A 144179-nucleotide genomic window follows, 5' to 3' on the forward strand; every position below is an offset into this window, starting at 1 on the left:
GTAAAGGCAACAAGCGCCCTCTATTCTCCAGGCACCACTCGGCTGTTTAGCTTAGGTTGCTATGCTAGCGTTTTTTATGTGATACATAGCAGCTAAATCTGGATGAAAATAAACATGTTTATGGATCGAATATGGTTCTTAACATGAGACTGATCTAACACAAGTGTTGTTTCCCTATTTGTTTTTTGCAAAAAGAATGACGTGACTTTGTAAACACACTGGCTTCCGTAAGTCCCGTTCCTGCTGGTAAACGCAAGGATATGTCTCTTCCTGGTGGCGGAGAAGTGTACTTTTTTTCTTTAAATAATGCAATGCTATGATATTCATGTTGCAATATTGTGACCGTTTTAGAAAAGCAATAAGCCACGCGAGGCTTGTGGTTACCGGGGGAGAATACACCGGCTGAGAGGGTCGGAAACACTCAGCTGCGCCTCGTGTTTCCCAACGCCTCTCAGCCGGTGTATACTGCCCCGGTAACCACTCGCCTCTTGTGGCTTATTGCTTTACTACACCACTAAGATACCCATGTACTTGACAAAATACCTCCAAAACGTCAAGGATGTCCACAATTACAACACCAGAGGCATCTCCAGATTCTCCACAGAAGATCATGTTCAACCCAGATTCGTCTCGAAACTGGTAACATTAAACTTGGCCTAACCTTACCTCCCCCTGACTCTTCTATTGTAAATACTAAATACCATTTATTTTTGCATTTTACATTGGCTAGCAAAACCACACTGAAGAGCTAATGGATGTTTACATTTTTTATTTATAAATCAATTTCTTGTCAATCAAGTATTTTCAGCTAGAATTTTCAAATGAATCCTCAAAACCAAGCTTTGGAAAATAGTGCGTAATTCATTGAGTTCAATGGAGAAGTGGCGCCCTGTTCTATTCGGTTCCATAAGCTCTATATACTCTGAGTGATAGTCAATGAGCTAAATAGACCCTTATGGTCCTTGTGCGTTTCTTTCCCGTGTCATTATTAGATCAACATCAATGTGGATGTGCGTCTGATACAAGTCAACGAGAGCCTGAGTAAACACAAACTGTTAGTGGGCGTGGCCGACTGGGTCCAGAACTGCACTGGAACACTACAGGTACAGCACACTGTTCATTTAAAGGCAGGGGCGTCAATTGGGTATGGCAGGGGTATGCAGTTGCCATACCCTGGGTCCAGGGGGGAAATAAAAGTTATAAATAAATATAAATCCATGAATGTCTCTTTGTCGATCTGTGCTGGTTATTATGTTGTTAAATAGTAAAAATAACTACAAATGCAAAATGTAACAAAATGCCACTTTAACAAGGTATTATAATTATATTCTCCACACTTGTATTCTCCCCATTTTGACAAAATGGTATATTCCCAGGTTCCGCAGGTCAGCTGCACAGGTGCAATGCATTATTGTTAATTGTGGCACATTTACTAACATGCCAAGTTTAGCTGCACTTGAACAACCGTTCCAGGCTGCCACATCCAGCCCAAGAAACTGTAGAAACCTGTAAAATGCTGACAAAACTTGTTTTTTTCAGACATTGTGAAATCTGCTATTTTCACAATGGAACCGTGTTATACAAAATGTAATGCCTCTTTTCCATGAGGACTCCCATCTTTGCCATACCCTAGCTTTGGTACTCATTGGTATAAGTACCTCTAGGTATGCGACTATGCGCATGCATAAAGTCAATTGCAAATCGAGTGGCAAAGTGAGTTTAACGTCGTCTAACGTTGTTTAATGCAATCAGACAGGACTTTTCTGTTTGGATGTATGGGATGTCAAGGCCAAAAAGTAGTTTGTTGCCACTCAGTTGCCACTAGCATATCCTCTATTCCAGGGGTTTTCAAAGTGGGTGACGGGGCACCCTGGGGTGCCGCGACGGCAGTCCAGAGGTGCCGCGAGATAATTTGATAATATTTGGAATTTATTTGGACACCTGAAAAAATATTTAGTATCATGTTAAACTTGAAGTACAAAGTTATTTTCAGTCAGTTCTAACCAAAATGGCTATTATCTCAACGTTTTCCTCGCAACATAATCACTAAAATATCGTCACTGTAGGGCACAAACCTTGTATCTCCAAGTTTCAAATGTGTGCATCTTTTGGTAAAGCAAAGCCTTGCTTCATCATACAAGACTGTCGTTGTGTGCTTGTAGATCTGCTGTTTTCACTAGTTTAGTAAATTTTATAGATGATAAATACAAAACGAACGGTTTTGGACATACAAGGTTTCCACCCGACAACGACGATATGCTATAAGGTGCTGGGAGTGAAAATTATAATGTAGGGGTGCCTCAGATTAAAAATATATTTATGGGGTGCCCTGAGACAAAAAAGTTTGGGAACCCCTGCTCTATTCAAACATTATTGTTATTGTGATAACGTGCAACACATTCAGTGGCAGGCTACCGACGACTTCAGCAGCCACACGAACTCAGTCTCCTCTTGTCACTCTCCTCATCTTTCACTTTCTTTTCAACATCCTCTTCTCCATCCCTCTGCATCTCCGTCCCTCTATGCCTCCCTCCTCTCCTCTCCTCTCCTCTCGTCCCCCGTCTCAGCTGATGTGTGTGTACTGGGACATGTCCCGCTGTTTGAGGACACTGACAGAAGCTCTGGAGGAGAGCGGCGGCGACGTGGCAAACGACACCCAGGTGAGTAGAGCATACAGCTGTCACTGCCTCAGTTCTACTGCGGTTCTATTGATTTATCACGGCGAGGCTCCATAGGGCAGTGTTTCTCAACCTTTTTCCTGCATGGGCACACTTTTCATGTCCAACATAATACGGGGGTGTAAATATCGTCACTGTTGGGAAGAAACCTTGTATCTCTAAGTTTCAAATTTGTACGTTTCTTCGCAAAGTAAAGCCCTGCTTCATCATACAAGGCTGTCGCACAACAGTAGTGAAAACAGCAGATCTACAAGCACACAATGCCTCGCACCGCGAGGCGTTGTGTGCTTGTAGATCGGCTGTTTTCTATCCATCCATCCATCCATCCATCTTCAACCGCTTATCCAGAATCGGGTAGCGGGGGTAACAGTTTCAACTGAGACTTCCAGATTCCCTTATCCTGAGCAACTTCCTCCACTCCCTCTGGGAGTATACCGAGGCGTTCCCAGGCCAGTTTGGAGATATAATCCTTAGATCGGCTGTGAAAACAGATCGGCTGTTTTCACTAGTTTAAATCATTTTTAAAATGATAAATACAATACTGGCTTTCAAGCAGTTTCAAGGAGCTCACTTGACCCTTCTCAGGGGCACACCAAAGGTCACCAGGCACAGTGGTTGAGAAACACTGCCATAGGGGAGAGCCACCTCGAACAGCGGTTCTCAATGTGGGCTTCGGACTCGTAGACCCTCAGGGGTCCTCGAGAGGATTCTAGGGGGTCCCCAGCTAAATGTGGACCAGTTTTATTCTAAGATGATTATACATCATTTTAAGAACATTATACTGTATATACAGTACATTTCTGTTATCTCATCCTGTGATTCATCCTTGACTTGGGTAAGATATGTAAATGTTTATGTATGTTTGTAACTGACTCAAGATGTCACAATTATAAAAAAACGTAACTCTGTGGCATTCATCTGAGGATCGTTTTTATATTAACCACTTGAACCCTAGTGTCCATATTCTGAGAACTTGAGCCAAAAATTTGCAGATCTACAAGCTCACAATGCCTCGCAGCGCGAGGAGTTGTGAGCTTTTAGATTGGCTATTTTCAGCAAAGGGGTTTGTTGTAGAGGGGGAAAAGAGCAGACTAAGTACGGAGTGAAAGGTCATGTTTATTAAGTATCGACGGTTCAAGTGGTTAAATATCTCAAAACGCAAATCGACATGAATCCAAAATACATCGATGATTGTGCTGTCAAACTGTGAAACTATATGGAATCTATGAGAAGGCCTGAAAACGTTGAAGATTTTATAGTGTAAATAAACGTATTGTTATTATTGTATTGTGTCCAGAGAAGCTATTTGGGCATACATTATATAGCATATAAATCGCCAATAATGGTTAAACGGACAGTTTTAAAAGCTAAAAATAAGTTAGGCTGTTGTGGATTTAACTGCTGCATGGAACATTGATAACAACGGATCCTAACTGATCATAAGCTATAATAAACAATGTTAAAATGATCATATAGTATAATAACTGATAAGAAAATAAACCCAGGTTGAGAGAAAAGCATCCTTGTCCTTCAAACAAAGCATTGAAATGACCCTTTCTTACCGTTTCTTTACCAGAAGAAACTGAAGGAGAGGATGTCCCATCTCGTCCTGGTGACAGAGGTCAAGCCTGTTGACCCTGTGGTCAGGTGGTCGGGGGCGGAGGGGGCTTCAGAGGAAGAGAGGCCTCTGCTGACGGACAGGGAGGAGACGGGGAACTCTTCCAGCCAACGGGAGGACACCAAGATCACCACAAACTACAGCCTCGTTCCTGAAAGCACGTCGCCTGCCCAGGTACTGGAGAAACCCTGGCCTGTACGCCAGGGGTTTTCAAAGTGGGTGACGGGGCACCCTGGGGCGAGATAATTTGATAATATTTAGTATCATTTTAAACTTGAATTACAAAGTTATTTTCAGTCAGTTCTAACCAAAATGGCTATTATCTCAACGTTTTCATTGCAACATAATCACTAAAATATTGTCACTGTCGGGCAGAAACCTCGTATCTCCAAGTTTCAAAAATTGTCCGTCTTTTGGTAAAGCAAAGCCCTGCTTCATCATACAAGACTGTCGCACAAAACTAGTGAAAACAGCCGATCTACAAGCACACAACGCCCGTTGCGTGCTTGTAGATCTGCTGTTTTCACTAGTTTAGTACATTTTATAGATGATAAATACAAAACGAACGGTTTTGGACATACAAGGTTTCCACCCGACAACGACGACATGCTATAAATATAAGGTGCTGGGAGTGAAAATTATAATGTAGGGGTGCCTCGGATAAAAAAAATATTTATGGGGTGCCCTGAGAGAAAAACGTTTGATGAAGATTTACATTTTTAATTTACAGTTTAGACGTTGTCAAAAGGATTCTTTGCACTCGCAGAAAAACACCACGATTCACCCCACATAACATAGTGACAGAGTTTATCTGAAATATTTTACAGTTTAGATGTAGACATGTTTTGCTATTTTATTGCTTAATCTGTGGTCAAAAGGATTATTTACGCTTGCAGAAAGGCGGATACTTTCATTGCTTTAAACCAGGGGTTTTCAACAGGGGGCTAGGGACCCCTAGGGGGTCCTCAGAGTTACTACAGGGGTGCCACCAAATCATTGTATGATAGGAACTTTCTTACCCCCCCCCCCCCCCTTTTTTTAAAACCAATTGAATCCCTATTCTGCGCTGCAAGACGTTGACAGCTTGTAGATCAGTTATTTTCGAGAGCAGACCAAGTATAGAGTGAAAGTTCAAGTTTTGACGATTTAAGTGGTTAAACATGAATCCAATATTCGCTGATGATGCTGTCAAACAAGCCTATGAAGCTATCTATGAAATCTATGAAAAAGTCTGCAACACAATTGTATACCATATGTAGTGGGGGTCCCTGCTTCATCTCTGTCTCAGCTAAGGGATCCTCGGCCTGAAAAATGTTGAAACCCCCTTGCTTTAAACAATACAGATGATGCCATTCCTTACATGCCCTACAGCAGGGGTTCCCAAACCTTTTTCTCTCAGGGCACCCCATAAATATCTTTTTAATCCGAGGCACCCCTACATAATTTTCACTCCCAGCACCTTATATTTATAGCATATCGTCGTTGTCGGGTGGAAACCTTGTTTGTCTAAAAACCGTTCGTTTTGTATCATCTATAAAATGTACTAAACTAGTGAAAACAGCCGATCTACAAGCACACAACGCCTCGCGATGCATGCTTGTAGATCGGCTGTTTTCACTAGTTTTGTGCGACAGTCTTGTATGATGAAGCAGGGCTTTGCTTTACCAAAAGACGTACACATTTGAAACTTGGAGATACAAGGTTTCTGCCCGACAGTGACGATATTTTAGTGATTATGTTGCGAGGAAAACGTTGAGATAATAGCCATTTTGGTTAGAATTGACTGAAAATAACTTTGTACTTCAAGTTTAAAATGATACTAAATATTTTTGTGTCCAAGTGGCCAAATAAATTCCAAATATTATCAAATTATCTCGCGGCACCCCTGGACTGCCGTCGCGGCACCCCAGGGTGCCCCGTCATCAACTTTGAAAACCCCTGCCCTACACACAGCTCCCTACTGTCTGTGAGGATGCTTTACTAAAAAAAAGTGTGTACATTCTCATCATATTTATGTGTCTCCTGCAGGTCAAAGCCCACCAGCTCCTGATGACGTACAGCTCGACCTACGTGAGGCTGTTGATGTCCGAGAGGTTGTCGGGTCCGTGCCCTCAGCGTCTTCGACCTCGAATGAATCACTGCAGTGTGGCGTCTCTCTGCCTCTGCCAGTACATCAACACCAAGGTCCTCCAATAGACGCCGTCTCTGGTGCTGGGAACACTGGACTGACCACACAGAAACAACCGGCTTCCACCGAGGCCACACAGAAACATACAAAACGGGGGCTGACTTTGTACCACTTGAACCCTCATGTCCGTATTCCGGGGAAGGACATACGGTGAAAATAGCTACTACAGTGTTTCTCACCCACTGTGCCTGGGGACCTTTGGTGTGCACCTGAGAAGGGTCAAGTGTGCCCTTTGAAACTGCTTGAACGCCAGTATTGTATTTAAAAATGATTTAAACTAGTGAAAACAGACGATCTACAAGCACACAACGCCTTGCGGTGCGTGCTTGTAGATCTGCTGTTTTCACTACCGCTGTGCGACGGCCTTGTATGATGAAGCAGGGCTTTACTTTGCGAAGAAACGTACACATTTGAAACTTGGAGATACGAGGTTTCTTCCCGACAGTGACGATATTTACACCCCCGTATTATGTTGGTGTGCCCATGGATTCTTGGGACCTGAAAAGTGTGCCCATGCAGAAAAAAAAGGTTGAGAAACACTGAGCTACTACACTAAACCGATATTTATTGTAGAGAGACAACAGGGGGGGGGCCGTAAATATACAGTGGAGTCCTGGGGGACTGCGGACTTTAGGGTTCCATTGCCTGGATATCCAGGTTTGGTTCGAACCATGTCGTCCTTGTTGGTTTCCAGTTTTGATTTGGACTGCGTCCATTTCGCTCCGCTCATCCCCGAAACAAACAACTTTAACCTATTCAGAACGGGTACACATTATTGTGTATCATTATTTTATGCTTTAACTATTGAAAAATAGCAGATGTAGATCTGCTATTTTTGAAAAATCGTGAAAATTGGAATTTTGACCCGATTCTATAAGTGTCTTTTGAACCCTTCTAAGGTTTTTTGAAAAACCCTATGTTTCTATGTCAGCAATCTGGCTAGCCATCGTTAAAGAAAAGGTCCTTTTCACTTAACTGGAGCTCAGTTAGTCTGTTCTTGAGAGACTACGGTGTCAGTGGTTCTCAAACCTTTTCATGTGAAGGACCCCCACACTGATATTTATTTGGCCACGGACCCGCATCTCAAAATATCTAGTTCCAGGGACCACCCAGAAGCAAAATTTGAGTTACAAATGTTCGCTTTAAAAATACATATATTCAAAGATTTGCACACATTTTCACGACTTTAAAAAAAATAGCAGATCTACAAGCTGTGAGCTTGTATATCTGCTATTTTTCAATAGCCAAAGCATTCAATAATTCTATGCCTAAGTGGGTTAAAGCAAATTCAGCTACAGGCTTTGCAAATGTTACTTAGTTGTTAGAACAATACATTCTATGCATCTTCATGCATTTGACAATCATCATTATAGTCGTGCTTTTTAAATGACTTGTACAAACAGGAAACAGAGTATAGATTATTGCTTTGTCTGTGTCCTTCCTCCGTCTCTTCGTGTCCAATTCTGCCATATTGTGGTTTTGTTGTTGCTGAGTCAGTTTAGTTTTAGTTTAGAGCCTCTGTTTCGATAGAGAGAGAAAGAGAGAGAGAGAGAGAAACATGTTTACTGTAGCTGAAAGCGGGTAAATAGATAGTTCCGTGTTTTATCTTTGGTATTTCATATCTTTGGGTTGAACCAGTTGAGTTACTGAGAAACGACTACAAGAGAAATTGCTACAAAATGCAAGTAGTTGCCATGGACATTTCACAGTAAAATCTGAATCCAAAACTAGCCCTTTAACTTGAATCACAGATGCATTTGTGTGTGTGTGTGTGTGTGTGTGTGTGTGTGTGTGTGTGTGTGTGTGTGCGTGCGTGCGTGCGTGCGTGCGTGCGTGCGTGCGTGCGTGCTTGTGTGTGTGTGTGACATGTGCGGGTCTTCGTGTGTGCGCGTGTGCTGACGTGTTTGGCCAGTGACCAAGCTCATCTTCCAGCATTCTCTGCATTGACAAAATGACAACGGATGATTATTAATCAGATCAGATGTAACTGCAGCTGAGCAGATGACGGCTCAGTGAGAAATCAAACACTGCAGCAGGACTCGGTGAGACAGTGTGGGCAGCGTGATGGCTGCACAGGGATTTGAGCAGCGCCTGTCCAAGTTAAACGATGTTTTAGACACAAGACTCTCCTTGGGAGGCTAAATGACCATCTGTGAGCCACACACGCACGCACGCACGCACGCACGCACGTACACGCACGCACGCACGCACACACACACACACACACACACACACACACACACACACACACACACACACACACACACACACATACAAGCTGGCTTGGCTGTCACCTTTCCTTAACCCCCCCCCCCCACTGCTCTCTGTGTGTTCATCAGCCGGTCTTGCAGTGAAAATCATGTGAACAAACACCTGTGACAGTAGTAGAGAAATGAATGACAGAGGAGATACGCATGTATGCAGACATACTGTGTAGGTTCCAATTTAGAGAATGATATCACAAATAGCATTATAGTGAGTATAGGTTTACTGTGTTTAAAGGGATATTCCACTTTCAAAAAAAACCTTTGGTCATTTTATCATCTAATCAGGCTTTTATGAACACCCTGAACAGTTTTTAATTTACTTCATTCAATAGGCCCCAGGGCCCAGGGCCTCTCCCCACACACACCCATTGTAACTTCAAACTCCTAATACGTGAGCAGGCTGTGTTTTCTCAATAACCCTTTTCATTCAATTTTTAATAATAAAAACTTTGAGAAAATGAGAAAAATTAAATACAAAACAAAATTATTAAAAAATAAAAGAAAAATATTATCGAAAAAAGATGGCCTGCTCACGTATTAGTATGGTATTATGAGTCATCAGAAAAATAATGGGTGTTTTCAATGAATCTATCATGGTTGAAATGGAGTTTGAAGTTACAATGGATGTGTATGTGGAGATACCGGTAGGCCCTGAGCCTGTTTTTTTCTTTTTTTTAAGTGGAATATCCCTTTAACCACTCGTCCTATTTTGTATTTTACTGTACAACAGTGTCGCACGGAAATAGCTGCAATTGTGTGACACTTAAGAAGAAACGAAATGCTGGCTACAAGTACAGACACCAAGCAGAAAGTGGTTAAACTACCGTAATAGGCAAATGCCTATTAACTGTATACTTCTATTAGAACTGTTCTGCATGTCAACCGTATTCTGTGATAAATGTGCAGTCGGCTGCAAGAGCCCTTGAAACGCACGACAACTACAGTTCATACATGGTTCTGAAGGGAAGCGTGTCCGAGGAGAGCATTCCGCACAGAGCTCTGCTGGTTGAACAATTAAAGAGCAGAGATGATGTAGTTCATGTACCGACAGAGAGAGAGAGAGAGAGAGGAAACCAGGGCAACTAAAAATAGCACCTTAGAGAGGAGGAGAGAGGAAAGGCCTGAGAGAGAGGGAGAGAGAGAGAGATGGAGCACCCACCAGCAGTGCTGTTTTTGACAGCCAAATTTTGATTTAGTTTTAGTCATAGTCTTTTGAATAAAATATGTATTTTTAGTCATAATTTAGTCACCTGAAAAGTTTTAGTTTTAGTCAAGTTTTTGTTGACTAAATATCATAAGATTTTAGGCGACTAAATCTACAGTTGATTATTCAACTAAAATGTATTTTTGCAGGCCTTGATGGCATCGTAATGACTGATTTTACACTTGGTTGCGTGCTGAAAATAGCAGATCTACAAGCTCACAACGCGTCGCAGCGCCTGAGAGCAACCAAACATAAAATTACTCTCTTCTCCACTAGTCCCTCCCCAACATTTTAGTCTAGTTTTTATTTCGTTGACGAAATTGTCAACATATTTAGTCTTAGTTTCAGTCATCATAGTTTTTATTTTGTTTTTTATTTAGTTTTTGTCAGTGAAAAAAACGCAGTCGACAAACATTTTTCGTCATAGTTTTAGTCGACAAAATCAACACTGCCCACCAGCAAGTCCGTCACAAACAAATGTAGTTTATTTCATTTATTAATTAAACGACTGATTCAGAAACAACCAAACGATGTGTAAAACATCCATGAATGTATTCATAATAATAATTATAATAAAAACCCCAAGAAGAGCACGTGTAGACAAGTTACTTTTGGCAGCAGCTTCTTTGAACAAGCGATCCATTGCATTTACAAGCTCAGATAAAGTACCTCCTGTTTGTTTGTAGCCCAGAACAGAACAGAACCCAAAGGGATAGCACGCCTACGTCTCATTAGAAAAACCACGTCAGGAGCTTGCAGCCTATTAGAGCTGCCTAAACTAGATAAGCCAGGATTGATTCTATCACGTTTACGCACGCACACGCACGCACACGCACACACACACACACGCACGCACACACACACACACACACACACACTCTTCCAGAATAATTCCCATTCTGTACAAACGTGAGAAACACTGCAGGTTTAACAGCACTGTGCTTACTTGACTTTTTTTTCCCCCCACATTGAAAATAATAAGTAATACTGTCACTAAAATCAGGACAATATTACATATACTGTAGATCATCCGTTAGTGACAATCAAAATTAATTCCATTACTATAGTATTGTTAATCATAATCACCTTGAAAATACAATAATCTCATCTCTAAAATTGGTCTCAACATAGTGTTTGTTTTATCTCTGTATAGTTCTTTTAAAAAATATCAATATGGGATTCAAAAGAGGACAGAGTAAATATGTTACTGATTGGATGCAGTGGATGGAAAAGAGAAAAACAGTAATTGACAAGGGCTTCAACAAAGAACTCAAAACTGTGGAAAGTGCTATAATATAGTAAGTATATGCATTGAACTCTCTGTGGCTCTCTTTCTCTCTCCCTTTCTCTCTGTCTTTCTTTGACATTCATTTTCTGTTCCACCATTTGTCCTGGTTTGAATCTCTTGTGTGATTCATGCTGCTCTGTTGCAGCCATTTTGTTGATTATGAAACAGAAGCACAAGCGCGCCTGCTGCTCGAGAAAGAACACACATGTCAACCCCTGTTGGTTTGAGACAAACAATTAGTAGAACAAAAACGGAGTACACAGACTCACAAACTGATACATGAAAATAAAGAATGTGTCATGCAGTGCTCTGTTGGCCTCACGCATCTCATACTAAAATAATTCAAATACTTTTGTGTGAGAAGAGACGAGAGATGTGCAATGGAAAATACACCCATAGATTTCTACAATACTAGCAAAAATATAATTTGCATAAGCAGCAACAATATAAATCTTGAAATAAAATACATGTCATCTCTCATCACGACAGCAGCTTCTTCTATCCAAACCTCTGAACAGCAGGAAAAATGTCCTTAAAAAAACATGAAACTATAGGAAGGCCAGCAGATACCGAACATGCACTAAAAGACTCTACCTTTTAACATCTTTACCTTTGTAAAAAATAAAATAAAAGTGCAAGACTACCTTTTAACATCTTTACGTTTGTAAAAAATAAAATAAAAGTGCAAACTCATTCCATGAGATATTAAGTGTTGTAAGCCAGTTCCAGAGTGTCACATAAGCTGCTGATAAAAAACAGTGGCACGTAACGAATAAATAAATAAATACAAGTTTGAATAAATAAACCAACCAACGTATTACATGAGTTATGACGGCCAGTAGTAATCCTTCCAACTAAAAATGTCCACGGAACACTGAAGCAGCAGGTCAGCTTATGTTTGGTTGAGTTTAGAGTCTTGTGTGAGTGTACTCTGTTTGGTTGGTTTGGTGTATTGATCATCCATTCTACCCCTGCAGCTGTTCCTCTGTCTGTTATATAAGTGGATCAGTAATAATACTATAGGCCTGCTGTAAATCCATACAATAACACTGTTCAACATGGCACGTTGCTTTGGAATGGAAAAACCCACTTGAATACTTGTACTTGAATCTTATATAAACTTGTGCATGACTTAACAAAGGTTCCAAAAGAAAAGAACGCAAAAAAAAAAAGAAAAAAACACTCTTTGCACCTCCATTTGGGAGGTTTAAAACTCTTGAAAAATACTCGGCGACCTCGCCTCTCCTCTCCTGTGAATGTGTTCGTGAAAGCGCTCATGAATTATTCGGTGGCAAAACGAATGAATAGTTAATGTTGTGAGATTTGTTCGTCTTATTTAAGTTCATATCTGAAGGCAAATCATTAAGTGTTGCTGTGTTAATAGTAAGATAGGTTTGCATGTTCTCCCCGTGTCTCCTAGGGTTGATACCCTCACAAAAACATGCACGTAATCCTGGTCTCAATAATGCCTCCCCCTGGCCAGCCGGGGCGCCTGATGGAGGGGAATGGAACTGGTTGGAATAACGTGTTCCTTCCACGCGCTACGTCCAAACCAGGGAAATCTCCACTGTCAGGTGAAAAGAAGCAACTTGGACTCCTCATGCATAGAAGGATGCATGAGGTCAGTCCGTTGTCTCCCCAGGCGCAGCAGAGGGAGAGCAGAGCCCAGGATTACATAGGCAATTAGCACTGGGTGAAAAAATGGGTTACAAAAATTGTGGGATAAAAATTATAAAAAAAAAAAAGATAGGTCAGAACTCTCTGTGTGTGTGTGTGTGTGTGTGTGTGTGTGTGTGTGTGTGTGTGTGTGTGTGTGTGTGTGTGTGTGTGTGTGTGTGTGTGTGTGTGTGTGTGTGTGTGTGTGTGTGTCTGGCATTCTGACTTGGTGTCGCATTAAGCAAAAGCGATGAATGCTTTTCTGTCACTCCATCCATTCCTCCAGTTGGTTGGAAAAAGTGAGCCCAGTGCAGTGGTTCTCAAAGTGGATTCCAGGGACTCTGTGGGTTCCTTTAGGGGGGGTCTTTAACTCTGACAGCGTACAAACGGAACCAAACGGACCCGCCAGGGTTCGTTTGGTTCCATTTGTACACTGTCTGAGTTAAAATGGGAGACCTTGAAATGTGAACGTTTGAGAAACACTGCTCCAGGTTCGTTGGGAGGTCGTGAGTGCGCGTATCCGACGCGCTGCGTGTGTTGGCGGCGCGGGGGCGCGGCGAGACTAGGGTTCCCAGTCGTCGTCGTGGTGCTGCGAGGCGATGATGATGACCACGGTGAGGATGGTGCACAGCACGATGGAGGCGATGCCCACCGCCAGGCTGATGAAGGAGAAGTTGCGGGCCTCGCGTGAGGCGATCTCCGCCGTCACCATGTCCCCCCTGGCTATGGCCGTGCGCACCTGGAGCCAGGGGAAGAGGCGTTAGACCAGGGACCAGCAGAGAGTGTTAGAGAGGCAGGGGGTGACATTTCTAAAAGGGCCTTTTGGTGGAAATATCGAAAATAGCCGACCTCCAAGCTCACAACGCGTCGCGCTGCGACGCGTTGTGAGCTTGGAGGTCGGCTATTTTGGTGCTTGATACCACACTGAACTAATCAAGTGAATACTGGAGATGTGGCGTACAGCATAAATGTCTATACAGAGAGGGCAATTATTTCAACATAAGATGCTGCATTCAAGTTCAGGAGAGTTTGGACAAGGCAATTCTCTTGAATGCTGCCTTCAAGTACGGCACAGAAAGAGGGTCATTTGCATTTCTTTCACCATAGTAAAAACTGCATTCATGGTCTGCAAAGGGCACTTTTTACAGACAGATAAAAAGGCAAGGGCTCAAGCTCCCTTTGATGTCTATGTGTGCACGTGCCTGTGTTAGACAGAGGTTATATAATATATGAGAGAGAGAGATGTCAGTCATCTCCAAATTTGGACACTGTTTCAGCATGCAGCTGTTACCATGGCGCCGACGCAAGCGCAGTACAGGCGGCGGCAGTTATCTCCAAATTTGGGCACCGTTTAGCTTCAGTGATGTCAGCATGCAGATATAACAGACAGACAGACAGACAGACAGACAGACAGACAGACAGACAGACATTCGGTTGTTTATTATCACAGAATGTTCGCCTATTTTCGTCAAATGTCCGCCATTATCACTGATTGTTCACCTGTTTTTGCTGAATGTGTGCCTATTTTTGCTGAATAATTGTGCACCTATTTTGGTCAAATGTTCACCTATTTATTATGCAATGCCCAGAATAGGGACGGTTTTTAGGTTAACAGGCTGGAACAATACAGATCAAAGCAGCGCCGCCATGTCAACTCAACTAAACTCAAACAAGACCAAATGGGGACATCCATTCTATCCCAGTGTAGTTTACATTAATGCAGCGAGTTTCATGTTGGTCAGCAGAGCACAAACCACCGTTTCACTGTGAACAGACAATCAGAGGTAGAAATCAAGGCGCAACCAGCAGAATCAACGCTTGGATCTCCCATGTCAGGCTCCACTTACTGTAGGTAACTCGTGTGGTCTGATGTCACATGGTTGACACAGAATCAGTTTGTCATAGAATGACTTTGCAATGATTGCTATAACCATGTATATTCCCAGGGGCAGTGTTGGGGAAGTTACTTTGAAAGCGTAACTTGTACAGTTACAAGTAACTCACCATGTCAGTAACTTGATCAAGTTAAAGTTATACCCCTCTGGAGAAATGTAACTTTTTTCAGCGTTAAATTGAGAATGTACATTTGGTTTACATGAAACAAAATATAATATCCTACAAAAAAAGTCACATGCCAGCAGAAATATGCCTCTCAACTGAGTTTTATGTTTTATTTCAAAATGCTTGACATTTTCTGTGTTCCTAATATAAAGTTAAAAAAGAAGAAAATTATGATCTGTTGAGGACATTTGATTGTCAATCTTAACAAAACTTAAATGTAAAATTATAACTTAGCGTGTAACTTCTTGTAACTTGTAACTTGAGCCAAAAATTACCCAAAAGGTATCTCTGTTACTTGACGAGTTACAGAAATATGAATGTAACTCAGTTACCAGCAAGTACAGCAAAATGTAACTTAGTTACGTAACTCAGTTACATGCAACTTTAACTTCCCCAACACTGCCCAGGGGTTGACACTAAGGTCTCAGAGCACACTTGCCCATCGGGTAAGTACAGGTCATGTTCTACTTGCCCAAAGGTCATGCCCACTTGCCTGTAAGGTAAATCATCCATTATAAAAAGATAGGTAAAATTTGAATTACCGTTCAATTTAACACTTATTGTTTTACTTTCTGGGGCTGTGTGATAAATTAAAATGTTACGCTAAATACCTACATAGCTATAAATATGACTATGGGTTATTTATATGTTGTAGTGTAACAACAGTGAAAACAGCACATTATAGGTCAACAGTGCTCTTATTTTACATTCCACAGACCAGAAGACAGTGCTCTGGACACGTTCAGGTGTTTCAACAGATATCTTGTGTTGTGTTTACTAGCCCTTACCCGTTCAAAGATATGAGCTCCAAAATGATGTGCAGTGTGTGGGTTATGGGATACTGTGCACACAGTATATGAGGGATGGAAAGTAACGTTAACTGGTGCTTGCATGATGTAGGAGCATCAATGTAAGAAACCCGTTTCGTTTAATGGCTACAGACCTGCCTGCACCCCCCCCCCCCCCCCCCCCCCCCCCGTGTGTGTGTGTGTGTGTGTGTGTGTGTGTGTGTGGGTTTGTGTGTGATTGTGCATGGCCTGAACAACAGCGCCCCTCCCTTAACATGTGTGGTCACAAAAGGTACTGTAGGCTAAATAGATATAGATACGCCATAAAAATGCTATTATACAGCATACGATTTGTGAAAGTGACAAACGGGCTTTACAGTTATGTCAGGTGTGTTCATATGCTGATGGTGATGCGATTTCAGATCAATTGCTCCAGCCACCGAGGAGAAACGCTGAGACAGACAGACAGACAGACAGACAGACAGACAGACACTCACTCACTCAGACATTCGCAAAATTATAGTATAGATAGATAGATGGTTGCATCCCCTCTCAAACGAGCACTTGAACTCCACCTTCCCGAAAGTGTAATTTACCTGCCAGGGGCAGGTGGGCAACCCTGAGTGTCAAGGCCTGATTGATTCCTATTGTGTGTGTCATGAAAAGGGAGATTCTTTTATGGTCAAATTAGATTTTTACAGTCAGGGTTACCATTATGGAAAGATTCAGGTTGGGATTAGGATTGATTAGGGTGAGATGTTCAGGTTAGGCTTAGTTTTATGAGGGATAGTTATTTTAAGGTTACAGTTAGATTTGTGTTAAATTGTGGCTGTGGTTAGCTTAAGTGAAAATGAAGTTTTCACTGACGAAAACGAAATAAAAACGTAATAAAAACTAAGCTGTGATGACTAAAACTAAGACTAAATATATTTACAATTTCGTCAACAAAATAAAAACTAGACTAAACTGTTGGGAAGGGACTAGTGGAGAAAAGACTAATTTTATGTTTGGTTGCTCTCCTATGTTGCGTGCTGAAAATAGCAGATCTACAAGCTATTTTCTACGAGCTTGTAGATCGGCTATTTTCAGCATGCAAACAAGTGTAAAATCAGTCATTACGATGCCATCAAGGCCCGCCAAAATACATTTTGGTTGACTAAATCAAGTGTAGATTTAGTCGCCTAAAATGACATTCCGTCAACTAAAATTAGACTAAAACTAATACTTTTCAGGTGACTAAATCATGACTAAAACTAAATTACATTTCATTGAAAAGACTATGACTAAAAACTAAATAAAAAATCTCTGTCAAAAACAACAATGTTCCGAAACAGGGAACTTGGCCGACCTGCACTGCTTTGAGGATGGCGATGATGCCCGTGGGCCAGAAGCAGCAGACGGTGGTGAGCACGGCGATGGGCAGGTAGTCGTGGGGCGGGCGGCGCTCCATCAGGGTGATGCTGGGGGGCATCTGCATGGGGGGCATCCCAGGGTGACCCCCTGCTCCGTTGGACATGTAGGGCTGACCCTGAGAGGAGGACACAGTTAGAAAACTGTCGAATAAACTCCCTGTTGCACTTAGAACAACGGACTCACTTGCTAGCTTTCTCCGTGGACTGAAGACTCACCTTTTCAGACTCCACCTAAACCCATAGCACTACTGAAACACTCAATGACCATACAGGAAGCTAGTAAGCATTTGTTTTTAGGTTTTTTAGAATCATTTTCTTTGAAGTGAATAGCTCTTCACCCTGGACTCTGATAGAGGCTTAATTCGCTTTGGATTAAAAGCGTCTGCTAAATGCCTAAACTGTAAACTGTAATGTAAAACTCACACACACACAGCCAATCACAAGCTTCCACTGCTGGAAGCGGGATGTTGTTTTGATACACGTGAATCAGATACATATGGTATGCTCTCAGATTCATTACTTTGTTTACAGATCACAATGGAGCTGCTAAAGAGAAGCACTTACTCCCAGTTCCAGTTTGAAGCAGACAATAGTCCAGACGACCACGAGTCAGGGAGAAACTAGGCACACAGTAACCTACATACCCAGAAGCTGTCACAAGGACACACATTTTCATCGGAAAACCACTGGAAAAAGCATCATGGTGCAAAACCTCAGACTGGCCTATAGCCTACAGTAGGTATAGGGATGGAGCTCGAAACTAGGGCCCGATACGCTTATAGGTTTATCGAGATTGTTATCGAGCATAGCGGTCCATGACGTCATGTTTAAAGGACAACTTTGTTTTTTTACAACAAGAGTTCATATTTTAGATTGTAATAAGAGAAAAGAAAAAGTGAGTGTTAAAATGTTTTCATTTGCTTCGTTCTATTGTTTTATCGCGTTTACCATGCTAAAATGTGGGGCATACGTACGGACGACCATGGTAATCAAATGGCTATTTGCAAAACAGGTTTACCAGGCAGGCAGTGAGTGGTGGGCTTGCGCATCCCCCCTAGATTCAAGTCCAAACGCTACCCTATTCATATGGATAGGCTACTTTAAAACCTACTGTAGGTTTCCAGCGGTGACTATGTGCATTGTGCGTGCGTCAGGCTACATGGCTCCATTACTGTGATAGATGAGATTCGTTCAAAGCAAACTTTTGGTTTCTCTACTGCAGCGCAGTATTTTCTATTTGTTCCATGCGCACATATAGGTGTGCGCACACATCTAAAGGTGTGCGACCGACCACACGTGCACATGACGTCAATAAATGACCATCCGCCCTGAAAAGAAAACCCCAAAGCTCCACTGCATTTAACACCTATTGCACACTAATGAATGATTGTAGATGGTGGTCAACAAATTCACAGTCACAACAACTGGACACCAGTTCTGTTCAGAATTTATCGCCTCATGTCTTTCCACAATATATTAGAAGACGCTCAAGCAGGATCGATAAGATGCTCATTATCAATAAAAATTAAAGAGCTCCATTCCTACCTATAGGTCTGTGCACGGGTTCCCTCGTTAACCCAACGGGTACACATTATTGTGTATCATTATTTTATGCTTTAACTATTGAAAAACACAGATATACAAGCTTGCAGCGCGGCACCGAGTGCCGCGCTGCAAGCTTGTAGATCTGCTATTTTTGAAAAATTGTGAACACACGATTCTATAAATGTCTTTTGAATCCTTCTAAGGTTTTTTGAAAAATCTATGTTTCTATGTCAGCAATCTGGCCAGCCATCGTCAACGAAAAGGTCCTTTTCAGTTAACTGGAGCTCAGTTAGTCTGTTCTTGAGAGACAGCTATGTCAGTGGTTCTCAAACGTTTTCATGTGAAGGACCCCCAAAATGATATGTATTTGGCCACGGACCCCCATCTCAAAATATCTAGCTCCAGGGACCACCCCAGATCAAAATTTTAGTTACAAACGTTCGCTTTAAAAATACATATATTCAAAGATTTGCACACATTTTCACAACTTTTTCAAAAATAGCAGATGGCACTCGGTGCCGCGCTGTGAGCTTGTATATCTGCTATTTTTCAATAGTTAAAGCATTCAATAATTCTAGGCCTAAAATATTTCAAGAGATGCTCCTTCAGGCTCTGACTCACCGAAGCCATGGGGTAGATGGGCACGTAGGCCGTGCAGGGCTGCAGCTGCAGGGGGTAGCCCGAGTAGGGGTAACCTACAGGTGGGTGAGGCAGGGTGCCCGCCGTGGGTCCATGGGTCTGGACAGTGTAGCCCTGAGGGGCCCCCGAGGGCCCCAGAGGGCCACAGTGGAACTGTGTCTCCTGGAGGTATCCCTCTGAGCCCTGGGGTGCAGTGGGAGGGGGGTAGTTGGGCTGAGGGCCCACGTGGGGGTGCTGGAGGAAGCTGGATTCCGGGGGTCCCTGGAGGTAAGGCGGGGGCTGCATGGGCTGACGTCCAGGGTCACCCAGACCTGGATGGCACCAGGAGTTTAAGAGAGAATGAGAAGATGAACAGAGTAGGGCATTCACGAATAGTGATTTTTAGTATTCGAGTTATTCAACCTCAAAGTATTAGAATAGTCGAATATTCAACAGGACTGGCCAAACTGTCAAATATTAAGTAAGCAAGAGGTGAACATTGTGAAAATGGCTGATCTACATGCTCACATGCGAGGCGTTGTGAGCATGTAGATCTGCTATTTTCACAATATTTATCTGTGGAACCGAGTTAAATGTAATACCTACAATTCCAAGTGCTTGTCAGGGTGGGGGTCCCCAGTTCAAATATGTTTATTTTGGGGGTCACGGCCTAATTTCTTTTTTTTTTTTTTTTAAGAAAACAATAAAAAATGTAAATAAGCGAATATTCGACTTCGGTGAACAACATCGAAAAGTGACTTTGATATTTGAATATTCGAATATTTGGTGAATGCCCTTGAACAGAGATAGCAGAGAGAGAGAGATGTGTGTGAAATTGTCTTCTGCCTGACATTTCAGTCCTAATCATCAACATCTGTGTCTCTCTCTCACACACACACACACACACACACACACACACACACACACACACACACACACACACACACACACACACACACACACACACACACACACACACACACACACACACACACACACACACACACACACACACACACACACACACACAACATTATCATCACAGCACAGGAAAATAGCATGAATGGGGAATACAAAAGTTTTCATCTAGACCGAGGGTACAAATGAATCCTGTCAAATGGAAGCCTCAGAGATAAAAGCTGATGGCATCAGAGCTGGTGCACCGAGGACAATATCCTGCAGGAGGTTACACGTCATGTTAGCTGACAAGGGGAACAGAACCGCACGCTCATGGAAAAGAACAAGATCATGGGAAGACAGAAAGAGAGGTTGGCTGGCGGGACAGAAAATACAGATTTGGAGGGACAGAATGGCAGAGTAAGCATAAATATAGGAGTGAGGGCAGGGGCGTCAGTTGGGTATGGCAGGGGTATGCAGCTGCCATACCCTGGGTCCAGGGGGGTCCAGGGGGGTCCAGGGGTATGCAGCTGCCATACCCTGGGTCCAGGGGGGTCCAGGGGGGTCCAGGGGTATGCAGCTGCCATACCCTGGGTCCAGGGGGGTCCAGGGGGGTCCAGGGGTAGAACAAGGACGCCAGCACTCACTTTAGAATGAATTCTTCTTGTTTATTAAAGGGTATCACCCCCAGCAGCCGTCAGAACATACGGACGTTTCGGCCAGCAGGCCTTCCTCAGCGTGTAAACTGAAGACATATACACATTGTGTCACTTATAAAGGGGACCTTGGTGTCACACACAGAACGGTCCGAGTGAAACAAATTTCATTTTCTTCAATGTACAAGTAGTTCCCAACATTTTCTTTCTTTATACATGTTTTTAAATATACCACGGGGTCATATTAAACAAGAGAAAAAAAGAGAAAAAAATATACAAGAAATAAGAAAAACATTAATTCCATTTTTAAAAAACAAGTTTTCAACCCAATACCATTGTCTGTGCAGGTCAGGGACCCCAATATAACGACAGACTCATACTGACTCAAAAACCTATACAGGTCGAAAAATAGAAAAATAGAAAACTTTAAAGACACACTTAAGTGTTACTCACACTTCCTTCAGAGAGAGGAACTACGTAAACTAGAAAGTCCACAAAATTCAGTATTTTTTAGAAATTAAGAATTTCAAGCATCAAGTCTTGTAAATTTCACAAAAAACATCCCAACAGTAGCTCTTCATTGAGCCCCTTCGGATGCTCAGTTTGGAGGGTGTGGATCCACCATGCCTCTCTCTGAAGGAGTAATTTATCACGATCCAGGGATTTATCACGGTCCAGGGGTATGCAGCTGCCATACCCTGGGTCCAGGGGGGTCCAGGGGTATGCAGCTGCCATACCCTGGGTCCAGGGGGGTCCAGGGGTATGCAGCTGCCATACCCTGGGTCCAGGAGGGGAAATGAAAGTTAATTTTAAACATAAATCCATGAATGTCTCTTTGTCTATCTGCGCTGGTTATTATTTTGTTAAATTACAGTAAAATAACTACAAATGCAACATCTTACAAAATGGTCACTTTAATTTAATGTTCTCATCATCTTGACAGAATGGTATATATATTCCCAGGTTCTGCAGGTCAGCTGCACAGGTGCAATGCATTATTGTTAATTGTGGCACGTTTACTAACATGCTAAGTTTAGCTGCACTTGAACGACCATTCCATGCAGGCTGCCATATCCAGCCCAAGAAACCGTAGAAACCTGTGTAAAAAACTGACAAGTCTTTTTTTTATTTATTTTTTTAGACATTGTGAAAATAGCCGATCTACATGCTCACAACACCTCGCAGCGTGAGGCGTTGTGAGCATGTAGATCTGCTATTTTCACAATAGAACCGTGTTATCCAAAATGTAATGCCTATTTTCCATCTTTGCCATACCCTAGCTTTTGCTGAACTGACGCCACTGAGTGAGGGCGAGGGAGATGGAGAGAGAGCGAGAGAGAGAGAGAGAGAGAGAGAGAGAGAGAGAGAGAGAGAGAGAGAGAGAACAAGTGCGAGGATGCAGTAGGTGGAGGACAGGGATGGAGGGATGTGGTTGAGTGATGAGAGATGACTTGTGCTTGAGGACACGTCGTTACATAAGTTACTAGCAGTGATGAGCACACACACACACACACACACACACACACACACACACACACACACACACACACACACACACACAACACAAACACAAACACACACACACACACACACACACACACACACACACACACACACACACACACACACACACACACACACACACACACACAGTCATTCGGCTGAGCGACCTTTGTTGAAGCTTTTCCATGATGTTATTGTGACATCCGCTGTTAGCAGGGATGGGACGACACGTGATATTATCGTTTATCGCGATAAAGAACACTCACGATAATCGTATCGTGGAGATTTCAATTATCGTGATGTCGTCCTCCGTCATGCACTGTCTGGGATCAATTCTCCTTTTATTTGCCAAGCCGTACATATCCGGTACCACTTCTTAAACCCTCTAGAATTGGTAAAAGGGACTTAAAATATACGTACTTGATACAGTCTTTTTTTCACTCTATCAAATGTCTTTGCCAAAAAATAACCGATCTACAAGTTTACTTACAACGCGTTGTGAGCTTGTAGATCGGCTATTTTTTGGAAACGTTCTGCCCCAGGATGATGGATTATCGCGATAATATCGTAAATCGCGATTTCTTTGGTCACAATAATGGTGATATGACATGTTCATATCGTCCCACCCCTAGCTGATAGGCAATAACAGCAGCAGCTAATCCAGACTGAGAATAAGGAAGCTGTCTTTGATTAAAATCCCATTGGAAATAATCAAACTTGAAAATATTAGATTTCCTGTGTCAGATCTCAATGAGTGATAAAAACTAAGATGAGCAGAGAAAAGCCTTTAGTCTTTAAATACACTCAAGGCAGGTACTGTAAGTGCAGCACAGGAAGTACTTTCAAACAATCAGACAGACAGACAGACACTCTGTGTGTGTGTGTGTGTGTGTGTGTGTGTGTGTGTGTGTGTGTGTGTGTGTGTGTGTGTGTGTGTGTGTGTGTGTGTGTGTGTGTGTGTGTGCGCGCGCGTGCGTGCGTGTGTGTGTGTGTGTAGTTAAAGTGCACTAAAAGTATATTACTGTAACTGTAACAGTGTTAACAGTGGCATTAGAAGGTATGATGAATCTAAATATAGTCACATACTTTGACAACAACAATCTATGGGTAAATATGAAAAGTTAAGGAGCTTCTTCCATCTTGGAAAAAGAGTGAGCCTGTCTTGTGTTATATAAGACAACAAAAAGGGCAGCCTGGAGCTCTCTATAACATCAATGGTGTGGGAAACAATTCAACGCTTCTATTCTAAGTATTCTTCCTAATCCAAGTAACAGTTGTATGTAAAACAGGTACAAGAATATGTATACTTTCAAACAGGCCTATATGTCTATATATCTATGTTTCTATAACATAAATCGTCCCTAAGTGTTTTTTTGTTTTGCTTTTTAAAGATTATCCAAAGAGTACACGTTCAAGTTACTAAAATAGAACAACTCTTTGTTTTTATATTTTCTCCCATTCCTCTCCTCCCACCCACCATCCTTCCCCACAATGCCGGAAATACGCACAAACGAGAAACTATACATACACACCCAATCAAATGATTTGGGTAAGGACACAAAGAGAACAAATTCTCTTCAGCCAAAGTGATTTTAAAAGATAGGCCTACATGACCTAAGGACATCTTTTTTAATTAGTGGGTGTGGAAGTTCCTCAATCATCAGGTGATAGAGTGGGAAAGGGTTCCCAGTTCGATCCCTGCCTCATGGCTTTTGTATCCTGACTCCTTGAGCAACTTAAGGCACTGAATTGAACCCACAACTTGAGTACTGTAGGTTGGTGTCCTGAATAGTTGCATCCACTGTCAGTGTATGCATGTAATTGCACATTGTAAAAATGCTTTGCACTAAAGGTGCAATAAAGAAATGTGTGCACCATAACACTTATCATTTAGTGCCCTTTGTTCCAGTGAATGGAAATCTTAATGCTATACAGCTTATTTGACATTCTAGAGTAGGCTAGTGCTTTATTGGCAACATTTTATGGAAGGCTGTGTCCTGTTTCAGAATGTCAAATCCCCCATACATAAATGGTTTGTTGATATCAGTGAGGAAAGAACCTGACAGGCCTGCTCTAACCCTATCAAACACATTTAGAATGAAGTGGAACAGGAACACATATGAGCGAGGCCCAGTCGCCCTATGTAGCCTATATGATAGCAACCAGCAACCCAACTAATAAAAAGCCAAAGATTAATTATAGTGGATACATGTTAGGCTACCGCTACAGTATAAGTAAGGGACCATTTAACCTCGAGAGCATTGATGAAGTCAGACAGACACACTGTTTGGCAAGAATCCGGGAAAACGACAGAAATTAAGCACTAGACTAGGCACTTTACGCACGCACGCACACACACACGCACGCGCACGCGCACACACACACACACACACACACACACACACACACACACACACACACACAGTCTCTCTCTCATCATAACGAAATGTAGGCCCGAAGATGGAAGAGAGAAGCGCGATGCGCTGCTGTGCAGATGAAAAGCAGATGTGGGGATGTTGAAAAACAGAGAGGCTGAATATGCAGATGTTCTTCTCGCATCAGTACCAGTCTCCCCAGAACAGGCTATGATTGATGCCTTCAAGCCGAAAACAAAAAACAAAAAAAAACGTGTAGCCCACAATTCGCAGTGGGATAAACAGTGGGGGATGGGAAGGAAAGTGGCTCAATTAGGCGATCAATTACAGCGGTGACAGAAAATCCGCAACATGGCACGATCATGTGTAAAAATAAAACCTACCGTGTTTCTCCGAAGCCATGCTCTTCTACGGTCTGATAGGATCTCCTCCTGATCGGATGAAAGATGAATTTCCCTCAGTTGCGTCAAAGATCCGGTGGAAGCCAAAACGGACGGGAGTTTTAGTCCAAATAATTAGAACCCATCTTCGGCTCTCTTCATCTCAGCATCTGGGATAATATTACATTAACTTTTATTTTTTTTAAACGGATGATCCGTCCAAATCTGACTGCGAGGTGCAGCTGGATGTGCTCGCTGTTCTCCCCGCTGCCTTTGTGTAGCTGTGCTAGATCCACCACCACAACAGTGGGAGACACGGCTCTCCCCAAACGCATCGCGTTACATTGAATTAATCAGTCACAGAGATATCGGTCTTAAAGTGACAGCTTCAGACTCACTGGGTTGGAACATCCTGCTTGAGAGAATCAGCTTAACTGGATTTTTATTATGAAATCACACCATATTTCACTAAAGACCCAATGTCGTTTTTATATAATTGCCATACTGTATTTGAATACAACTAAACTAATACAAACAATATTAGAAGAATTATATTTCTACCAATATATGGCCTGAAGACTCCTCTTCAGACTCCACCTAAACCCATAGCACTACTGTAACTGTTCCCTCAATGACCATACAAGAAGCTAGATAGCATTTTTAGGTTTTAGAAACGTTTTATTTTTTTACTGATTAGGTGCAGTCTAACTATGTTATTGACATTCCTATGCATTGTTATATTGTTGATGTACTGACATATTATCTCGCTTATTATATTGATGTATTACCTGCTTATTGTAAGTCGCTTTGGACTAAAAGCGTCTCCTAAATGCCTAAATTGTAAATTGATGTAGAATTCATATACCAACCAATATATTTCAATAGAAATATAGATGATTTAATCCTTTCGTTGTTTCCTTTGCATTTAACACAAAACAAAGGAGAAGGCATGTGTTTTCTGACAGCAAGTTTTATTACTCTACAATAAATTACACCCAAAATGTATTTTTCATTCAAATAGCATCACTTTGGTCTGTACTTTAAGAGCATTCCCTTTCCATGTGGAGGGATTCTGTGGGACCCAGTATGGAATCCCAACAGAATTATCTGTATTTCCCAGATCATGTAAACATTAAAATGTTTATTAGGCACATATTCATCCATGCACACACACACACACACACACACACACACACACACACACACACACACGCACGCACGCACACACACACACACACGCACGCACGCACACACACAACCTGTGCAGTCTCTTTCTCTCCCCCCACTTTCACACCCTCTCTACATCTGTTGAGACTTTGGAATGGCTCGCCTCAGGACAGAGTTTGCATATTAAAACATGAATGAATTCGCTGAAGTCTGAGAACTAACAGTAGACGTGTGTTGTGCAGCATGGTCCAAGACTCACTAGCTTTGTCTGATGGCAGGGTAACGAACAACATGCTAATTATCCCATTTAGGCCTAGAATTATTGAATGCTTTAACCCAGGGGTGGGCAACTTTAATGATGGAGAGGGCCACTACATTTTCACACTCACGCCAGAGGGCCACAATGCATTATAGCAAAAATAGCCGATCTACACGCTCAAAACGTGTTGCAGTGCGACGCGTTTTGAGCTTGTAGATTGGCTATTTTTGCTGTTTTTGAATTGGAATCCTGAAAAGTAACTTCTTTTTGTTTTAATTTCAAATGCATTTATATGTTCTTATGTTAATTTATGAACTTAAATACAAATACATTGGACATAACAAATACAATAACATTTTAATACTAGTCATTTAGCTACAGCGGTTAATTTTTCCATGTTTTGAATTGGAACAGCTGAAATCAATAATATATCAGTACTCCAATATAAACCTGCGGGCCGCATTAAGTGAAGGTGGGGGCCGCATGTGGCCCCCGGGCCGCCAGTTGCCCATGTATGCTTTAACCGGTGAAAAATAGCAGATATACAAGCTCACAGCGCGACACCGAGTTTGTAACTCAAATTTTGCTTCTGGGTGGTCCCTGGAACTAAATATTTTGAGATGGGGGTCCGTGGCCAAATACATATCATTTTGGGGGTCCTTCACATGAAAAGGTTTGAGAACCATTGACATACAGTAGTAGTCTCTCAAGAACAGACTAACTGAGCTCCAGTTAAGTGAAAATGACCTTTTCTTTGACGATGGCTGGCCAGATTGCTGACATAGAAACATAGGTTTTTCAAAAAGTCTTAGAAGGATTCAAAAGACACTTATAGAATCGGGTCAAAATTCAAATTTTCAAGATTTTTCAAAAATAGCAGATCTACAAGCTCGCAGCGCGGCACTCGGTGCCGCGCTGTGAGCTTGTATATCTGCTATTTTTCAATAGTTAAAGCATCAAATAATGATACACAATAATGTGTACCCGTTCTAAATGGGTTTTTAATATCCACTTAAACCCTAATAATTTGTTGTCCAGGGTCATGCAGGGGTCTGTACATAGTCCCCTTGTTTTTGCCTTTCTGCAAAGCCATAGTTCCCAGCCCATGAACGATGGTAAAATGAATGGGAAGTCATTTCTGTGTTTGGGAGGGGTGGGGCTTCTACAGTATGAAGCATATGATGGCTTGGTGTCACTTGATGCATTTGTTCATTGAAATGTCTCGACGTTGTTCTTTAACTGAGAAGGTTGTGCCAATTCATGGGTTTCATTGGTAGTCCTAAACGGCCATGTTGAGGAGGACCAACACAGGTATTTCAATTTGTCTGACTGGCATAGAACTAATCGCCGTTGTCGGGTGGAAACCTCGTATCTCCAAGTTTCAAATTTGTATGTTTTTTTTTCGTAAAGTAAAGCCTCAGCATCATTATACAAGACTGTTGCACAAAAATAGTGAAAATAGCCGATCTACAAGCACACCCGCGAGGCGTTGTGTGCTTGTGGATCGGCTATTTTCACCAGTTTAAATCATTTCTAAAATGATAAATACAAAACGAACGGTTCTGGACATACAAGGTTTCCACCTGACTACGCCAGGGGTAGGCATTAGGCAACCATTGGCACGGGTGCCAACACTGGCACAGGGGTGGGTGTTCACTGGCACAAGCGTGAGAGTGCACTCATATCTATATGCAATTTACATCCCTGCATATAATTCAACATTCATTCAAACTGATAACTTTGACTAGGGAGAAAGCCTGGGAGATAAGTGGGTTATTGCTTGAGTCTAATGATTATTAGGCCTACATTCTAATGTAAAAGAATATATTTCTAGAGAAGAACAAAAATAAAGGTTGTTATTTATAGCCTGTCAAAATCAATTGGAAATAAAACATTTTGATGTGGTGTCACAGAGTCATTGAGTGTGTGAGATTGTAGTAGGCACAAAGAGGAGTGAAACAATCTTCCTAACAAGAATACCTCACTATGACAGAGGTGAGCTTCCCTTCACCTTCATTAGACGACAGTTCCCTATCCGTTTAGCTTTCTCTGTTACCATCAATAAGGGTCAGGGCCAAGAGAATGAACGAGTTGGCATCTACTTGCCTCAACCTGTGTTCGCTCATGGCCAACTCTACACAGCCTTCTCCAAAGGTTGAAAAAGTTCTAGTTAACTCATTCACTGCCTGGCCCGATAGTCCAGAGAATATGCTAATGTCCCTCCCTGCCAAGCCCGATAATCCCGAGAATTTCCCGTTAAAAAAAAAGAAAAAAAAAGAAAATGACCCCAAAAAATTTAGTAGGCAATGTAGTAGGCATGATAGCAATCGCGAAATTGCATGTTTATCCCCCATAGCAACCCCATCTTTCAAACATGGCAGCCATGTTTATTTACATTTTAAGAAAACATAATGGCTGAACGGATTTCCATTCAGATTTTTTTTGTTTGAAAGCTGTGAGCAATGTGCACACACGTGGTGCATGATCTAGGCATGGACATGACATTATCAGTGCACTATGAATTACATGGAAGTCTATGGAGAGGGAGGCGTCTGGGACTTCGAAGGGATTTTCAAAAGACGGTGTATGAGTTTTAAACTAAGTGCTGACATGGCACACTGACTATCAAGAAAATGAAAACACGGCACTTCAGTCAAAAAGGTTGCAGACCCCTGTTCTACGCCAATCAGAACACCCGAGTTGGTCCTCAACATGGCCCGGTGTAGGACTACAAACTCGACCCATGAATAAAGGACTTGCACACACACGCCACACCGACACCGTGGCACGACGCCACGTCGTCACACACTCCTCCGTGTCCGTGGGGTCAGTGCGTGTACAGGGAGGTCAGTGCGTGTACAGGGAGGCGGTGAACACGATGTCCCTCCGGATGGTCAGGGAGGCTTTCTCCATCTTGCTGCCCAGGACCGAGTCGCCCACGATGCGCGCCGCCTGCCTCACCTCCTTCAGCACCTCGTCCAGACGCTGGATGCAGCGCACCACCGTGCCCTCCTGCACGTCCGTCAGCTGCGCGATCTCCGCAAACGGCTGACGAGAGACAGACGGACGGACAGACAGACAGACAGACAAGTGGTGGGAAAAGTACTCAAATGTTTTACTAATAAGAGGGGGAGTTCACCCCCAAAATGTCTCTTTTTCTATTGATTACTCACGCCATGGAGACTTGAGTTCAATAACATGTTTTTGTGTTTGTTGCATTCCTAAGACAATCATTTGATTACAATAAATTTACCCCCATTGATTCCAGATCCATCCGGAATCAATGGGGGTAAATTTACTATGAATAGATTTTTTGTCTTAGGAATGCGACAAATACAAAAACATATTATTGAAGTCGGGTTTGGGGTGAACTACTCCTTTAAGTAAAAGTATCAATGCTGCAATGTAGAAATACCCTGTTACAAGTAAAAATCCTGGAATTCAAAATGTACTTGAGTAGAAGTACAAAAGTATTGGAATCAAAATATTTACTTAAAAGTACCAAAAGTAAAAGAACTCATCATTGTGCAGAATGTCCCATTTCAAGTTTTCAAATGTATAAAAACCTTTTGAAAATAGCTGATCTACAAGCTCTATCAGATCTATGAGGTTGTAGATCATCTATTTTCAAATGGCCGAAATGTATACAGAGCTGGAGTGGTTAATGTGTGTTTTGTAAATTAACCACTAACTAATGTTTTCAAATAAAAGTAGTAGTCGGAATGGTAATTTCGCGCGAATCAGTCTAAAAGCGCCAAATTTTGCACAGATGTAGCCCAGGGCATGCTCTAATGATTTAGCTAGGGCGCCCGAGTTTGCGACCTTCGGGGTCGCCACAGCGGCCAAATGAAGTTGGGCTCCCAATCCCATCGACTTTCTATACAGGAGGAAAATATCCAGAAAAACATTTTTTTTTCTGGGAATTTAAGTAGGATGTGAGGGGTCTAGGGGTTTGTCATTATGCTGAATCCATTGCAAGCATTTGTTTTGCACAAAACACATTCCTTGAAAAAACCCTAAGGCCTCTGACTATAGTGGAATAAAAGTACAATATTTGAGTTGTAGTGTCTTGTGCGTCTCTCTCTACTATATCCTGTCTTTCCTCCCCTCCATTGACCATGTCACTCTCTCCACTGTCAACATACCAGTCGACATACCCAACCCAGTACACAATGTCGCCTGTCTGTTCTATTCCCATCCGGGGACCTGTGATACAAGTCAACACCCTTATGTTTATCACTGCACTCCTGTCTCTCTCTCTCTCTACACTGTCCCTCCAATTACCTGTCAGGCCGTCACTTTCTACTGTTCTGTCACTCTTCCTTTCCAAAGACCTGTCTCAGTAACTTGAGACCTGACGGTCTCAAGTTACTAAGAATAGCTCCTCCGTCTGACAGTCAGTCGCGTCACATCACACTTTTGCTCTACTCATATCTCCGCCACCGTTGGCCCTATCAATGCCAAACTTTGCATACACTCCTTGGATGGCACATCACAACCCCCGTCCCTCATTTCTCACATGGCCCTCTTCTAGCGCCACCACCAGGCCGATTCTTGCAAAACACATTTTTGGACACTGCTCCTACAGATCACGCAAAGCGGTACACAGTATCTCTAAAGTCATGTCATCAACATGGATCTGTGCCATTTCCCATATGATGATTGGCTACCATTGCCTTCTAAAGTTTGTGTATGCAAATTGACAGTTGCTTATCTCCCGATTAGGGAGTCTTACTGGTGTTATTTGTCTCTTTCAACGCTGTCCTTTTTCTCTTTACTGTTCTCTCCCTCCTAAGGCCTGTCTCTCTCTCTCTCTCTCTCTCTCTCTCTCTCTCAGCACCAACCTGTTTCTCTCTCCTCCTACAAGGTAATTTCTGTCATCAGTTGCTATGACAACCCAACAAAATATAAGTCGTGCAGTGCTGGTATCGTGTTCTATCTTCCCCTCTCTCTTCTCCTCTCTCTCACATATTCTCTCATCCCTCTTCTTCTCTCTCACATATGAAACTGTTTTCTCACATTTATCATCTGCTCTTCCTCTCACTATACTTTCAAACATCCTTTGTTTTCCGTCTCTGGTTCAGATGGTTTAGAGGAAAACGTTTAACGCTCATCTCTCAGTAAAGATTATATACAGTAGGCCTAGAAATGAGCGGTGCAACAGTTAATCGAACTAATCAATTTAACAGATTATGAAATATACAACCGATAATTTAATGTAGATCTTACATTTTCAATTATTTAATTATCTGATGAATCAAAAGCCATCAATAGAATAATACAATAATCGATAGTTGCAGCCCTTCAATATACAAATCAAACATTCTTAGGGTTATTACCATGCCTCTGGCCCAACAGTACACCACCTCCTTACCATGCCTCTGGCCCAACAGTACACCACCTCCTTACCATGCCTCTGGCCCAACAGTACACCACCTCCTTACCATGCCTCTGGCCCAACAGTACACCACCTCCTTACCATGCCTCTGGCCCAACAGTACACCACCTCCTTACCATGCCTCTGGCCCAACAGTACACCACCTCCTTACCATGCCTCTGGCCCAACAGTACACCACCTCCGTCAGACCAAATTTGAACTGCCCCACAAAGTCTTCTACTGTCTGTCCGATCCCATAATCCCTCTGGAGCTCGCCGATACGCTTGGCGACCGCCAGCACACGATCAATGCCCTGTAGGAGGAAGATTTTAATGATCAATTACCATTACACACACACACAACATGAATCCCATATTAGTATGAGATCTAAAAGCTCATAGCGTGGCACCGAGTGCCGCGCTATGAGCTTGTAGATCTGCTGTTTTTGAAAAGTCGTAAAAAAATGTGTGCAAATCTTTGAACAGGGTTCCCACACATTTTTACCAATTAATTTCCAAAACCTTTCCAGAATATCTAACCCAATTTCCAGGACTATATAACAATAATTCAGCTCAATAACAGGTCGCTTACTCCTATGCGCATTGCGCAATGCCCAAAGACAGGTAGTGTATGCCAGTGGTTCTCAACCTTTTCAGGCCGTGACCCCCGAAATAATCATGTTTTAACTGGGGACCCGGCACCCTGGGGAGCACTAAGAGTTGAGGAATTTTGTATAACACGGTTCTATTGTGAAAATAGCAGATCTACAATACATGCTCACAACACCTCGCAAGGCGAGGTGTTGTGAGCATATGCTATTTGTGAGCATCTGCTATTTTCGGCCCATGTTTAATTTGTCATTTCAGAGGTATTAACTAAATCAGTAACCAAAGACAATGCATAGATATTTTTTTCCAGGACCTTCCAGGACCCTTGATAAATTCCCAAACTTTTCCAGTACTGGAAAAATATTTTTCGAATATCAAAATATTTCCAGGAATTTCATGACCGTGGGAACCCTGTTTGAATATATTTATTTTTAAAGCGAACGTTTGTCACTCAAATCTTTCTTTCTTGGCGTCTCCCAATATGACTGATTGATTTTGTAAATGTTTTGGGGGACACATATCACATCCCACTCAGCTTCACCCACAGAGGGAGTGCGGAGGGGGTAGCAGTTAGGGGTTAAGTAAGTGTCTCTAGCTCAGGGACACTTCCACACATTGCTGAGACTCTGGAAGCGTACCTGGGACGTCCTGAGTCCAAGGCGGGTTCACTAGCCATTCAGCCATGTTCCCTCTCTCCCTGTATGACTGAACATCCTCTCATCATTTATTCAGGTCCTTATGAAGCACTTCCATGTCTCAGCGATGCTTGACAACACATGCAAACATGGTGTGTGTGTGTGTGTGTGTGTGTGTGTGTGTGTGTGTGTGTGTGAGAGAGAGAGAGAGTGCATGTGCTTGTTTTTGTGAGATATAGTAGTCAGGTTAAGTGCCTTAACAGCAGGGCAACCCTGTGAAGTCTGCCCTGGCATAAGACATGGTGAGTGCTTCCTTGAGTGCAGGGACGTGCTGGCCCCCTGATTCAGCCCGGGAAAAAAGAGTTGCAGATGCCCTCATTGCGCGCTATAGAGAGAGATCTCTCTCTATAGCGCTGCTGCTGCTACTCAAAGATTTGCCATTTCAGATCATGACAAGTGACAAGCCAGTGGGCCAATTACATGAGTTATATTTCGTCGTTGTCGGGTGGAAACCTTGTACGTCCAAAACCAGTTGTTTTGTATTTATCATTTTAAAAATGATTTAAACTAGTGAAAACGGCCAATCTACAAGCACACAACGCCGAGGCGTTGTGTAGATCTGCTGTTTTCACTACTTTTGTGCGACGGCCTTGTATGATGAAGCAGGGCTTTGCTTTGCGAAAAAATGTACAAATTTGAAACTTGGGAGATACAAGGTTTCTGCCTGACAGTGACGATTTACTTTGTTGGCCGCCCAGCCCCCAAAATGGAACGAAGGCCGACATTTTAATTTTTTTCCTAATGGCCGGCCTGGACCGGCCAGGAATGAACCGGCCGTTCGGGCGCTTTTCCCAATGGCCAGCACGTCCCTGTGTGTGTGTGTGTGTGTGTGTGTGTGTGTGTGTGTGTGTGTGTGTGAGAGGGAGACAGCGTAGGTATGAGATAAAGTAGCCTTACCTCCTGCAGTGTCTTGGGGATTTGCGGTTCCACCTGTGATTTCTGGGTGAACACCAGACAGGCCAGCAGGGCGGCGCTCTCCTCGGGGGCCATGGGACTCAGGGCGTTCTCAAACAGCAGCTCGGTGAGCAGCAGCTCGTGGCTGCTGATCTGACAGGCCACCCGTCCCTTCAGCTGCACCGCCCCACTGCTGTCTATGTAGTTCAGGGCCTTCAGGACCTGGGGAGGGGGTTGGTACAGCACCAGAGAATAGTAAGCAACATTTCCATGGTAATTAATAATGATATACAGTATATAGATCAGTAGTACTCAAAGTGGGGCGCAGGGACCCTCAGGCCAAGGACCCCTTAGTTTTTTTTTTGTTTTTTGAAGAATATGTTTATTAAATTTTTAAGCATACATTATATAAACCACAACAATACTGTACAAGAAAAAGAAAAGTGACAATCTGGAACAACAACAATAACGGCAAATAAAAGACATGACAAGCTCAGACAACACCATGTAGAATGGAAAAGTTAATATATGATGAGCGAAGCAATCAGTCCCCAGCCCCCCCAGGGCCCACTCAGAATGGAGAGGGCAGGTATCTGACCCAGATCGGGACTAAATTCCCTGAGCACAGTTCAGCATCAGTCGAAGGACTTCAAAACAAGAAGGGCAGTGACCAATAGAAGGTCGACAGGGGAACCCTTTAAGCACAGCGGCAGACAACGTGGACCCAATGAACCTTAACTCATTCCCTGCCAGGCCCGATAGTCCCGAGATTATTCCAATGTCTTTCCCCGCCAGGCCTGATAGTCCCGAGAATTAAAAAAAAAAAAAAAAAAATTCAAAAAGAATTTTTTTTCAAAAAGATTTTTTGACCCCAAAAAATGGAGTAGGCATGATAGCAATCGCGAAATTGCATGTTTAACCCCCATAGCAACCCCATCTTTCAAGCATGGCAGCCATTTTGGCAGCCATCTTTGTTAAACATAGTGGCTGTTATCTCATGAATGCCTGAACGGATTTCCATTCGGATTTTTTTGTTTGAAAGCTGTGAGCAATGTGGACACACGTGGTGCATTATCTAGGCATGGGTGTGCATGATCCGTGCACACCCAATTACATGGAAGTCTATGGAGACGAATGGCAGGTGGGAGTACGGAGGTATGTTAAAATGGCGGTCAATGTGTTAAGTAAGGGTCCCAGATTTTATAAAAGGTGTCTATCTTGGAGTGTAACATACATGTGATGTATTCACAAGGAATACAATCCATTATAATATTGTGCCAAGATTTTTTGGAAGGAGCAACATCCTTGATCCAAAACAGGAGAATGTTCTTCCTGGCAGCAAACCTGGCAGCCTAACCCGACAATATGACCATCTGGGAGACCAAGTATAAGACACAAGGGGTTTGAATCTATGGGGATACCGAAAATGGTTGACAGTTCTGTTACGACATCAGACCAATAGTTCTGAAGCTTCACACATAAGGACCCCTTAGTTGAGAGAGAGATGAAGCAGAGACCCCCAGATTCCATACAGTTTCATCGTTTGACAGCACAATCATCAGTGTATTTTGGATTCATGTCAATTTGTGTTTTCAGTATTATGTAACCACTTGAACCGTCAATAAAAGTTTGAGAACCACTAATATAATGCAGATGGTTTCAATGACAGCAGTACCAGTAGTTATTGGTGAGGAGAAAAAAAAAACTATATTATCTTGTGGACTTCTCTCTCCTAAGCTTACTGTATATCATTCTACACTGACTGATGATAGGGGGTTTGATAAACTCGTACAGTAGCCTATCTCATATCGGAAACAGGTTTAAATTAAATTAAAAACTCATGAACGGCTCATGCAAAGCCATAGCCTAAACCATTATGTATACTTCCTGATCTTTAATTACCAGCATTAACTGTGAAAGTAAAACGATTCTCCTACATCTACTCCAAAAAAGTTGACAAACTACAGCTCCATTGTGGAACACAATCCAGTATTCCTTGTTCATGGTGTTGAAGTACGTTGCTGAGCACAATTCAAAACATATCTTTCAAAACAGATTCTTACCACAACACAGTCATCAGAGCTTCCCAAACCCCAACACCCAGCTGGATTAGATCGGTTTTAATTTCATTTGTTACTAACATAATTCATTCCCTTATAGCTTGGCTCTGCTAGACATGCAGTGATTAGTGCCACCTCCTGGTATGGACAGATATTTTGTTTCCTGCAAGCAAAGAGGTAAGACACTAACCAACCATTATCTGTAGTCTTTGCAGTGTGTAGTTTCTATATTCAAGGTGGTGATGTCAGGAAAGGAAGTAGTATTGATATTCTTGCTTTACAGTTTTTTAGTTTTCATTGTTATATTCAAATGTCATTCTATTATGTTTCTTTTGCATGCTCTTAACGCTTTCAATGCCACCTTTTCACCAGTAGAGGGCGCCCAGTGGCCATATAAAACCCCATAGAGATACGCTGGTATATGCACAAGCCCTGCGCAGCCATGACTCGCCTGAACACTTTCCTTTGTCCATGTACAGGAAGAGGATGAAGTTAGCTTGAAGTTAGCTATTGGCTACCAAGCATTTTAGAAGCCCTATTTTCGTCGATTTAGCCATGATTAAACCTTGCACACCTCATGGATATGCATGGAACAGAGAAAATGAGCTCTAAAGATCCTGGATTGCATTGGAGTGGATGGTAAATATCGGCGGCACGACGCTCTCGCGGGCCGTGTAAACAGATGACGGCCGGCGGCCCGGCTCGAAAAAATAAAAAAATATATTTCTTTTACAATTTTTATTTTTATTTTTTTATAGCCGAACTAGTTCGGGATAGGCACCCAGGACGGTGCCTATCCCGAACTAGTTCGGGATAGGCACTAAATCAGTTAATACTCTAATTAAGGTTTTACTTAAAGCATAAAAAAGCATGTCTAAATAAACAATAAGGGGGTCGTACGTACCTCGATCCTCTGATGGTATTCAGGGAGCAGAGCCAGAGATTTATCAGACACCAGGTACTCCAGTTTCTCCAACTCCTCCTTTACCCTCATCCTCTCCTGAATACGCACAAACTACACATACAATCCACACACGTACACATACACATACACGTACACGTACACATACACATACACGTACACGTACACATACACATACACATACACATACACATACGTAGGGTTACATAACGCAACAGCAGTAGGACAGGAAGATGTCATAAATGAGATACAGTACAGTTGAGATAACAGCTGAATACAGGAAGTCGATGGAGATACAGTAGATTAATTCAGTGTTTCTCAACCTTTTTTCTGCATGGGCGCACTTTTCATGTCCCAAGAATCCATGGGCACACCAACATAATACGGGGGTGTAAATATCGTCACTGTCGGGAAGAAACCTTGTATCTCCAAGTTTCAAATTTGTACGTTTCTTCGCAAAGTAAAGCCCTGCTTCATCATACAAGGCTGTCGCACAACAGTAGTGAAAACAGTAGATCTACGAGCACACAAGGCGTAGTGTGCTTGTAGATCGGCTGTTTTCACTAGTTTAAATAATTTTTAAAATGATAAATACAATACTGGCTTTCAAGCAGTTTCAAGGGGCACACTTGGCCCTTCTCAAGGGTACACCAAAGGTCCCCAGGCACAGTGGTTGAGAAACACAGGATTAATTAGTCTGTTTCCAACAAAATAGGCAGATACAGTCAAGTAGTAAAGATAAGAGGGAGAAGCTGTATCACGAGAGAGGGATTGATCAAAGAGGGAGCCTGCAGTGCACCTGTGTGTGAGGAGAGACAGGGAGAGAGCTGGAGACAGAGAGAGTGAGATGGCTCTAATGACTTCTTAATGCATCCTCTGTGTTGGACAGCTCACTGGTAATTACAGATCAAGCAGCTCTACGGCTCGCATTCCATCTGCAGTCTGCCTACCACCTATACCAGTGGTTCCCAAACTTATTACAGTGTAGGTCAAGACCCAAAAGAGACATTAGACGCGTTGTGAGCTTATAGATCGTCTCTTTTTTTATGTGTTTGTTTGTTTGTATAAAAGAAAACTGAATTTTTACTCCAGTCGTGACCCATAGAAATCGGTCCGTGACCCGCAAATGGAGACAACAAAAGTGACGGTGGAGGAACAAACATAGACATTAGAGGAGAGCAGGAAGTAATGAAGAGATGAAGGGGCGGTGGAAGAAAAGTACGAGGAGGAGAGGAGATTTATTATGTTTTTGACAGAGCAGCTCATTAGAAGACACTTTGTTCATTTCATAGACCAACACGAGACACATCTCTCTCACACACACACACACACACACACACACACACACACACACACACACACGCACGCGTGTGTATGGTACTACTGTGTGTTATGTGAACTGAAATTAACCGAACCGAACACTTTCAATACAAACTTTGAACTGAATCATTGTGTGTGTATTGAATTTATGACTTATGACTTGGATTTATGAATTTATGATTTATGACTGCCATGTCATATCTGCCATGTGCAACTTCAAAACCTATAAACCAAACAGAAGTCAATGTCAATGACAAAAAACACAATTAAATCGTTAATGGCAATTATGTGAGTGACAATTAATCGTCATAACATAGTTATTCGTGACACTACTGCACACATAGTCTGGAAGGCTGGAATCAGACCAAAACAATAAAATAAAAATACCCAAGGCGGATTTAGGACAGTCTGGCTCCGCTCAATTGTGAATTCATTTCCTCACCCCAAAGAGTTGGGTGACCAATCAGGGCCTAGCATTGGTCTGGTCTAACCAGATGGGTCCTGAGAGAGTTTTTTAACCCACGCCTCGAAAAAAAAAACCTTATGGAAGTACCAGACTCATATCCACCACTGTTGTTTTTGACAGCACATTTTGATTTAGTTTTAGTCATAGTCTTTTGAATAAAATGTCATTTAGTTTTAGTCATAATTTAGTCACCTGAAAAGGTTTTTGTTTTAGTCTAATTTTATTTGACTAAATATCATACGATTTTAGGCAACTAAATATACAGTTGATTTAGTCAACTAAAATGCATTTTGGCAGGCCTTGATGGCATCGTAATGAATGAATTCACCCTTGGTTGCATGCTGAAAATAGCCGATCTACAAGCTCACAACGCGTCGCGCTGCGTCGTGTTGTGAGCTTGTATATCTGCTATTTTCAGCATGCAACACCTGAGAGCAATAACCAAACATAAAATGACTCTCTCTAACGTTTTAGTCTAGTTTTTATTTTTTTGACGAAATTGTCAATATATTTAGTCTTAGTTTTAGTCATCACAGCTGACTTTTATTTAGTTTTCGCCAGAGAAAAAAAACACAGTCGACAAATATTTTTCGTCATAGTTTTAGTCGACGAAATCAACACTGATATCCACACAGTGATATAGTCTGGCTACACAAGGCCACTGCACACACCTGTTCTGAGAAGGTGGGGGAGTGGATGCAGGTGAAGTCTTTGAGGCTGTCCTGAAGCACCCGCAGCCTCATGGACGCCTCCACCACGTCCACGCTCTTCAGCTGCAGGTCGTTGACCGGGTCCAGGGTGGCCATGCCACCCGGGCTGGCCTCTGCCAGCCGCAGCAGCTCCTGGGTCGCTGTGGAGATGGCCTGGCCAGGGGGGTCGTGCCTACCACCAGAATAATGATATTGTCAAACATTTTGTACTTTTAATTTTGCTTTAAGTACATTTAGGCATAGGATTATTGAATGCTTTAACTATTGAAAAAAATAGCAGATATACAAGCTCACAGCGCGACAGGGAGTGCCGCCCTGCGAGCTTGTAGATCTTCTATTTTTGAAAAAGTCATGAAAATGTGTGCAAATCCTTCAATATATGTATTTTTAAAGCGAACGTTTGTAACTCAAATTTTGCTTCTGGGTGGTCCCTGGAGCTAAATATTTTGAGATGCGGGTCCGTGGCCAAATAAATATCATTTTGGGGGTCCTTGACATTAAGAAGTTTGAGAACCACTGACATAGTAGTCTCTCAAGAACAGACTAACTGAGCTCCAGTTAAGTGAAAAGGACCTTTTCTTTGACGATGGCTGGCCAAATTGCTGACATAGAAACATAGGTTTTTCAAAAAACCTTAGAAGGATTCAAAAGACACTTATATAATCGGGTAAAAATTCAAATTTTCACGATTTTCAAAAATAGCAGATCTACAAGCTTGCATATCTTGTAAATCTGCTATTTTTCAATAGTTAAAGCATAAAATAATGATACACAATACTGTGTACCCGTTCTGAATGTGTTAAGTACATTTTGATGCCAATACTTTTGTACTTTTACTCAAGTACATTTTGAATTCCTGACTTTTACTTTTTTTGTGCATTACATTCACCCATTCACACAAACATTCATCCTTGAGCAAGACTGTGAACCCCTCTAGTTGCTCCCGGTGAGCAGGTTGGTTCCTTGAATGGTTTCCTCCGCCAGCTTAGTTTTTATTTAGTTTTCGTCAGTGAAAAAAACCCTGGATACTAATCTTCGACGCCTTGTTTGTTGAAAACAGCGATAAATATGTCATGAAGTTGCAGAATCTCTTTTACACCTGCAACTGCAAAGTCTTGTTATAACAATTCGCATTCTCACTGCAGTCAGTTCTCCCTCCGGGCGACAGACAGTACAGTAGAGGTACAGTAGAGGTACAGTAGAGGTACAGTAGAGGTCACGGTGTGACGTCATCAACAATATCAGCCAAACAACTAGCCTTATTTACCTTGTTTTTGTGTGACATTCCAACTTTAAGTGAAACATTTGAGTACTTTTTCCAACACTGATTATATGGTTATTGTTATACCAACAGACGGTAGGTAAAGCTTGCTTCCTTATTGCTGGATACCATAAAGAGACTGTACTGAAACGTCTGGATCAGAGATTCACAAACTTATTTCATGTCAAGGAACCCCAGTTTGATACGCATTAGACTACAGACCCCCTTTCATATGATTTTCTTTTTAAATCTCTGGGACCCTAAGTGTAAAATGTGTTAATTTAACTCGGACATAAGGATCCATTTGGATCTTAAACTATCAATCATTTAGCTGGGGACCCACTGGAACCTCCTCAAGGGGGAGAACTGATCTAGATCACATGCGCGCGCACACACACACACACACACACACACACACACACACACACACACACACACACACACACACACACACACACACACACACACACACACACACACACACACACACACACACACACACACACACACACACACACCTGAAGCGAGGCTGTTGTCTCTTGTTGTAGTTGTCAATGATTCTGTCAGGGATCACCTTCAGAGTTTTCACCGTGATGGCAGAGATATCCAGCAGCTTCAACTTCTGTACCGTGTGACTGCATGGACCTGATGCTCGCACGCACGCACACACAAACACACACACACAGCGATATGACTTCAAATCGATATTGTAACGTTTATGATCTGACAGTATTCCACTTGATCCAAAAGGGGGCGCTTTGTATTTCACAATGCTTGATGTTGGTTTGTCAGTGAAATACTGTATCTACATGCATTTACTTTGATGTTACCAAGCGAAGAAGTTATAATTCTCTGTAAGTATCTGGAGTTAAAACAAAGCGTTGTAGATGGACGATTTTCACTATTTTTGTAGACCACCATTCTATAACAAAATATAACACAGGGTTAAGTGGTTAATAGGACTAATTGATTTTGTCGATTCGTTCATTGGTGTATAAAGAAATATGACAATATATATTTTAGTTCAATATCTCTGCACCAAAACACAGTGCTGGCCTCCGGGCCTGCAGCGAGTGGAACCAACCTTCGGGTACGAACAGTGCTGTGTTGTACAGGTGAGGTAAACCAACCTTCAGGTACGAACAGTGCTGTGTTGTACAGGTGAGGTAAACCAACTTCAGGTACGAACAGTGCTGTGTTGTACAGGTGAGGTAAACCAACCTTCAGGTACGAACAGTGCTGTGTTGTACAGGTGAGGTAAACCAACCTTCAGGTACGAACAGTGCTGTGTTGTACAGGTGAGGTAAACCAACCTTCAGGTACGAACAGTGCTGTGTTGTACAGGTGAGGTAAACCAACCTTCAGGTACGAACAGTGCTGTGTTGTACAGGTGAGGTAAACCAACCTTCGGGTACGAACAGTGCTGTGTTGTACAGGTGAGGTAAACCAACCTTCAGGTACGAACAGTGCTGTGTTGTACAGGTGAGGTAAACCAACCTTCAGGTACGAACAGTGCTGTGTTGTACAGGTGAGGTAAACCAACCTTCAGGTACGAACAGTGCTGTGTTGTACAGGTGAGGTAAACCAACCTTCAGGTACGAACAGTGCTGTGTTGTACAGGTGAGGTAAACCAACCTTCAGGTACGAACAGTGCTGTGTTGTACAGGTGAGGTAAACCAACCTTCAGGTACGAACAGTGCTGTGTTGTACAGGTGAGGTAAACCAACCTTCAGGTACGAACAGTGCTGTGTTGTACAGGTGAGGTAAACCAACCTTCAGGTACGAACAGTGCTGTGTTGTACAGGTGAGGTAAACCAACCTTCGGGTACGAACAGTGCTGTGTTGTACAGGTGAGGTAAACCGGCTCCTGCGTTGGGGCTGTTCTCCACCAGGTCCTCGTTCCCCTTCTCACACATGATCAGACTGGTGAACGTACGATTCACAGAGTCACTGGACACCTGGGCACAGAGACGGGACAGATCAGAATCAGAATCAAACTTTATTGTCACATCAATTTACAAGAACATGGGTGAAACTCTTAATTGTGCAGGCCTATCAATGCAGTTTCAAGCTCGATCGAGGATAGACCATCCTGTCAGCTTACCGTTGCTACTATTGTTTATTGTTTACTAGGATCCCCATTAGCTTTTGCCATGACAAAAGCTAGTCTTCCTGGGATCCGTTACATGTAATCAACTTTACAATCACTATAATCTAAAAATAAAAAATAAAATAGAAATTCATACAATTTGAAAAACAAAAGTGAAATAGCAGTAGCACAATTAAGCCAAAATCATTTACAATATATTAAACATTGTGCTTGAGGAGGATTAGTACAGGCTTCTTTGAATTAGATGTTCTTTTAACATTCGCTTAAAGGTGAATTTCGTGTCTGTATTAGTTATGCAATTAGGCAATTACAGTAGTGTTCCATCCTATTACAGCTCTATAGAAAAAGTAGATTTGAGCAGATTTGTTTTTGGTTTAAGTGTTACCAGATCACCTGAACTGGCTTGTCTAGTCATATGGTCATGTTAATCTCTTACGTATCCTACCTGGTCAAAGAAATACTGTTTTTTTTTTGTTAACTAAAACATTTCTGAAGAAGGTGAGAATACGTGAATGTAATCTATACTCAACAGTAAGCCGTGACAGATTTCTGTGCATTTCTACAACATGTGTCCGCCTGGAGCACTGGACTGGAGAGCTAATCTGGCAGCTTTGTTTTGAGCTATTTGCAACTTTCTGTGTAGCAGATGACCAAATGACTGGGCAGTACTCAAGGTGTGACAAGACTAATGTCATACTTGGAATATCTCCGGGTTATAGCAATGCTCCTTCCCATTCCAGTAACTATATTATCAATTTGCTTTAAACCAACCAATCAATTTGGGGGTCCTTGGCACGAAAAAGTTTGAGAAATACTGGTTTAGAAGGCATTTGTAGAATTAGCCCCAGGTTTAATTGGTTCATAAGAAGGAACCCATATGTAAATAGACTTAATTTATATAGCGCTTTTCTCCAAACCATTCAGAATCCAAGACGGCTGCCCAAGCTCCTGAGCCCATATGTACCTGTAAGATGACTCCCAGAGTGTTGAAGTGCTGTTTGTTGTTGACGATGATGACTCGTCCCACAGACAGAGCTTTCAAACCGTTGACCGACTCCACAGTCGCTTGCTGAAAAGCAAAAAAAAAAAAAACATCAATGTGGTTGATACTCGGGCATAAAAACTCTAATTAATTCAAAATTTGGTAGTGAAGGCAGACTGTTTACGACACTCGATCACCGAAAATACGATGTAAAAAATATGCATGGATTCTTGCAGTATCAATGCATAGCAACGTTAAAACTTCCTCCATTACGCATTTCACCCCCGGCCGGCGTATATGTAGGCTATAGAGAAAGAAATATAATTCTGCTGTGTTTGACTTAGGTTTTACTACATACAATATTTGATATTATAAATGTATATAGATTCTAAATTCAAATATACAAAAGGGTGCAACGGTTTACACATTTTACGGTTCGGCTCATTTCGATATTTTGGTGTCACGGTTCGATACTTTTTCGATTCCAAAAATAAACAGAAATGTCTTTGATTTATGTTATAACTATGTATTTTTTTGTTTTAACTTTGAACATGAATACGGTACCCAACCTCTAGGGTAGTGGTTCTCTTGGGCTCTGCGGACCCCTAGGGGTATGTGGATGTGGAGTGGTATTGTATTGTATTGTTGGGTACAGGGTCATTCGGTTCGGTACACCCTCGTATTGAACGGTTCAATACCAATACATGTATTGTTGCACTCTTAATTCGAATGCATCGAATCCATGTGGTGTTTTAAAAGGAATAGTCAAACGTCATTTTTGGCCAATTCTGGCAGCAACAGTGAGTGTGGGAGTGGTGCACCTGAAGGGCCTCTGCAGTGATGCGTAGCTAGTGAGTGTGGGAGAGGTGCACCTGAAGGGCCTCTGCAGTGATGCGTAGCTAGTGAGTGTGGGAGAGGTGCACCTGAAGGGCCTCTGCAGTGATGCGTAGCTAGTGAGTGTGGGAGAGGTGCACCTGAAGGGCCTCTGCAGTGATGCGTAGCTAGTGAGTGTGGGAGAGGTGCACCTGAAGGGCCTCTGCAGTGATGCGTAGCTAGTGAGTGTGGGAGTGGTGCACCTGAAGGGCCTCTGCAGTGATGCGTAGCTCGGTCACAGTTCTGTAGTAAGGCAGCAGGTCAGAGAGCTGGCCCTCCGTCTCCAGGGGAGGCAGAGACATCAGAGTCTCCTTCAGCTGCTTGATCTGTTTCTCCTGGGCCTGAGAGAGAGAGAGAGAGAGAGAGAGAGAGAGAGAGAGAGAGAGAGAGAGAGAGAGAGAGAGAGAGAGAGAGAGAGAGAGAGAAACCTTGCATCACCTGACTTTACACCTCGGAGGAAAGCAAGCCTGGTATTCCTCTTAAACGGGCTGTGATTGATTGACTGAAGACTTTATTGGAAGTTTGCGTAGGGAAAGGTACAGTTTCATGGTACAAGGTCAACTAAAAGGAAATTGAGGTAAGCCAAAGCTTATTTACATTGAGATCCTTTCTTAAACTCATAACATTGAATGACAGACATATAACACAGTAGAGTAGATATCATCAGAACGAAAGAAAAACTCAGAAAAGCGCTATAAGTTTGCCTGGTTCCAGAGTCCAGACCATAGACCCCGCCCACTCTCAGAGTGGACTGTTTCTCTGGTCTGGAGCTGAGTACATGAATCGACAGTTTAGCATCCAAAAACTGCGGCTGTCCAATGAGCACGGGGGGTGGGGGTGGGTTTAAAGAATATCCAATCCGCGCAGCAGTTGACACGATTCAAACAAAGTTCACACACACAGGCAGGCTGAGGAAGGCACACACGCGCGCGCTGATTTCACCAAGCTGTTAATGTTGATTACATGTTTCTGGTCGCAGTTCTGTGTGGAAGCAGTCACTGGCACAGCCAGAGACACACACACAATCACACACACACACGCTGCGACCGTGCGTCGCGATCACCGTGCGTCACGCAGTCGCACGCGAGCAAAAAAGTCCCTCCCCCGTAAATCACTCAGAATAGGGCACAGTTTCAGACTAAAGCGTGAGCTGAGTCTGAAATCAGGCTACTATATACAGTAAGTCCCAGATAGTCACAGAAAAAAGGCTGGGTTTTGAAGTTTAAAGTTGCCAGTTTCGAGTGGCAGCCGCCTGTAAATGGTTTTTCAGAGCGATTTTAAAATAAGTTATGGATTTACCAGCTCAGTGGCCTAGTGGTTTGAGTGTCCGCCCTGAGACTGGGAGATCGGGGTTCAAACCCCGGTCGGGTCATACCAAAGACTCTAAAAAATGGGACCCAGTGCCTCCCTGCTTGGCACTCAGCATAAGGGTTGGATTGGGGGTAAGTCCCTGCGACATACTAGTGTCATGTCCAGGGGGTGTACTTGTACATCAAAGCAGCCTCACGCTACAGAAACAGGAGATAGGCTCCTGCCCTATGAGCCTCATGGCTCGGCCGAGTCATATGGGACTCATGGCTCGGCAAGGCTTACTTACTTACTTACTTATGGATTTACACTCCTTAAGGTCTTCGGTAGGGCGTCCCATATTGTAGTGGTATAGCAGAAAAACTAATTTGAGTCAACTCTGGGTTGAACATGGGTGATGATGGGTCTGTGGCAGACCAGCCGCCTGATGACTACAACAAACTACAACATGACGTTATTTTCATAATAATGCCAATCAATTAGTTTATTCTCACTAGTCAAGGTACTAGTTAGAGTAAAAGATCAACATACCAAACATTTATTATACCAAAGAAACAAAACGATTATACCAATTTAAAGACCCAATGAAACCAAGTTTTCCCACTCACTCCACTTCCTTAAAGAGACACAGTTCCTCCTGAAACGCTCCAGAAAGGAGTTACAAAGCTTTGGTTGGGTGAATGTGATTTGACGGTCAAAAAGTAGGCAGGCCAATAACTCATTGAAGACAATAATATGTAAAGACGGCTGGGCTCACGATCGGTGCTCAGTATCACAGACTGACAAGGCAGCGGCTATGGAAACAAATTTGTGTTCATAGGACATCAGATGTAGGCCCGCTAGGCCGCTGCTTGTGATTGGCTGGACCAGAGGCAAGCCAGTGCAACAGACTGGCTCTTCTGTGCGGAGAGGACGAGCGGGGAGACGGGGGAAGGGGGGAGACACGCGAACCAGCGGCTCGCGAGGAGTCGCTGAAGTTGAAGTAGATGACGTTTATTGACACAGACACCTGTCAGTCATTCTGATCTTGTGAATTATACATTTTCTTGATGTTCGTCATCACGCAAGACGTTTCTGTTTAGGGGCTGGGCTTAGAGCTCTAAATGTTTCACTATAATAACCAAATACTCAAATTTTTCACTTTTTTTGGCACCAGTGGTATGGCCATATTATCACTACAGATATGCTCTAAAAGTGTGAAAAACGTATTTTTGATTGCATTTCAACTTTAAATGTGTTAGTAGACCTGTAGTCCGCCTGATGACTACAACATGACGTGGGTCATTTCCGCTCCCGACCGGATCAGAAACTGATCCCAGACTAGAGAGAGAGAGGATCCGGTGCCCATCTAGATCAATCTCTGTGTGCTCTATTTAATTTCAGCAAAACAGTCACTTCACTGGATCAATAACGTAGAACTATTCACTGTAGTGAATATCTTTTGCTTGTACCTGTGTGTCTCTGTGACTCTCAGAGAAGCTGCGTCTCATCATGTCAGTGACGTGGAGCGCTTCCACGCGCAGCAGGTTGAGGATCATGGTGTAGGTCAGTCTGAACTGGGAATGGAGCACTGTAGGCTTACCCTGATGGACAGACAGACAGACAGACAGACACACAGACAGACACACAAACACAAAATAGTTCTTATTAGCTCTGCAAGGCCGAAGGAAAAGGGGGTGGGATTATGTTTTCGCTAGGGCTGGGTGCAATAACCGCAGTTGTGTAACGCATACCACGGTGTTGAGTTCATAACCGCAATATTTTTTTAATTTACTGTAAATCTGATATGATCTGTCTACAAGCTCAAAACCTTTCAGGATTCAAATTCAAATCCTGAACAGTTTCCACCCGACAGCAAGAATATTACCGTATTATTCCAAATATAGTACGACTCTGATTATAAGACCACCCTATATTATCATGTTTGGAAGAAAATATGTAGAAGACAAAATATTATATGTTATATTATAAGTTATTTATAAAGAAAAACGTTTTATTGTACAATTATTATAGAAAAGCTCATACAGAGATAACATTCTGCTGTGTTGTATTGCATTAACCAATTCTTACTGAAAATCAGCTCCTCATAATGTGTATCAGAATAGAATACAGTCCATACTGCATACTGCTGGGGAATAAAAAACACTACATTTCCCATCAAGCTTAGCAGCCCGTTTCGTCATTCAGATGCGACTCTCCATTGTAAACAGGAACCATAGGCTACTGGGCAGCCAGCATTAGCTTCATTTGCTGTTTGGATTAAACTTCCACGCTAAAGATCTCATGTGCGCCCGTCACCCACGCCGATGTTCACGAGAACAGCGCACGCGCCCCGGTGAGTTCAATGCCAAAGCCATCAGACTTTGCCAAACGGGAGGTGAAATGACCGAGGTCCAAATTTCGCTTTGCAATATGTCGTGTACGGTAATTACCGTAGGAGCTCGCGGGGGCTGTGACGAGAGCAGGGAAAGGTCCTGAAAGATACATAACGTATCTCTCCGGTGAAAAAGACTAATCCCCAATTCTAATACGACCCCCTATTTTGAGGATATGTTTATTAGAATATAATATTGTCTTATATTCGGTATTATACGGTATACCTACAATAATGACTGTATGTCATAACTAATAGGTCTAATAAGTGATATGGAATCTATGTCATATCTAAAAGGAGTGTATATATGATATGTAATAGCAGTATTCCAGTCTCACCAGCATCATCACATGGAGATCTCCCATTTCGTGGACGCCCGCCTTACACAGGATGATCACTGTTCCTGTTGCATCCAAACCTCTCCTACCAGCTCTACCGGCCATCTGGATATATTCACCTAAGAGAGAGCAGACAGAGATAGAGATAGGTAGGGAGAGAGACACAGAGAAAGAGAGACAAAGACAGCAACAGACAGACAGACAGAGCACATAAGACTTCCAAGCTCTCATCTTGCATGATTTTCTGACAGACAGACAGACAGACAGACAGACAGACAGACAGACAGACAGACAGACAGACAGACAGACACACAGACATACAAGATACAGAAAGAGATGGATATAGAGCAGTGGTTCTCAACCTTTTCAGGCCGCGACCCCCAAAATAATCATATTTTAACTGGGGACCCTGAAGAGCACTAAGAGTTGAGGCATTACATTTTGTATAACACGGTTCTATTCTGAAAATAGCCGATCTACATGCTCACAACGTCTCGCAACGTGGCGTTGTTTGATTGATTGATTGAAGACTTTATTAGAAGTTTGCATAGGAAAAGGTACAGTTTCATGACGGTACAGTTCACTGGTACAAGGTCTACTAAAAGGAGATCCTAAAAAAGACTACGCTTATTTACACAGGAAACCATTTAAGTATCTCATATAACATTGAATGACAGACAAATAGAACACAGTACTATGCAGTAGATATGTAAAGAAAAAGAAAATGAAAGAACAAAAAAAAAAGAAAACAGTAAGTCTAAACAAACAGTGAGTATATACAAAGAAGGGGCAGGGGAGGGTAGGGCTGGGCTATAGGTTTGTTTTTTTACCAGTTGCGAACGGCTGCTGCCTGTAAGTGGTTTTTCAGGGCAATTTTAAAGGATGCTAGGGATCCACACTCCTTTATGGCCTTCGGTAAGGCTTTCCACATTTTGGTGGTATATCAGAAGAACAAATATGACCCTTTGTTGGTTTTGACTCCGAGTTGAAAGTGATCTGTGGCGCTGCCTCTGGTGTTGTAATTATGGACATCCTTTACGTTTATAAAGTATTTTGACAGGTACTTGGGTATCATAGTGGTGTAGTGTATCTTGTACACCAGGCCCATGTAGATCGGCTATTTTCACAATTTCTGCTTCTAATATTTGACAATTAGGCCAATGTTTAATTTGTCATTTTAGAGCTATCGAAAAGTCTTTAAATTGTCACTTAAGAAGTGTGCAGAGACGCTCTATACACTTATACAATAAGTGTTACACATGTTGTGTATACAATGTTGCAAATTCAGTTAATCATCTGGGGACCCCCCTGGGGGTCCCGACCCACAGGTTGAGAACCACTGCTGTAGAGGACAGCCAGCTTACCTGGCAGCAGGTTTCTGAATCCCGTGCCATCGTGTTTCCGGATGCTGTCAAACACCACCGTCCTGGCAGGCATGTTAACTCCCATTGCAAATGTCTCAGTGGCGAACAGGACCTAATGTTCACAAACACAGAACCCCAAAACTATTTCACACTGTTTTCACAACAAAGTATGTAGGAGGAGTCATGAAAAAATGAAATCAATAGACTGACTAAAATGGCAAAGATTCTGTATACAGAAAAACAGGGACAGAAAGGTTCAAGTGGAAGGAACCTTACGTTTGACGCAGAGTTGCAGACACAGTTCTTTTCCCCCCGTTCCCAAGTCAATGAATGACCAGCCGTGTACAGATGCAAGTTTGTGTTGCCGAAAAAAATCATGGCACCACATCTTTAAGAAAAACGGAAAGGGGTGGCTTCATGCCCCTCTAAAAGTCAGTGGATTTCTACCCTTTTCATATCGAGGTCCATTATTTATTTGGCATTTCAGTCACGGACCACAATTTGATCGCCCCTTGGAAACATTTTGTCATCCATGCTGTATTAATGTTGGTGGTACCATCTAACTATTAATTTAGCGAATGTCTGTCCTTCTGTCTGACCATCTGCATCCTGACATCACTGATACTACTGTTGTGCGACAGCCTTGTATGATGAAGCAGGGCTTTACTTTGCAAAGAAACGTACAAAATGTTAAACTTGGAGATACAAGGTTTCTTCCCGACATTGATGATATTTACACCCCCGTATTATGTTGGTGTGCCCATGGATTCTTGGGACATGAAAAGTGTGCCCATGCAGAAAAAAGGTTGAGAAACACCTTTTTTCACCTTTTTTTTAGCTTAGAGTCTAAGCCAGGGTTCCCCAATAGGCGGCCTGCGGGCCATTTGCGGCCCCATTTGCGGCCCCATTTGCTAACCCCAGTAATAATGGTGGTATAAGAGCAGCAACAACACTAGTATATCGTCATTGTTGGGTGGAAACCTTGTATCTCAAAATTTGTATGTTCTTTCACAAAGTAAAGCCCTGCTTCATCATAGAATGCCGTAGCATAAAACTAGTGAAAACAGCAGATCTACAAGCACACAACGCCTCACACCGCGAGGCGTTGTGTGCTTGTTGTGTGCTTGTTGTGTGCTTGTAGATCGGCTGACATACAAGATTTCCACCCGACAACGACGATATCTGAACTGTCACTGGAGTAGCGGGAACACCACCGTCGCCTCCTGCAATGTTGTGGCCCTCGGCTTGGTACCCTAGACGTAATTCGGCCCTTGGGGAAAACTAATCGGGGAACCCTGGTCTAAGCTGTTAGTTAACACTGTGTAATTTTGGTGTACAGGTCCTGCAAACTCTCGGGGCTTGCTTCAGGCCCGTCTTCCGAGGTCACATACCCGGGATAGGTGGGACGGAACTGTGCAGGGGGAGGAGGTGTGCCAGGAGGGACGGGGACCCCCTCCCCGGACGACGACGGCGGAAGAAGCAGTGGTATCAGCTTGGCATGGGCATAGTCAACCTCAAACCCCTCGAATATCAGAGCGACACCCCAAGCGCCCAGCGCCTCTTCCAGGAGCGTCGCGACCTTCTGGGCCGCCAGGGCGAGAGCGTCATAATCCCCCTCGTCCAGCCTGAATATGTCGGAGGTTAGAGGCCGGCGTGGCACCAGCACCGTGAAGCCCGGGGAGCTGGGGAACGGGGTGAGGAAGGCCACGTGATCTTCACCGTCCCACACTCGCCACTGCTGCGGCTCCTCGCCGCGGACGATGCGTGAGAACAGGCCAGGGTGCTCGGGATCGTCCCCCAGGAAGGTGAGGTTGGGCGGGGCGTGGGGGGACGGGAGCTTGGCCCGTATCCGGGCTCGGAGCTCCGTGAGATGGGCGTCGGCCCAGCGAGGGCCACCCTTGGAGGTGCAGTAGCCCCGGTCGTGAGGGATGTACTCCTCCTCTCCTGCCAGGTGGGGGCGCCACTCGGCGCCGAGGCCGTGCAGGGGGAGAACGAGGATGCGAGGTGGTTTGTCTCGGTTAGGCCTGGCGACGAGCGCACAGCGGTGTACACGTAGCCTGTCACACAGCAGCTCCGCCACAGCCCTGGCCCCTCGCAGCAAGGCCAAATACTCCCTCTGTTCCAAGTTAAAGATGCTCACTCCTGTCCCTCCAGGGGTCCTGTGCTCCAGTACAGCCAGACCTTCAGTCCACGGATAGGGGTGAAGGTAGGCCACCAGCTCCTCTGACTGCCAGATAACATGGCGAGGTCCACTTGAACACATTCTGTTAACTATTTGTGTTCACCTGACAATGGACCTAAAGATAATGCAGCAATCCAAATATAATCTTTGTATCATGCTATGCTTTGACAAAGACACATATGACTTTTGAAGAAGTGGCCTTGTACATACATACATTCAAATCCAAATGGTCAAATATGGAAATCCCTGACATCATAGATTAATGACATCATAGACTGTCCTGACACATATATCAAGACCTTTGATCTCCACAATTTTTTTTCTTTTCTTTTTTTTTCTTCTTTTTTTCCAATTAAGACTATGAACCTACTAACTGATATGGTTAGTGATGGAGTATGGATAAATCCAGTCTTTGCCTGCAATTGGTTTGCTATTATCTGCATATAGTCACTACCTGTAGTTTCGTTGTTTGCTTGTTTGTTGCCATATTATAATATTTCATTGTATTAGTGTGGTTGCCAGTAGGGAAACCAGACTATTGTTCTAGTCCTGCCAAAAATGATTACGGTCAACTAAGCCAATCAGGAAGCAGCATTCTCGGTGACTTCACCATTATAGAGTAAGTCCATTGAGTTCAATGGGGGAGTGGTGCTAGTCAGGCAGGGACGTGCTGGCCATTGGGAGAAGCGGAACAACTCCCGAACGGCCGGTTCATTCCTGGCCGGTCCAGGCCGGCCATTAGGAAAATAATTAAAATTAAATGTCGGCCTTCGTTCCATTTTGGGGGCTGGGTGGCCAACAAAGTAAATCGTCACTGTCGGGCAGAAACCTCGCATCTCCAAGTTTCAAATTTGTAAATTATTTCGCAAAGCAAAGCCCTGCTTCATCATACAAGGCCGTGGCACAAAAGTAGTGAAAACAGCAGATCTACAAGCACACAACGCCTCGCACCTTAAATCCTTTTTAAAATGATAAATACAAAACAAATGGTTTTGGACAAGGTTTCCACCTGACAACAACGAAATATAATAACTCATGTAATTGGCCCACTGGCTTGTCACTTGTCATGATCTGAAATGGCAAATCTTTGAGTAGCAGCAGCGCTATAGAGAGATCTCTCTCTATAGCACGCAATGAGGGCCTCTACAACTCTTTTTCCCGGGCTGAATCAAGGCCCAGCATGTCCCTGTGTGAGGATTGGTCAAGTTTCACATGACAATTTGGCTACCCGGACAATAATTAGGCAACCACAAGTATTATTTATTTGTTTGACAGTGTATAAGGGGTTATGGGAGGGAAGAAGGAATGTGTACTGGGGAGTGTATCTTTATGTACACTGGTTTTCTCAAATACAAATATGCTGGGGGAAAAAAAGACTGGCCTCCAAATACTCTGATAATGCTCCATGATTTATTTCCCAAATATGGAGATGACCGACATCATAATACTGATGTCAGATATGACTGATGTCATAGACTGGCCTTCAAGTACTCTGATACAAGTACTGCACTAATACACAAGAAGATGGCAACGATGAATGGCGCCTCTGATTCTTGCACTGACGACTTTCTGTTCACCTCGGAATCGGTCGGAGAGGGACATCCTGACAAGGTTTGTGACCAGATCAGCGACGCAGTACTTGATGCCCACCTCAAGCAGGATCCCGAAGCCAAAGTTGCGTGTGAGGCTCTCGTCAAGACTGGGATGGTCCTCCTGGCAGGTGAGGTGACGTCACATGCCACAGTGGACTATCAGAAGGTTGTGCGTGACACTCTCCGCCACATAGGATACGACGACTCTTCCAAAGGCTTCGATTATAAGACCTGCAATGTTCTTCTGGCTTTGGACCAGCAGTCGCCCGACATCGCCCAGGGTGTTCACGTTGACCGCAACGAGGAGGACATCGGGGCAGGGGACCAGGGTCTGATGTTTGGCTACGCCACCGATGAGACAGAGGAATGTATGCCTCTCACCCTCGTCCTCGCCCACAAGCTGAACGCCAAGATGGCAGAACTGCGCCACAACGGCACTCTGCCGTGGCTCCGTCCTGACTCAAAGACCCAGGTGACCGTGCAGTACCGCCAGGACCGCGGCGCCATGCTTCCAGTGCGAGTGCACACCATTGTCATCTCCGTACAGCACGACGAGGACGTCTACTTGGACGAGATGAGAGACGCTCTAAAGGAGAAGGTTGTCAAAGCGGTTGTTCCGAGTAAGTATCTGGACGACGACACGATCTACCATCTGCAGCCAAGCGGGCGGTTTGTGATCGGCGGCCCCCAGGGTGACGCTGGTCTGACTGGGCGCAAGATCATCGTCGACACGTATGGTGGTTGGGGAGCCCACGGAGGTGGATCCTTCTCTGGGAAGGACTACACTAAGGTAGACCGGTCTGCTGCATACGCTGCTCGCTGGGTGGCCAAGTCCCTGGTGAAGGCCGAGCTGTGCAGGCGGGTGCTGGTCCAGGTGTCCTACGCCATCGGGGTCGCCCACCCCCTCTCCATTTCCATCTTCCACTACGGGACGTCCAAGAGGAGCGAGAGAGAGCTGCTCGATATCGTGAAGAGGAACTTTGACCTCCGCCCCGGCATCATCGTCAGGGAGCTGGATCTGAAGAAGCCAATGTATCAGAGAACCGCCGTCTATGGCCATTTTGGCCGAGACTCCTTCCCGTGGGAGGTGCCCAAAAAGCTAAAATACTAGACTTGACAAGATGATCCCCCCATGCTTATTGGTGACTACAGAGAAGCAGGGACGTGCAGAGAATGTTAGAGAGGCAGGGGCTGACATTTCTAAAAGGGCTTTGGGGAGAAAATATTGAAAATAGCAGACCTCCAAGCTCACAACGCGTTGCGCTGCGATGCGTTGTGAGCTTGGAGGTCGGCTATTTTCGGTGCTTGATACCTCAGTGAACTAAGCATAATCAAGTCAATACTGGAGATGTGGCGTACATCATGGATTTCTACACAGAGAGGGCTATACTTTCAACATAAGGTGCTGCATTCAAGTTCGGGAGACTTGAATGCTGCCTTCAGGTATGGCATGGAAAGAGGGGCATTTGCATTTCTTTCACCATAGTAAAAACTGCCTTCATGTTCTGGAGAGGACACTTTTTACAGAGGGATAAAAGGGCAGGGGCTCAAGCCCCCTTTGATGTCTATGTGTGCACGTGCCTGCAGAGAAGTCTACAAAACCCTAACCCTAACCCTGAACACCTCTCGAAATAGCATTATTTAAACCCCACCTGTCCCTTTTTCAATGCTATGCCATAATTCTTGCTGAAACTGGGTGGGGTACCTCCTACCCCTCCTCTGCTTTTTCTACATCTTATAACTCATTTATTAGGAGCAGTGGCTAACAATATTAAAACAACACCCAAATGAGCAGTTAGTGGTGTTTTGTTCAGTTTGGTGTTACTAAACTAGTTTAGTACACTCAGGAATTGACTAGTTTTAGGTTAGTTTTCGTCTAGTTTTGCTGCAATTATGAGGAAGGCTGACAAGAATTTGACAAAGGTAGGAGACAAGAATTGCATTCCACATCATATGTGGAATGCAATTCTATTTCGTTTTAGATTTACAGTGCACATTATATGTCTTTTTTCCTTTAGTTTTAGTATACTATAGTATAATAACCTTGCTTCCTATGCAAGACGCAGATTTTCAGTTTTCTCTGAAACCTTTTAACCATCTTGGGTGTGGAAGGTTTCACATTTTTGCTATTTTCCGTTTTTAATACAGAAAGGTCGGGGGTTATTGTGTGCACTCTGAACATAACCCAACAAAACAAATGGAGGCGCCATCTTGTGGCACCATTTGGCATAACACCCAATTAATGAACTCTGACTGATGAATTAAAGGTGTTCAGACATCTTAAACACATGTCAGCTAAAAGCAAGCCATCACCAGTATGATGCTTATAGCTGTAACTTGTTCTTTTTTTCCCCAAACAAAAAACAGATGATGTATCAGTGGTCTGTTTGTATTGTTATGCCCCTATCACAGTAGGAACCGCGGTGACAAGCTATCCCACGCGGCGTAGTCTTTTTAAGTCATAACACTACAACATTACGTCATTACTCGAACCCCGACACATCTCTCCGTTTTTACTTTCAGACAGATCGGCCCATCACCCCGTTCACTGATTGGTCGATCTAGACCAGTCAGTCACAGTGATAGGACTTCACCTATGATGGCCTCCACTTGTTTTCTCACTTTAGGTGGATAGATCATCACCTAACATTTGCGGTGATAGGCTCTTCACCACAGACTCTGATAAGGGCTTTACTCCACAACCATTCACCCAATATAGTTTTAAAGTATTGGCTGAAATTGTAAAGACAAATCTATGTGTATTTGTGTTTATGCCCATAGCCAATCATGGGTCATGGGTCTGTAGCCCATCAGAGATGGGCAAAGGGTAACATCATAACATCTAGGCATATATAAACGTCCATCTATGCCAATCAGACGGGCATAAACCAGCATACTGTATGTCCGATAAACTTGAGGATTGAGGACGACACTTCAGTCTAGCCAGACTATAAATAGGTCAATCTCCATGATTCGTCAAGTTTCATGTGACATCATAATATCTTACTATAAAACGGGAGGGGCGGCGTAAACCTCAAATTATTTACAATTGGTTTCATTAGTTCTAAATAGAAATAAATAAACAAAACATTCACACATGTACGCTACAAATGCTACGGCCCGCATGAACAGCCCTACGGTACAGGAAAACTACAAACGAGGGCATTCACGAATAGTGATTTTTAGTATTCGAATTATTCGACCTAAAAGTATTCGAATAGTTGAATATTCGACAGGACTCGCCAAACTGTCAAATATTAATTAAGCAAGAGGCGAACATTGTGAAAATAGCCGATCTACATGCTCACAACGCCTCGCGTTGCGAGGCGTTGTGAGCGTGTAGATCTGCTATTTTCACAATATTTATCTGCGGAACCGAGTTACATTAAATGTAATACCTACAATTCCAAGTGCTCGTCAGGGTGGGGCTCCCCAGTTCAAATATGTTTATTTTGGGGGGTCATGGCCTAAAATGGTTTGAGAAGCCCTGGTATAGAGCATTAACAATTCAAGACTTCCTATCTAGCCAAGCTTTATAAACTATATATTTTTTAAAGAGAAAACAATAAAACAATTGAAAAAAAACGAATATTCGACTTCGGTGAACAACGTCGAATAGTGACTTTGATATTGGAATATTTGGTGAATGCCCTGCTACAAACTAGGCTTAGAGTTTCATTTCCCTTGAAGACAGAGAGAACAGAACCCAGGCTCTCACAGTTGAAGACTAATTGAAGTGATTTGACAGCGATGTGTGTCTCACCTTCACCGGTCCTCTGGAGAACAACATCTCAATGACTTCCTTTAGAATGGGCAGTGTGTCTCACCTTCACCAGTCCTCTGGAGAACAACATCTCAATGACTTCCTTTAGAATGGGCAGTGTGCCTCACCTTCACCGGTCCTCTGGAGAACAACATCTCAATGACTTCCTTTAGAATGGGCAGAATCTCACCTTCACCAGTCCTCTGGAGAACAACATCTCAATGACTTCCTTTAGAATGGGCAGTGTGTCTCACCTTCACCGGTCCTCTGGAGAACAACATCTCAATGACTTCCTTTAGAATGGGCAGTGTGTCTCACCTTCACCGGTCCTCTGGAGAACAACATCTCAATGACTTCCTTTAGAATGGGCAGAATCTCACCTTCACCAGTCCTCTGGAGAACAACATCTCAATGACTTCCTTTAGAATGGGCAGAATCTCACCTTCACCAGTCCTCTGGAGAACAACATCTCAATGACTTCCTTTAGAATGGGCAGAATCTCACCTTCACCGGTCCTCTGGAGAACAACATCTCAATGACTTCCTTTAGAATGGGCAGAATCTCACCTTCACCAGTCCTCTGGAGAACAACATCTCAATGACTTCCTTTAGAATGGGCAGAATCTCACCTTCACCAGTCCTCTGGAGAACAACATCTCAATGACCTCCTTTAGAATGGGCAGACCTCCAAGCTCACAACGCGTTGCGCTGCGATGCGTTGTGAGCTTGGAGGTCGGCTATTTTCGGTGCTTGATACCTCAGTGAACTAAGCATAATCAAGTCAATACTGGAGATGTGGCGTACATCATGGATTTCTACACAGAGAGGGCTATACTTTCAACATAAGGTGCTGCATTCAAGTTCGGGGGACTTGAATACTGCCTTCAGGTATGGCATGGAAAGAGGGGCATTTGCATTTCTTTCACCATAGTAAAAACTGCCTTCATGTTCTGGAGAGGACACTTTTTACAGAGGGATAAAAGGGCAGGGCTCAAGCCCCCTTTGATTTCTATGTGTGCACGTGCCTGCAGAGAAGTCTACAAAATCTCAGGGGTGAAACCCTGAACACCTCTCGAAATAGCATTATTTAAACCCCACCCGTCCTTTTTTCAATGCTATGCCATAATTCTTGCTGAAACTGGATGGGGTACCTCCTACGGTACCCCTCCCTCTGCTTTTTCCACATCTTAACTCATTTATTAGGAGCAGTGGCTAACAACTTTAAAGCAACACCCAAAGCAAAGGAGTAGTTAGTGGTGTTTTGTTCGGTTTGGTGTTACTAAACTAGTTTAGTACATTCAGGAATTGACTAGTTTTAGGTTAGTCTTGGTTCGAGTCTCGGACATGAATTTGACAAAGGTAGGAGACAAGAATTGCATTCCACATCTGTGGAATGCAATTCTATTTCGTTTTAGATTTACAGTGCGCATTATATGTCTTTTTTCCTTTAGTTTTAGTATACTATAGTATAATAACCTTCCTATGCACGATGCAGATTTTCAGTTTTCTCTGAAGCATTTTAACCATCTTGGGTGTGGAAGGTTTCACATTTTTGCTATTTTCCGTTTTTAATACAGAAAGGTCGGGGGTTATTGTGTGCACTCTGAACATAACCCAACAAAACAAATGGAGGCACCATCTTGTGGCACCATTTGGCATAACACCCAATTAATGAACTCTGACTGATGAATTAAAGGTGTTCAGACATCTTAAACACATGTCAGCTAAAAGCAAGCCATCACCAGTATGATGTTTATAGCTGTAACTTGTTCTTTTTTTCCCCAAACAAAAAACAGATGATGTATCAGTGGTCTGTTTGTATTGTTATGCCCCTATCACAGTAGGAACCGCGGTGACAAGCTATCCCACGCGGCGTAGTCTTTTTAAGTCATAACACTACAACATTACGTCATTACTCGAACCCCGACACATCTCTCCGTTTTTACTTTCAGACAGATCGGCCCATCACCCCGTTCACTGATTGGTCGATCTAGACCAGTCAGGCACAGTGATAGGACTTCACCTATGATGGCCTCCACTTGTTTTCTCACTTTAGGTGGATAGATCATCACCTAACATTTGATAAGGGCTTTACTCCACAACCATTCACCCAATATAGTTTTAAAGTATTGGCTGAAATTGTAAAGACAAATCTATGTGTATTTGTGTTTATGCCCATAGCCAATCATGGGTCATGGGTCTGTAGCCCATCAGAGATGGGCAAAGGGTAACATCATAACATCTAGGCATATATAAACGTCCATCTATGCCAATCAGACGGGCATAAACCAGCATACTGTATGTCCGATAAACTTGAGGATTGAGGACGACACTTCAGTCTAGCCAGACTATAAATAGGTCAATCTCCATGATTCGTCAAGTTTCATGTGACATCATAATATCTTACTATAAAACGGGAGGGGCGGCGTAAACCTCAAATTATTTACAATTGGTTTCATTAGTTCTAAATAGAAATAAATAAACAAAACATTCACACATGTACGCTACAAATGCTACGGCCCGCATGAACAGCCCTACGGTACAGGAAAACTACAAACGAGGGCATTCACGAATAGTGATTTTTAGTATTCGAATTATTCGACCTAAAAGTATTCGAATAGTTGAATATTCGACAGGACTCGCCAAACTGTCAAATATTAATTAAGCAAGAGGCGAACATTGTGAAAATAGCCGATCTACATGCTCACAACGCCTCGCGTTGCGAGGCGTTGTGAGCGTGTTACACCGAGTTACATTAAATGTAATACCTACAATTCCAAGTGCTCGTCAGGGTGGGGCTCCCCAGTTCAAATATGTTTATTTTGGGGGGTCATGGCCTAAAATGGTTTGAGAAGCCCTGGTATAGAGCATTAACAATTCAAGACTTCCTATCTAGCCAAGCTTTATAAACTATATATTTTTTAAAGAGAAAACAATAAAACAATTGAAAAAAAACGAATATTCGACTTCGGTGAACAACGTCGAATAGTGACTTTGATATTGGAATATTTGGTGAATGCCCTGCTACAAACTAGGCTTAGAGTTTCATTTCCCTTGAAGACAGAGAGAACAGAACCCAGGCTCTCACAGTTGAAGACTAATTGAAGTGATTTGACAGCGATGTGTGTCTCACCTTCACCGGTCTTCTGGAGAACAACATCTCAATGACTTCCTTTAGAATGGGCAGTGTGTCTCACCTTCACCAGTCCTCTGGAGAACAACATCTCAATGACTTCCTTTAGAATGGGCAGTGTGCCTCACCTTCACCGGTCCTCTGGAGAACAACATCTCAATGACTTCCTTTAGAATGGGCAGAATCTCACCTTCACCAGTCCTCTGGAGAACAACATCTCAATGACTTCCTTTAGAATGGGCAGTGTGTCTCACCTTCACCGGTCCTCTGGAGAACAACATCTCAATGACTTCCTTTAGAATGGGCAGTGTGTCTCACCTTCACCGGTCCTCTGGAGAACAACATCTCAATGACTTCCTTTAGAATGGGCAGAATCTCACCTTCACCAGTCCTCTGGAGAACAACATCTCAATGACTTCCTTTAGAATGGGCAGAATCTCACCTTCACCGGTCCTCTGGAGAACAACATCTCAATGACTTCCTTTAGAATGGGCAGAATCTCACCTTCACCAGTCCTCTGGAGAACAACATCTCAATGACTTCCTTTAGAATGGGCAGAATCTCACCTTCACCAGTCCTCTGGAGAACAACATCTCAATGACCTCCTTTAGAATGGGCAGTGTGCCTCACCTTCACCAGTCCTCTGGAGAACAACATCTCAATGACTTCCTTTAGAATGGGCAGTGTGTCTCACCTTCACCAGTCCTCTGGAGAACAACATCTCAATGACTTCCTTTAGAATGGGCAGAATCTCACCTTCACCAGTCCTCTGGAGAACAACATCTCAATGACTTCCTTTAGAATGGGCAGAATCTCACCTTCACCGGTCCTCTGGAGAACAACATCTCAATGACTTCCTTTAGAATGGGCAGAATCTCACCTTCACCAGTCCTCTGGAGAACAACATCTCAATGACTTCCTTTAGAATGGGCAGAATCTCACCTTCACCAGTCCTCTGGAGAACAACATCTCAATGACTTCCTTTAGAATGGGCAGAATCTCACCTTCACCAGTCCTCTGGAGAACAACATCTCAATGACCTCCTTTAGAATGGGCAGGATCCCACTGTGATGGACGGCTATCCCTCTCTTCAGCAAGTCTCTCATCAGCAGGATCTATGGAAAGAATCATCAACCTTCAGTAAAGAAACCTCCTAACTCCAAAATGTTCATTTTCGGGGAAAATGAGCTCAAGTGGAGTAAGGAGGTTTTGACCGAAGGGCTTCTTCCTACTTTTCATTGGTTCAATATTATTTTAACCAACACACAGATGTAAAGGGTGTTTAATAGCACATATTTATGAAAAAAAGAGAGGGCCAATCGGGTGGAGTTAGCTGGTTTGGCAGAAAGTGTGGAGTTAGGAGGTTTTGTCCCAAGCACTTTTTACTACTTTCCATTGGTTCAATATTATTTTAATCAACACTCAGACGTAAAGGGTGTTCAATAGCCCTGATTTATGCCAACAAATCAAAAACCTCAAAAATGGAGTTAAGAGGTTTTGGCCAGACAGTGACGATATACATGCAGTGGTGGAAAAAGTAAACTTTTACTCGTCCGACCAAAAATCAGGTAAAAACAACAGGAAAGATACAAAGAGTTAATCTACATTATCTATGGCAAAAGTGTTAATGATCAAGCGATTGATTGTGTTCCGGCTTGGATCAATGGAACGACCACAATATTTATCTGTATCACAATGAAAACTAATTTTTCTGGGGTTTAAAGTAGAAATCATTTAGTCTCAGGGTTATGTCTGTTATTTGGGCACCCGCTTGCAATAACCTTGCAGCCCACTAGTGGGCCCCGGACCACAGGTTGTGAACCGCTGCTCTATAGCAGGGCAGGGGTTTTCAAAGTGGGTGACGGGGCACCCTGGGGTGCCGCGACGGCAGTCCAGGGGTGCCGCAAGATCATTTGATAATATTTGGAATTTCTTTGTATCATTTTAAACTTGAAATACAAAGTTATTTTATGTCAGGTCTAACCAAAATGGCTATTATCTCAACGTTTTCCTCGCAACATAATCACTCAAATATCGTCACTGTCGGGCAGAAACCTCGTATAGTTTCAAATGTGTATGTCTTTTGGTAAAGCAAAGCCCTGCTTCATCATACAAGACTGTCGCTTAAAACTAGTAAAAACAGTACATTTTACACATGATAAATAAAAAACTGTTTTGGACATACAAGGTTTCCATCCGACAACGACGATATGCTATAAATATAAGGTGCTGGAGTGAAAATTATAATGTAGGGGTGGCTCGGATTAAAACAAATATTTATGGGATGCCCTGAGACAAAACCCTGCTCTACAGCATCCTGTCTGTATGAAAACAACGGAGTGCCATAAAAGCTCTGTGTGTTTTCCTTGTACCTGGGGAAGCTGCCGGTCGCCGCCTCTGAGGCGCGTCAGACTCTTCTGGAAGAAGGAGTGGATCTCCGCCTTCTCCGGGGACGAGGTCAGGTCCATGGAGGACAGCGAGCGCGCGTTGTCGTCGCAGCGCGTCCGCGAGAAGGTGAACGCCACCACGGGAGTCTGCTGTCTCTGAGACAGAGAGTGGAGGAGAGACAGCCACACCGCCCGGTCCTGGAGACGCACAGGCCACAAAAGCATTTAACCCATTTTAGGCCTAGAATTATTGAATGCTTTAACCAGTGAAAAATAGCAGATATACAAGCTCACAGCGTGGCACCGAGTGCCACGCTTGCGAGCTTGTAGATCTGGTATTTTTGAAAAAGTCGTAAAAATGTGTGCAAATCTTTGAATATATGTATTTTCAAAGTGAACGTTTGTAACTCAAATTTTGCTTCTGGGGGGTCCCTGGAACTAGATATTTTGAGATGGGGGTCCGCGGCCAAATACGTATCATTTTGGGGGTCCTTCACATGAAAAGGTTTGAGAACCACTGACATAGTAGTCTCTCAAGAACAGACCAACTGAGCCCCATTTAAGTGAAAAGGACCTTTTCTTTGACGATGGCTGGCCAGATTGCTGACGTATAGAAACATAGGTTTTTCAAAAAACATTAGAAGGATTCAAAAGACACTTATAGAATCGGGTCAAAATTCTAATTTTCGCGATTTTTCAAAAATAGCAGATCTACAAGCAAATTTTTGTCTAGTAAAATAAACAATCAATCAATATAATGTAGTAGAAATATAAAGTTGTACATATGATTGAATAAAGGATGGAGAGAAGGCATGACAGAATCTGATAGGAGGACCTGGTTGGGTGTTGTGTTCTGAGACGTGTTCTTTGTTCCAAACGACTGGGCGTGTTTACTGGTGCGTTCTTTCTTGGCATCGACTGCTGCATAGTACCTGAAGGACCAGTGGCGGAAAAGGTACTCACATTTTGTACTTAAAGGGGCACTCCACCACTTTTCAACCTATCTTCATATAATAGGTCCTCACTAATGTTCATGATAAAATATCACAATTTTTTTCTACTCAGTTTGGGTCTCATAGGAGAGCTGTGGGTGGGTCAAATCCTTCCTACCGGTGACATCATCAATGGGAAATGCAAGCTAATAGAAACTGCAGGCTTTATATTCCTGAAAAAGGTTCAATGTTAAAGTGGAAGCCATTGTTCTCGTGATAATAAAAATCTATTTTTTTTTTTTTTATATTATTTATTTATTTTTTGTCAAACGATGATGTCACCGGTAGGAAGGATTTGACAGCTCTCCTATGAGACCCAGACTGAATAGAAAAAAATGGTGCTATTTTATCATGAACATTTAATGAGGACCTATTATATGAAGACAGGTTGAAAAGTGGTGAACTACTCCTTTAAGTAAAAGTCCGGCACACAAAATTGACTCGAGTAAAAAGTACAAAAGTATTGGTATCAAAACGTACCTACTGTAACAGTACCACAAGTAGAAAGTACTTATTATGCAGAATGTCAACGAAAAGGATTTTGAAAATAGCAGATCTACAAGCGGTGAGCTTGTAGATTGGCTATCTACAAGCTTACGGCTTGTAGATTTTGCAGCACACAACAAATGTCCCTTTCACGTGATTCACAGTATTTACCTCTCACAGACAGAGACAACGGATGCGTTTCAAACTACTGGTCTTCCTCAGCATTGTCGCGACCTACTGGAGGTCAAAATGTTATCCGTTGGTTCTGTCTGTGAGGTAAATAAACCAGGTGAAAGGGACATACAGTACATTGTGTGCTGGCCATTTCCTCATGTTCAAAGTCTTAACCAGGCTCAGCAAAATCCTGATTAAGTATTCTTTCAGCCAATAGATTTATTTGGGCATGAAATGCATTACTGAGATAAAACTTAAAAATCTGCGAAGGAGGCTTCAATTTCAGTAATCTCTGTGTAATTAAAGGCAGGTGTCTTCAACAGGGGGTCCAGGACCCCTAGGGGGTCCTCAGAGTTACTACAGGGCGCCCTCCAAATCATTGTGTGATAGAAACTTCTTTTCTCTTTTATATTAACCACTTGAACCCTACATATTCTGAGAACTTTAGCCAAAAATAGCAGATCTACAAGCTCGTAGCTTGTAGATCGGCTATTTTTGGCAAAGAAGTTTGGTGTAGAGGGGAAAAAGAGCAGACCTGAGTACAGAGTGAAAGGTCAAGTTTATTACGTATTGACGGTTCAATTGGTTAAATATCTGAAAAACACAAATTGACATGAAACCAAAATACACTGATGATCGTGCTGTCAAACGATGAAACGATATGGAATCTATGAAAAGGTTGTGGGGGCCCCTGCTTCATCTCTGTCTCAACTAAGGGGTCCCTGGCCTGAAAACTTTGAAGACCCCTGATTTAAGATATTGGTTGGTCGACTAATTGGTTGTAATGTGTTGTACAGTGCAGGTATTGACACTAAGGCTTGCCCACCTGCCCCCGGCAGGTAAATAAAACGTCAGGGCAAGTGAAGTTGGCTTTCTGGTTGCCCGACAGGGCAAGTGCTCATTTGAGAGGGGACACAAATGTCTATAAACACAACACGAGATATCTGTCTATCTAAACACCTGAATGTGGCCAGTGCGCTGTCTTCTGGTCTGTGAAATGTAAAATAAGAGCACTATTTACCTATAATGTGCTGTTTTTACTGTTGCTAGTGCTACATTTAAAAATATAAAATAAGTGTGAAAGTGTAAAACCATAGACATATTCAATCATAGCTAAAGTATTTGGTATTTGGATTTGGAGGTATTGAGGTATGACATTTTATCGCACAGCCCCAGAAAGTAAAGAAATAAAGTGTTAAATTGAGCGGTAATTAAAATCGTACCTATCATTTTATAATGGACGATTTACTTTTAGGGCAAGTGGGCATTACCTTCGGGCAAGTAGAACATGACCTGTACTTGCCCGATGGGCAAGTGCCTCTGAGACCTTAGTGTCAACCCCTGCACAGTACGTACCCGTTAGTGAGGAGACCTTAGTGTCAACCCCTGCACAGTACGTACCCGTTAGTGAGGAGACCTTAGTGTCAACCCCTGCACAGTACGTACCCGTTAGTGAGGAGACCTTAGTGTCAACCCCTGCACAGTACGTACCCGTTAGTGAGGAGACCTTAGTGTCAACCCCTGCACAGTACGTACCCGTTAGTGAGGAGACCTTAGTGTCAACCCCTGCACAGTACGTACCCGTTAGTGAGGACCTTAGTGTCAACCCCTGCACAGTACGTACCCGTTAGTGAGGACCTTAGTGTCAACCCCTGCACAGTACGTACCCGTTAGTGAGGAGACCTTAGTGTCAACCCCTGCACAGTACGTACCCGTTAGTGAGGAGACCTTAGTGTCAACCCCTGCACAGTACGTACCCGTTAGTGAGGACCTTAGTGTCAACCCCTGCACAGTACGTACCCGTTAGTGAGGACCTTAGTGTCAACCCCTGCACAGTACGTACCCGTTAGTGAGGAGACCTTAGTGTCAACCCCTGCACAGTACGTACCCGTTAGTGAGGAGACCTTAGTGTCAACCCCTGCACAGTACGTACCCGTTAGTGAGGAGACCTTAGTGTCAACCCCTGCACAGTACGTACCCGTTAGTGAGGAAGTGTACAGTACGTACCCGTTAGTGAGGAAGTGTCCTGTGGCGTCTACCAATAAGAAGAGCTCTTTCTGCGTCTTGTTGCTGTTTCCTGTGTACAGGAAGTGCTCCAGAGGGACGGGTCTCTTTACCGTGCTGATGACATAAATGTGTCTCTTCTTGATACGCCTGGAAAGACACACATAGGAGGACACCAAGTGACATGGTCAGACAAACCAGAAAACACAGGACACACATAGGAGGACACCAAGTGACATGGTCAGACAAACCAGAAAACACAGGACACACATAGGAGGACACCAAGTGACATGGTCAGACAAACCAGAAAACACAGGACACACATAGGAGGACACCAAGTGACATGGTCAGACAAACCAGAAAACACAGGACACAAGGCACATTTTCTTGTCAGTCAGTCAGTCATCTCAACAATTTCACGCCTCTCACCATCCTTTGATAAGCATGGCTGTAGCAACACCAGAGCAATGTTGTTTTTGACAGCAAATTTTGATTTAGTTTTAGTCATAGTCCTTTGAATAAAATGTCAATTAATTTTAGTCATAATTTAGTCACCTGAAAGGTTTTAGTTTTAGTCGACTAAATATCATACGTTTTTAGGCGCCTAAATCTACAGTTGATTTAGTCTACTAAAATGTATTTTGGCAGGCCTTGATGGCATCGTAATGACTGATTTTACACTTGGTTGTGTGCTGAAAATAGCCGATCTACTTGTAGATCTGCTATTTTCAGCACGCAACACCTGAGAGCAACCAAACATAAAATGACTCTTCTCCACTAGTCCCTCCCTAATGTTTTCGTCTAGTTTTTATTTTGTTGACGAAATGTTCGATATATTTAGTCTTAGTTTTAGTCATCACAGCAGATTTTGTTTTTATTTAGTTTTCGTCAGTGAAAATAACGCTGTCGACAAACAATTTTCGTCATAGTTTTTTTTTTTTTTTTTTTTTTACTTTGTTTTTATTTAAGACTGCACATCAACAATAATTAAAGATCAATCATGCAAAATAATATAAAATAAAACAAAAACAAATACAAAAGCAAACAAGGGGTTAATTTTCGTCATAGTTTTAGTCGACGAAATCAACACTGCACCAGAGTCACAGCTGAAAACTTGAATAAACCAAAATGACAAAATAACTACTGACATGGACCTAACAGCTGAACTCAACAGCCTGTAATAGTTTGGGATGCAGCTGGGCTCAGCGTCAGGTACCTACCCAATCCACTCACTGAACTCCACGGCGTTGGGCACGGTGGCACTGAGGAGAATGATGCCAACGTGTTCAGGAAGCATGATCAGCACTTCCTCCCAGACCACACCTCTCTGAGAACACAACATTTAAACTACAGTTACTTTATTGCCAAGTATAGACCATATTCACAACACAGCCATCTTGGATTACGTCACAGCATGGGGTGGCCACGCATCAGAGCCTGCATTACAAACAAATGTAAATAATGGAGCGATGGTCTCGTTAGACCCACCCCCTCCTCCGAGGCTCCGACTCTCATTGGCCTGGTTTTGCCCAGACCAGAGAAACTCTAGGTTCATTACGCAACACCAGACCAAGAGAACCAGTCCGCTCAGAAAGTGGGCAGGTCTATGTGCTGGAGCCAGGCAAGCATGGATAGGGGCAACGGTGGCAGAGATATGAGTAGGGGAAAAGTGTGACGTGACGTGACGTGGCGTGACATGACGTGAATGACAGACAGACAGACAGACAGAAAGACAGTCAGTTTTGTTTATACCAGTAAGACTCCCTAATCGGGAGATAAGCGACCGTCAGGTCGCAGCGTGATTTTAGGGCAAAATGTGTAGGAGCAGTGTCCAAAAATGTGGTTGAAAAAAATCGGCCTGATGGTGGCGCTGAGTGTAGACATAGTGTGTACCGATTTGTGTGATTTTAGGGCAAAATCTGTAGGAGCAGTGTCCAAAAATGTGTTTGAAAAAATCGGCCTGAAGGTGGCGCTATATGGGGCAGATCCATGTTGATGAGATGAGTGTAGACATACTGTGTAGCAATTTGCGTGATTTTAGGGCAAAAATTGTAGGAGCAGTGTCCAAAAATGTGTTTTGCAAGAATCCGCCACATGGTGGCGATAGAAGAGGGCCATGTGAGAAATGAGGGGTGGGTTCTCCGCGCCGCTGAGGCGGACGAATAGGTACCGGCCCCGGCTCTCCCGGTCGCTCCTAGCCCGAGTTACGACATTTTATGTGCGCTGCAGTGGCAGGGGGTCCTCCACTGGGGGCGCCACCACTTTTGCATCCGTTCTGGAGCACCAGGAGTCGGTGGTCCCCGGGAATTCCCTGTGAGCAGCCCCGTTGGGGTGGTCATTTGGTCATTTTTGCACATTTGGTCATTTTTTACATTTGGGGGTCCCCCAGGGACCTGGGGGTCCCTGGAGCTCCGGGGGTCCTTGGAGGTTGTAGTTTGGCAGGCAAGGAGTGTGTGTGCAAAATCTGGCATGGATCGGGGCAACGGTTGCGGAGATATGAGCAGGGCAAAACTGTGACATGTGACAGACAGACTGACTGACGGACTCACAGTTTGTGGAGGTTTTGATAGTAACTGCGACCTGACGGTCGCAATAATGTTTTTTTATTGTGACCATTCAGGGTTCCCACACATCTTTACCAATTAATTTCCAAAACTTTTCCAAAACCTTTCCAGAATATTTAACCCGATTTCCAGGACTATAAAACAACTAGAAAAATATTGTTCCTTCGAAACAATTGTGGGCTCGCTTCAAGCCAGAAAACAATGGCTATAAAAGTACAAAATGTCAAGATCGCAGGCAGTGCTCTCTTTGACGTTACTGACGTCAACGATTGGTCCATTTTGTTCCAAAAATGTGTTGTGCAAAAGTTGACCCGCTGGTGGCGCTATAACAGGCCAATGTAAGAAGGGTGGTATCTGTTCCTTGACCTATTGGGAATGTGCTTGCAAGATTTCACGCACATTGCAGGCTGTGTTCATGATTTGAGGTGTTTTTGGCTTTGGCCACTTTATCGCTGCTTGCAGCTATATTCATTATTATAATTTTTTTGTGTGTGTGCACTTCATAGGCATATTAGATAAAGGTCCTTAGATTGTGTGTAGAATGTTTCATGCAAATTGCAAAAAAAAAATCCTAACGGGTTTAAGCTTTTCACAAACTGCTCAAAATGATATAGCGCCCCCCTTTGTTCAATTGGGGTAAGATTGGTTTTAGTGATATTTGGACTAACACTCTACATCTTTGCCAAATGCCATGAACATGTTACTTTGCATGTATGATTTAGAGGCAGAAGAATAATTTGCATAAAACTGCAATATTCATTGAATTTATTTAAAAAAGCATGTTTCAATTTTAAAGAAATCCGATCTGACAGATCTTTAGATATCGGTCCAAAGTTCACGTAAAAAAAGTTTTGTGCACGTGGAGCGAAAATTCCAGAATAAAAGCGGGTTTACGCGTTTTACAAACTGCTCAATATGGCGGAAAATCGAAGGGCGGAGCTTACTTAACAACGACACAGATGTCTTCCGCTCGAGTCAAAGCACGCGTGTAACAAGTTGCATGTCTTCAAACAAAACGAGTCATGACTTATGCCCGTTTGAAGTTTGAATTTTCAAACGCTTCGTATAGCGCCCCCCTTTGGCCGATTGGAATAAAATTGGTTTCAGTGATACTTTGACTAACCCTCCACATCTTTGCCAAATGCCATGAACGTGTAACTTTGCATGTATGATTTAGAGGCCGAAGAATAATTTGCATAAAACCGCAATATTGATTGAATTATTAAAAAATTATATTTCACTTTAAAAAAAATCTGGTTGATCAATCTGACCGTATTGGTCCAAAGTTCATGTGAAAAAAGTTTTGTGCACTTGATGCGAAAATCCCAGGAGGAGATAGATTTTTACTGTTTTTCATATAATTCCGAATTGTGGGAGACCTAAAGGTCAGAGGTCAAAAGTTAGAGGGTAAAAGTTGTTCGGCATGAGGAGACGCATAAGTGTATACAGGTTTCATGGCTGTATGTATAACACAGCATGAGCTATACCTGTTCAAAGTTCGCACTTTCGAAGGCTTCCTACAGCGCCACCATTTGGCCGATTGCTATAAAAAGTAATAGCACACTGCGCCACAGTAAGCTGAACACATTGATGTTTTTATTTTCATTTTCTCACTAAGTATGTAGGAGTAGAAAGGAACCGAAGATCCCGTCTACTGATTGCCTGATAGATAAATAAATAATGACAATATCTAAAGTGTGCTCGCCTATTCAGCTCAATAACGAGTCGCTTGCTCCTATGTGCAATGCCTAAAGACAGGTAGTGTATGCCCGTGGTTCTCAACCTTTTCAGGCCGTGACCCCCGAAATAATCATATTTGAACTGGGGACCCCGGCACCCTGACGAGCACTAAGAGTAGAGGAATTTTGTATAACATGGTTTTATTGTGAAAATAGCAGATCTTTACATGCTCACAGTGAGCATGTAGATCGGCTATTTTCACAATTTCTGCCTCTAATATTTGACAATTTGGCCAATGTTTAATTTCTCATTTCAGAGGTATTAACAAAATCAATAACCAAAGACAATGCATAGCTATTTTATCCAGGACCTTCCAGGACCCTTGATCAATTAGAAAACTTTTCCAGTACTGGAAAAATATTTTTCTAATTTCAAAATATTTCCAGGAATTTCATGACCGTGGGAACCCTGGACCATTATTATTTGTTTCATTTTGTTTTTAATTGAGTTCAAAATAAAGATTATCAAATCAAAAAATCTAAACAGTCGGTGGAGGTTTTGATAGTAACTGCGACCTGGCGGTCGCAATCAAGTGACTTTTCAACTGACTGCATCACATGGTCGTCCCTTACCTCTGCATCGTTGATGTAGTGAACCTCGTCAAAGATGACCCACTCCAAGTCTCTGATGACCTCTGAGCCGTTGTAGAGCATGGACCTGACAACACAGAGACGTTATAGACTGCCTTCCAATAACATCTGTACAAACATAGTGTTCTGAATGAAGATAAATCACTAGTACAGGGGTTCCCAAACTTTTTTGTCTCAGGGCACCTCATAAATATTTTTTTTACATTATAATTTTCACTCCCAGCACCTTATATATATAGATATCGTCGTTGTCGGGTGGAAACCTTGTATGTCCAAAACCGTTCGTTTTCTATTTAGCATCTATAAAATAGTACTAAACTAGTGAAAACAGCAGATCTACAAGCACACAACGCCTTGCATGCTTTACCAAAAGACGTACACATTTGAAACTTGGAGATACGAGGTTTCTGCCCGACAGTGACGATATTTTAGTGATTATGTTGTGAGGAAAACGTTGAGATAATAGCCATTTTGGTACTTAGAACTGACTGAAAATAACTTTGTACTTCAAGTTTAAAATTATACTAAATATTTGTTCAAGTGTCCAAATAAATTCCAAATATTATCAAATTATCTTGCGGCACCCCTGGACTGCCGTCACGGCACCCCAGGGTGCCCCGTCACCCACTTTGAAAACCCCTGCACTAGTACATTGTTTAATGCAGTCTTTTCTGCGTTTAAAGACACTGCCAAATGAAGTTTCCTTCCTATTCTTTCCCCACCAAACAGGCTTGTTGTTTGAAATCATATACAGCAGGCTGCCTTTGTGCCATAGCAATGCAATGACAACCAGGGAGACTGCAGGTCAATATATCAATGTTCATTGAGATTTCTTTTCCCACCCCTTTTAGTAAAATTCAAGAGCTTCCATTTTTTAACCTTGCATTTGTCATGAACTGCCGCCAGCTCTCGGTTTTCACTACAAAAGTAGTGAAAACAGCTGATCTACAAGCACACAACGCCTCGCGGTGCGAGGCGTTGTGTGCTTGTAGATCGGCTGTTTTCACTAGTCTAAATCGTTTTTAAAATGAAAAATGCAAAACGAATGGTTTTGGACATACAAGGTTTTCACCCGACAACGACGATATGTTTGTGGTGATCATTTTACTGAGGAGGCGAGGTGGGGCGATGTTTCATTCAGTTCTTCAAATAACGGGACATAATAAAGTTTGTTTTAGATTTTCCCGTTAAGGGAAGGTTTCGATCAACACCTGAGAATCTCAGTGGTCATGATGAGACAGGAAGCCTCTGGACTGATCTGGACGTCCCCCGTTAGCAGTCCCACGTCTCCAAATGTGGTCTTGAAGTCCCTGAACTTCTGGTTGGACAGAGCCTTGATGGGGGAGGTATAGATGGTCCTAGAACACAGGGACACACGACACGATGATGTGGGAATCAGATTCAGCATCAGTTCACTGGCCGAGAATGTTCACATATACTGTACAAATAGGTTGCTCTCTGCGTCTGACTCTGCACACGCCCACAATCTGAGAAAGAAGACCTGGCATTATTACTTTAACTCATTTAATGCCACAGACACAGACATAGATTGACGAGAATCATTAATTAGGCAACTAGGCCACTGACGTAGATTGACGAGAAGAGGCTATTTTTGTTATAAAACAAACTCAAAATACATTATTTTTGCTAGATTTATTAAACAGGTGTTTCATTCGAAACACCTGTTTAATATATATGGCTTGCCTCCAGCGGCAGATCATGTGATTGAACGTGAACGCGGAAGTGCACGATCCATTCTGTGTCTGCCTTGTTATGATTCTGGTTAGACTCTATAATAAATATAAACACACTTTTCTCCTCACCCGTAAGTCGGATTTTCAATCCGAAAAAAGATCTGAGCAGCGTGAGGCAACTCGGTTCCGATCGTTACCATCACATGCACGGAGCGCGTGCGTGGAACGCCCGACGCGAAAGTAGGTATTTGCTCATTTTGTTAGCATGGTTGTATGAGTGTAACAATGGTGGAATTTAGCGTCACCCAGGGTACTGAAAAGAATGGACAGAACGGATAGATGTGTAGACAGCGTTTTCTTGTGGTCGTAAAAAAACACTGAAATGGGCTAGCATTGAAAAAGTTAACCATTAGTTTATGCTTTAACTCAGGGGTCTTCAACAGAGGGTCCGGGACCCCTAGGGGGTCCTCAGAGTTACTACAGGGGGGCCGCCAAATCTTTGTGTGATAGAATCATGTTTTTTTTTACATTAACTGTGAACCCTAGCATCCCTATTCTGAGTGGAACATTAGCCATAAATAGCAGATCTACAAGCTTACAATGCCTCGCAGTTTGGCAAAGAGGTTTGTAGAGGGAAAAGAAGAGCAGACTAAAGTATTTGACGGTTCAAGTGGTTAAATGTCTGGAAATACACTTTAGCCTACTCCTTGTACTCCTTGTGCTGTCAAACAAGTCTATAAGCTGTCTGAGAAATCCATGAACATTTTTAATCTGCAACACAATTTTATACGTAATGGGGGTTCCTGATTCACCTCTCTCTCAGCTAAGGGGTCCTTTAACTATTCAAAAATAGCAGATAATACAAGCTCGCAGCGCGGCACTCGCTATTTTTTAAACTTTGTGCAAGTCTTTGAATATTTTGACCCCGATTCTAATGTCTCCTAAATTTCCACAGGGAAAAAAAAACCTGTTTCCATATCAGTTGGACCCCCAAAATGACATGTATTTGGCCACGGACCCCCATCTCAAAATATTTCGTTCCAGTGACCCCCCAGAAGCAAGATTTGAGTTGCAAAATGTTCGCTTTAAAAATACATATATTCAAAGATTTGCACAAATCTTCACGACTTTTCAAAAATAGCAGATCCACAAGCTCGCAGCGAGGGACTCGGTGCCGCACTGTGAGCTTGTAGATCTGCTATTTTTCAATAGCTAAAGTGTGAAATAATCCCAGGTCTCGATGGGTTAAAGGGCACACTGTGACGTTGTTAATTAGCATAGCAAATCTAAAACAAGGCCAAACACACCTGGTCATGTGTTTCTGGGAGAGGGCGATGGCGTACTCTGCCACCACGGTTTTTCCAGCTGAAGTGTGCGCCGCCACGAAGACGGATTCATGAGCCTCCAGCCTCAACACCGCCTGCTTCTGGAACACGTCCAACTCAAAAGGCCACTGGTCCACACACAGAGAGATGTTCAAGTTACTATACTGATGGTACACAGAGAGATGTTCAAGTTACTATACTGATGGTCCACAGAGACATGTTCAAGTTACTATACTGATGGTCCACAGAGAGATGTTCAGGTTACTATACTGATGGTCCACAGAGAGATGTTCAAGTTACTATACTGATGGTACACAGAGAGATGTTCAAGTTACTATACTGATGGTCCACAGAGACATGTTCAAGTTACTATACTGATGGTCCACAGAGACATGTTCAAGTTACTATACTGATGGTACACAGAGAGATGTTCAAGTTACTATACTGATGGTACACAGAGAGATGTTCAAGTTACTATACTGATGGTCCACAGAGACATGTTCAAGTTACTATACTGATGGTCCACAGAGACAAGTTCAAGTTACTATACTGATGGTCCACAGAGAGATGTTCAAGTTACTATACTGATGGTCCACAGAGACATGTTCAAGTTACTATACTGATGGTCCACAGAGAGATGTTCAAGTTACTATACTGATGGTACACAGAGAGATGTTCAAGTTACTATACTGATGGTCCACAGAGAGATGTTCAGGTTACTATACTGATGGTCCACAGAGAGATGTTCAGGTTACTATACTGATGGTACACAGAGAGATGTTCAAGTTACTATACTGATGGTACACAGAGAGATGTTCAGGTTACTATACTGATGGTCCACAGAGAGATGTTCAGGTTACTATACTGATGGTCCACAGAGAGATGTTCAAGTTACTATACTGATGGTCCACAGAGAGATGTTCAGGTTACTATACTGATGGTCCACAGAGAGATGTTCAAGTTACTATACTGATGGTCCACAGAGAGATGTTCAGGTTACTATACTGATGGTCCACAGAGACATGTTCAAGTTACTATACTGATGGTACACAGAGAGATGTTCAAGTTACTATACTGATGGTCCACAGAGAGATGTTCAAGTTACTATACTGATGGTACACAGAGAGATGTTCAGGTTACTATACTGATGGTACACAGAGAGATGTTCAAGTTACTATACTGATGGTCCACAGAGACATGTTCAAGTTACTATACTGATGGTACACAGAGAGATGTTCAGGTTACTATACTGATGGTCCACAGAGACATGTTCAAGTTACTATACTGATGGTACACAGAGAGATGTTCAGGTTACTATACTGATGGTACACAGAGAGATGTTCAAGTTACTATACTGATGGTCCACAGAGACATGTTCAAGTTACTATACTGATGGTCCACAGAGAGATGTTCAAGTTACTATACTGATGGTACACAGAGAGATGTTCAAGTTACTATACTGATGGTCCACAGAGAGATGTTCAAGTTACTATACTGATGGTACACAGAGAGATGTTCAAGTTACTATACTGATGGTACACAGAGAGATGTTCAAGTTACTATACTGATGGTACACAGAGAGATGTTCAAGTTACTATACTGATGGTCCACAGAGAGATGTTCAAGTTACTATACTGATGGTACACAGAGAGATGTTCAGGTTACTATACTGATGGTCCACAGAGAGATGTTCAGGTTACTATACTGATGGTCCACAGAGAGATGTTCAAGTTACTATACTGATGGTACACAGAGAGATGTTCAAGTTACTATACTGATGGTCCACAGAGAGATGTTCAAGTTACTATACTGATGGTCCACAGAGAGATGTTCAAGTTACTATACTGATGGTACACAGAGAGATGTTCAAGTTACTATACTGATGGTACACAGAGAGATGTTCAGGTTACTATACTGATGGTCCACAGAGAGATGTTCAGGTTACTATACTGATGGTCCACAGAGAGATGTTCAGGTTACTATACTGATGGTACACAGAGAGATGTTCAGGTTACTATACTGATGGTCCACAGAGAGATGTTCAAGTTACTATACTGATGGTACACAGAGACATGTTCAAGTTACTATACTGATGGTACACAGAGAGATGTTCAAGTTACTATACTGATGGTCCACAGAGACATGTTCAAGTTACTATACTGATGGTACACAGAGAGATGTTCAGGTTACTATACTGATGGTACACAGAGAGATGTTCAGGTTACTATACTGATGGTCCACAGAGAGATGTTCAAGTTACTATACTGATGGTACACAGAGAGATGTTCAGGTTACTATACTGATGGTACACAGAGAGATGTTCAAGTTACTATACTGATGGTACACAGAGAGATGTTCAAGTTACTATACTGATGGTCCACAGAGAGATGTTCAAGTTACTATACTGATGGTCCACAGAGACATGTTCAAGTTACTATACTGATGGTCCACAGAGACATGTTCAAGTTACTATACTGATGGTCCACAGAGACATGTTCAAGTTACTATACTGATGGTCCACAGAGAGATGTTCAAGTTACTATACTGATGGTCCACAGAGAGATGTTCAAGTTACTATACTGATGGTACACAGAGAGATGTTCAAGTTACTATACTGATGGTACACAGAGAGATGTTCAAGTTACTATACTGATGGTACACAGAGAGATGTTCAAGTTACTATACTGATGGTCCACAGAGAGATGTTCAAGTTACTATACTGATGGTCCACAGAGACATGTTCAAGTTACTATACTGATGGTCCACAGAGACATGTTCAAGTTACTATACTGATGGTCCACAGAGACATGTTCAAGTTACTATACTGATGGTCCACAGAGAGATGTTCAAGTTACTATACTGATGGTCCACAGAGAGATGTTCAAGTTACTATACTGATGGTACACAGAGAGATGTTCAAGTTACTATACTGATGGTACACAGAGACATGTTCAAGTTACTATACTGATGGTACACAGAGAGATGTTCAAGTTACTATACTGATGGTCCACAGAGAGATGTTCAAGTTACTATACTGATGGTACACAGAGAGATGTTCAAGTTACTATACTGATGGTACACAGAGACATGTTCAAGTTACTATACTGATGGTACACAGAGAGATGTTCAAGTTACTATACTGATGGTCCACAGAGACATGTTCAAGTTACTATACTGATGGTCCACAGAGAGATGTTCAGGTTACTATACTGATGGTCCACAGAGAGATGTTCAAGTTACTATACTGATGGTACACAGAGAGATGTTCAAGTTACTATACTGATGGTCCACAGAGAGATGTTCAGGTTACTATACTGATGGTCCACAGAGACATGTTCAAGTTACTATACTGATGGTACACAGAGAGATGTTCAAGTTACTATACTGATGGTCCACAGAGACATGTTCAAGTTACTATACTGATGGTCCACAGAGACATGTTCAAGTTACTATACTGATGGTACACAGAGAGATGTTCAAGTTACTATACTGATGGTACACAGAGAGATGTTCAAGTTACTATACTGATGGTCCACAGAGAGATGTTCAGGTTACTATACTGATGGTCCACAGAGAGATGTTCAAGTTACTATACTGATGGTCCACAGAGACATGTTCAAGTTACTATACTGATGGTCCACAGAGACATGTTCAAGTTACTATACTGATGGTCCACAGAGAGATGTTCAAGTTACTATACTGATGGTCCACAGAGACATGTTCAAGTTACTATACTGATGGTCCACAGAGACATGTTCAAGTTACTATACTGATGGTCCACAGAGAGATGTTCAAGTTACTATACTGATGGTCCACAGAGACATGTTCAAGTTACTATACTGATGGTCCACAGAGAGATGTTCAAGTTACTATACTGATGGTCCACAGAGAGATGTTCAAGTTACTATACTGATGGTCCACAGAGAGATGTTCAAGTTACTATACTGATGGTCCACAGAGACATGTTCAAGTTACTATACTGATGGTCCACAGACACATGTTCAAGTTACTATACTGATGGTCCACAGAGACATGTTCAAGTTACTATACTGATGGTCCACAGAGACATGTTCAAGTTACTATACTGATGGTCCACAGACACATGTTCAAGTTACTATACTGATGGTCCACAGAGACATGTTCAAGTTACTATACTGATGGTCCACAGACACATGTTCAAGTTACTATACTGATGGTCCACAGACACATGTTCAAGTTACTATACTGATGGTCCACAGAGACATGTTCAAGGTACTATACTGATGGTCCACAGACACATGTTCAAGTTACTATACTGATGGTCCACAGAGAGATGTTCAGGTTACTAAACTTACTATACTGATGTTGGACTGATGATAGAACATAAGCATCCTTTTATCAGTAGCACGCACGCACGCACACACGCACGGGCACACACACATGCACAGTACACACACGCACACAAAGATCCTTGTTAATCAAATGTGAGTTGAGGAAATTTGATCGACTGCACATTTCTTCCCAAAGTGCAAATGTCCCTATTTTCTCATTGGAATGGAAGAGTTACACAGAGTGATTAGCCACGTATTTTTACAAAACCATTTGTCTGGTGAGAACTTGAGCTATTCAACTGAATAAGCAATTGAATGTCTAGGTGACAATGGCTGTAGTCACTTAATAGTTTAGGATTAGGAAATGTAGTGCATGCATTTGGAACAAGTTATCAGTTCAGTTGTTTACCTTGAATGCTGGATTGGGGATGCGTTTATGAAAGTCAAGGCAGGGGGAGGTGATATCTACAGGTATGGCCCATTTCTTCTTTTCCTCAGAGACCTCTGTTGGCTTGGACACCTCCTTCTCGGATTTAGAGGGGGGCAACACAGCATCCTGCAAATAGAGCAATAAAACTGGATTTCAATGTCTCAGTGACTTGAAAGGTTAGGTAATGTTACTGTACTATCACATCAACAGTTTTTTTTTCTTCCGTCCTTTGTGACAAATTCTTTTGAGTCCTGTCTGAAACAGTATCTTCCATTCCTACAGTATGACATAATAACTACTTATGCCCTAAATACTAAATAGCTGATCTACAAGTTCACAAGATGTAGATTCAAGATGTAGATTCGATTTAATCAATCGATTTAGTCAATTTAAAAAACAATTCTGAAAGTTGTCACCTAATGGCATGCCTAAAATAGGGATGAAACTACATTCTGACATCAGAGTGTGTTCTTTTTAACCCATCCACCCATCGCATGTTAAAGCAGTGGTCTAAATGAAAAGTCAGTGAGTGATCAATCATTATGATCTGTTTGTCTCTGTTTGGCCTAGCTCAGACCTACTCTGGATTAGCCTAAAGCAGTGTTTCTCAACCACTGAACCACTGTGCCTGGGGACCTTTGGTGTGCCCCTGAGAAGGGTCAAGTGTGCCCCTTGAAACTGCTTTAAAGCCAGTATTGTATTTATCATTTTAAAAATGATTTAAACTAGTGATAACAGCCGATCTACAAGCACACAACGCCTCGCGTAGATCTTCTGTTTTCACTACTGTTGTGCGACAGCCTTGTATGATGAAGCAAGGCTTTACTTTGCGAAGAAACTTACAAATTTGAAACTTGGAGATACAAGGTTTCGTCCCGACAGTGACAATATGTACACCCCTGTATTATGTTGGTGTGCCCATGGATTCTTGGGACATGAAAAGTGTGCCCAAGCAGAAAAAAGGTTGAGAAACACTGGCCTAAAGAAAGGCTCTATCATAGTACAGTCTGGGGTGATAAATTATCACCGCAGTGTAGTCTTTTAAAGTCAGAAAACTACAACATTACGTCATTCGCCACAATGAAGGGCTATCATCGCGAACCCCGACATCTCTCCTTTGTTTTTACCTTCAGACATCTCCCCATCACCCCGTTCACTGATTGGTTGATCTAGACCACTCAGTGTGCCCCCCGGTTTCAGAGGCACAGAGGCGCGGTGATAGGACTTCACCGTGAGGCCGTGACTATGATGGGGCGGCATAGCTCAGGGGTAGAGAAACCGTTGTTAGAGCATGATGGGTTCCTGAAGGGTTCCCAGTTCGAATCCGGGCTCCCCTGAGTTAATATCGAAGAGTCCTTGAGCAAGACTCTGAACCCCTAATTGCTCCCGGTGAGTAGGTTGGTGCCTTGCATGGTTTCCTCCGCCACCGGTGTATGAATGTGTGCGTGAATGGGTGAATGTAATGCACAATCTATGTAAAGCGCCTTGGATAAAAGCGCTATATAAATGCACCATTTATGATGGCCTCCACTTGTTATCTCATTTTTAGGGGATGGCTTTAAAGTTGAGGTGATAGCTCTTCACCTCAGACTATGATAAAGCCTTAAGAAGGAGAATCCAGCATGTGTTTATGACAGAAGCATCGTCTCCTTAGGTACCTTGATGCCCAGGTCTTCCAAGCTGTTGGTTCTAGTTAGTTTAGGTACCTTGATGCCCAGGTCTTCCAAGCTGTTGGTTCTAGTTAGTTTAGGTACCTTAATGCCCAGGTCTTCCAAGCTGTTGGTTCTAGTTAGTTTAGGTACCTTGATGCCCAGGTCTTCCAAGCTGTTGGTTCTAGTTAGTTTAGGTACCTTAATGCCCAGGTCTTCCAAGCTGTTGGTTCTAGTTAGTTTAGGTACCTTGATGCCCAGGTCTTCCAAGCTGTTGGTTCTCGTTAGTTTCTGGGTTTCGCCGTTTTCTGGGCCTTTCTCCTTCTCCTCCACCACAAGGTGCAAGTCAATGACATCATCAAAGGTGGACAGGAGAGACATGAGGTTGACTTCTGCCTTTGCCGTTTTGGCATCTTGGAGAAGGAAAAAAAATCATAGACGAGTGGATTATATTAATTAATAAATTCATTCATTCATTGATTTAATTCAACTAAAATCTCTGTAAGATGGACTGATCTCAATACAAACCTTTGTCACTGAAGTCGACCCCAGCTTTAAATCCGGGAGGAACTGTAAGTAAACCTGTAAATAGAAACATTGATATAGAAATGTATGTCTCAATGTCTTATTACAGTTCCATGTTATTGCATGAATTGTAATGTGACTGCTGATACGGTACAACATTAATTAATACCAAAAAATAAACTATTATGGAGTCAGCTTAGCCATTACCATTCTCGAAGTCTATGTCCTCCTCCAGCTCACATTTCTTCTTGATCTGTTCCAGAGTAAGTTCCTCCATACCCCCTGTGAATTCATTGACATCACACACAGTTTGCTAATGTCTGACCAGAAGGGTAACAGAATTATAAATGGTATAAACTCTACTGTCCCCTTACTTGGGGACATTTTGACCCATCATTAAGAGAGGCAGTTTTAATGTTTACAGCTGATTTAGTCTTAGACTTTTGATAACAAACATTTCGTTTTAGACTTATGAAATTCTTTAGTCTAGTCTAGTCTTAGTCGACTAAATATAAAAATTGCAAAGTATTATGGGGCGGTATTCACACTGCAGTCCGATTGATTTGAACTGTTTCCGAAAACAGTTGCCTGGTCCCCGCTGACCAGCATTCACATTGGCCAAAATTATTCTGTGCCTGGACTCCCTGGAGTACACTTCATTCAACTGTAATTGTATTTGTGTGCCTCCCGGGGGCGCTGTTGACTATGGGGCTTTGGGAGATATAAAACGTCATGTCAGAGAAGAAGAGTATCTTGTCAGAATTTAGAGCAAATATTAAAGTTTTCCTGAAAGTGTTCCTGACGTTATTGTGAGTTGTAACAATAACAGAACAACAATACACAACCAAAGCAGTGTGTGCTGACTGTCTTTGAAACATTACAATAGCCCCTTTTTGACTGCAGCTTTAGTACCACACTACACCACATCAAATTATCTACATTTTCCATTACACAAAAGTACTCCTATCAGTAAGAAACAATTGTACCATTTTAACTGTGATTATAATACAATACAAATTTGTATTACAATTATCCTAATTATAATACACTATAATGGATTATAACTGTGATTATAATACCCTGTAAAGTATTAATGTATTAATATGATCATTTATAATAGATTATAATAGTTTATAATAGTGGTTATAACACAATAGAATCTATTATCATGTATAGCTGGTGGTCTAAATGAAAAGTCAGTGAGTGATCAATCATTATGATCTGTTTGTCTCTGTTTGGCCTAGCTCAGACCTACTCTGGATTGGATACTTTTTAGTAGTAAAAGTACCACGTTTAGTACCACTTTCACACCACTCTACCCAGGTCCTTGTAGTGGAAAACCTGGCACAAAAGTGGGCAGTGTGGAGTGGTGTGGTGTTGGGCCACGTCAGTGGAAAAGGGGCTAATGTAACGCCATCTGTAATCATCGCATAACAGTAACGTCACTGGTGCATCCTTGGTATCTTAATAGTGACGTCGCGGACCAATCCTTGTTATTTTCATCCTAGCTGACCGTCACCACTTCCTTGGTTTATGGAACGGTAGCTACACAATGCAGCACACCGTTCTCGAGGACGCATCATGTACTGTAGACTACCTCCGGAGGTGGTCTCGGGGCTGCCGTTTCTGAGGACAGTACGCATGCTTCACACTAACAAAACATCTGCCAAGCAGCCTCGAGAACCGCAGTGTGAATCCATCCTTAGTCTTAGTCAGTAACTTATAATGCCAGTACCTTGGTGAAGGGCCCTAGCAGGAGTAACTAATTCATAAATTACGGCAGTACAACCTCAATGTGCCGTTCTGAGTGACATTCCCCCCCTAGGGGCATTCATATGAAAGATTTAAAGCATTCTACTATCCATAGACATGAAGCTGCGTTGGACTGGCTCTCCACCACACTGGTACTGTATTATTATTATTAGTATTGGTTACCCTTTAAACAAGTCTTTTTAGTACAGAATGCTTGCTACAGTAGCTGCTAAACACTGACTCACCAGGCAGGAAGGGGTAGTTAGTGTTGCTTCCTCTCAGGCTCTCTGACGGAGGACCAGGTTGACGTTGTAAAGACAATGAATTCTTGGCTGACAGCCCTGTGTCCTCCAGCAACACCTTGACATTCACAAGGATGGAAAGGGAAAGACATCAAGCTAAGTCAACCACATCCACATGAGTGTACATATCTATTTAATCTACCTACAGTATATTGTGCCAGGGTAGCTCAGTCGGTAGAGCTCTCGCCTTTGTATCGCAAGGTCATGGGTTCGATTCCGGGCACCGCCAACTCAGCGTATGAGTAGCACGGCTTGGCAAGTCGTGCGGCAAGTACTGGGAGCTGATGGTAGGTGTGGTGCTCCACCTCAGCAGGCCATCTCCCAGGGGTCTAGCGCATTGTAACGGGGACAGACTCCCGCGTGTTACCGGCTGATACCGACAATAAGCCACTCCCGACCTACTTACAGTATAACAGTGTCACAAAGTGCTTCACAAACAATAATTGGACCGTGTCCACAATAATCGCTTCATGATGAGTGGAGGAACACTTTGTATATCATGTCCAGAGCACTCGCACAGAGCACTTGTTGATGCCCACAACATTCAAACCTATCGACCGTTGCTGTGCTTGAAAGTCTTAAATGACAAGATTGTGAGACACAGCCAGGAGGATTCTGAACACTGGTGCCGTCTACAAGGGGACTGCCCATTAGTCCGAAGGTTCATTAGTCCGAGTCTGAATTTAGTTAGGGTTACTGAGGTTAAGGTTAGAGTTAGGGTTAGGCATAGTATTCTTAACAAATTTGGACTAATGAACCTTCGGACTATGGCACCGTCTACGAAAAGACACAGAGTAGGCTCTTCTTCCTGGGGAGGCTTAGGTCTTTGGTGTGTGCAGCAATATGCGGTACACGTTCAAGTGTCCTGTTTATACGGCAGTCTGCTCTGCTGGGGAGGCAGCGTGATGGATAAGGATGCTAATAGTCTGAACAAGCTGGTGCAGAAGGCTAGCTGGTGAGAGACTTTTGTCCCAACAGCTATTAGGCTCTTTCCAACCGCTAGGCCTATGAACTTACTGGACTAATAGTTTATTTATGGGTCTGTGTTCAATAACAAAGGATTATAACTATTCCCAGTGACATCTTTTTAATGCTTTTTATGCTACTTCATAATATATTTTATGTCTTCTCTCACTTTAAGTTTTTAAGTTTAAAAAAAGAAGGAAAATGCTTTCTGTGGACATGGGCCCTAAGACAACAAAGAGCAGAGTGGTGGTGAGCTACCTCTGTGAAGTCCAGTAACATTCCTGTGGTTGGATCTCTGATCACGGACAGACTGGAGTGCAGTGGAGAGGGGGTGCAGTGTAGCAGAGAGTCCATGTTAATGTCCCTCTGACTCACACTGGGGGGGAAACAACAATACTACTTCAGTATTACGTTTATGTCTTGCAATTGAATAATGCAAGCAATGAGCAGATGCATACATACATATGAACTTATATTACACATGCGTACAGTATGTTACATACAGAACTCAGCAGAGCACTAATGTCTCAAGACAGAATTAATTCTGCCAACAGCGGCAGAGAGGCAAAAACAAAGAAAATATGCGCGGAAAGTTAATGTTTTAGTTTTTCCTTAGCTCAGGAACAACCTTTCCACCAATTTCTGTCCTAACAGACAGGCAGACAGACAGACAGACAGACAGACAGACAGACAGACAGACAGACAGATGGTGCAAAACACAATTTATCTGTATGTAAACCAAGCCATTTAACACAGTTTTCATGAAAGGAAAACAAACCCAAAAACAGCACCATTGTTAATGTTAACCTTTACTAGTGTGGGGCCTGAAGGGGAGCCAATGCTCATTTCGTGCTAATCAGTCTAAAAGTGCCACATTTTGCACAGATGTAGCCCAGGGATTGCTCTAATGATTTAGCTAGGGCGCCCGAGCCGACGACCTTTGGGGTCGCCACAGTGGCCAAATCAAGTTGGGCTCCCATCGACTTTCTATACAGGAGGAAAATACCCAGAAAGATATCTGCTTTAAGTAGGATGTGAGGGGTCTAACTAGGGGTTTGTCATGATTCTGAATCCATTGCAAGCATTTGCTTTGCACAAAAAACTTGGCCCCCCAAAACATCCACAAAACTGTGATGTGATGAGTCATAACATTTCAGTTTTGTGGGTGTTTTGGGGGGCCATTATAGACATGTACGTACGTGAGAAACTTTTGGAAGGCAGCATCGGTGTCATGAATGGGAAGCCAGGCAGGGTCACGTAGAAACTGTCTCTCTATTTCTGTCTCCAGGTCCACACTGGTAGGAGGCAGGCCATGAGGAAGCTATAGATGACAAAACATAAGAGATAGTGGACGTGACAGTCGACATTAGGGGTAGCCTGATTTCAGACTCAGCTCACGCTTTAGTCTGAAACTGTGCTCCATTCTGAGCGATTTACGGGGGACTTTTTTGCGAGCGTGCACGCGCGTGATCGCGACGCACGGTGATCGAGACGCGCGGTGGACGCGACGCACCGTCGGGGAGTGTGTGTGTGATTGTGTGTGTGTCTCTGTCTGTGCCAGTGACTGCTTCCACACAGAACTGCGACCAGAAACTTGTAATCAACATTAAACAGCTTGGTGAAATCAGTGCGCTCGTGTGTGTGTGTGTGTGTGTGTGTGTGCCTTCCTCAGCCTGCCTGTGTGTGTGTGTGTGTGTGTGTGTGTGTGTGTGTGTGTGTGTGTGTGTGTGTGTGTGTGTGTGAACTTCGTTTGAATCGTTTCAACTGCTGCGCGGATTGGATATTCATTAGACCCACCCCACCCCCACCCCCACCCCGCGCGCTCATTGGACAGCCGAAAATAAAAAACGATTCATGTACTCAGCTCCAGACCAGAGAAAGAGTCCACTCTGAGAGTGGGCGGGGTCTCTGGTCTGGAAGCAGGCTACATTAGGGGTGCCACAGTTAATCAAAATAATAAATGTAATCGATTATAAAAAAAATAAAAAAAAACAATAATCAATTTGAAATGAAAAAATAATTGATTTTCTCTTTAGTAAACAGAAAATACATTTTAGGTCAGGATACCGATTTGATCCAATCAGAAGAGAGATCTCATGCAGGATACAGGATGAACAAGTTCAATTGGAAGTGAAAGAAATGAGCGGACAACATTGAGACACGATACGAACAAAGGTGATGAATGGGTACTCTCTCCTGATTGGATGAAATATGACACGCACGCACGCACGCACGCGCACACAAATTTCCTTTTTAAAATGTATTTGTTTTATAGAATATAGTCAATGGACCACAGATTACAATAGACTTTAGAACTGTCTCCCCAACATCAGGATCAGCATTGGACCCAACGGGTCCATAATGCTCTAGAGCAGTGGTTTTCAACCTTTTCAGGCTGCGACCCCCAAAATAATCATATTTGAACCGGGGACCCCCCCACCCTGACGAACACTAAGAGTTGAGGCACTACATTTTATATAACATGGCGTTGTGAGCATGTAGATCGGCTATTTTCACAATTTCTGCCTATAATATTTGATCATTTGACCAATGTTTAATTTGTCAGTTTAGAGAGGTATAAAAAAAAAAGGCTTTAAATTATCACTTTAGAAATGTGCATAATACCTCTTAACTTTGGTTTGTAAACTGTTGAGTGAGAAAACAATGTTGCACATTAAGTTAATCATCTGGGGACCCCCCCAAATAATTTGGGGACCCCCCTGGGTTGAGAATCACTGCTCTAGTCTATAGCCTACAGACCATACTGTAGCCTACAGACCATACTGTAGCCTACAGACCATACTGTAGCCTACTGACCGTGCTGTGTGGCGGTAGGGCTCTAGTCTATAGCCTACTGACCATACTGTAGCCTACTGACCATACTGTAGCCTACTGACCGTGCTGTGTGGCGGTAAAGGCTCTAGTCTATAGCCTACTGACCATACTGTAGCCTACTGACCGTGCTGTAGCCTACTGACCATACTGTAGCCTACTGACCATACTGTAGCCTACTGACCGTGCTGTGTGGCGGTAAAGGCTCTAGTCTATAGCCTACTGACCATACTGTAGCCTACTGACCGTGCTGTAGCCTACTGACCATACTGTAGCCTTAGGGTGGATCTTAAATGACCTTTTTCTGATTTTCTTGAGTCTCACCCCCCAATTATGTTCCAATGTACAAAAAACTGCTTTGGTTAAAATTTGGTTGAATTTCAAGCATATTTAGAGGTAGCTCAATCAAGTCAAAGATTGTACATTTTATTGGTCAAAATCGAATTGCACTGCAAGGCAGTGCAGGCACATTTAAGTTATACATTACACATTATTCTTATACTAAGCACAGAAATGATATTTTTTAAGCTTACAAATCTAAACACAAATCTGATTACATGTTTGTCATATGTCAAACCAGAATTAATGTATTGTAGGTAATAGCAAAGCAAAGAATGACAATTTGCAATTTTTCATTTAACGTGCACAATGACATGTCTTTATTGCACACTCTTCAATCATACTCACAACACACAACAAGTACACAGCCCCACTTCCTTGTTTACCCCCAAAACCCCCGAAAGTCACTGCAGTATAGCAATTCAGTAGTTACTGATCAATTAAAGTTTGTTTACGGCTATCGGGATACTTGTGCCGATAGTCCTGCACAATTTGCAGCAAGTATTGGAGTTGGGACTCATCTTTAGTAATGAGACCACAATATTCTTGTATTAGGTCAACCCCACACTCTGCATGATCATTAACAACATTCATCGCCTTCACTACAGCCAGAGCTTCTTGGTAGTCCTCCCTGGGCTCCCACTCAAAGCACCTTGGAAAAAATCTTCAATGTTCTTCCTTGCAATTGTTCCAAGGTCAACAGTAATTCTCTTCATATGCCCCTGTTCACCATAAGTGATTGGAAAACTTTTGAGAAGCAGCTTTAGACACCTCAGCATTTATTGATGAACCGGATACCTCGCTGCTCGAGGTATCCGGTTCAGAGCTCCAGGAGCTACCCATCATGCCCGTTGGATGGCAAAGGTTATTTATTGTATGAAGATCTGGATGTTTCATGGCCAATTCAAACTGACCTTCAGGGAAGAAAAAGCATGCGTGGATTTGTGCATTTTTGCAGTTTGCAATTATGTGAAGGCATGGATGATGGCACCTGTTGCTGTCAGCGCTCCACTAAATTACTTGGCAGCTGTTAAAATCGTTGCTGGAATATTCATCAATAAATGCTGAGGTGTCTAAAGCTGCTTCTCAATAGTGTTCCAATCACTTATGGTATTTTGCTCCAGAGATTGTCGGACTTGCATTGTTTGACAGTCAAGTGAGCGCGCAAACGAAGAGGCTGATGGTGAGAGCCATGAAAGATGGAAATGAAGATCATGAACTGAGAATTACTGTTGACCTTGGAACAATTGCAAGGAAGAACATTGAAGTGCTTTTCAAAATGATGGATCTCCTGGATGACTTCCTTGACGTTGATCCCGATGAGTGGGAGCCCAGGGTAGACTACCAAGAAGCTCTGGCTGTAGTGAAGGCAATGAATGTTGTCAATGATCATGCAGAGCGTGGGGTTGACCTAATACAAGAATATTGTGGTCTCATTACTAAAGATGAGTCCCAACTCCAATACTTGCTGCAAATTGTGCAGAACCATCGGCACAAGTATCCCGATAGCCGTAAACAAACTTTAATTGATCAGTAACTACTGAATTGCTATACTGCAGTGACTTTCGGGGTTTTTGGGGGTAAACAAGGAAGTGGGGCTGTGTACTTGTTGTGTGTTGTGAGTATGATTGAAGAGTGTGCAATAAAGCCATGTCATTGTGCACGTTAAATGAAAAATAGCAATTTGTCATTCTTTGCTTTGCTATTTCCTACAATACATTAATTCTGGTTTGACATATGACAAACATGTAATCAGATTTGTGTTTAGATTTGTAAGCTTAAAAAATATAATTTCTGTGCTTAGTATAAGAATAATGTGTAATGTATAACTTAAATGTGCCTGCAGTGCAATTCGATTTTGACCAATAAAAAGTACAATCTTTGACTTGATTGAGCTACCTCTAAATATGCTTGAAATTCAACCAAATTTTAACCAAAGCAGTTTTTTGTACATTGGAACATAATTGGGGGGTGAGACTCAAGAAAATCTAAAAAAGGTAATTTAAGATCCACCCTACTGTAGCCTACTGACCATACTGTAGCCTACTGACCATACTGTAGCCTACTGACCGTGCTGTGTGGCGGTAGAACTCTAGTCTATAGCCTACTGACCATACTGTAGCCTACTGACCATACTGTAGCCTACTGACCATACTGTAGCCTACTGACCGTGCTGTGTGGTGGTAGGGCTCTAGTCTATAGCCTACTGACCATACTGTAGCCTACTGACCGTGCTGTGTGGCGGTAGAGGCTCTAGTCTATAGCCTACTGACCATACTGTAGCCTACTGACCGTGCTGTGTGGCGGTAGGGCTCTAGTCTATAGCCTACTGACCATACTGTAGCCTACTGACCATACTGTAGCCTACTGACCATACTGTAGCCTACTGACCGTGCTGTGTGGCGGTAAAGGCTCTAGTCTATAGCCTACTGACCATACTGTAGCCTACTGACCATACTGTAGCCTACTGACCATACTGTAGCCTACTGACCGTGCTGTGTGGCGGTAAAGGCTCAAGTCTATAGCCTACTGACCGTACTGTAGCCTACTGACCGTACTGTAGCCTACTGACCATACTGTAGCCTACTGACCGTACTGTAGCCTACTGACCATACTGTAGCCTACTGACCGTGCTGTGTGGCGGTAGGGCTCTAGTCTATAGCCTACTGACCATACTGTAGCCTACTGACCATACTGTAGCCTACTGACCATACTGTAGCCTACTGACCGTGCTGTGTGGCGGTAGAGGCTCTAGTCTATAGCCTACTGACCATACTGTAGCCTACTGACCATACTGTAGCCTACTGACCATACTGTAGCCTACTGACCGTGCTGTGTGGCGGTAGAGGCTCTAGTCTATAGCCTACTGACCATACTGTAGCCTACTGACCATACTGTAGCCTACTGACCATACTGTAGCCTACTGACCGTGCTGTGTGGCGGTAGGGCTCTAGTCTATAGCCTACTGACCATACTGTAGCCTACTGACCGTGCTGTGTGGCGGTAGAGGCTGACCAGGGGGCAGAGGATGGGTGATAAGCTCCAGCCTGCCAGAACAACCCATCTCCAGCAGTGAGAGAGGCAGGTCTGCTGGGCCCGTGGGGGGGAGATCTATCCGGTGGTTGGAGAACAAGAGACAACAGTGATGATGAATTCTGTACTCCAGGGGTCTTCAACGTGTTCAGGCCAAGGACGCCTTAGTTGAGAGACAGATGAAGCAGGGACCCCCACAACCACTTCATAGATTCCATATATAGTTTCACTGTTTGACAGCACAATTATCAGTGTATTTTGGATTCATGTCAATTTGTGTTTACAGATATTTAACCGCTTGAACCGTCAATACTTAATAAACTTGAGCTTTCACTCTGCTTTCCCCTCTACAAAACCTCTTTGCCGAAAATATCTGATCTGCAAGCTCACAACGCCTCACAATGGGAGGTGTTGTGAGCTTGTAGATCTGCTATTTTTGGCTAAAGTTCTCAGCATCACAGGGATTTCTCTAACAGGGCATCATTAACCCTGCAAGGCCCAGCGTTGCTTTTTGGCAACATCATTTAAAAAAATCTATATAATTAGTTTTCCTGTTCTTTTTCACATTAACATCACCATTAAAACACTATTGTTTAGTATTACATTGCCATTGGCCACGATATTTGCATATAAATAAATACCCCCCACAGAGGCTAACATTCACACCACTTAAAGATCTCTGGAGTCCAGAGTCTAGACGAACAACATCTCACTTTTTCACTGAAGCTATTCCTCAACATGAGTAAAATGCCTGTAATTTTTTTTCGTGATCATTAGAATATCTAGAACAGAAATTCCCCCAAAATGCAAATTAGAGCATGATTTATGATTTATGGCTATGAAACCATACAAAAACATTATATTTTTTAAACATTACATTTTCCTGTGATTAGGACCCCTACAACACCATGCCAATTTTTTGGCAAGTAGAAATAAGTAGAAATAATTCGGGTCAATTGCAGGGTTAATATCGATGACATCAGGGATATATGGGCATAAAAGTAGGAAATTACATCTACTATGTTATCAAATCAATATCTGTTATAATGCCTACGTTTTGAAGTCAAGCCTGATCAAATCAAAATCACAATCTCAGTCCAATATTGGCAGCCCTGGTTAAACCTTTACAACACAATTTAACTCTTAAATAAGCGTTATGATGTGTTGGTTTGACTAGCCCTGAATACATGACTATCATTAGCCGCAAATTGCAACACTAGATTTGTTTATACTCGGATGAATCTAGGGTTGCAATACCTCCCATAGGGATCCAATGCATGAAAACAGTTTTTTGCTATCTGATTGTATTAAACGACTTCAAACTCACCAATATTGTGGCTCTATGGAAAGCTTGGAATTTACTCTTGCTATCTGCAAAGTGTTTGTTTCTGAAAAATCCACCGTGGAATTGTTATGATTTTATTTTCTGTCAAGAAATTCAGTTCGGGTGATTATTTTTTCTAAGTGCTGGAGTTTGGAAGCGCTCGTGGGAAGTCACTCAGCAGTCCTGTGTACCAGCTGGTTCTGTCACATAGCCTAATGCAGGAGGCAGCGGGACGTGGTGTTATAGGAGACGAGCGCTTCCTAAGTTCAAGACTTAGAAAAAAAAACATGGCTGCTCGGATTTTATTGACAGAAAATAAATCATAACAATTCCACGGTGGAATTTTCAGAAACAAACACTTTGCAGATAGCAAGAGTAAATTCCAAGCTTTCCATAGAGCCACAATATTGGTGAGTTTGAAGTCGTTTAATACAATAAGATAGCAAAAAACTGTTTTCATGCATTGGATCCCTATGGGAGGTATTGCAACCCTAGATTCATCCGAGTATAAACAAATCTAGTGTTGCAATTTGCGGCTAGACTATCATATACATGATAGTCATGTATTCAGGGCTATTGGTTTGACATGCCTGAAGGGTTGTGAATGAATGAATGGCAGGTAAACAATACCGGTGGACAGTTTACTACGTGGTTTTGCAACATAAACGAGATCCTGATAGATATATAAATAAATATCATAACTTGATGATCGTACTGCATATTATTGAACTACTGGAGTTGGCTAGCAAGTTAGCCTCATTATCACCCTGTACAGATGCACACAGCATTGTTCTATGTTGGCTGTTACCTAAGGGCAAGAAGCAGTATACATTACTTCACTTCTGAGTTGTATTGTGTTTTCAGTGATGAATGAATAGACGTACTGTATTGATCATCTTACCTATTCTTTCCATCGCTCCACTGGCAGCCAAATGAATCACAACCATAGGATCACAACTGAAACCCAAAATATGACTTCCGGGTCACAAAGCCAGCCTTCAAAATAAAACTACCAATGAAGAAGAAGAGTCGCCTTGACCTACTTATTATAACTCTATGGCCTAGACAAATAAAAAAAGGTGTGTGTGTGTGTGTGTGTGTGTGTGTGTGTGTGTGTGTTTGTTTATTTATTATTATTATTTTCTCTTCTAGATCAGTGGTTCTCAACCTGTGGGTCCCCAAATTATTTTGGGGGGTCCCCAGATGATTAACTTAATGTGCAACATTGTTTCCTCACTCAACAGTAAACAAACCAACATAACGTTTAGTGTATAGAGGGTATCTGCACATTCTAAAGTGACAATTTAAGGACTTTTTAATACCTCTAAAATGACAAATTAAACATTGGCAAATATTAGAGGCAGAATTGTGAAAATAGATGATCTACATGCTATTTTCACAATAGATCCCATGTTATACAAAATGTAATGCAACCTCAACACTTAGTGCTCCTCAGGGTGGGGGGTCCCAGTTAACATATTCTTATTTTGGGGGTTGCGACCTGAAAAGGTTGAGAACCACAGACTGTTCTAGATCATTAATTCAGTGCAGAGACAGGAAACATGCAGGGGCAGATGCAACATTTTATCCACATAATCTGATTTCTGTTATTCCTTCTGGCAGGCACAGCCTGGGGTATCGGTGAATTCTAGCTCTGGTCCATAGTGTTGAAGGAGTTCTCCTATGGTTACATTCTCAAGGATCCCGTCAGGAACAGCACTTTCTAGCTTGAGGTATTGAGCCCAAAAAAAATAAAATTAAATAAGAACAAGTTTATTTGTGTGTGTAATTTTTAATTTAAAACATGTTTAGTCTTTACACACAACAACAACAACAACAATTAATTATAGGTGTGTGGGGGGGGGGGGGGTCCTCTTCAACTGAAGGGTGGGGATGGGGGTCCTCTTCAACTGAAGGGTGGGGAGGGGGGTTCTGTCATCTGTCCATCTGTAGGGTAGAATAGAGGGTTAAAAAGCTGCAAAAAGTTGATGTGGGATGGTGGAATATGTACATTTCTGTTGTTATAAGAAAATGACTTTACTTACTCTCAGAACGAATTGACACCCCTTATGATGTCTGCCGGGGGTTGGACGGGCACTGTGGGGGGAGGGGCTCCATCCCTTGGGAGGGGCTGTAGGTCGGGCAGTAGCACCTCCCCAGGTGGGAGGAGGGCCTGCAGGAGTATTAAAAAAGCGCTACATTTCTGATAGTATTGTTCATCATTGAGCAGTTCATCATTGTTTTAAAGAGTGTTTGCTTAGTAACAGGGGTTTCTCTAGCTCAGGGGTAGGCAACCTTAGGCACGCGTGCCAAAAGTGGCACAGGGGAGGGTGATCACTGGCACACTGGCATAAATCATTACAATGACATGATGTGAAAGAAAGTATTTAAAGATGGGGTGCCATGATTTCCCCCCTCATGAAACATGATTATCAACTATTATGATTATACTATAGAGGAAGATTTTTTTCCCCCAAAAAAAGTGTACAGAAAGAGTTAAAATTAGGTTTTTATGTGGCCACACCCACCAGTTCATGAAGTAAGCCTGGTTGTCATTGAAGGTGGTGACCCAGCTGAAGTTAGACACACCCACAGTGTTGGGTGAATGGTAATTAGGGGAGGGGATGATTATATGATGTAATTGTATCTGTGTTTTGGACCGGCACTTTTGAACCACAAGGTAGCAGCCTCCAGGAAGTAATAATGAAGTACTGTCAACCTCCTAGACACATGAAAACCAGAAAAAAGTACAAAACTATGTACAAAACAAATATGTTTGTTATGTATGTGGGAAATCAAAATCTTTAATTTAATATTAATTTAATATTTTGATGTGGGGTCATTAAAGATATGGCTGATTTCAAATGTGTTTTTTTATTGTGCAATTAAACAAATAAAACAAATCATGTTGTGTTCAAACTTACCCAGAGGTAATCAAACTTCAGCTCGGTCGGTGGCAGACCGTCTTCGTCTGAGGGATGAAAAATTATTAAAAGGTTAATATGATGCTTGATGATGCATGTTTCATTGTTAAAGAATACAGCTCTAGTAGCCAGAGATGCTTTCTCAGACGGTTTTTGAATGGCTTTTTTTCTGTGCTATCCCGTAGCCCAGGGGTCTTCAACGTTTTCAGGCCGGGGACCCCCAAACTGATGGGGAGATGGAGCAGGGACCCCCTACCACCTTGTAGGTTGGGGGGTCGGGGCTACGACATATTTTTTTATTTTAAACATGTACAATATATATTATAGCGAGCAGGGTGGCCATAACACTACCATTTCTAAACATACTAATTATTAACTGAGAACCAACGTCAATAATATCAACAACTGTCAATTGCATAGTAATCATGTATTCAAGCTATTGAAAATGGATAGAATCATGATTCATTTTTTAATATAAATGTGGAAAATGGCAAAAAAAAAAGATTTCTTTTGAAAAAAAAAATATATATTTTATTGTTTAATCAAGCAACAATTTCGCGGACCCCCTGCAGTACCTCCGCGGACCCCCTAGGGGTCGCGCGGACCCCCTGTTGAAGACCTCTGCCGTAGCCCAATCAGGGACCAGCGTTTCTGGCAACGTCATTATTGACAGCCAATGTGGGATCAGCATTCCTGGTGATGTCACTGGTATCACCATTGGTGATGCCAGTGGTGAGCGCACCTTAGTAGGCCATATTATGGCCTACTTGTGCACATGACGCAAGTTGGCACCTCGACAGAGTGCAGTTCAAATTGATATTTTTTGTTTTTGTTGCATTCCTAAGCCTAATAATATGATGACCAGTGGAGATACAAAGGCCTCCTTGTTCCCTATGGAGACAAAAAGAGACTCCTCAAATGATTGGCTTAAGAATGTGACAAAAACTAAAAAACATCCATGAAATATCCATGAAGTCTCTGTGGGGTGAGTAATCAATTTAAAAAAAGTCATTTTGGGGGTGAAATATCCCTTTAAAGTAAATTAAAAATACTTTTTGTTTTATGTTATACTATGAATAACATCTTAGTGTTTTGCCAATTATTTGAGGGCCCACTTGTATTACCCTCTCAAGCAGGGCCCACTGTTTGAGAATCGCTGCATTCGGCCAAGGATAGGGCTGTCACGATTATGACATTTTACATGACGATTAATTTTCACTCAAATAATTGCGATTAACGATTTAATTGAGTTTCTGTTGTTGACAATTACATTCCTGTTTGGCTTCTAGGCTTTGAAGTTGCACATGGGAATTACTTACATATTTGACAACTTTATAGGCTACTTGAAGAAGAACATTGATAGTGGAAATAGCCGATCTACAAGCTCACAACGCGGATGCGACGTGTTGTGAGCTTGTAGATCTGCTATTTCCAATATTTTTGGAGATGTTTGAGAATATGAACATTTTCAACATGTAAACGATTATGTCAAAATAATTGCGATTAGATGATTATGTAATAATTGTGACAGCCCTAGCCAAGGACCCCCATTTGAAGGCCTGGTGGTCCCTGGACCCCATGTTGAGAACCAATGATGTAAGTTAATTTGGGGTTAACCATCCCTTTAACTCACGACCATGGCATGATCACATGGTATAGAGCAGGGGTTTTCAAAGTGGGTGATGGGGCACCCTTTGCCTGGCTGCAAACGTCAGACTCTTCACACACTACAGGGGGTGGTAATGTGCGGACTGATTTATCAGGCTAGGGCACCCTGGGGTGCCGTGACGGCAGTCCAGGGGTGCCACGAGATAATTTCATAATATTTGGAATTTATTTGGACACTTGAAAAAATATTTAGTATCATTTTAAACTATAGTACAAAGTTATTTTCAGTCAGTTCTAACCAAAAATGGCTATTATCTCAACGTTTTCCTCGCAACATAATCACTAAAATATCGTCACTGTTGGGCAGAAACCTTGTATCTCCAAGTTTCAGATGTGTACGTCTTTTGGTAAAGCAAAGCCCTGCTTCATCATACAAGACTGTCGCACAAAACTAGTGAAAACAGCCGATCTACAAGCACACAGATCTGCTGTTTTCACTAGTTTACTACATTTTATAGATGATAAATACAAAACGAACGGTTTTGGACACACAAGGTTTCCACCCGACAACAACGATATGCTGGGAGTGAAAATTATAATGTAAGGGTGCCTCGGATTAAAAAAAGTATTCATGGGATGCCCTGAGACAAAAGGGTTTGGGAAGCCCTGGTATAGAGCACAGATTCTATAGACCAAATACAATACATAACAAAACAATATTTATACAGACATTATTTGAATGGGGGAAGAACGTTCAGAAAAGCACACAATAACTTTTGGCTTGTCCGATTGCAGTAATAAAATCAATTGCAACATAGATGGGTGAGTTAAATAGTAATTGGCAGGTATTTGTGTCTAAAGTATTCATAATACTGGTGTTCTTACACTCAAACAAAACATGAAACTCATCCCCAACTTGGTTTTCCTTACATAAATTGCATCTTCTTTCAAGCAACTTTGTATCTACCAAGTAACCTTTTGGGGATTCTTGTGTTATTCACCATGAAATTACAAATAGCCTGTCCCTGTCAGTACTTATGGTTTTCACACATGAGGTATTTTACTTACTTAAACTTGTCACACTTTTGCAAGAACTGATCTTTCAGCCTTTGTTGGAATTAGTTTCAACCAGTCGATGTTACATTTCAGTCAGCCAAATTGACAAACCTGCATGCATATAGGCCTACACTTAACTTGTGAGACTGCATGGTGACCTGTGTACACCTGTGTTAAACAGGTTAAGCTGACAGTTACATTATTCAGCTCAATTTACTATCTTTGCCTTCAATCAACCTGGCCCAATAGCCAACTCTTTTTTTTTGGACTGAAATACAAATTGGCTATCTCCTCAACTCTCAATTGCACAGGTAGTTGTTTTACTAGTACTTTTAGCATGTACTTGAGGAATTTAAGTTGTCATTTTTCTAATCTTACATTTTGTTCAAACCCTGGCCCAGACTTCACTTGCATAAAAGCTTAATGGAATCTCCTTTATTGACCTTGGCTTTCATCAAACTGTACCGCAAACTTCTAATAACGTTTTCAATCAATCAATCAATTCATTTTGCTGGTGTCTTTTCTACATCCAAAAACTGGGACCTTTGTTTTTTCACTATTAATCTTCAAAACAGAAACCACACATCATCTATAGTGCCTTCTGTAATCCCTCCTTTGTATCACGTAAATTCGTCTGTGTACAGTAATTGCATCATCAAAGTTGATACGGCAGTATGAGGTCGTTAATATACAAAGAAAATGATAATGGCGACAGATTTTCCCCATTGACTCCTGCTAAACTCTGACTTCATGCCATTGACAAAAAAAAACCCACATGATTTAAAGTTTTCATATTCCTATCACCATACATTTTCCCTTTTGATACTTTTACCGGTTTGTACCTTCCTGACAGTATCTAATGCCTTGCTGTACACAGGCTAATCAACAAATGTACCTAAGTAACAAAAAAGCACCTCTTTTTAAACAAAGTCCTGCCAGGTTTTTCCTCAAGATAGTAGTCTCCTCACAAACCTTGCATATTTTTAAAAGCGTCCCTTTCTTGCGTATGGGCATAATGATTTATATAAAATGGTGGAAAGTAAGTACATTTACTCACAACATGTCTCGTCGTCGCCCGATGAAATACATGTGAGCGACATGTGAAATACTTTTGTACTTTTACTCAAGTAGACTACATTTTGAATTCCGGACTTTTGATACTTTTACTTAAGTAAAAACGGCGAGTATTTGTTTAGATATGTGTTACAATTGTTTGTAAACTTGTTAGACATCATACACTAAGGTCCACACCAAACAGCCTACTTACTTGCGGCATCTGGCCGGGCTGACATCTTCTTAACCGTCCGTTGAAATTTGAAATTGCTAAAAACAAAAGGATCATATACAAAGAAAAATACGTTAGTTAGCTTAAACTATTTGCTGTTGTATAAATCATGACATATAGATGCAACGTTTCTAAAATATTATTTGTACTTTCTTCGGTGTATATCGTTGTAATAAGAGTTTTTAAATCACCTGGCTGGTATTTAAAATGACCGTCGTTCTCAGGTTGGCTGGCTGACTGACTTTCTGCGTCACAGATTTGTTCACTAATACTTAAGCAAGGCTCGCAACCAAACAGCGACACCTTTGGCGCAAAAAGGAGAAACTGTGTACTGCACCTTCAGAGCTCAAAATTGATTGATTGATTGATTGAAGACTTTATTAGAAGTTTGCATAGGAAAAGGTACAGTTTCATGATGGTACAGTTCACTGGTACAAGGTCTACTAAAAGAAACCACTGGAAACCATTTAAGTATCTCATATAACATTGAATGACAGACAAATAGAACACAGTACTATGCAGTAGATATGTAAAGAAAAACAAAAAAGAAAACAGTAAGTCTAAACAAACAGTATAAAATAATATATATATATATAATATATATAATATAAAAACAATAAAATAAAAATTGCGTTTTCAACTCAGAGGCAGAGCAGACAGAGTAAATTCAACTTTTAAGTGTGGAACCTTAAAGTTTTAATTGACTGAGAGTCAATCCAACACTTTTTACTGTACAGCTATGTCACATTAAAAAGGACAAATCAAACACCAGGACACTTTATTTGAACACACACAAATAAATTGTGGTAATTTACAATGCCAAGATATTTCATAACAAGAGGATTTTCATAGCACATTTGCACCTGTTATTTATTTGTATTTTATATATATTATTATATATATATTTTTTAAATACATTCTTTACACAACACATCTTGTTTGCTAAACACAATATGTTTATAACATTTATTTATTTATTTATAGGGGCAATACATAAATTAGCCCAAATCTATTTATGTTGGTAAATTGGTGAGCTTCACATGACATTTCAGCCAGACTATAAATGGGCCAATCTCCATGATTGGTAACATTTTCTTTTGACATCATAATAACTAGAAAAGATACAATTGGAAATTGCAAGTGTGGTTGCCTAATATTGTCTGGGTAGCCAAATTGTCAGGTGAAGCGTGACAAATCCTCAAGCTAGGACCACTCCCCCATTGAACTCAATGGACAAATACAATTATATAGAAACGCATTTCTCTTTCACATTAAACTCAATGGACAAATTAAGTTTATCTAGAATAATAAATAAAGTTTCCCCAGGACTACATACAGTGTGTTACAGTGTGTTACCCTGTTTAGAAACCTTTTTTTTTCTCTTTACGGATTATATTGTTTTGCATTTGTTATATTGCTGTTGATGTACTGACATATAATCTTGTTTATTATTGTGATGTTTTATCTGCCGGCCAGTGATGTATATGGTACCAGTTACTCATATATGGAGACCCCTTCATGTTATGAAAACATGCCCATATATGGACATTACCAAATATGGGCATTCCCATATATGTCCTTAATATTGATAACATAATATCCTTAATAATGACAATATAGGAATCTCCATATATGGGCATACAACATACGTAAGTAATGCCAAGCAGGGCCTTGGTGAGTTATAGGGCCTTGGTTTGATGCCTGTGGATCTCCATGTATGGGCATAAGGGGGTACCCTAACATTCTCATTTTCGGCCTGGGATTTATGACATCAGAAATCTCCATGTATGGGCACAAAAGGTTTTTTTCTTTTGCTGGGAATGACCATATATGGACTTTTATACCCTGAGAAATCTCCTAGCTTGTCTGACTGTCAGTACAGGAAGTGATGTCACGTGACATCCTTTTTATGCCCATATATGAGTCATTCTGTACCACATCACTGTGACTCACTGACATCACGTGACATCACTTCCTGTACTGACAGACAGACAAGCTACGAGATTTCTCAGGGTATAATGCGACCTTCGGTCGCAATAATGGGCGGAGCAGGCACAAATCTCAAGACAAGCGATCTCGCCCCAAAGGGCGAGGCCGCGCCATGTCTTGGCCGCCTGGCCAGAGATGTATATCGGACCATGCAGTTCCCTATATGTGGATATGAAGTCCTGATATATATGGGCTTAATGTTGATGACATCAGACAGGGATCTCCATATATGGGAATAGAGTGGTTCCCATGACATCACAACATACACTCCCTTTTATGCCCATATATGGAGATCCCTGCTCTGAGTATCTGAAATCACTGTGATGTCACAGTGATGTCACAGTGATGTGTCAGGGCAACCACAGTGTCAGGCGTTACACGTATACTGTACATACGGACAAGCTGTGCCGGTTCTGACAGTAAAATGTACAATAATAAGTGTATCTGTATTCTGGGTGACATCACTGTATTTCCGGCGTCCTCCTTTCACATCTAGCTCCAGGCCAGTTTAAAGGCCCTTTCCCACTGGGTGCGATAACAATATGTCGGCGACTGCGTTCACATCAATTATTTCGGCTTTATCGTTGTGGTATGGACACTATACCGGGCTCCACGGCCCAAGGCATGCCTGTGGGTGAACAAAACTATAGGTAAATAACACCTATTAAACTCAAAGGCACAATCTGCATTAATATGGAAAAACAAAGAAAGAAGCTCCAAAAATACATTTTGCATGCAACATTTAGCAATGACCACCAGAGGGGGGGCATATAGCATTCCCAGTCCAGTCTAGTTTATTGTCCAATTCCACTACCAGTGGTGTATCATCAGTGGCGTTAACAGTGAACGAAGGGGGGTGATCTGGCAGCTGAATAGTGCAAGATGAGGAGGAGGAGAGCATGGCGGAGAGCTGATGGTGGAATTATGAGGAGGTTTAAAGGGATATTCCACTTTCAAAAAACGTTTGGTCATTTTATCGTCTAATCAGGCTTTTATGAACACCCTGAACAGATTTTAATTTGCTTCATTGCTTCAGAAAAAATAATAGGTGTTTTTAATGAATCTATCACAGTTAAAATGGAGTTTGAAGTTACAATGGGTGTGTATGGGGAAAGGTTCTGGAGGAGGAGGGCCTGGTAACATATTACATCAAATATCTAAATACTGAATGAAGCAAATTAAAATCTGTTCAGGGTGTTCCCAAAAGCCTGATTAGACAATAAAATGACCAAAAGTTCTTTTGAAAGTGGAATATCCCTTTAACTCAGTTAACACACAATCCAGGTCTCCAGCCACCTGCTGACAATCTTCCTCACGCTGCTCCACACCTCTCTGGTGTTGTTGTCCTGCAGGCTGTTCTCTGCCTTCCGCCGGTAGGAGTCCTTGCCCTCTCTCAGCCTCTCTCTCTCAGCTCCTTCTGCACTCGCTTTAAGATCGCATCCCATATCTGAGGCAGCTGGGAGGAGGTGTCATCATCGATTAGGAGAGTGAAGTCTTGCTCTGGAAGACAATATTACTTTTCATTACTTGCAGAAAGTAAAATAAAGATGTAGAGTGTAAATGTAAATAGAAAGACTGCAAATGTAAATAGAAAAACTGCAAAATATGCCAGGTTATGCAGACTGCTGTTTATTTTATTTAGCATTTCTTCAACATCCCTTCCTAAAAAGGTTTAATAAACAAGCAACCAAATAAATAACCCCTTTTAGGATATATTAAGCACTCAATGTACATACCAAATTATATACTTTTATGTCATCCCTTTGTTTTCTTTTGTGTCAACTGCTTTAGGCGAATTTAGCCAAAACCTCACTCACTACCTGAGCCCAAAATGTTTGAGAACCACTGCTGTAGAGTAGAGGTCTTCACGGGGGCCCCAACCCCGAAATTACCTGAGAGACCCGTACCGGGTTCGGTCAGTGTTTTATCATAGTCACTTGGAGACGGGTCGGAATGGCCGCATCTCCCTCGGAGGACCCGATAGGACCCGTACTGTGTGCGTACTTTCTGCTTTTTTATGCAAACTGTAAAGCAATCAATCAATGTGTGTGTGTGTGTGTGTGTGTGTGTGTGTGTGTGTGTGTGTGTGTGTGTGTGTGTGTGTGTGCGCTGGCGTGCACTGAACAAACTACTGGAGTTCTGTTTAACGTGGGTGCTGTGTTTAGGCTGATTTAGGATCAGATCGGTTAGCCGTGAGGCAGCGAGATGAATGGCTGTGTAACTGTGAGATGATGCTGGTCTAGGATCAGTTTAACAGCGGGGGAAAAGATCTTGGTGCGTGCGTAATGCATGCGTGATGCGTAGCCTACTGCCAGGATGATGAGAAAGCACCCAAGACCGTGTACAAGTTAAACCATGAATAAACAAACCGAAAATGACATACGTCCAGTGGTGTGATATGGATTTTAGAAGTGGTGCCCCTCTAAATTCAGGACGTCACGTACGCGCGCGCATGTGTGCACACATGCCTGCTGCGCGGTGCTAGTTGAAATATTGTATTCAACATTACAACATTTTTAATGTAGCCTAACTATATTTCTTATTATTTAGTTACATTGTTAATTAGTTTCAATTAATGTATTTTTTCATATAAAATATAAAATAACTTTACATATTACATAGACTTTACTTTACAATCATAGACACTTTCGGAACTCTCCCTCCGCTATGCATGCAGCTCTGACAAAACAACACTGCTTCGTGCTGCTGGCCGTGTACAAGTGTAAATGAGGATGTAGGTGAGAACTGCCGACCCGAGTATTGTTATGCAAAGCAGCTAGCCAGGTAGGGGGACTGAAGTGTTCGTGCTGACCGCGGCGTCACACAACTTGCCGACGTGCATGCACGCGCGTGTCGTGTGTGCGTGCATGTGGGGCGTGCGTACGAGCAGCTTGAAAAAAAGAAGTCTGGGCTCGCCGAGCCCAACGGAGCCCATGGCATCTCACCCCTGCTTACGTCTGTAGTTAGAAAAATAGCCTAAAAGTATTCCTTTATCCCTTTTGTTTCGATCTTATTATAGATTCCTTGGCAGCCTTCTTCTGCCTGTCAATCAGTTAACATTAACAGCGCACGCCGCACGGCTGAAGTGAGTGAGGGATCTCGGTACATGAAAGGGGGTTTTAATAATGATTAAATGGTCAGGTCTCTCGGGACAACATGTCACGGGTTACGGTCTGTAAAAAAAGAAATAAAGTCGGAACGAGACGGAATCGGTCGAGACCGTTATGGGGCCACTGGGGTTTGGTTTTGTAATTTGATTATTATTTCGGAACAGGTCGGAATCGGACGAAATTTGACAGTCCATTTCGATTTCTTTAGAACTCACCATCATTTGGGAAAACCGTCAGCACCACATTGCCTTGTCCAACGAGGTCACAGTATATCTCAGCATCAACATCTGTCCCCGTTGCATCCGTGTATGCAACTTCTGCATCAGGTGGCAGGAAACATCTCTATGACTGGAAAAGATGATACAGAGAGAACAAACTAAATATGTTTTTCAAGGCAGCACTGTTCGTCTCACAGCAAATGACTTGACATTAAATGCATTCATCCACCACATCATAATCATTAAATAAAACCTAAAACATGTTCCCTTACAAAACCCATCCCCACCCCCACTAAGAGTTCACATTTCATGTGCCATGATATGACCAGGGCACGGAAACAGAATACTAGACTACGCCACCCTGGGTGTTCACCCAGACAATACCATACTGCACAATGTACACTGAATACCAACCACAAGTTTGATAATAACTAGAAAGACGCAATTGGAAATTTCAGGTGTGGTTGCCGACGTGACTATATTCTGCAGCAAGCTAACTGTCATGTGAAGCTCGACCAATACTCCAGCTAGCACCACTCCTCAAATGTTGGATGTTGTTCAAACAAATCAGAGTAGGGTTAGGGTAGCTACTAAGGGTGTAACGATATAGTATATCGAAGTATATCGAAATGAAAACAGCTAAAATCAAATCGTATCGTTTGATTTTGTATCGTATCGAATTGGCAGTGCAAAGAATCGATTGTATCGATACTACCTACTTGCGCATTGTATTTAAAATTTTTAAGAAGAAAAAATGAAAAGGAGGGGTTTAATTACTTTTCCATTCCATATAGCTACACTGGTCTATCAATAAATGTGTGTAATCTCTGGTGATCTCAAGGTGCAGGTTTGTCAATATACAATGTCCATGTATTTGCCAGATAATCACTGTGTTTACTTATTTATATCCATAATAATACATGTTTCCCTTAAAAACCTGCACTATCCACACATTTCACACAGATTTAATTTCTTTGCTAAATAGTTACTATATCGATTTTAAATCATTGAATCGAATCGTATCGCCATGAATGAACCAATATCGTCCATGTATCGTATCGTCAACCATGTATCGTGATATGTATCGAATTGCTAATAAAATGTATCGTTACACACCCCTAGTAGCTACCGGTACGTCATCCAGCCAGCCAATACACACTGGTGTATTTGTCCCGCCCCGCACCACAGACCAATCGGAAGCCATGGTGGCTGCAAAGCCGCGTTCTATGTCCCACCTCCCCTTGGAGATACAAGGCTTTCCAGACTGTGATGCGGAGAGACAAATCACGGAACAGAGCGAGCAGGTTGGCACCCAGGCTAGTGAAACAGTACATACTGACTCCGTCTGTCTGTCTGGACCTGTACACTTTTTTACGGTCTAAGAAGGGTTTGCCACTCTGACATCAAACTTTGACATCACTGTGATGTTAGGGGAACCACTGTAACAGAATGGGTTTGCCGCTCTGACACTGTGATGTCAGGGGAACCACACAAAGAGAATCCCTTTTATGCCCATATAAGGAGTTCCCTGATGTCATCAATATTAAGCCGATATCTAACAGGACTTCATATGGGAATGCCCATATATGGAGGCCACATCGGCCACATACCACACAAACAGAATCCATATATGGCCAAGACATACCATATCTGTGTGGCTGGTCCATGAATGGGCATAGAAGGGATTGTATGTATGATGACAGATGTCATAGACGTCACAGGACTTTCACATAACGAATAACTGAGTAAGCATGTTTGGGCTCTCACAGCATATCTCCATACACATGGATCTCCATATATGGGTAACTGGTCCGTTATACATCACTAACCAGATGGCCAAGAAATGACACCCTGAGGTGTCTTACTAGTATTTATCTAGTACAAAAGAGCTATACCATAAAAAGTGACAAAAATACCAATATCAATGTCCCAAAGGATTAAAATGACTATATACTGCTGTGCACTGTACCGGTGTGCCAAGGTGTCCCACAGGAGGGAGGCAAGGAGTGAGGGGAGTGAAGGGAAAAGATTTAACCGCCACTAAAGAGTGCACACACACAGCAACGCAGACACTTGAGTCACTCGCACTGCAAGAGAGAAATACTGTTAAAACACTCACAATAAAAACAGGAATAAGCATGCAGCAACCAATTATCATGCACTATACCTAAAGCACTAAAACCCCAAATACATACTACCACCACCTGTGACAAACCACCTGTCGGACTACAACTCTGGGACAGACGGAGACAAATATACCTCAGCCCCATTATAAAACAATACCAAATAAACAGTTAGTTTACTAAATAAACCCAAACAAAATAACCAACCAAAATAAGATAATGATAATGAATACCTACTCCTCCTGCGGGGGAAATTCAGATATCGCAGCCCAACCCAGCTGCTTTTTATATCAGCTTTGACCCAGCTGAACTCAACCCAGTGATGCCCACAAGGAGCGCAAGGGGGAAGGGGGGCAGTGGTAGCTGGAGTGGGGAATCGTACCTGCGACCTCTGGGTGTGGACACTAACCACTCAGCCACCACTGCTCAGGACAAAACAGCAAGGACACAGAGCTCATCCTGTTAAAACAAGGACAACTATAAATAGTGTTCCTATGGGTGAGTTCGGAAACCCGCACCGGGTAGTGAGTGCAGAGGGCGTGACGTTGTAGAGTGCGTTCAGTGTGGCTTATTTACGAACGACTAGTTAAGAGGCAGCAGTGCGCCTTTTCAGTCTGAACTCTGAAGGTAAAATTTCTGAAAAACAGCAGTTGCTATTGAAAGGAGATGTAATTCCTAACATTGGCATACCTGCTGTTAGTCTACACGTTGATGCGTGTGAAACTATCAAGCCCAAACGCTTGCAAATGCTGCATTTTGCGGTCATTTCCTCCATTGTTCACAGCTGAGAAGCGCTGGAGACATGGCCATGAAAACCAACCAATCAAAACACTGCACTGACACACCACACCGTCAAACCCCATCTTCTGAGTAGGGTCGGTGAGTGCGTGCACTCAGCACACCCGGTGCGCTGCGCACTGGATTTCCGAACGACAACGCGCCGAGTGCACCGAATAAACGAACGACAACATGGCACACCAGTGCGTTGAGTGCGCATTTCCGAACGCACCCATTGAAACAGTGTGGGCTCGCATGGAACACCATGTATGGGCACAAAGATCTACCCTTTGGCTGCTCCTCATTGGCTAAGGGCCCTGCCTTTGTACTGTCGGTAATTTTTTTAGGAGAATAAACTTGACCTATAAAGTTTTGGTGTAACATACTGATATAACATACTTGTCTCGAGCCCGCGTGTTGTTATTCATATCAGGTCGCACTTGTTGGTGACGATGTCACCTAGAATGCTGCTCCTCATTGGCTAAGGGCCCTGCCTTTGTACTGTTGGTAATTCTTTTGAGGAGAATAAACTTGACCTTTATTGACGCGGATGACTCGGCTCTCCTAGTCTCAGGCAGAGACATATTGCAGGTTGAAAAGGCCCTTAACTGTGAACTTAACAAGATCTGCACCTGGCTCAATGACAACAGACTCTCAATTCACCTAGGGAAAACTGAATGTATCCTCTTTGGATCAAGTCATAAACTTAGCCTAGTTGAGAACTTCACAATTAAAGTAGGTGACACTGTGATAGAGAGAAAAAATCACATCTGCTACCTGGGTTGCATCCTGGAGGCTAACCTATCCAGTGAAAAAATGACCACCAAGGTAATCAATAAAGTCAATCAACGAATTCGCTTCTTGCAAAGAGTTGCCCCGCTGATCAATATTAAATCCCGAAAGACACTAGGAGGTGCTCTTATTGGGCCCCTCATTGATTACGGAGTCCTTGTCTGGTATCGCGACGCCCCAGCTGCCTTAAAGCTAAAGCTCCAAACAGCCCAAAACAAACTAATTAGGGTTGTGCTTGGTCTCCCTCCTCTGACCCACCTTACCGAGCATCACCACGAAAGCGTGGGGTGGCTCAAAGTAGCTGACAGAGTACAGCATCTTGCAATGGGCCTGGTGTACAAGATACACTACACCTCCAAGATTCCCATGTACCTGACAAACTACTTCTTAAAGGTCAAGGATGTTCACGATCATAACACCAGAGGCAGCTCCACTAATCATCATCAGCGTAGATTTAACACTAAACAAGGCGCTAACTCGTTCTCCTGCTATACCATCAACATGTGGAACGCCCTTCCACAAGCCCTAAAGGAGAGCAAAACCCTAGCCTCCTTCAAAATTGGTATGAAAAATCACCTTCAGACAGCAGCTACCCGTGACTTGTAAATAGACTAAGCCCCCATGCCCCCCCCCCCTTTTCTTTGTATTCTGCCTTTTGTATTTGATGTTATGCTTTTGAAACTGATATTATCCTAGATAAAGTACTATGTTCTATCCGTCTGTCTTTCAATGTTATATGAGATACTTAAAGTGTGGTTCCTGTGGAAATAAGCCTCGTCTTTCTAGGATCTCCTTTTAGTTGACCTTGTACCAGTGATTTGTACTGTCATGAAACTGTACTTTTTTCTATTGCAAACTTCTAATAAATTCTTCAATCAATCAAACCTATAAAGAACATACTGGTCTCGCCTTTCAGCAAGCCCACAATGATCAACACAATTTAAAACTAGAACTGCACTCTGTCGAGGTGCCAACTTGCCCTTATGCACAAGTAGGCCATGTATGGCCTAGTTGTGCGCCAGCAGAGCGCGCCATGAGGTGCGCTCATCACTGGCAACACAGGAACTACTGGCGATGCCAGTGACATCACGTCTGGCATCACCAGGAATGCTGGTCCCTGCCTTTGTACTGTCGGCCGGAAACAAGACAGCCTGAAACAGACAGCAACGAACGCAGTAGTTGCGTGCTCTGCTGGTGAAAGTAACAAGGATACAATACAGGCAGCCCTGTACCTCATCTTGAGAGCCACACTAGGCAATGAGTGGCCATGCAGTCATCACACCCTGGTCCATGAAGCCACACACCATGAGCCAACCAGAGCTGAACAGCGCCGCATGCGATGCTGCATACAAGGCTATGATGTAGGTACTGTAGAAGGGGCCCACGGGATTCCCACTGTCAGATGCCTGCAACATTAAAGAACACTCAGATTAGGCTCAGAACTTCATATTTACTAGTCTCGCGTGGCCAGACTGTTGACTCCGCGATTTGGAAATGCTCCCGTCATACTGTCTGGTGCATCGAGAGAAGAACGATGAGTACCGGTTAAAGCGGAAGTGAAGCCTCCTCGTCACTTCCGTTTCCGTCTCACATCGCACACATTTATCATTATATAAATAAAAATCATATAAGCATGTTTAGCTTGCTGCTTAGCAGAAATGACATTTTAAAATATATTTTCTTGAACGGTAATGCCAGTTTCCATTACTCGCCGTTCGGGAGCTGCTGTTCCAGACTCTATATAGCATTCAGAGATTGTGGAATAGTTGTCTGGCTACGCGAGACTACATACAGTATTTACTAAAAAGACAACTAGACTAAACTGCACTGTCCAGATGCCAACTTGCGTCTTGCGCCTACGCAGTGCGGTGTAATTGTGCATCAGCAAATAGTGTTAACCCTTCAGGCATCAGTAATGTTTGGTGTCGAACTCAATTGTTGGTGTTGGTACTCAATCGATGTGCCAACTGGTGCCTTAGCGCCTCGCTTCGCTCGTTGGCGCAAATAATGACATCTCTAGCACTTGCGACCCAACACACCACCTGGCAACCACAACAAGTCAGCCAGCTACTCTGATGGCGGGTGTGGCTCCCCTTTATGCAACAAAGAATAATAAAGTTGTGGCTTATTCAAATCTAATTACAAAATAAGTAATAGCGGTTGTATTATTATTGTCAAGACGATGCCTTGGTTTCATTATGCTCAAGGCAGAAAAAATGCACTGTATATGCCCACAGCAGTAACTAAATACATTTACTCAAGTACTGCACTTTGTACTTTACTGAAGTATTTCCAATACTTTCACTTCTACTCCACTACATCTCAGAAACAAATATTGTACTTTTACTCCACTACATTTATTTGAAAACTTTTGAAATGGGGGATTCTGCATGAGTACTTTTACTTTTGGTAATTGAATTTGGTGCTAGTAGACAGATTCTTCTTTTGTTTTTCACTTCTGTTATTAAGAGTGTTCTTCAGTACTGTAGTACAAGCTGGGGCCTGTTTCATAAAAGCAGAATTAAATAAGCCAGGATTTATTAGAGAATATAAGTTGCTGCCTTAAGGAAGGAGATACAGTGTTCCAGCATACAATAAGGTCAGACTAAAAATGTCCTTTGTCCATTATTCGACTTAAAGGCTTAATCAGGAGTTTGGCCAGAAGTAGGCTAGGCGGTGGACCTTGCTCTTGTCTGTATGTCCTTAGGTAGGTAATCCTGTTTTGTTCCTTTGTGTTAAGTCAAATATGTGTAACTATATACTGTATGTATCACATACATGGTTGTTGTATCGCAAGACACATTTTAGTGTGAACTGACAATAAAGTAGCCTACTATATCATATACTGTATCAAAGTAGCTCATAACATGTCTACGGTGGATTTTTATTAAACAAACACTTGCAGATAGAAAGAGGATAAATCAAACGTTCCAAACATCCACAATGTTAGTGAGTTTGACGTCGTCTAATACAATCAGATAGCAAAAGATTTTTTGGATGCATTGGCTGCTGATGGGAGGTTTTGCAAACCTAGATTCAACATATTAAAAGAAATGTAGAGTTGTAATTTGCGGCAGTATCACAACACCCTAAGGTTGAGAAGTGATGAAACAACTGAGCTTTTGTTTTAAATATGGCACATTTACACACACACACACACACACACACACACACACACACACACACACACACACACACACACACACACACACACACACACACACACACACACACAAACACCACACACGCACACGCACACAAACACACACGCGCGCGCGCGCACACACACACACACACACACACACACACACACACACACACACACACACACACACACACACACACACACACACACACACACACACACACACACAATCTGGCAACACACACACAGAGACACTGCTGAGAAAGCCACTGCCATCAATATGAGTGTACACACATACATGATGATGGTATTCTACCGCCACCTAGTGGCCAAATCCATGTGTACATGAAGCGTGACATACTATCACAATGATGATTTTCTGTTGTTGACATAAACTCCATTAACACAGCTTAACCCACTACAATCGCTCATGTTACCTTTTTCATGGAACAGCAGAAAGTCAAACCATCCTTCGACTTCATCCAACTGGACTAGCATTTTTACTCAAACCTGCAAGAAAGTTAATCAAAATAAATGTCTACAAATAAGCAAGCTTTGTGCAGTACAATTGTAGGCTACATAGAACAAAACAAAAGCTTTATTTTTCATCCTTGTGCGGCTAGCAACAGCCAACAGGTTGTGGTCGCTAATTAAAATGAAAGTAGGCTATAGAACGCAAAATAGAATGCTGGAATTGAATACGAATAATCACTAGCCTTTGCAGAATAAACAGAATGCTCAATGAACATTAAGGGCTTGAGCTATTTTCAGTGCAAACGCCCATGCAAGACCACGGACTTCATCATGTGCTTTTGTGTCAATCTGCTCACTATAAATGACCTATGTATGGCCAGTGCGCGAAGGAAAAAGAGGCGGAGGCTTGGCATACATTTTCTCTGACATTTTTAAATTCAAGTGCCTGTCCTTTGGAAGTTTTTCATCCTTTGAATATCAAGCTAACTTATTTGAGAGTCAATCCTCTGTTCTAATGATTACGATATATCGCCCACCAAAATGTAGCAAAGCCTTATTTCTTACAGAAATATCTGAACTTCTATCTATCTGTTCCACGGACTATGAGAGAACCCTTATTGCTGGTGATACTAACTTGCATGTGGACACTGTTACTGATCTTACAGCTATGAGTTTCTTACAGTTACTGCATTCCCTTGATTTTGATCAGCATGTTACCGGGCCAACCCACAATCAAGGCCACACCCTTGATCTTGTGATCTCTAAAGGGCTAAATATTTCTATGGACAGGATTATCGCTAAGCCTGATTTATCAGACCACTATTTACTGTGTTTTAATATGACTGTCTCTGATCTAGAAAAAAACAATAGAGAATATACTATAAAAAAGAGATTTTTCGGTTCCTCGGCAGCAGAAGAGTTTGCCAGCCTTCTTGCGTGTGCACCCCGCCTTCCTGATATTCCCTCAGTAAATGATATGGTTCAACGTTTTAATCTTAAATTGGAGTCAGCTCTGGATATAGTGGCTCCTATGAAAACTAAAAAGAAATATAATTCCAAAGTAACACCCTGGATAAACGATCATATACGTTTACTCAAAAAACAATGCCGCAGAGCAGAGCGAGCTTGGAGAAAAAATAAATTAACTATCCACCTACAGATATTTAAGGCGTCAACAGCCACCTATAATAAAACCATGCGTCTGGCTAGGCAGGCCTATTTTTCCGGAATTATTAATGAGAATAAGAACAATGCTAGGGTCTTATTCTCTACCATTGAACGCCTTTTAAACCCCCCCCAGTCCTACAAGCAGTCACTCCCTGCCTCTAAAGCAAAGTGTAATGAGTTTGCATCCTTCTTTGACAACAAAATTGTTAACATTCGAGCTGGTATTACGAATAATACTGTCACAAATGCAAATGCGGTTAATGGTGCCATGTGTAAAAGCATCGATAAATCTAGGGGGAGCCTAGTATCATTTTGTGCAATTGATGAAGAGGAACTTCGTAAAACCATATCGCAAATGACATCGTCTTCTTGCTCGCTGGATGCAATACCCACGCCGTTTCTTAAAGAGGTTGTAGACTGTGTTATTGAAGATATCCTAAAAATAGTAAACAGCTCTATACAATCAGGTGTCTTTCCAGACTCACTGAAAACGGCTGTAGTTAAACCCTTACTCAAAAAACCCAACCTTGACCCGTCCGTGCTGGATAATTATCGACCCATCTCTAATTTGCCTTTTCTGGGCAAGGTCCTAGAAAAAATTATCTTTCATCAATTGGATGTGTTTCTGCAGAACAATAAGGTGCACAACAAATTCCAATCCGGCTTCAGGAAAGGACACAGCACAGAAACTGCACTTTTAAAAGTTATTAATGATCTTAGGGTGGCTGCTGATAACAAAGATGTGTCCGTTCTCCTACTGCTGGACCAATCGGCGGCTTTTGACACAATTGACCATACAATTCTAATACAACGTCTCGAACACTGGGTAGGACTGTCAGGTACAGCTCTGTCCTGGTTTTGCTCTTATCTGACAGGCAGAAGCTACTCTGTTAATCTAGCTGACTTCGAGTCAAACAAACACAACATCTGCTCTGGTATTCCACAGGGCTCGATTCTTGGTCCTTTATTATTCTCCCTCTATATACTGCCGCTGGGAGAACTTATTTCCGCTCACGGTGTGAATTTCCATTTCTATGCTGATGACACCCAGTTGTACCTTTCGGTGGCTACGGACGACCCCTGTGCTCTAGACCCATTGCTGACGTGCGTGTCCAGCATAAAATGCTGGATGAGTGAGAACTTTCTCAAGCTAAATGAGGACAAGACAGAAGTTCTCATAATAGGTTCTACTGCCCAGAGAGAATCAATAATAAATAGACTTGGTAACCTGGCTAAAGAAAATAACACCTCTGTTAAGAACCTGGGGGTGATCATTGATGCTGAATTAAATTTTAATACACACATTAATCATGTCACGAAGATTGCCTTCTTTCACCTTAGAAATATTGCACGAATTAGAGCCTATCTGTCGCTGAACGATGCAAAAACGCTGATCCACGCTTTTGTTTTCTCTCGGCTTGATTACTGCAACGCACTTCTCTCTGGTCTGCCAAAGAAAACAACTGACAGATTACAACTTGTTCAAAATGCAGCAGCCAGAGTTTTAACAAAAACTAAGATAAGAGAACATATTACTCCAGTTTTAGCGTCGCTACACTGGCTCCCGGTTGTTTTTAGGATTGATTTTAAAATTCTTTTACTTGTTTATAAAGCTCTAAATGGTCTGGCACCTTCGTACCTCTATAACTGCCTGCATAGATATGTTCCAACCCGCCCACTCAGGTCCTCTAGTGCAGACCTACTTGAGGTGCCAACAATGACATATAAAAAATATGGTGAAGCAGCTTTCTGCTTCTATGGACCGACAGCTTGGAATAAACTACCACTACACCTAAGACAGGCAGCCTCGGTGGATAGCTTTAAAGCACAGCTCAAGACCTATTTCTTTACTCTTGCTTTTAGCTAAATTTTTTAATCCCTATGCTGCTATTGACGTCCGCACGGCTCTGAAATTGTTCTTCAATGTTCTATGCTTTTATTTTTTCTTGCTTTATTGTAATCATTTTACTTATCTCTTTTTTATGTATTTTTTATTTCTATTTTACTTTTTCTCTGTTAAGCACGTGTGCTTCATTTTATGCTCTGTAAAGCACTTTGAGCTGCATTTCATGTCATGAAAGGTGCTATACAAATAAAGTTTTATTATTATTATTATTTATTATTATTATTATTCGACAAACATTTTGTAGGCCTACAGCATAATAATAGGCCTACATCTCCATCATAGATGTTTCCTTAAAGGCTACTGCATTTTGCACCACACATTTACAATTATTTCAATGAGTCTGCTGTCTGCACTTACCATGGAATTTAGAACCAACGAAGAGATGTGATGGATTTTAGGAAGAAGGGGGCGTTCCCCTTGTCTCCGGTTTCCATCGAGGAAGATGTGGTGGTAACACAGCTACGTATGTGGGCGTGGGTGGGAACACCATAGGCCTACCATAAACAGATGGGCCTGTAACGAGCTATCCCTGAATGACCACAACAGGTTACAGACCTGTTGTGGTCATTCACTGTGTAGTCTACACATGAAACCAAAGGGTCCATGCTCAAGTTGGCCCTATGTTCCCTCATCCCTAGTATGTTCCCTCAGCCCTGGGGGGGCATAGCTTAGGGGTAGAGAAACTGGTATTAGAGCACGAAGGGTATAAATTCCGAAGGGTTCCCAGTTCGAATCCGGGCTCCCCCTGAGTTAATGTCGAAGGGTCCTTGGGCAAGACTCTGAACCCCATATTGCTCCTGGTGAGTAGGTTGGTGCCTTGCATGGTTTCCTCTGCCACCGGTGTATGAATGTATGGGTGAATGTAATGCACAATCTATGTAAAGCGCTTTGGATTAAAAGCGCTATATAAATGCACCATTTACCATTTAGCCCTATGTTCCCTCATCCCTAGTATGTTCCCTCACCCCTATGTTCCCTCAGCCCTGTTCTCCCATACCACCAGTAAGACGCCTAAGGGCGAAAAGCGACATCCGCCCCCAAGGAAGAGGTCACACCATCTGTCTTGGCCAGATTCTGTTTGTGTGGTTCCCCTACTAGTACACCTCAGGGTGACATGCGACCTTGCCCTCGTCGCACCAATTCTTGGCCATCTGGCCAACCACAGTGTTTCTCTGACGATTCTAGTTGTTGTCATTCTGGGGGGAGTTTGTTCATGTTTGTGTGAGGGTATCAACCCTAGGAGACACGGGGAGAACATGCAAACTCCACACAGAAAGGCCCATATCGCCAACCCCACCTAGGGTGTGGGCTCTGATGATGCGGAGGGAGGAACACGCCACCCATTATGTCCTTAATGTCCTTAATATTGATAACATAATATCCTTAAATGTCCTTAATATTGACAATATAGGAATCTCCATATATGGGCATAAAACGTACGTAAGTAATGCCAAGCAGGGCCTTGGTTTGATGCCTGTGGATCTCCATATATGGGCATAAGGGGGTAACCTAACATTCTCATTTTCGGCCTGGGATTTATGACATCAGAAATCTCCATGTATGGACATAAAATGTTTTTTTCTTTTTCTGGGAATTACCATATATGGACTTTTTATTTTATTTTATCCTTTATTAATAATAATATGTATCCATATACATACAATATAGGTTATGCCCATACATGGAGATGGGCATAAAAAAAAGTATGTTAATTAGTAATGCCAAGCAGGGCCTTGGTGAGTTAGGGCCTTGGTTTGATGCCTGTGGATCTCCATATATGGGCCATATATGGTACCCTAACATTCTCATTTTCGACCTGGAATTTATGACATCAGAAATCTCCATGTATGGACATAAACGTTTTTTTCTTTTTCTGGGAATGACCATATATGGACTTAAATCTCGTAGCTTGTCTGACTGTCAGTACATGAAGTGATGTCACGTGACATCCTTTTTATGCCCATATATGAGTCATGCTGTACCACATCACTGTGACTCACTGACATCACACTGACATCACTTCCTGTACAGAAGACAGACAGTCAGACAAGCTACAAGGTTTTTCAGGGTATAATGCGACCTTCCCTTTAGGCCATCACACTTTTGATTGGATCTTATGTTAGGTTTACTATATACCATCTATTGTGATGTAGACATGACATCATGTACATGATTTTGAATATAATTGGTTTATATTGATGATGTATATTGTGAATGTTAACCTAGTGATTGTGAATGCTAACTTGTCGATGCTGATAAATGCTGACTTGGTGATTGTGAATACTAAACTGCTAGTGTTGAATTTGACAAATTTATGGTTAGCTATATTAATTGATCATGGCCACACACACACACACACACACACACACACACACACACACACACACACACACACACACACACACACACACACACACACACACACACACACACACACATATATATTAAACACATTTATATCTAATGTGTGTAATAATAAAGATATTATATTTAATATCTTCAATTTAAAAGGGAAAAGCATTTATGATTATTTAAAGAAAAGGCTTGAAAATCGAAGTCCACAATATATCATACTCCCTAAATATTTTTGCACCGCTCACTTCGCATGGGTGCGATTCTTTCCCCATGAATACATGGCCACAAGTGCACATGGAGCAAGTTGGCACCTTGACAGAGTGCAGTCTATTTTCAATTAATACTGGGAGTGTGCACATACAGTATGAAAAAATGTAACCGTTTGATGCTAAACTTGATTTGTAGCTAGCTGACTTGTGGTTGCCAGGTGGATAGTATGTTGACATTTACAGTCAACATACTAATACTTAAACTTCGAAGTCAGAGAAGGTTATAAAAATAGCAAAAAGCTGATCTACAAGCTCAATGTTCAGATTCATAAAACTTTCTTAAAAGGAAGATTTGTTCGTAACACGTTCTTATGATGATAAATCCCAATCCTCGTAAAACTTGAAGGGGTATGCCAGTTAATCCTAATTATCATAGGTAGACACCCCAGATATCCTAATTTGAAGGTGGGTGATGGGGGATTGGGGGGGGCTACTTTTATGGGATACCTTGGGGAACACCAGGGAACCCAACAGGTGGCCCCAACAGCACATTATGGAAGGGTCACATATGACATTCTGAGGGAACATATACCGGTATAGGGTATATTTTGGGTTGAGGGAACATAGGGTCTATTTTGGGATGAGGTAACATAGGGCTGAGGGAACATAGGGTTGAGGGAACATAGGGTTGATCGAGGGACCATAGCCATGACCCCCTCTGGGGTCAGTCCGGACCCCACCCATTCTGCCGGTGGGCTGGTGCAGATGAGGTTCGGGTGTTGGGGCCCGTAGCATTGACTCCACCCACTCCACCTCTATCTAGTAGGGCCTTTTGGAAGGTCAGTGGGCTCCACAAAGGCAGTGCACGCAGCACGCCAAATCTCCCTGAAGCTCACAAGGATAGCCGGGGTAGCTGATTCGGGGTAGTGATATGCCTATATATGAAGATCTCTGTGCCTTCCAGACAAACGCAAACAAAATAATTACATTATTATTCACTGTTTATTCCAGATAAACAATTCAGATTTCCAGAAATTACAGGATACAGGCGTGGTGAAAACAGGAGTGGTGAAGACTTGGTAGAAATAGGCAGCACATTAATTTGATTGAAGGAGCGGTGCTAGAATACATAAATGTGCTAGACTATAGTGAGTCGATTGTGTGCATGATTCCATCTTGTATCTTTAATTGGATCACTCGGGAGTGGAAGTAGTTCCAGGATTAGTCAGGTTTCAAAAACATTTTCAGCTACAATACATAGGCAACCACACTCGCAATTCCCCGGATTGCATCTTGTTATTACTTGCGCCAGCAGAGTATGCAAGTAGTGTTCAGTGATGTTGTATGTGGGACCAATCAGGGACCAGCATCCAGCATTCTTGGTGACGTCACCATCAACAAGTGCGACTTGATATAAATAACAGGGTGTGCTCTGCTGGCGCACAAGTAGGCCATTCATGGGTTGCATTTGTAGTCCTACACCAGCCATTTTGAGGACCAACACAGGTTTTGATTAACGTAGAACATTAGTTCTATGCCAATCAAACAAATTGAACACCTGTGTTGGTCCTCAATATGGCCGGTTTAGGACTACAAATGCAACCCATGAATACATGGCCACAAGAGCACAAGGAGCAAGTTGGCACCTCGACAGAGTGCAGTCTATTTTTCTTTTTCCTTGTGCTGTGTTCAGTCTGTGTTTACAGAGCGAGAGGGGTGTACGTGATTATGCTTTGTTCTAAGACTGTGTGACATGGTAAACAGCCAATCTACAAGCCCACAGTAGACCGCAGTACGTGAGGCTGCAGAACTGTAGATCTGATGTGCTGGTGAGCAATAGGGGTGCCCCGCAGTGGACTGTGCTCTCTCCTGTTCACTCTCTAAACTTCTGATTTCCGCTTCAACTCCAAGTCCTGTCATCTACAGAAGTTCTCTGATGATACCATGGAGGTCAGCCAGATCTCTTGTGAAAACACGGCAGAGCACAATGGTGTGCTGAGGGACTTTGGGCATTGGAGCGAGGCCAACCATCTCCGGCTTAATGCTAGTATAACCAAGGAGATGGTGGTGGACTTTCGTACGTCTAATCGTGTACCCCTGGTGCCTAGCACCATAAACGGAGAGGTGGTGGAGTTTGTGGACAACTAAAAATTCCTAGGAATGCATCTGAACAGCTCATTGGACTGGTCTGACAACGCTGAGGCGATTCACAGCAAGGGGAGGAGCAGGCTGTTCCTCCTAAGAAGACTTAGATAATTTGGCGTGTGCAATAGGATGCTTCAGATATTCTACCAGTCAGTTATGGCTAGTGTTTTTTTTTTTTGTAATATCTTGCAACAACAGAGCGGGCGACACGTCAATCTCAACAGACTGGTGAGGAAGGCAAGCTCTGTCATTGGGTCCTCCTTACAGGGGGTAGAGGAAGTTGCCAGGGTACGCACAGCCAGGAAGCAGGTCGCCATCCTGAATAACTCCTCCCATCCCCTCTACCCTGAGATCTTTGGTTACTGGAGTAAGACAGGAAACAACCGTTTCCTCTACTATACCCAGGACGGAGGTGGGAGAGACTAGGAAAGTCCTTTGTGTCGGTTGCTCTCAAGCAATACAATCAGACTCATAACGGTCGCTTGCTAAGGCCAGATAGGATAACCTAGGACAACCTAGGATAACTGTTACCGTACAATACCGGAACATAAGTTGTACTGACTCTGACCTACTAAGTACTTTCCCAGAGAGGGTTGCTTGTGGCGTCTTTCTGTGGCACCCTTTCTTGCTTTTTTATTCTTACTTTTCTTTATTCTTGATTGCGACCGTCAGGGAGCAGTTTACTATGAAAACCTCCACCGGCCGTCCGTCCGTCCGTCCCTGAGTCCGTCCCTGAGTCACACCTGAGTCACACGTCACACACGTCACACCTTTGCCCTGCACCTTTGCCCTGCTCATATGTCATACAATACACAAACAAGCCCTATATAAAGGGGCAATTCTCACCAGGGAAGAGAGCATTCCTCGACTCAGACCTTATCGCCAGGATCAACTAAGCTTATAGCTTATCATCACATCCAACCATCTTAAGATACTCAGCTAGTGGGGAATGCTCTCTTCCCTGGTGAGAATTGCCCCTTTATATAGGGCTTGTTTGTGTATTGTATGACATCACGCCACATCATCAGCTGTGGACTCTGTGATGTCATCGTATCTCCATATATGGCCATCTCCGTATATGGAGATATAAGTCGTCCATGCCCAAGTATGGGCTGGTGAGCATATACGGATGACATCAGGGATATCCATATATGGGCATAAAAGGGACAAGGGCTTACAGTTAAGAGATCTCCATATATGGGCATATCAGAAAGCCCATATATGTTCATATACTGATGACATCAGGAATATCCATATATGGGCATAAAAGGGACAAGGACTTACAGTTAAGAGATCTCCATCTATGGGCATAAAGGGACAAGGACTGTTACAGTAGATATAGAGATGTCCATATATGGGCATACATGAACAAGGACTGACAAACACTGAGATCTCCATATAACCTATGGGAATATAAGGGACGAGGACAATGCGTAGCATTGTGAGCTTGTAGATCTATTTTCTAAATATTGTTGTACATTAAAAACTTGAAATGGGTCGTTCTGCATAGTACTTGGGATTTGTTGATGTAAATGTTCACATAGAGTGTAATAATTGGTAAAACAAACTTTTGGCCTATTTGTGGAGATAAGCGACCAACTTATCTCCCGATTAGGGAGTCTTACTGGTTTATTTGCACTGACTATGGACACTTATTTTTGGCCCTGCACTATTGGGTTGTGTTGGTGTGTGACACCGGCATATGGCTGGTTTTGTCTTGAAGCTGCTTGACTAAGGGCTCCAGATCAGATCAGTTCCGTTTTTTTCGTCCTCTAACTGGTAATCGTCTATCGTCGTGCTCATGTCCCCGTCTAAGTCGTCCTCTAACTGGTAATCGTCTATCGTCGTGCTCATGTCCCCGTCTAACCTGTCAATATCTCATGATTATTGTGTCCATTAACTTAAGTAACTTCATATATTCATCATGTCCAGTGGTCCTCTCATCTTGACTGGGTTCTTGCTTGACCAAGGCAAACTCTGGAGCCATTAGTCTGCTCAGGAGGAATGCTTCTTGATTGGGTTCACGACCCAAGAAGTTCTTTAGCATCTCATAGGCGTCCTTAGAACCACCAGGCTTCAGGATGCAGTTTCTGTAGTCCAAACCCACCTTAGGGTTCATGATTCCTTCCTCTTTGAAACGGGTGTAGAACATGTCCATGGAGAACACTTCACCCCACAGGTGGCGATACCTGTGTGAATCAATGTAACGTATAAGGTCACCCCACATGTCGTGATACCAGTGTGAATCACAGTAAGGTATCTTGTCCCTGGTTACCCATTGGGTTAGCCTTCGATAAGGTGGCATATATATCAAATATTTCTTAGTCGGGTCCAGACCAGTCTTGGTGTGAAGAGCTTGGTCAAATTTAGCCAAGACTATATCTTGACTCAGCGTGTACACTGAGAAGCGAGACTTGATGAGTTTGTCCAACAGGTTGTCAGGAATCGAAGCTCCTGTCTTGTAATGCTTGGATATTCTCTGTAGGGGTTCCTTCTCCCACGCCCAATTCTCCAACATCTGGGCTGGAACCTCGCCAAAGTCCAACTCCGTGTTGAATGCACTGAAGATTGCGTAGTCAGCCCGAGCACAGAGGAAGTGCATAACATGACCAAACTCATGGAAATACGTCACCACCTCGTCATGCTGCAGGAGAGAAGGGCAGTAAGCTAGGGGTCTGTTAAAGTTGGTCACTAAGGCAGCAACAGCCATCTGTCTGCTTCCATCAGGCAGCAGACAGCTGGGCTGCAGAGGGAAGTGAAATGCCGGTTTCTTTCCATCTCTGGTGAACAGGTCCAGGTAGAACTGTCCAACTATCTGTCCAGAGGAGCTGTCTGTGACACGATACAGAGTGACATCAGGATGCCATACGGGGGCGCCGTGTACCAGGCTGAACGAAAGGCCCAGCAGGTCCTGGCAGATGCCCAGAAGACCTTGGGTCACAACTTCCACTGGAAAATACTCCTTTAACTGTTTAACTATCCCAGACTTCTTCTTCATCTTTCGCTGTTTTGTATTTAACTGTTTAACTATCCCAGACTTCTTCTTCATCTTTTGCTGTTCTGTATTGGGTAGGTTTAGCGGCTTCAGCTTATGGGCCAGCTCCTCCAGGAAGGTGGAGACCGTATCGGCAGACTTTGCCATGTTTTTCTGCAGGGCATAGTCAGCATAGGTGTTGAAGCCCAGCAAAGCACTCTTCTTGGCACGTAGCTTCACCAACTTCTCCAAATCCCTTGAGATGGACGGGTCCCTCCCTGTTAACATGTTATTAATGCATTTTATCTCATTTTGTTGCTCTTTAGGGAGATGCAGTCCTCTTCTTCTTGTCTCCATGTTTGTCTCCATATATGTCTCAATGTATGCCTCTGTAGTAAGACTGTCTGCATCCACCTTCATACACTTCATCTTGTCTTGTATCTCTTTGACACTTTCTCCAAGCAGTCTCTCCATGTATCGCTTATCCTCCGTAGTAAGACTTTCTTCGTCCACCTTCATCCCCAGAGCTACTATCCTCTGGTAGACGTCTTTCCTCATGCTCATGTCCTCGTTAAACTCAGGCAGCTTCTTAGATGCATCTGTGCTGGCGGTCCTCACCTCCTGACTAGGAGCCACATACAAAGGGATGATCAACATGTTCCTCTGGACAGTGTACTCTGCCTCCATGTTGGCCAGGGCCTTCATGGTGTTGTCAAAGGTGACACTGTCCAGGTCTATGGAACCCACTGCATCATACACCTTCCTGGTCTTGGCAAGGAGCTCGTCAGACATCTGTTGGAACTGTTCAGGGCTTAGATCCCAGCGCAGGCGGTTCTCATTGCAAAAGCGAGGAGGGCTGCTGAAAACCACGTCTCCTGCAGGTCCCATGTTAGTGGAAATCAGTTGCTGTTGAGCTCTCTGAGTGACAAGCATAGCTGTTGCAGACCTTTGGAGTGTTACTGTGCCTATGCTGCCATTTTTATACCCTTCTGTTGAGCTGGTGAGTCATCATGATGTCACCTACACATTAAATTTAAGCATGCTGACATCACTGATATTAAACAGTTTCGCTATCATGGTAACAGCTGCATGCCCAAATTTGGAGACGAGCATGCTGACATCAGACTTCATACTCTGACTTCATAGTACTGACATCACAGACTAGCCTAGTAGTAGGTGCCCTTAAAAAACATGCAGTAATCCTGGTCTCTATACTGCCTAGTGCCTCCCACTTGCCAGCTGGGGCGCCTGATCTCTCTAACAGGGCATCATCTGGGATACAATCTCTTTTATGCCCATATATGGAGATCATAGTGTGGTTCTCCTAACAGGGCATATGGGATACAATTCCTTTTATGCCCATATATGGAGATCCTTAACACTGTGACATCACAGTCTGTTTATGCCCATATATGGAGATCTCTGCTCTGAGTATCTGACATCACCTGTGATGTCACCTGTGATGTCACAGTGAATATTCCTGGAACAAAATATTTTGAGATGGGGGTCCGCGGCTAAATACATATCATTTTAGGGTTCTTGATAATATGACAAAGTTTGAGAACCATGATAAAGCAACGTACATCTTTTCAGAAAACTGTTTGTATTTAAGCCTATAAGACAGTTTCGGCCTATATCAGTGGTTCTCAAACTTTGTCATGTCAAGTAAAGTCATGTAAAGATTTTTGTTAAAAATGTTCACTCTAAATTTGGGTCTTGCCTTAACCTAGATGCAGAATAGATACATGCTGCTCAGACCTGTTGGGAAACCCACACACTCCCCCAAGAGAGTGTGACCCCATTTATGTGTTGTAAAATCTGGGAATTTTCAATTCCAATAATATTTACATGTCATGCTATAAAATAAGTTCAAACCTCAACCAGTGATACTATACAGTGAATTAATATTGCACTATTAAACAAAAACAAAGTAAGGAATAGGCCTATGATTTTTTTTGGAGCAGTGAGGACGGAACCTTTGTTTTAGCCCTGTTTCTCTGGGGTCCCCATATAATCAAGTGCCACTTCTCCGCCTGTCCTCCTCACTCAGATTCTGGAAAAAGTCAAGTCGAGTAAAGTCTTTTCATTATTCTGTGTTTTTGTCTCAGTACAATGGAAACAAACTATGGACCTACCTCACCAGAACAGTCTTTATAAATGGTATATTTTCGCTAATGTTATTGTGTAGCTTAGTGTTTAAAGGGACGTTTTACAGTGAAGAAATGTTTGAAATGAAGTGAAACTGTAGCTGTTCCAGCAATGATTTGATAGGAAAATAGGCTATTTTATTTCATTATTGTTTTTGCTGGAAATACGTGTAGAATGTATTTAAGTTTATTTGGGTGACATTTTGAGTATTTTTGTGGGGGACATATTGTGTTGAGGCCATCATCTGGTGTTTGGTTCAGGTTGGTGCCATGGTATGGGGGCATGGATGGTCACATGATGCCAATCAGGGTTAGTATATGAGGTGCACCTGGTAAGGACTGCTAATCTGAGAGGACAAGAACTGATGCACACAGAGTTGTGCTGTCTCTAAGTGAGAAGAGTCTTAATAATACAAAGAAAGACAGAGCCAACAAGGGTCTCTAAAAGGCTGAGAAAGAAAGAAACTTAGCTCTCCTATATTCAGTGTTTGTTTTGTATCAACAATAGTTGGTTCACTGTTTTGTAAAGTTATTGTTTTTCATAGATCTATTTGCATTGCCTTATTGATGATAACAGTGATGTTACTAGGTTTTCAATGTAATGGGTCCCGGGACCCACAGGTGGTCATTCAAATGGGTCCCAGAAAAGTTTTGTGAGTCCTCAATACAATATTTTCGAGCGCTGTGAGCTTGTAGATCGGCTATTTTCAAAATGTTTGCCTATTTCTTATATTTACTTTACAATTTGGCTAATGTTTGAACTTAGAACTACTAAAACTACTAAAACATGTGCCCCTAATGAATTTGGGCACGCAAAATAAAATGGCGTCGGACGTCGGTGGAATCAAAACATTGACGTTTCTATCGCCTGTTTAAGACTTTCTATGTGGATTTTATTTGTGTTAACGTAGGGTAAAGTAGGATGCTTTCACCCATGAACAATGGTGGTGTCTGTGGAATTTTAAAATGTTTTTCTTTTACCGCGACCCGGTAAATTATTTTAACATGGACTCCAATGGAGGCGCATCCCCGGGACCCCAGGACCATGACATGAATGAGTCCCTGGGCGACTTGAATGAGTTTTTGATGCGGGATGCGCACGTAATGACATCACTGTGATAACTTGGTTTTTGCATTGTTTTGTCTGACAATATGTTATGGTATAAAATATTTTAGCCTATTTGTTCCTATCTTTTGGTAAACAGCTTAAACAGTGCACCTTTAAAACGGCACTTTGATAATGCACTTAACATTGTTTCAAAAGCTATGCCTTAGCCTACTGCTTAGGAAGGTCACTGTTGATTTAAGGGTCAACTTTAGTGGATTGAATATTAGTCTAGTAAATCTAGGGAAAAAATACACTCAGGTTGGACAACATTTTATTATTTAGTTTTTCAACTGATTCTGTTAGGAGATTAGGTCTACTAGCCAGGATAAAAATCTACCATGTCAGATCTGCTCACTGCAAATACCCACAGTGGCCAAATCAAGTTGGGCTCCCATCGACTTTACAGGAGGAAAATACCCAGAAAAGAATCTGCTTTAAGTAGGATGTGAGGGGTCCAACTAGGGATTTGTCATGATGCTGAATCCATTGCAAGCATTTGTTTTGCACAAAAAACATTCCTTGGGCTAAATATGGCCCCAGAAAATGATGGTTTTAGTGATGAAAAGTGAGAGTCATAAAAAAAAACATCTTTTGTTGGCGTTTTCTGGAGCCAATGAATGTTTTTTGTGCAAAACAAATGCTTGCAATGGATTCAGCATCATGACAAACCCCTAGTTAGACCCCTCACATCCTACTTAAAGCAGATTTCTTTTTCTGGGTATTTTCCTCCTGTATAGAAAGTCGATGGGAGCCCAACCTTGATTTGGCCACTGGGTATTTGAAGTGAGCAGATCATGGTAGATCTTTTATCCTAGACTTCATCTTAGACCTAATTTCGTAACAGAATCAGTTGAAAAACGAAATAATAACATTTTGTCCAACCTCTGCCTTAATTTTACCTGACTATATGTGAAAAGGTGAATTAATGTGATTGGAATTGTATTTATTAAATTGAGACTGTGATTAATGTGAAAATGAAGAAGTACTACTGAACCTTAGCCCCATATAGAACCTCACCCGTCACTGCATACTGTTGTGCTCAGAGATGAGGTCCTATTAAGGTGGTGTCTGCCTCCATGGTGAGGTAGAAAACACTTTGAACCAAAATTTTATTCAAAAAGTAAAGGTAGTTCCCCGCTCCCAGACTATGATTTCCTATCCCAGGGTACATAAAACATGCACCACGGCATGAAACAACAGCTTAAATCGTTGCCAGTAATGTAGTCTCGCGTAGCCATGGCGCATTTGAAAAGAAATGCTCCAAAAGAGTTTTCATCTCGGGGCACAACAACAGTATGCACCGACGGACGGGTGAGGTTCTATATGGGGCTATACTGAACCTATAAGACTAAAACAGACAGGAATTGTATTGGAATATGAAGATGATGAGCAGCAAATGGAGGCAGAGAGAGGGAAAAAGAAGGAAAATAGGGTTTATCTGGCTCCTGTAAACTATGTATCCCCAAATCAGCAGGAAAAGCCTCTGGACCTGCCTGGATCTCTCTGTGTCTATCTCTTGCTCTCTCTTTGTTCCTTACTGTCCCCCCGACTCGGTCGAGGCAGCACGGCTGTTCACCCCAGAGTCAGGATCTGCCTGACGTTTCCTCCTCCTTAAGAGGGGGTTTTTCGTTACCATTGTCGCAAATTGCTTGCTCAGGGTGGGGGCCTCGGGCCTGTGAGGTATCCGCTCGAGTTCTCTCGAGGGGGTACCTCACAGGTACAGGTTCTGCTCGGGTTCTCTCTCTCCTCCCCCCACCCCCCTACCCTTACCTCCCCTTCCCCTCCCCCTACACGCGCATGCGCATGCAGCGCCTGTGTGTGTGCGCGTTCGTTCGTTCGTTCGTTCTTGTACACACGCATGCAGGACCTGTGTGTGCGTGTGCCCCTTGTTGTCTTTCCCTTGTCTCTCCCTTGTTTCTCCCTCTCTCCTCTCTCTCTCTCTCTCTCTCTCTCTCATAGCTCTTTAGCCTTTGTAAAGTGTCTTGAGATAACTTGTTATGATTTGACACTTAATAAAATTGAATTGAAATTGAATTGAATAGAAGCTTTTCATTATTAAGTCTCTAGGAGGGTCTGGAAAATAGCTAAATCTAGCGATAAATCCCCTAGGTTGGCAAAACTGGAGCAGGTTTGTTAATGTGATACCTATATAGCTGCCCTAACACCTCCAATTCCTTCATTAGACTCTAATCAAATAATTAATGTTGATCAAGGTGTGTTATAGTCCAGGCGTTTCGGGCAGTATTTTGATGGATACTGCCATCAAAATGGCAGTGGTTTTTTGGGATTCTGAATCCAATGCAAGCAGTTGTTTTGCAGGAAAAACATTCCTTGAGCTAAAAACTGACCCATAATTTGGCAATAAAACTGATTTAGTGATTAGTCATCACTTCACAGTTTTGTGGTGGACGTTTCTTGGAAAGGAATGTTTTTCGTGCAAAACAACTGCTTGCATTGGATTCAGAATCCCAAAAAACACCTAGTTTAACCCCTCACATGCTACTTAAAGCATATTTATTTTTTGTATTATTTTACTCTATAGTAAACTTTGATTGGCTCCCAGAAGTTTCCCAAGACAAATCTGCGATGCCCCTATAGCCAAAAATGTTCCATATGGCATGTTCTAACTGTGTGCCAAATGTCATGCTTCTTTCATAAAGTGCACAATTTTTGCCTGAAACGCTCTGACTATTAGTCGTGTCTGACCATGTGGGTGTATGTAGGTTCTAGACTGCTGCATTTTATCACGTCATGCCAAGTGTGACATACATTGTTGTTCTAGCGAAACGAGTGTCCATGAGCACTTGACAATAATGTAGCCTCAAGCAACTTACAGTAGATGCATCTAACAGCTTAGATGTTAAACAACTCAGCAGTTGTCCAAGTGCCCACTTCTCAGGATTCCCACATGTCCCTAGTGCCCAGATGTCTCCACCCCACCTCTCCAGATTCCCACATGTCCCTAGTGCCCAGATGTCTCCACCCCACCTCTCCAGATTCCCACATGTCCCTAGTGCCCAGATGTCTCCACCCCACCTCTCCAGATTCCCACATGTCCCTAGTGCCCAGATGTCTCCACCCCACCTCTCCAGATGCCCACATGTCCCTAGTGCCCAGATGTCTCCACCCCTAAGTGACCACATGTCCCTAGTGCCCAGATGGTGTTGGTGGCCAGTTGTCGAGGTGCCCACCTTTCCAAGTGCCCATTGCCCAGATGGTTTTTGAAGTAACCAGTGAAGGCTTAGTTTCCACACAACAGTTTGCTCATGACTATTGATTTGAATTTGAATTTTGGAATGTTGCTTACCTCATGTTAAACTTAATCCTGCGTGTCTGTGTTTTCTACAGTACCTGAACTACCTGCTTCTGCTGAAGCTTTGGCTTGTCTGCTGAAGATGCATGTAGATGAAGAAAGTAGGTAGGTAACCTTTCATCTTTTAGCAGTCATTTCATTAAAGTGTACATTCTTTCTTATTAATCTCACATCCTAACTCCTAACAGCTGTACTGCCCCATCCATTGGCCTAAAATGGACCTACACCATGAACTGAAGGTAAAGGCAATGGGATGTCGATAAAACTACCAAATAATTCGACACTTTATTTGTTAGTATGACAAGTATGTCAGTATTCAGCTGAGTAAACAACCATGTACATTTTGTTATCTTTATGTTGAAGGACTTTCTACCAAAGGACTCTCAGTACCATGTCTAAGTACAAGGCTGTGAGCCAACCAAGCAGTTGGGACCACCTCAGTTTCGAGGCCACATTACAGATGACCCTTAAGACGAAGGAGGACTTACAGGTGTGGCTGAAGTCGTTGCCGGACACATGGAGAGTGGCTGTAGTCAGACCTACTAAAGACCAATAGACCATCTTGAAAGTGAGTCTTGTGATTTTGAATGTGTCAACATTCTTGGTAGTGATTTCATTTCCCACTTGTTTCAATACATTAAAGGACAACTCCTCCCCAAATCACTTCTAGGCTCATTTTCGTACTTATATTGATCCAGAAAGACTGTCCATGGTGTCTATTGCCCCTGTTGTCCAGTTTCCCCAGCAGAACGCAGCAGCTGTCATAGCATAGAGCCGCGCTACTCAACCCGCGATCCGCATGTGGCCCTTTCCGCATGCATGTCTGTGCGGCCCGTCATGATCATACAAATAACAATATGATTTTTCTAAGCCTGTCAAAGTTAACGTGCGATTAACGCGGTGATGTTTGAGCCTCGGTGCACTCCGTAGGTTAGGGATACGAGTCAGGGGGGGGCGCTCTCCATTCTGACATGTCACCACTCCGACATTGACTTCTTATTGTCGGAGTGGCAACACTTCCATAGAGGTTAGGTTTAGGGATATGGATTGGATAGGGTCAGTGTCGGAATGCAGTCAATGCACAGCACAGCACTGACAGCAGTGCGAGAAGCAGCTACACTAGAGCTAGTACAACGACGCAGTCAGACAGACAAATCTGCTGAGATTTTGCAGCAGACAACCACAGTCGGGCTCACTGGAGACTGGACGCCTGACGGTCGTGCAATATGAACGGTCGTGACCGTCATGTTTCAGGCTAGTGAAGACGTAGCCCTTGGCTGTGCTTGTCTCTGCCTCCGTGGCTCCGCCGTCATTGAAAGATAAAGTCAGCAACGACACGCATTCCAACAGATCGTAGCAGCCAGGGAACTATGCTTATTGTACCACAAATCTCCTCCAACGGGCTGTTGTGTTTCTACAAAGCTCAAAGCATCCAATTGTTTTAATTGTACAGTGCAACTGAGGCTGACTTGAGTTATTTTTCCATACAACTCCTCTCTTCACCAAAAATAGCCGATCTACAAGCTCACAACGCACCCCTGAGCCATCTTAAGTTGAGTAGCCCTGGTATAGAATGTAGTCTATAAGCCTATCACTATGACACTAATTGTTGTGGTCAAGAGTGTTTTATTTTTTCATGAATGTGTTACTAGTTGTCATTACAAACACAACCATGCCCTCGTTGTCCCACACAAGCCACCACGATCTCATAAATAATGTTTTGGGGTGAGCATTCTTCACAGTGCCAATCAAAGTGACTGGCCAATCACAGGGCATCTTTTCCGGGACTTGGCAAACACATAAAAGCCCGACATCTGTTTAGCAGAGTGTGATGGCTTGTATGGGACAACAGTGACATGGATGTGTTTGTAATGACAACTAGTAACGCATTCATGAAAAATAAAAACACTTTTGACCACAACAAATAGTGCAAAAGCAATAGGCTTAATAGGACAACGGGCATTTCTGCCTAATAGACCCCATGGACAGTCTTTTAGGATCAATATAAGTAGGGAAATGAGCCTGGCGTTGATTTGGGGAGGAGTTGTCCTTTAAGTTAATATTTATGACTGACAGGCCTCATGACCCAGCGATCCTTTTGATTACTTCACATTTCAGCCACATTTACAGTTTACAGTTTAGGCATTTAGCAGACGCTTTTAATCCAAAGCGACTTACAATTTGCATGGATGTTATCACTTCATGATAAAGCAACATTTTGCTAGATAATTTCATTTAAAATGCACTTGTATTATTTATTTTCTTCTGTAGAATACTGATGCCAGCACAAGACCAGGAAAGTCACCATTATGTCCACCGTGGATGGGCGACTGAGCAGGTCTAACACACAAACCCCACTTAAATTCCAATATACATATTTTAATGTCTGTAAATCACTGGGGTCAGAGTTCATCCACTGCTGTACATAACAAACTGTATGCCTTATTTTCACTGCAGGAGTGCTGATCCCCCCCCCCCCCCCATACCAGCCTATCCAACCATTGTGGAAATGAGCCACAATCACAACACCCATGTCACTGTGGGATCGGGATGTGGGCGCTGCTGCTATGGAGAAGCTGACCGGGCTGTTTGAGGCTGGTCACTCACCATCCACTTGCTGAAGTATGACCTGCAGGACGAGTATGGAGACGACTATTTCTACAAGTCAGCAGACCGCTCCATCTGCCCTAAGCTGAAGTTCAGCTACAGGTACTTATAATGACAGTGGAATAAAGTAGGTCTACAAAGTGTTGCTTGTAAATTGTCTATTTCCTCTATTTTTGAGTGGTGCTAACCGCTCCTACATCTGTCTTTGTCTGTTTGTATGTACGGCTTTGTCTCAAAGTTAGAATATTCTGGAAAAGTTCATTTTCTAGAATCTACATACACTGTGCATGCAGTGAAATAACCCCCTTTTTGTTTTATGTCATTATTCTGATGTTTATGGCATACATAATGAAAAAAATATTACAGTATTACAAAGACCATTCAAAACAATTGGAGAAATGTAAAAATTCTGAAGTCAGAGTTGATTGAAGTCCAGTGTCAAAGTTCCTCAATCAGTGATGATTTGGGATGCTATGACATCTACTGCTTCCAATGCCTTTTTTACACAATTTATATTTTGAGACAAAGCTGTATGAACGTACTGTTATGTCCCACACTTGGCTCATTGGCCAAGCTTTGCAGTGTGCTTAATGAATTAAACTTTTTTTTGGTACCCAAAGTGAGAATATAGTTCATCTGATGACTAGAACACCATAGAAAACGATTTTTTCTTTTTAAAGTAAAAGTCACAATTTAAGGACTTAAGATAGGCCTACCTCAAGAAGGAAAAGGCCATTACAGTAAACTACTATAAAAACCTGTTAAAACATTAGCCAAAATATAAAACAATATAAGAGGAACATTTTGAAAATAGACGATCTAAGCTCACAAGTTGTCACAGTGCTCAAACATTTTATTGGGGACCCATACAGCTGAGGCAAGGGTAGCAAGGGCTGTTTGGTCACACAGCACTGCTTTACAGACAGTTTATCAAATTAGTTGAATAATTGTTTATAAATTCCTCCTCATCACTTTATTAAAGAAACACATTATTTGATAACTTAATATCGTGCCCCTACGGTCGCCACTATGGCGTTTTACTTGTTAATTAATATATTAACCTGTAATGGTACCCAATGAACATAGAAAATGTAGGTAAAATTACATTAAATTAGCATGTTCAGAAGCATAGATGCTCCAACAATGTGACACTGAAGGCATGAAGGCCCCAAATGAACCCCTGAATTTACCTTGATCACCAAGTATATAACACAACTTGTTATTTGGATGAACCTAAGGATCATCAAAGACCCTGAATGATTACTATTGCCTTTTATGGGGTCAAACAACAGATTGACTGAACTATAAGCTATGACAGATGACAAATATGGATAAATGAAATAAAAAATAAAGAAAACATTTTCACCCTTGGCAACAGGTCTTCATAACCGATGGAGCAGAGAGACTGAGGCCTTCCCAGAAGCAACGCTTCTTCTCTGCAGCGTCCATGTGATGCAAGCTGTGTGGAGGCGTCTGTGGAACAAGGAGCACAGCATCCACTTGGCTGACATGAAGACACTCCATGGTTAAGAATAATGTATGCCAGGGAGGAGAGTGGAGCACAGCACTTCTATGGACAGGTCTTGGAGAATCTTTTATTACTTTGAGGCTCCCTTAAGGCTTCTTCTTGCTTGTTTGCTGTAGGGCAAAAAGAGGGTAACAAGTTGAATGTTGAACATGACTGCAAAGGTGAAAGAAAAAAAAGGTTGTGTAACAAGAAGATTCCTACTCACCGTCATTTCATATGGATAATGCAGTGCGGGGGCTGTAGGGGGCGAAGAATAGAACAAAGGGGGGTCGTGGTGGTGGATGTGTGCACTTCATATACAGTACACACATCCATTGGTAGTAATAACAGTGAGCCAATAATGAGTATCTTGGAGTTGCTGGTGCCCTCGCCTGGCTGTGGGACATTGGCGTCCCACAGCCGGCGTCGGAGCAACACTTCCAAGATAAACTATCTCTGCCGCTGTTTAGATCCTCTATAAGATTATGTACTGTGCACATGGAAAAGCAAGTGACTGTTAAAAATACCTGTTTTATGTATTTTATATTCCTGAACGGATTATATGACAAAGGTCTCTGTTCATAAATAGCTCAAAGTGCTGAGCAGAGGTGTCTCACTGCCATCTAGTGGCTTTTAACAGTATTGTGTCACTCTAGGGTTTCTCTACAGTAGACCAGGGGTTCCCAAACCTTTTGGGCTCAGGGTCCAAATAAATGCCAAATATTATCAAATTACCTCGAGGCACCCCAGGGTGCCACGTCAACCACTTTGAAAACCCCTGCTCTAGACTAGACCAATAGGGTCCCGTGATCCCAAAGCTTTAGGCATTTCATTTAGTTTACAGTTTAGGCATTTAGCAGAAGCTCCAAGGTGACTTACTGACAATAAGCTAGGACAGCACAAGGTACAAGTCTTAACTCCGCCGTGCAAGGCATTGAGCTTGTAGATTGATTACCGGGTATGTTTGACTCTCTTATATCAGTTTTATATCAGTATTTAGTTTGCCAATTTGGTATTCACTTGAACTCTGGTTGTTAAAGTGGGGTCAGAGGACCTGAAGGGGGGTGGACCCAGTAAGGCAGATTCTACAAATTTCTTCTAAATTAGTTTCTTTTTTCTTTCTTTTTTTGTGTGTGTGTGTCAAGGACCCCCCCCCCCCCCCCCCCCCAAAAAAAAAAAAAAGAATTCCAGAACTTCCCATCTGAATTATTGTTATGCCAGGGACCACAGGAAGAGATGTTTAATTTTTTTTTACTTTAAGATTTAGTTTTGGAAATGGACAAATCTACACTTATGGGCGTCACTGCCACTGGCTTCTTTTCTAATGAGTCCACACGCAGCAAACTGCCTATACATTTGGGGGTCTTTTACATGAAACTATTAGAACCACTGAAATAGAACTGGGTACGACAAATGTTTGCAAACAGAAAAAGGAACTCTGGTGCCTTTCAAAGCTTTATTTAATCAATCCAAATGAAATGAAATTGAACTGAAAACTCAGAAAGGGTATGCATTAAAGTTAACTACTAACTACTATAAACCAAACATCCAGAAAATGCACACACTGGTCCTTGAGCGGCGACGCCAGGGAACTGGAGAATTCTGAGAAATAGGACAAAAGTATTGCATCAAAATAGACTTAAATACCAAAAGTAAAAGTACCCACTATGCAGAATGACATTTCAAATGTACAAAATGTGTACAAATCTTTTGAAAATAGATCAACAAGCTCACAACGTGTCACGACACATTGTGAGCTTGGTCGAGCGGTTATTTTCAAATAGCCAAAGTGCTGAAGTGTTTGATGTACTTTACAAGTAACTAGCAACTAAAATAATCTAAGAGTAAAAAGTACAATATTTGACTCGGATGTAGTAGAGTAAAAGTAAAGTATAAAAAAAGATTGGAAATACAGTAAAGTAAAATTACCTCAAAATTGAGGGACAGTACTTGAGTAAATGTACTTTACGTTCAGGAATTATAATCTCACGACTGATAGACTTTTCTATGGCCAAGTCCATATTGCTGTTGTTCATACTGCCAACCAAGTGAAGAAATCACAGTTTGAGGCTATTAACTTTTGCTTTAATGAAATATCTGAGACCACTTGGGTTTTATGGAAGATGCTGCTGAACATATTGCTAGTTTGCCCACTTCAAACACTCTAATCATAAAACGACAAACAAAACAATATTTTGGGTGACTAACATGCTTCCGTAGAAGACCTGCTGGCTTCAATGGAATCCAAATGACTGAACTCAGTCCATGTAACCCATGTATTCAACTATAGCAGGGCAGACACTGCTTAGTTTTTGTGTTGAACTTGAGAGAGCAGAGCCCCCACCTCTGTTCCCAGAGGTTCCTCTATATTCCATTCCAAGTAGAGCCATCCTCATTGATTTATTGAAAAATTAAAATATAAAAAGAAATCAAAAGATGGAAACAAACTTAAATTGAAAAAGATCCTCATTGATTTCATCCTCATTGATTTATTGAATTAAATTGAGCAACAGCAATTAAATGTAAAATTTAACAAGGGGGGGGGGGGGGGGGGTGTTCCAGTGGGAACATCTGGCATATGGAGTGGGGGGGACCCCCCTGACCGGAAAAAAAGAGAAGTATGTTAGTTTCCCAAACAGTGGGTCTTCAATTTAAAAAAATCGATCTACAAGCTCACACCGCAGCGTGAAGCGACGTTTTGTGAGCTTGTAGATCAGCTATTGTTCAAGAACATTACTTACTTAAAGCCATGTCCTCAAGTTCCATCAGGCATTGCACCTACTGGGAGCCTGCCACACTGCACCCGGGTGCTGGGCGGGGGCGGGGGTGGGGGCGGTGGGCGTGGTGGCGGTGGCGTTTGTGGTGGAGGTGGAGACCATGGCGGTGCCATTATTTAAATATACATTAGTGTATATTCTTCTCTCTGCGGTGGTGGTTGGAGGTGGAGGGTTGGAGGTGGGAGCTGGGAGGTATATAAAATTGAAATTAAAGGTGGCGTTGATAGAAAATGTTGAGGGGGGGGCGCTGTCCCTAGGCAGTGGTGTGAGGTCTGTTTCATTTTCCTGGTGGCACCACCCCTTTAAATAAACGTCAAAAGAATAATATACACTAAAACAAACATATTAACATAAACCAAAGAGCACACAAAAACAAACCAACAAACAAAACAGAAACAATGCATAAAAATAAATAAATAAACAACAAAGCATGGTGTAGGGTCTAGGGTGTGATAATAATTCATGTTGCAAAACTTACCAAAATGTATTTTGGCCTTCTGGGCACTGGGTGGTTTCCATTGGCTCCTGAGTGATGACAATACAAAAAGGTTAGTAATGACCCTTGATTGTTATAGGCCTACCACAAAAAGGATTATTAGACCAGTGGTTCTAAACCTGTGGGTCGGGACCCCCAGGGGGGCTCTCACTCAACAGTAAACAAACCAATATAAACGAACTGGCAGTCATTTGGAAAGAACCCGGCTTGGGTTCTGTCGTGAAACTGTACCTTTTCCTACAAAAACTTCTAATTAAGTCTTCAATCAATCAAACCCACTATAACTCACCCACTGCCTGGTTTCGTCCAGTCCTCTTAAGGTACAGGGACCCTGTATCACCGCTGCGGCTGCTCATCTTCTACCGGTAATTATTTTCTCCGTCGTTTAAAACCCTGAATTGTTGATGAAAAGACACAAAAACACATCGTTAGTCATGCTAAATGGCCATAACACAAGTTAAAAACATGACAAGCGACGTTTTGTGAGCTTGTACATCAGCTATTGTTCAAGAACATTACTTACTTAAAGCCATGTCCTCAAGTTCCATCAGGCATTGCACCTACTGGGAGCCTGCCACACTGCACCCGGGTGCTGGGCGGGGGCGGGGGTGGGGGCGGTGGGCGTGGTGGCATTGGTGGTGGAGGTGGAGGCCGTGGCGGTGCTTTTATTCAAATATACAGTATTGTACATTCTTCTCTCTGCGGGGTCAAGAGAGAATGTAGAGTTGGAGGTGGAGGGTTGGAGGTGGTAGGTGGGAGTTAGATGTTGAAATTGAAATTGAAGGTGGTGTTGACTGCCAATATTGAGGGGGTCTAGGGTGTGATAATAATTCATGTTGCAAAACTTACCAAAATGTATTTTGGCCTTCTGGGCCCTGGGTTGTTTCCATCGGCTCCTGCTGCCTGGTTTCTTCCAGTCCTCTTAAGGACGAGGGACCCGGTGTCACCGCTGTGGCTGCTCATCTTCTTAGAGTGGGCGGGTCTATGGGCTGGAGAGGCAAGTACTGCATAGCCCTGATCAAGTCATGTCAAGCTTGGTAGCTTTTTGCAAATGAATAGGAGGTAGTATTCAGGGCAGTGTTATCAAACATTTTCATGTGAAGGACCCCCAAATTGATATTTAGCCACAGGCCCCCATTTGAAGATATTGTGCGTAAGGAACAGTTTTGAATTATTCCACATTTTTCATAATTCAAGATCTTTCAAAAGTTTATAAAAATAGACGCTCTAAACTAGAAGCTTACAATGTGTTGTGTAGTAAACGTGTTGATCGCCCATTTTTTAATAGCTGAAATATTAAAGTCTTGAACTGATTGTCATCCATCTTTGTTTACCTGGTTAACAGCACTTTCCTGATCTTCGTCAACTTCTTCCTCCTCATGTTCGTCATCTTCGTCATGTTCGTCATCTTCGTCATATTCGCCATCTTCGTCATCACTGCAAATGGAAAATGAATTTCAGTCATTACAAATAGCACCGGAATACTGATTTAATGCTAGGTGTATTCATGGCCTAGCATCTGTTTACAATACAAATTTAATTAATTGGCTACAAGAGGGGCTACAGAAATGGAGTAGAGTAATAAGAGTATGAAGCATCAAAACAGGAAGTAGATTAAACCGGAAACATCTGCTTTCCAAGTGAGTGTCGATACAGTATGTCCCTAGCTTAGTGTTACAATAAAAACAACTGCTCATCTTCAAATTAGGATTCTGTAAATTCAATGTAACCAAAACCAGTTTTTCGACTTTGACACACTGCAACTGTATATCTTATCTGTATACCTGAGGGATAGTGGCATAAGTCTCATGTTCATACTGTACATGATTTCTGCCACGGCATCACAGCCTTCCTGACCTAGGTAGTTAGCTAAAGACAGGGAAGGAAAACATGAAAATAAAAACACTAATGAGGCTGTGAATATAAAGAATATCATAATACAGTGGTATGCAGTATTCAATGGGAAATGCATACCAACAGAATTAGAGTAGAACATTTTCATAAAAAATGGGTATGCTTGTGTATATAAAGCATGTTTAACTACTTTTTGTATATAAAACCAGAAAGGTGTTTTGCATGAATACCACTTAGGTCTAGCCTCTTCAGGTGGGCTTTGCCCATCACTGCATGTCCTACTGCCAGAACAACTTCCTCTTTGATCTCCCCAAATGCCAGATTCAGCTCCTATCCGACAGATTACAACATTTATATTAGGAAAAAAGGGTTAGAGGACAGCTCCTGTTTTACCTGCCCTCTTCCTTTTTAATTAGAAGTTCAAATCTTCCAAATATTAATTTATATTTCTACTATATGTGTATAGCATACACACCACCACATGACATACAATGAGCTCATCAAATCAATATCACACAGTACAGATGAGATCAGAACAATTACAATACAAGTTTACAATCAATATGCATACAGTTGCTACAATGCTGCCACTAGTTTTTACCTTGAGAAAAGGTAATCCTTTGTATACAGTTTCTGCCATAGCCATGGCTCCTACAGATCGCACCTCGCAGTCTCCAAAGTTTATCACCACGTATTTATCATACTGTCCATGATTTCTGTCAGGGCATCACAGCCTGGGTAACCTAGGTAGTTACCTAAAGACAGGGAAGGAAAACATGAAAATAAAAACACTAATGAGGCTGTGAATATATAGAATATCATAATACAGTGGTATGCAGTATTCAATGGGAAATGCATACCAACAGAATTACAGTAGAACATTTTCATAAAAAATGGGTATACTTGTGTATATAAAGCATGTTTAATACAATTTAATGTAAAAAATGTAATTAAACAAAAGACAAGACGGGAGGGGCGTGGTCCAGTACAACATCTGGTGAACAGGGGGTGGGGTTAACACACTGGAAGGAAAGAGAGAAGTGTGTTCCAAACAGTGGTTCAGGACCCCTTTTTATGTGTCCCTTTTTATTTTTTGTTTCCTACGTTTTTGTTTTTAATTATTATTATATCGAAACATTTTCGGCTATTGTTGATCAAGAAAATTACTTACTGAGGGATTTAAGGGAACTGGGTGTATCTCTCATTTGGCTGCGCCTTCCTGTGTGGACCCGCGGTGGGGGTCCATTTGGTCACACCACAACTGGCAGCCTTCCTGTGTGGACCCGCGGTGGGGGTCCATTTGGCCTGGCCAACACAGGACCCGTGGTGGGGGTCCATTTGGCCTGGCCAACACAGGACCCGCGGTGGGGGTCCATTTGGCCAGGCCAACACAGGCAGCCTCCCGACTTGGCTTCGTGGGCGTGGGGGCACCGCTCCGCCTGGGCCTGGTGCTTGTAGTTGAACGGTCTAGAAGTGTTAAAAAGTGTTGAAAAAAAAAAATAACTTAGCTGATAACTTAGTAAATGCCTGTCCCTCCCAAACCGAACTTTTCTTTGGAGAGTTGTGACTTTCCGACGTGCAGAAGGTTAATAGCTAATAACTGTTTGTGACCATGTACTGTATGTCTTGTATTTTAAAACGGATAAAAGTGAATGAATATATAAAAATGAAGAAAATAGCCGATCTACAAGCTCACACCGCGGCGTGAAGCGACGCGTTGTGAGCTTGTAGATCGGCTGTTGATGAAGAAAATGACTTACTTAGGGATTTAGGGGGAATGTATGTAGCGGACATTTGGCCTCGACACCACGGGCCTTGACATTTCTCGGATCCCCTGTCGTGCGAGTATGCGCGAGCGAAGCACAGCCGCCCAACCTGGACCCTCGGGCGTCGGGGTCGAACCCTCAAGTACAGTTTTGAGCAAAGTTCACAAGTTTTAAGTCAAAGGAACAGTGGTTACACTAATTAATACATTTGTCAGAGGGGGTTGAATAATTTCAAGCACAACTGTATATTTTTGCAAAGTCAATGGTTGCCCGTCTATGAATATGTTATGACTTTTACCTTTGGTTTATTGTTTTTTCTTTTCCTGCCAACAAGGGGTGATGTCAAACCGTGGTGATGTCAGGGCGTGTCTGTCTATTGGGCGGTTTTCTTGGTAGATGTCGGTATGCTTTATGAAGGTCACCTTCGCAGGATCATAGCATTGTGCAGCTTCTGGGGTAGTGGGCACATGCGGCACATGAAGGGTAAATCCCCAAGGGAACCACCGGAGCACTTCATATTCCTGGGGGACTGAGGGCTTTAGGGGGAATGTATGTAGCGGCCTTGCCACCACGGGCAACGGCCCTCGCACGTTGGGGTCGAACCCCGCCTGGTGGTAGTGGTGGAACAGCCTAGAAGAGTGTTGAAAAAAAAATAGCAACTTCTGATAACTTAGTAAATGCCTGTCCAAGCCTCTCCCAAACCAAACTTTTCTTTGGAGAGTTGTGACTATCGCACCGCAGCATTAAGCGACGCGTTGAGCTTGTAGATCGGCTATTGTTGATCAGGAAAATTACTTACTGAGGGAGTGTTTGTATGTGCCATCAGGCATGGCACAGACAGGCAGCCTGCCGCACTGCACCCGCGGGGGTGGGGGCACAGGTCCAGGCACAGGTGCAGGCAGAGGGGCAGGAACAGGGACAATCGCACCTGGTGGGGGTGCTCCGAAGACCTAGGAGAGAGTTAAAGTGTTAAAAAAGAGACGATCTACAAGCTCACACTGCGGCGTAGTAGCTCTATAGCAAACCTCGGTCGCGTCTGCGTCTTTCGGCCGTTTTTCGGTTCTCACACCCCCGCGTCTGCCTCCACCTCGCCGAGATCTATCTTTTGAGGGGTCCCTGGTTGCTGTGCGTTCAGCCATTCCGGAGATACACTCCTTCACCCATGCTTACCGTGCACCCGAGTATAGAAACACATGGGAGACTAGCGACCCCACTCCAAGATGCGCTGTGATTGGCCGGCAGTGTATAACCCTTGCTGTGATTGGCCGGTAGTATGATGTCATTTTGCCGCGAAAACCCACCCCTGTCACTGCTAAGAAGAAAACATAAAGAGAAGGCTTCAGAAGCTAAAATAACGGAGTGGGGGTTCTAAAACTTTAGCGATTTAACAGTTAGGACCATTTTAAGATTTGTTTTACAAAAAAAGTTACATGGTATAACTTTAAGCTTACAGAGACAGATACAGACAGATCATAACAATGTTATTGCTCCCGAGTCCTGCTGCTGCAACTTGTCATGTGCGTGATATTCTAAAAAGATCAAAAGGTGTCCTTGAACAGCCCAGCAGACAGTTGTCAGTCTTGTGGTGTTTAAAGACTGGTTCTTCCAACTATGCTAACAACTAGCTAGCAAACATCTGAACTCTGGATTGTAGCCGTTAACCTGGTCCTGGGAGGCACACGATATTATGTTAAAATCACCTTGGTATCGTTACGTACCAAAAAAGCGAACCCATGTGTCGCGATACATGTCTACAGCTTGGCTCTTCTCTTCAGTGGGTTCTTCCATGCTTCTCACTCACGATCACGTTCTTTTTCTTCCGATCACCAAAAGTTTCCGAGGCTACTCACGACCTGCTCCGCTGCTGCTGCTGATCATAGAGAGCAGAGTAGAAGTGGTACTTGATTATATGGGGACCCTAGAGAAACTGGGCTAAAACAAAGGTTCCGTCCTCACTGCTCCACAAAAAAAAATCCATGGGCTTACTTTGTTACTTTAGTGCAATATTAATTCACAGTATCACTGGTTGGGTGTGAACTTATTTTATAGCATGACATGTAACAATTATTGGAATTGAAAATTCCCAGATTTAACAACACATGAATGGGGTCACACTCACACTCTCTTGGGGGCGTGTGTGGGTTTCCCAACTGGTCTGAGCCTGAGCAGCGTGTGCATCTAACTTAAGGCAAGACCCAAATTCAGAGAGTGAACATTTTTAACTAAAAGCTTTGCTTCTGGCTTCTAGGGGTCCCTGGAACAAAATATTTTGAGATGGTGGTCCGCGGCCAAATACATATCATTTTGGGGTCCTTGACATGATAAAGTTTGAGAACCAGGCTATATCAGTGGTTTTAGACAACTACAAGCTCACACTGCGGCGTGAAGCGATGTGTTGTGAGCTTGTAGATCGGCTATTGTTGATGCAACATGGTCGTGCTGTTCGTACCTCCAGGTTGATATAGTGGTCCAGGGACCTACAGTGGCCTCCAGGTTGACATAGTGGTCCAGGGACTTGCAGTGGCTCAGCTCGGCCTCCTGGCCCCCTCTGAATAAATGGTCGCACAGTCTGCAATAGCACCCTGCAACCAGGTACTCCATGCCTGCAAAAGGGGGTTGCAAGCGACCACAGACACATTAACCACTTCATTAACCATGCATTGTTGATACATGCATCTTCAGTCTTGATTGGTATTGAGGGCGCCAAGTGAGTGCTTAAGTCCTGCAAAACAGTGACAAGGACATTTCAATATTTGAGGCTTGTAGATCGGCGATGGAATAAGTCTGATCGCTCGGAATGTACTTGAACGTGTGTGGATCTATAAAAGCTGCTGGGTTACCCTTAAGGTGAGACATTCGTGATGGGTTCCCAACCCAAGTTAAGCAAACGGTCCACAGCATTGGCACATTATTGGCGTGGACCGGGAGGAGAGAGATTCCCGTCCAGAGAGAGATGGGGAGAGAATTTTGAAAATATATTTACAGTATAAAAATAATACCAGATACAGTATTATGAAAATGCTATAACCTTGATAACCTTGATTTGGGCACTGTATTATATTGATAGTTGTGGAAGTTTGAGGTCTCACATTATGATCCTGTCCGAATTTGACTTTGGTGACACCCGATGTCCTCCGTCTGATCGGCATATTGAAATGGGCTCTTCCTCTTCCCACCGTGAGTCCAAAGCTATCACCAGAAAAGAGACCCCCCCCCCCCCCCACACACACACACAGTTATTGCATAATATTGTGTACATCATTGTCTATCATTAAATGTTTTGATACATTTAATACACAGGACTCCAATGGAAACAAGCCATAGTGCTTTCTTGGGTTTAATCCTTTTAGCATCCTTTGTTAGAGTATAGCATGCAAAAAAAAATATTTAACGAGGCATGACTGTCTTTAAAATGACTCTTTAAAGTTTGTATATTCAAACGATTGTTATAGCATCAAAAGTCAGAGTGTTAGAGTTGTTCGGTATGACGAGATGCACTTGTTTAATGAAGTTTCATGTCTGTAGGTCAAGGACATGAGTTATACCAGAATTTCAATTGAGTGGCCTTATAAGGACCCCACAATAAAACAAGAGTTTTAATCCAGCCTTTCAGGCTTGAGCCCTATAAATACAATGGTGAGTGATATAAAGTAGTTGTAGTTAACTTTATAGTGAGAACAGCAATATACTGTTGCAGAATGTGACAAACACATCTTCTCTAGACTTACCCCAGTTCGGTGGTTCACTGCAACCACCCACGTTGTGTATTCTGCTTCGCGGTGGAATGACAGCAACGTGGGTAGTCCAGTATCATGTTTCCAGCGCAGCTGAACACCGGTTTGGCACACATCGGTAACCTCGAGGGGAATCCCACCCGTCCTCCCAGCGTCCACCACAGTCTTCTCTTTATCGGGGTTGGACCAGGGTTTATGGGCATGAAGGGAGTCCCTCCTGCACCTCCAGTTATTCGGCTGAGAAGATTCCCTTAGTTCAGCGTAGAACGCAGTGAAACTACAGCAGAGAGAGAGAGGGAGGGAC

General features: G+C 42.6%; 5 protein-coding genes across 5 annotated transcripts in view; 2 read left to right on the forward strand and 3 right to left on the reverse strand.

Annotated features, from left to right (window-relative positions):
• Positions 1-7045, forward strand: part of tmem268 (transmembrane protein 268) — a 12498-nt gene extending 5453 nt beyond the window's left edge. The window contains exons 6-9 of the mRNA XM_080735063.1: positions 993-1103; positions 2568-2660; positions 4255-4470; positions 6325-7045. Of these exons, the coding sequence (XP_080591189.1) occupies positions 993-1103; positions 2568-2660; positions 4255-4470; positions 6325-6492 (588 nt within the window). The 3' untranslated portion in view covers positions 6493-7045. The remainder of the gene's footprint in view (positions 1-992; positions 1104-2567; positions 2661-4254; positions 4471-6324) is intronic.
• A 6416-nt stretch (positions 7046-13461) lies between these two features.
• On the reverse strand, positions 13462-25156 carry prrt1 (proline-rich transmembrane protein 1; the record flags this gene model as incomplete). The annotated part of the gene is made up of 4 exons (XM_080734409.1): positions 13462-13638; positions 17097-17276; positions 19327-19655; positions 25138-25156. The coding sequence occupies 4 exons, from the start codon at positions 25154-25156 to the stop codon at positions 13462-13464; spliced, it is 705 nt and encodes a 234-aa protein (XP_080590535.1).
• A 2917-nt stretch (positions 25157-28073) lies between these two features.
• Positions 28074-93260, reverse strand: skic2 (SKI2 subunit of superkiller complex). Its single transcript, XM_080734372.1, has 29 exons — positions 93211-93260; positions 90942-91063; positions 85981-86102; positions 85040-85157; positions 83759-83873; positions 81969-82043; positions 81765-81818; positions 81486-81649; positions 79567-79713; positions 74830-74975; positions 73040-73186; positions 71811-71895; positions 68155-68261; positions 66938-67084; positions 64114-64210; positions 63264-63476; positions 61896-62006; positions 50223-50334; positions 48859-48977; positions 47598-47729; positions 45042-45179; positions 43948-44052; positions 42693-42831; positions 41392-41518; positions 39574-39784; positions 37099-37209; positions 34138-34356; positions 32110-32250; positions 28074-29608 (listed from the first exon to the last, which is right to left on the reverse strand). Exons 1-29 carry the CDS (start codon positions 93254-93256, stop codon positions 29408-29410), a joined length of 3771 nt encoding a protein of 1256 aa, XP_080590498.1. The 5' UTR covers positions 93257-93260; the 3' UTR covers positions 28074-29407.
• Positions 53938-55107, forward strand: LOC308292330 (S-adenosylmethionine synthase-like; the record flags this gene model as incomplete). The annotated part of the gene is made up of 1 exon (XM_080734645.1): positions 53938-55107. One exon carries the CDS (start codon positions 53938-53940, stop codon positions 55105-55107), a length of 1170 nt encoding a protein of 389 aa, XP_080590771.1.
• Positions 93261-121462: 28202 nt separating the features above from the next.
• On the reverse strand, positions 121463-123454 carry LOC308293201 (thimet oligopeptidase-like; the record flags this gene model as incomplete). Its single annotated transcript, XM_080735638.1, has 1 exon — positions 121463-123454. The coding sequence occupies one exon, from the start codon at positions 123452-123454 to the stop codon at positions 121463-121465; it is 1992 nt and encodes a 663-aa protein (XP_080591764.1).
• Positions 123455-144179: the final 20725 nt, after the last annotated feature.

The sequence above is a fragment of the Nannobrachium achirus genome, assembly GCF_963921795.1.
Source record: "Nannobrachium achirus genome assembly, chromosome: 10".
Classification (NCBI taxonomy): domain Eukaryota; kingdom Metazoa; phylum Chordata; class Actinopteri; order Myctophiformes; family Myctophidae; genus Nannobrachium; species Nannobrachium achirus.

What these genes read in the sequence shown, in the direction of transcription:
- skic2 (XM_080734372.1), bottom strand. Translation starts at nt 93,256, where the DNA reads ATGGTTGTGATTCATTTGGCTGCCAGTGGAGCGATGGAAAGAATAG. An exon ending in TAACTACCCCTTCCTGCCTG is followed by an intron (nt 82,044 to 83,758) that starts GTGAGTCAGTGT and finishes ATGAATTCACAG; the next exon opens with GGGGTATGGAGGAACTTACT. An exon ending in AGAGTCACAGAGACACACAG is followed by an intron (nt 45,180 to 47,597) that starts GTACAAGCAAAA and finishes TCTCTCTCTCAG; the next exon opens with GCCCAGGAGAAACAGATCAA.